General features: G+C 54.4%; 1 protein-coding gene and 1 long non-coding RNA gene across 2 annotated transcripts; one reads left to right on the top strand and one right to left on the bottom strand.

Moving 5' to 3' along the window:
• The first annotated feature begins 5,983 nt into the window (after positions 1 to 5,983).
• On the top strand, positions 5,984 to 100,570 carry PDE2A (phosphodiesterase 2A). Its single transcript, XM_019449706.2, is given in 32 exon segments — positions 5,984 to 6,280; positions 33,904 to 33,976; positions 67,829 to 67,918; positions 71,876 to 71,964; positions 79,296 to 79,405; positions 80,249 to 80,304; positions 85,834 to 85,893; positions 86,477 to 86,569; positions 86,571 to 86,652; positions 86,830 to 86,882; positions 87,078 to 87,152; positions 87,291 to 87,332; positions 87,887 to 87,955; positions 88,198 to 88,328; positions 91,062 to 91,173; positions 91,651 to 91,690; positions 91,826 to 91,889; positions 92,316 to 92,388; positions 92,539 to 92,716; positions 92,953 to 93,065; positions 93,740 to 93,817; positions 94,689 to 94,811; positions 95,303 to 95,373; positions 95,654 to 95,776; positions 96,131 to 96,218; positions 96,474 to 96,521; positions 97,564 to 97,638; positions 97,777 to 97,876; positions 98,116 to 98,228; positions 98,626 to 98,664; positions 98,803 to 98,909; positions 99,150 to 100,570. Coding segments are annotated over 32 exon segments (2,850 nt in total). The 5' UTR covers positions 5,984 to 6,209; the 3' UTR covers positions 99,361 to 100,570.
• On the bottom strand, positions 28,203 to 29,731 carry LOC109267148 (uncharacterized). The gene is made up of 2 exons (XR_002079959.2): positions 29,570 to 29,731; positions 28,203 to 28,461 (listed from the first exon to the last, which is right to left on the bottom strand). It is a non-coding gene; the product is annotated as an uncharacterized LOC109267148 (long non-coding RNA).
• Positions 100,571 to 115,310: the final 14,740 nt, after the last annotated feature.

Raw genomic sequence — 115,310 nt, 5'->3', positions numbered from 1 at the left:
CCAGCAACGCATGTTCACAAATCCCAGGTCCTTGTAGAGTCCTGTCCAAGTCCAGGCTGGAGCTGTGTGATGGAGGGAGGAGACCCTGCCTCCCGGGCCCAGCCTCAGCTTGTCTACCAACCTGGATGGAGTCACAGTGCAGTTGCCTCCCTCCTGGCTTATGTAATCATTCAAATATAGCAGCTACCTTTATCCCACTGAGTCACACCCCCTCCCGCCCCCAGTCAGGTGCGGGGAGTTAAGGGGGAAGAGGTAGATTAGGGCTGAGTGGGCAGCTCAGGGCCTCATGGCAAGGAGCATCCAGGTGTGCTGCACTGGAGGGTAGTGGAGGTGAGGGAGCTGGGGCCAGGACCCCAGGGAGAGTAAAACCTTCCCCAGAGTATGAAGCCACAGGGCCCACTTCTGTTCTGACCTATCTCTGCTGAAGCTCCCCATCCATGGGTATGCTTCCACAGGGTCATGAGTTGTATCAACAGCCTTCTTTCCTAGCCTTTTCCCCAGGTGGAAGAGGTGAGGAGGAAGGAGAGGCGGAAGATTACAAAGAAAATGAGGCAGTGGAGGGGGGCGGTGGCCAGGAGTCCCTGGTCCTAGTTCTAGCCCTGCCCTTTACTCCCTGTGTGGCCTAGGCATGTTTCTGCCTTCTTTTCCCCCTCTGCACCATGAGGGATGGTATTCCACTGGCTCTGGCATCTTGTGCTGCCTGGTCCATATTTCTGGGGATGACTTCAACCTTAGGCAGAAGACACTTCCAAGTGTCTGGTCTAGCCCCATCCCAGGCTGACTTGCCTCTCTTTCTGTTCTCTGCCCACCCCAAATCTGTCCATCCTCCATGGGCCAGTTCAGCACCCCCTGCTCCCCCACCCCATCCACAGGGCAGTGTAGACAGGAAGGATCGCTGGGTTCTGGCCTGAGGGGATAAGCCTTGGCTGTCTCTTCCCTTCCTGCACTGGCCGTCTGTTCCACCACTTCATCCCCCTGCCCAACAGGAATGGGGAGCTTCCTACCTCTGTGTGAGGTCACCCCTTCTTTCATAGGGCAGTTCTGACAGATCCTGGACCTGAAGCAGGCCCACAACACCTCAACCCTCAGGCCTGGGTCCCCAAAACCACCTTGCTGAGGTGAAGAAGCCATACCACCTTACAGCTGTTCTGGAGCTTGGGGTGGCTTTTTTGCTCCTTTGTCAGCAAGGGCCTTGTCACCCATGGTGTGATCGGGTCTGTGCTTAGTGTGGGAACACAGGGAACTATGCCAGGCCCTTGGAATGGACTTGGTGCTCCTTCGGTCATTATGCTTGGAGTCACAGGTGGCAGCTTCCTGGCTGAGGAAGAGGCAGAGAAGCACAGTGAGATGGCTCCCTGAGCTTCCCGCTCTCCCCACCCCCAGGCGTCTGTTGCCAAGAGCCAGATGTGGGCCCATCCTGGTCCCCAGCCAGAGGGAGTCACCCAGGGGTTTTCAGGCCAATGCTCCGTGAAATCCATGTTCCACCAATTACCAGCCTTCCCCTGAGAAGGCTGAGAGATACTCTATGGTCTCAGTCTGCCCTTGGACAGGGGTGGGGGGTGGTTTGCACAGAGCGGGTCAGTGAGGACCCCTCATCTACCTGTGTCTCCCCATCCACCTGCAGCCTTTTATTGAAGGCTTGCTCTGATGTGATTTTGCACTGAGCTCCAGAGCGCACCATTTCGTTTCCACACTCACCTGTGTCTCCCTCCTTCCTACTTTACTTCATCAACATTTCTCACTTGTCCCTGGTTAGGCTGCCCAAAGGCTGGGGACTGGGGCTGAGGTGAATAGGATTTTGGCCTGTTCTTGAGGAAAGGGTGATCCAGTAGAAGAAATTAGGTGAACCTGAGCGGGAGTGGGGGGGTGGGGGGGGGGGGTGAGGTAATAGGGCAGATGACAGGGAAGAGCGAGGCAGCCAGAGGCTGCTCAGCCCAGAACCCAGTGACCCCTCCTGCCCACCCTGTCCCCTGTGGGTAAGGGCAGGGTGTGGGCTGAACTGGTCCAGGAAGGATAGGCCAGGATTTGGAATGGGCAGAGAAAAGAAAGAGGAGAGGGAAGTGAGCCTGGGAAACAGGTGGTACCAAGTCAAAGGGGAAGAAAGGACTGGCTTAAGGACTGGACCCTGCTGTATGTGGAGCAGAGGATGGAGACCTCAGGGCCTATCATGAGAGATTTCAGGTATCAGGCTGAGGAGCTTGGCCTTTATCCTGAAGCCACTGGGGAGCCATGCAAGGATTCTGAGGAGTTACCTGACCATATAGATAGTGCTCGGTGCAGGGTGGAGTGGAATAGAGGAGTTGAATTGGGGTAGGGGGCTGGAGAAAGACCAGAGGAGGAGGAAGTAAGCAGGGCCAGGGGGGTGAAGGAGGGAGTGAATACATGGGAGAGAATTATAGAGGGAGAATTGGCGGTGATAGATTTGATACAGGAGGTGCAGGAGAAGGAAGAGGCAAAGCGACTTTGTAGTTTCTAGACTGGGGATTTGAAGTTTGCTGATGCCTTTGATAGAGACAAAAGATACGTTGGATGTGAATATTCAGGTGTATGGGGGCCTCTGGGATGTTCCCACAGATGTCCAGGAGGCAACCTGTATTGGTTGTCTGGAGCCCCAGAAACAGGGCTGGGCCTGGGTGGGGGTGGGGGTGGGGAGGCACTAGAAGTTGGTGCGTTTGGGGAAGGCTCCAAGCTCCCTGAAGGTGGGGTGGAGAAAGAGGAGAGAGACAGGGCGCGGTGCCCCTGTGAAGAGCACCCATGTTGAGGGGGCAAAAATAGGATGAGCCAGCGAGAGAGACAGAGGAGGGGCCGTCTGGAAGGTGGGAGGGAAACAGCCGAGCAGGAAGGCGGCGGGAGAGGGCGCTGAGAAGAAGCCGCCTTCTTTGGCAACGAGGAGGTAGCTGGAGCCTGCAGTCCTCGCGAGGCAGTGGGCGCAGGGCGGAGGCTGGATCTCAGAGGCTGCATCTTCCCGTCGCTTTGGGCGCCCACCCGCCTCCCAGCTTCCTCTCACCTCCTGCCAGATCCCCAACTAGCAAAAACCGGTGTCTGCTGACCGGCTGCAGGGCGGCGGGCCAGGGCCCGTGAACGCGGCACACCCCGATCAGCACCCGGGAGAGCGGCCGGGGCCTGCGGCGGGGCGGGGCTTCGCTGTGATCGCTCCGGGCCCTCGGTTCCTGCCGCCGGCCTAGCAGGCCAGATGGAGGTGGAGGTGGGAAGAGCAGGCCAGGACACCGGCCCCTCTCCCCTTTCAGAAGCACCCCCCCCCCCAACCCCACCATTCCGGCAGTGCCCTACAGGAGCCCCTACCCCAGCATTTCAGGCTGTTACTCCCTCAGCCCCACCAATTCAACCTCTTTAGGAAAAGGGAAGGGAGGAGAGGACAACGGCTTTTTACTGGGAACTTTACAGACATTTCCAAAGCCTTACAACTCTTTGAGCTTGGAATTTGTGACCTCTCCTTTCAGATGAGAAAGCTGAACTGAAGTTCAGAGAAGTTAAATAACTTGCCCAGGGTGCATGGATGGCAGAGCTGGGATTTGACCCTCTACCTGCCTGGCTGTAAGTCCTAGAGTACCAGAGTACCCAGTAGTCCTGGATCGTGCACCTCATTCCTGCAGACTCCTTTGTTCTGGGGTAACTGTGGAGTCTGGTGTGGTAGTGGGATGGGAGGAGACCTTCCCTCCTACCTGTCTTGCTTGGGTATATTCCCAGGAGGTTTCTGAAGATGAGGCCTCCACCATCATTTCCAGAGTGAGAGGGCAGAAAGGAGGCTGAGGGGCAGGTGAGGCTTCAACGCACCAGCTTCTCCTGTGCCCGGCAGGTACCCTCCTTTGAGCTCCTCTGACTCAGCTTCTTACTGCCAGGCTCCTTGGGGCGTGAAGGGGAGTTGTGAGAGGCCAAGCCTGGACATGATCCAGGGCCTTGGCTTTCTGGGCCCGAGAAATGCCTTCCTAGCCAGCAGGCATGGAGCAGTAAGGTCCCAGGTATGGGTCAGGCTGAGAAAACAGTTTGCCCAGAGCTTTCAGAGATCTGAAACTAGACCTTCTGGGGCCACAGTGGGAAGCAAAAGCTCCCTCATAGTTTCTTTCCTGACAGTAAGCCATGAGAAAACTGCTTTCTGTCAGCCTGGACAGGCCTCCTGCACAAGCTGCATCATTCCTGTCCATCCCACCACTGCTGCACCTCCGTGCCTGTTAACAGGGAGTAGGTTTTCACTCAGTCTCATGGGCGCTTCTGCATGGATCCTGTTGTGTGTGGCAGGGGTCCTTGTCCCCACAGGTCAGAGAAGTGAGGTTATTGGTGAGGATTACACATGGCCCCCATAGCCTGGAATATACCTGCTTTTCCTGGGGTCTCCTCCTTTTAAAGACTCAGCTGATATTCTCTTCTACAGGAATGCTTACCAACCCCAGACTGGGTCAGAGGCCCTGTTTGGGCACTACATACTCTGTGCTTCTCTCTGTCACACTACAAGTCATTTCATCTCCTGCCTCCCCCCCCCCCCCCCACCACCACCACACACACACACCTTGACTGGGTGCTTCTCCAAGGCAAGGAGCCGTCTGAGTCATATTTAATGAAGGTGGCCAATGACAGGTGTTTGTGAACAAATGAATAAGTTAGTGGAGGAGCCAGCATTTGAACCCCCATTTCCCGCCTCAAGGTGTGGAGCATTTTCTTTTATGTCCAACAGGCCCTCTGCTGAGACAACTCCCTACCTGTCCATTGCCTAAAATGCCCCAATTCCATTGGGTTAAGGCTTCCTCCTGAGGAGTCCTCTCTGGCAACAGGGCAGAGGTACAGCAGGCCTCTTCCCATGCCTATAACCTGTGGACACTGAAAACCACGTGGGCAAGTTGTGCCCAAAACTCCTAGTACAAGTGCATGTTTCTGGGCGCCTGGATGGCTCATTCAGTAGAGCATGTGACTCATCAGGGTTGTGAGTTTGAGTCCCATGTTGGGTGTAGAGATTAAAAATAAAATCTTGGAGGCGCCTGGGTGGCTCAGTTGGTTGAGCGTCCAACTCTTGATTTCGGCTCAGATCACGATCTCACGGTTCGTGAGTTCGAGCCCCACATCGGGCTCTGTGCTGACAGTGTGAAGCCTGCTTGGGATTCTGTCTCTCTCCCTCTCTCTCTGACCCTCCCCCACCCTCAAAATAAAGAAATCAACTTAAAAAAATATTTTTTTAAAAAAGTGCATGCTTCAGCATCAGCTCCCACAGTGTCCTAGCTGAGCAGAGCCACCAAGAGGTAGACTCAGTGACAAAGCTCTGAGTTCAAAGACCATTAGCAAGAGCACCCAGAGCCTCCTGCATCCCCAGCTCTATGCTGGGGATGCACCCCCTGTACATGATACCGACTCAGGGAGCCCAGAGGAACTGATTCTGCCTGGAGGCCCAGCCCTTCCTTTCTTGAGGAGGGTGAGAAGTGTCCCCTGACCCTGAGAGCCTCTGTAATGGGGTAGCACAGGGTCTGGGTTCCGTCCATCTTCCCCTCACCCAGCTCCCATTCTAGTCCGTGCACAGTGCAAATCCTTCATCCTCGTACCTCTCTGGGTTCCTCTGTCTGTCTGCCTGTCTGTCTGTCTGTCTCTCTCCCTCTCTCCCCTCCCCCATTTCCATCTCTGCTTTTTTTTTTCTTCTTTTCTTTTCTTTTCTTTTCTTTTCTTTTCTTTTCTTTTCTTTTCTTTTCTGTCTTTGTTCCTCTGTGTGTGTTTTCCCTATGCCTCTCTGATCTCTTTATATTTCCATCTTGATCTCTCTGGAGCTCTGCTCCCTTTCTTCTTTCCTTCATGTATTTCTCTCCTTCCTGTCTATTTCTCTCTGTCTCTGTCTGTTCCTGTGTGTGAGTCTTTCTTTTCCTCTCTCCCAGCCAGAGTCTCTCTCTACCCCTCCCTCCCTCTCTCCCTCTCTGTCTGGGCCTCTCTGTTCCTCCTCCCTCCTCCCTCCCCCTTCTGCATTATCAGACCTGCTCCAACCTCCTCCCGGAGCCAGCCTAGCGGCAGAGGCAGTGGCAGCAGGAGAGGTGGGAGCAACTGGGGCAGCAGCAGCAGCGCTGGATTGGGGTATTGAGTCCAGACTGAGTTGGGGACAGGCTACTGCTCTTGGTCCTTGTGCCCACTGGGCCAGGCACCCTGCCTGGAACCCCGGGCAGGGTGGACAGGGCAAGGTGCCACCTTAGTCTGGCCGGGGAGGCAGACGATGAGGAGCGATGGGGCAGGCATGCGGCCACTCCATCCTCTGCAGGAGCCAGCAGTACCCGGCAGCGCGACCGGCTGAGCCGTGAGTACTATCCAGGGGCTGGGGTTTGGGTGAGCGGCTGCAAGGCATACCAGGGACTAGGGTCCTGGGAGTGCCGCTGAGGAGCTGGGGTTGGTGTGGAGCTGAGCCACGTGGGAGGATCGATCCTGCTCCTGGGCGCCCCGTTGTTGGACTGTAGCCTGGGGCGGGGGGCGAGGGGAGGCGGCTCTGCACAGGGGTGGGGGTTTCAGACATCAACCTAGGGGGTGATGGGGGTGGTGTCCCATAGAAGAGGCTGGGGGAGGGGTTGGTAATGAACCTGAATTATCCTTTCAGGGGCTAGGGGTGGGGGGTGTCTCTGCAGGGAGTTCCAAGGAGGTCTGGGGGGCTGAGATAAACTGGTTCAGGACCCTAGAGAAGGATGAGATGTCTGTGACCCAGTGTTGTGTGTGTGTGTGTGTGTGTGTGTGTGTGTGTGTGTGAGAGAGAGAGAGAGAGAGAGAGAGAGAGAGAGAGAGAGAGAACAAACATGAATATGAATGAGTAAGTGGCGCTGGAACAGAATAGGGTCCCGGGCCACCGCCTTTTGTGGGACTGGGATTCATAGCCACTAGTTTCGGCAACTTTACCCCAAAACATCTGTCCCAGAGAGAGCCACGAGGCTGGTTGAATGAGGCCCCTGTGCACCAGCCTCATGTGCATCCACGTGCATGGGTGCATGTGCAGGTGAGTGGAATGGGGGGTTCCATGGAGGCTCCCCTCCACCATCTGAGGGCCGCTGAGGTGGGGGGCAAGGGGTGTGTGTCTTCAGGTCAGTGGAGGTGCAGTTCTATGCCTGCACGTGAAGGTGTGTGTATGTGTGTTACAGGTGTGAGGTGCAAGGGGACCTGTGGGGTGTACAAGGGCCTGTAGAGTCCTTGGTGGCTGAATGTGCGGTGGCCTGGCAGGATGTGTGAGCAAACCTGTGTGACTGTGAGAGGTCATCTGCACACGTGCGAGTGCAGGTTGCCGTGTGTGTGGGTGTAGGTGTGTGTGTGTTAGTTTGAACGTATGTGTTGGCACGCATGTTAATCTGTGTGCCGTGTCTGCAAAATAAAGTGACTCAAAACTGAGCACGTTGTTCGATTCCACGCACCTTCCTGTTTGTGTGCTTATTTGTTAATGCGTGAATATTAGTGTTGCGCTGTGTGTGTGTGGCATAAGTGTTCGGGTGTGGGTGTGTGATCGTGTGCTGGTGCGCTTGAGTGTGTATTGGTGCCTGTGTGGCTGGTGTACGTGTGTGTGTCTCTATGTGTGTGTTCATCCGACTGTGCGTGGGTGGCTGTTTCCTTCCCCTGCTGGTTGAGGACACAGCTGGGACGCTGTGACCCACCGAGGCAGGGCGGGGGTGGCTGAATGTGCGACCACCTCTGTGAGCCCAGGACAATTCATTCTACACCCTGTGGGGAGATGCAGAAATGAAATAGGCAACAATGGCCCTGCCCTCTGGGGCCTCCTAAGCTTCCTAGACATAAAATGGCTTGAGAATAATTAAGCTTAAAGATCAGGATCTAGCTAACAGGTGGGGGTGGAGTGGGAGCGGCATAACAAAGGCCCTGGGTGGGAATCCCCCCTATCCCTGGAGCAGCGAGGAGGCTGACCGGGTTGGTAGCAGCCGGGTCCTGCAGGACTTTGAACTCCAGGCCTCTTGGGCTCTATCCCGAGGGCCCTAGGGAGGCCAAGAAGGTTCTGTGTGGTGGAGGGACAAAATTCCGTGAGTTTGAGAAAGCTTCCTCAGTGGCATGGTCAAGGTTGGACTAGCAAAGAGAGACGGGACAGGGGGGCCAGGCCACTGTAGACATCAGGGAGGTCCGGGGCCAGGTGGGCCAAGGGGCAGATGACCAGGGCCTTTCTGAAGGGAGAGGTTGGAGGGCTTAGGAAACGATGGGATGGGGGACGTCAAGGTGGCTCAGCTTGGACTCAAGTGGGAGATGCAGTGGCAGGACCTCAGAGGGTCAGGATGTTGGAGGGAAAAGCTGTTGGAAAGCTCAGGCCAACGAGGTAACAGGAGAGATCGATCCCCTGTAGGACTTCTGACCAGGGTGAAGAGGGTTGGAGATCATGGAGCCGTGGAAACTGAGGCTATGTCTTTGTCAACCTGCTCTGGCTACGAGGCTGAGGCTGAAGCTCTTTATCAGAGGCAGACCGAGGCCTCTTTCCTCAGGGCCTGCAGGGGACCTGTTGGTTGCCTGAACTGGGTTGGCTCAGTGAGGGTTAATCGCCTTTATGCTCCCCACACCCCCCAGTTGCCCCTGCCCACCAAGCAGCTCCTGCCACTCTTTCTGCTTCCCACTCCAGCCTCCTGTCCCTGGGGACTGCTGATGGCTTGGCTGGGATCTAGCCAAATAGGGGAGGCAGAGCTCCCAGCAGTACCCGCCTTCGGTCTTAATGGCCTGGGAGTCTCACCCTGAGCCGGGCTGCTGTCGGGTCAGGCCTGTGCTCCCCAGGCTCCTGCTGCTTGGGCCTGTACAATCTACCCACTTGGCCTGCTCCTGTTCCTGCATTTCTGTGTCCATCCATTCATTGATTCACTCAACAGCGACTCTCCAATGCCTGCTTGGTGCCCACGGGGCTGGTCACTGGGGACACAGAATGGACCCAGACCCAGACCCTGCTCTCAGGGACTCCCGGTCTGATGAGGGAGGCAGGAGTGGAGACCTATAACCTTGCAGTGTGAACAGTGCTGTGCAGAGGGAAGCCCCTGGAACTGTGGGACCCACACCAAGCCGGGGCTTCAGAGGATGAGTCACTTGAGCTGCATCTTGAAGGATGGATGGGGATTGCCCATGGGAAGAGCAGAGGGAACAGCATGGAAATCCGATGTGAAAGTGCTGTGTGATCAAGGAACAGAAAGGGGTTGGGTTGGCAGGATGAAGAAGGGAGTGGAGAAGAGGAAGAAAGGGCAGGAAGAGCCAGATTCTGTAGTCTCAAATGCCAGACTAAGGGGCTTGGGTTCCCCTCTTAGGACTGGGTTGCTGAGGAAAAGTTTTGAAAAGGAAGCCTCCCCTAGGAAGCCCTCCTTGGTTCCCCCTCCCTCTGACCCCGTGATCCACCCTGAGGTCTCCCTGATAGTACAGCATCAAGAATGTGGCCCAGGGGCACACAGTTGGCTCAGGCAGAGAGCATGTGACTCTTGATCTCAGGATCATGAGTTTGAGCCCCATGTTGGCCATGGAGCCTATTTAAAAAAAGAAAAAAGAATGTGGCCCAGAGTTGGTCTTTCCCTGTGATGCCCCCATGTGTGAGGTCCTTTACCCAGCCAGCTAAGGAGCAACTCTAAGGCAAGAGCCACCCCCTCATGCTTCCCAGCACAGGGCTGGGCACCTAGGCTCAGTGCAGCCTCCCAGTGGGAGAGGACATGAAGAGCATCTGGGCCACCTCCTAGCAGTTGCTTTACTCCTTCCTGCAACCTGCCCACAGATCTGATCAGCCCTGCTTACATACCCCCTGGACAGGATGCTCATCCCTTCCCTCTTGGGCAGCCCTTCCCTTGGAGTGGTTTTATCTGTCCTGGACTCCTTTACAAGGCCTGGCTACTTGGCCTTGTGCCCTTTCTCCATCCTGGGTCACTGTCCTTCCCCCTCAGCAGGGCCAAGCTGGGGCATAATGGTTCAGGAGTGGTATGAACACATCGTGGGCAGAGAATAGAGAGAGATAAGCAGCCCTTATTCCAACTACAGATGGTCAAACTGAGATGGGCCAGTCCCTGACCCCTCTCCAAAAGGAATGATAAGGAAGCAGGCATGGCCAAGAAAGGGGATGAGGATAGACAATGGGAAGAACTTCCTAACAGCCCAGAGAGGTGTGGAATCTCCTGACTCTGTGAGAGTGGGCATGAGGGGGAAGTCTTCCGGGACAGGAGGGAGAGCTGGAGACTGAGGCACTCACTTCTGCCCCTCCTGCAGGTGAGGGAAGTCTTCCAGGGAGAGGGGGACTGCAGGGGCTGAAAGAGATAGGGGAGGGGGATCAGGATTCATTCATCCATTTATCTGACATTTACTGGGTTGCTGCCCGACCAGACGTACCAGCTCTGTGGGGAGATAGAACAGTGACCACACGGAGGGACGCCCATGATCTCCCCTACCTCTGCCAGTGGCAGGAAGGTATTTAAGAAGAGGGGCTCTTGGAGCTAGCCTTAGAAGGAAGAATTCCTTCATAAGGCAGAATTGACAGCCCCACAGGAAGAGCACATACCATGTGCAAAGGCCTCGAAGGGAAAGCAAGCATGGTTTTGTTTATGTAAGGACTGTAGGAATTCAGAGTGGCCTAATCATGAAGTGCAAGGGTAGGGGAAGGTCTGGGCAGAGAAGGAGAAGGAGACAAGTGAGGGAATTGAGGTTAGACTATAGGAAGCACTTTCTGTGACCAAGGTGCCGCCAGCAGCTTTGACTTGGAGGCGTCATTGTGAATTTGCAACTTCTTGGTCTCTCCCAGTGCCCCCATCAGGGCCTGCGGAGGGGCTCCTCCTTGCTTGAGAATGGGATGTTCAGTGAACAGAGACCCTGAAAATGGGGGAGCGGCAGCAGTTGAATGTGAGCCCCTTCCAGAAAGTGGCATGCAAATGAATGCAAAGTAATATGCAAATAAGCCAGCTTAGGCTTGTCAGCTTTGTCTGGGAGGATGAGACACCACCCCCTTCCACGCTGGCCTCCCACCTCCTCTGCCCCAGCCCCCCACTCCTCCCCACCCCCAGAACAGCCAGAACAGCCTTGTCTGCTGCTTCGACTGCCCTAGCTTGTGTGAACCACAAGATTGTGGCCTCTCAGTCGGGGACCATGGGCTCCCTGTCAGCACCCCCATCTTCTCGGGAAGTCGATATATTTAGTAACGGATGTTTTCAACACATTTATCTCCCATTGTTCAGCTGCCCGCTCCCTGGGAAAGGCCAGGTCCCCAGTGACATGACCCACTTTTTGAATTCCCTGAAGTCCCTTTTCACTGCCCTCCCTGAAAAACAGGAGGCAACTGGGGCTTGGTGCAGCAGAAGGGATTTAAGTCAGATATCTGGAAGGACTTCCCAACAGTGTAGTTGCTGAAAGACATGGACCCTGAGGCTTCTGGGTTCTCACCTTTTAGATGGCTACCTGGGTTCAAAGCCAGAGGAGGCTTTGAGAATAGGACAGAGAAGGCGGTAGACAGGTGGAAGTTCAGATATCAGCACCATTACTCTGTAGCTATGTGGTCCTGGGCAAGCTACTTAGCTTCTCTGAACCCCATGTGAATAGTGAAGTGGGAACAATAATACTTTCCTGGCAGGATCACCATGAAGAATCTGGAAGTGGAGAGCTTCATGGCAGGCATGCAGCAGGTGCTCATAAAGGTTAGCTGTTGCCATTATAAACCACCCACACTCACCTACACTTTTAGAAAGATTCAGTGGGGGGCTGGAGGGGGAGAGACCAGAGCTAAGAGCCCAGAAGCTGTCATCGTGTGGGAGACACGAGGAGGTCTGAAATGGAGCCGCGGTGGTGGGAATGGTGAGCAGTGTGGATGCTCTGTGGGAGGGGCCCTCAGAGACATGTGACCACCTCCCTCAGCTGCCCTGACTGGTCAGGGACTAATCCCCAGGGAATACAATGGAGGAAAGGGCTCCATGAGGAAGAGGTTAAACCAGTGGCCACACCCATGGCAGTCTGCGAGTCATTCTGGGAGTTGTAGTCTGGTGTGAATTTGCAGTAAGTAGACTTAGTACGGCCTCCTTGGATCCAAATCCACACTCTGCTGCTGAGGCAGGCTGGGGACAGGCCCTGGAGGGTGCTGGGGGATGCAGGGCCCAAAAGTGGAGCAGCTTCGCTCCCTCCCCAGGGACCCCTCAGCCTGCTTCATGTTGGGCAGTGCAGGTGGGGGTAGGGATAAAAGGATTAAGCCATAATTAGGACTCTTCACACATCCACACAGAAGTTTACAGCTTCCAGAACACTGTTTTCACATCTATGATCTCATTTAATCCTCACCACAAACCCAAGAGACTCCTGTTTTCTGGATCAAGAAACAGAGGATCTGAGACGGGAAATAACTTGTCCAGAGGTATTCAGCCGGTGACTGATGGAGCCAGGCTTGGAGCACATGTCTGTCTGCCCCCAAAGTTCCTGCTCTTTCCATGGGTTATTGTTCCAGATGGCAAAGGCCAGGCGTTGAAGGACAGGCAAGATACAGACAATTAGACATCTCAGCAGAGGACCGAGGAACAAAGACCCGACTCAAGGAACAGAAAGCAAAGGCTGAGCCCCTTGGGATATAAGGCTAAGAGGTGGACTAGGCAGACCCCAGGCAACTAATCCCAGGCTGGGAATTTGGACTTCTTACCACAGCCCACCAGGATCTTCCCAGGAGTTTTGAGCAGGGGCAGGTCCTGATTAGGGCTGGACTTTGGAAAGATTGATTGATGTTGCAGTCTGGGCTGAATGGTTAGGAGTGGAGAAACAAGACAGCCTGAGGCTTCTGAAGTCCATCCGTGGTGCTCCCAGAACTTTGCTCGAAATTCTTCCCAACTTATTCCTCCTCTTCCTCTTCTTCCTCCCACTTCTACCCTACTCCCCTCCACCCCAGCCTGGGGAGGGAGGACTGTGTACCTTAGAGCTGTGCTGTAATGCCCCCTGTCTCCAGCAGGGGGTGCTGTCACACACAATCAGTTGCAGCCTGGATCTTCCTTGTGTTTGAAGGGCCAGCGGGAGGAAAAGCCTGGACAAAGAGCAGAGATGAAGAGTGGAGCAAGGGTAGCCCATTGTTCTGGCAGAGGGGGAGAGGGCCCTACTGAAATGACACAGGGAGGAAGGAGGACTGAGGAGAGACTGGACTGCACACAGCAGGGACAGACATTTTAAAGGGATTAAGCCAGGGGACGAGATATTTTCTTCTCACAGTTCTGGGACAGGCTTAGGTTTGGAAATGGATCTGGAATGACATTGCAGTTGGAGTCTGAGTTTCTATTGGATTGTGATTTACTTGATGCTGAGATGAGGGGTAAGATTAGTTGGTTTATTTGTGTTTGTGTGTGTGTGTGTGCGCGCGCGCGCGTGCTTGTGCCTAAATGTGAACTTCCAGTTGCGTATGTATGTTTATGGGTCTGAGAATGTAAGAGTGTGTGGGTCAGTGTTTGTATAAAAGTGTGGACACATTCCTATGTGTGAATATGTGAGTGTCTATTTTTATGCCTGATTATTGGTAAATGCTTATGTGTATGTGAGTGTGTGTGCACCTATGTGTACGGTGTTATGTACATGTGCTCTAATAAAACTGTGTGTGGGTGCGTAACTCTGTGTATGTGGCTGTCCGTGCTTGGGTGTAAAGGCACGGATGAGTGAATGTGTGTGAAGGCACTGACCCAGCAAAGCCACGCCCAAGGTCTGGACATTCAATACTTTCTCTTCTGACTCCCACCTGCCTGAAGATAGAGACAAGATGTGTATGGGCTTGGGCTGGAGGGGCTGTCATGTGTAGGGCTGGGCTTCCCTCAGGAGACGCCGGAGCCCCCTACTAGTCAGTGAGGGCTCTAGAGGAGCACGGTGTCTTGTATTCAAGCTGAGGCTGGACTAACCAGGGTCCAGGGCTATCACATGGAGATGCTGGACATGGCCATACCTGTACCCCGCTAAGAGTTCCAGGGACCCCCCCCCCCCACCCAGTCCTCTTGTATAGATGCAGCTCCTGAAGCCCAGAGAGGGGTAACGGTCGACTCAGCGTCACAGCAGGATCCAGGGTGAGATGGCAAGTCCCAGAGCACAAAGAGGGGTGGGTCTGGCCTAGACAGCCTCTCTCCGGCCTCTGGAGCAGATGGGGAGCTCAGAGTAGAGATCCAGTTCTGTGGCATGAGGCCCCCTCCTGCACCTGGGCATTCTCACTCCTCCTGAGCCTTGGATGATTCCTTTGAAGTTTCTACCAGAGTGTCTGCCGGCTGTGAGGCTCCTCCCGGGAACTTGTGAAGTCTGTCATTCCGTGGAGCATGGTGATTCCATGGAGAGGAGTACAGCAGTGGAGCGGGACCTGGGGAGGGGCCTCATCTTTGCATCAGATGCTTTTCTAGGTTTCTACTATTCTAAAATTTAAGGCGTTCCGCATAATCCCTCCTTGGGCTCTTAGTGCTGAAACGGTGCTGGGGTTGCTGGAGAGTCCTGGAAGCCGGGCTTGGCTCAAAGAGAGGGGGCAGGGCAGTCCCACAGGGAAGGGGCTCCCCTAAGGGGGAGGGATGAGCTTCCTGCCCATAGTGCAGGGGCACTGGGCAGCCTGGCTAGGGAGACTGCGGAAGAGACTCCTGTCCCAGCAGAGAAGCTGGCTACGAACTCTCTGAAGTCCTTTCAAAGTGTAGCTGCCATGGAGGTGCCAGAGAAGGTGCCCACTCAGTATGGGGAAGTTTGAGCCCCACAGTGCTTTTCCCAGTGGCCTGGGCAGTGAGAAGATGCAAACAGGAGATCCCCTTTCCAGGGAAACTGGAAAGACGTCATCTTCCTGGAGGTTTGGGATTGGAGGCGGGGGGCTGGATTTGAAGACACCGGTGGAGCCAGGGGTGTGATGGGTAGGAGATGGTGGCTTTGCTGGCAACACTGGCAGGGAGGGGGCAGACAGGCAGCTAGCTTCCTTTTTTTAAAAAAAATTCATGTTTATTTATTTTTGAGAGAGAGAGAGAGTGAGTGAGCAGGGGCAGGGGAGGGGCCGAGAGAGAGGGAGAGACACAGAACTTGAAGTGGGTTCCAGGCTCTGTGCTGTCAACACAGAGCCTGACATGGGACTTGAACTCGTGAACTGTAAGATCATGACCTCAGCTGAAGTCAGACGCTTAACCGACTGAGCCACCCAGGCGCCCCCAGCTAGCTTCTGTTGAGCCGAGTTGTGGGGGGCTCTAAGGTTGGAGGCCCATTGTGAGAGGTTCAGAGCTGGGTTCTGGGTGGTGTGGGGGCAGAGGCTTTCTGGTGCTGTGGACTGGGCAGGGATTGGGGAGAAGAGAAGAGAAGCAGACAGCCGGGCACTGCATCCTTCCCATGCCAGAGAATTCAGAGTCATCTTAAAACTCCAAGTAGGGTGTAGTCTGCGGGCTAGATGGAGAGAACTGACAATTACAGAGTACCCTTTATATTTTTCAAATTACCTTGTTTAATCACCTCAACAATCCTTCAAGGAGCTCGCACTATTTTGTAGAGGGGAAACAGACGACACACTTACGTGGTTTAATTGAAGGCAGTTTGATGAAGCAAGCATCTTGGAGACGGGGTAGGATGAAGGGATGCAACAGGGCATGGTGAGGTCCCCTGGACCAGCATCCACGAGGCCTGCGGGGCAGAGAGAGTGCTACAGATCTGAGAGCCAGGGGCATGAATAAAGGGTTGCTCTGCAGAGGAGGAGGCTGTCAAAGGAGACGAGTGGAGGTCTGGAGGGACAAGGGGCAAATGGTTGATGGGAACCTGAAGCTCAGAGAGGGTGCCAACTGCTCCCTACCTCCTTCTGCCCTGCTCCCTACCTGAGCTGCACTGGGGCTCTGAAGAATGTCATTCTCAGGATTCGGTGTGCCCTGAGCCCCCACTGAACCATCATCTGCTCATTGACCCCACCCCTCCTCAAGGATGCCCTCACATGCCCCGCCTTGTGCTTGTCACCCTGGCCATGGAGATGGACGGGACGGTCCTTGCCCTCCCCTTTGCTAGAAGCAGGCAGTGAACCTTATGGGGCGAGTGCAGGGAAGGAGGAAAGCCCATGCTGGGGCCACTGCTTGGAGACTTCTCTGAGGAGGTGATGATGGGTCTCGGCCCTGAAAAATGAATGTGAGTTTTCCAGGTGAGGGAGGAGAGGAAGGTGATTCTAGGCAAACAGCCAGCACAAGCAAAGGTGTGACGAACGACAGCAGGAAGTCAGGGTGGCGGGGCCAGGGCTGCTGGGCTGGAGGAAGGTCCTGTGGTGGAGGCCCAGCTCATGTAGGGAAGCCAGGGAGGGCGTAAGCAGGGTCACGGTTAGCTTTGGGTTTAGGAAGCCCCAAGTGAAGGGTGCATTAGAGGGGCCAGTGAGGAGGCTGGTGTGGAGACCCAGGTGAGAGGCAAGATGGCCACGATGCAGGTGTCTGAGGACAAGTGAGCTGTGTAGACAGGTCAGAGGAGGAGTGACAGTCCCCAACCCCTGGCTCACCCATCTGAGCTATGGCCCTAGTTCTGCAGTGTCCGCCCACTAATGCAGGGATGGGTGACAACTCTAGACTCTCTTCCAGGAGCACCCTTCCCTGCCTCATCCTGCCTGTGGCTTCCGCACCCCAGAGCACCCGTCCATGGCAGCCACTGGCCACGCTGCAGACCATAGCCCCCAAGAGCAAAGCCGTGTCCCTGCCACTTCATCTCTTGATAACATGTATGACTTGCCCGCTGCAAAGTCTGATAAAATCCTCCCTTTTAAGACCATCATCATGGGGTGCCTGGGTGGCTCAGTCGTTAAGATCTGACTTCGGCTCAGGTCATGGTCTCACGGTTTGTGAGTTTGAGTCCCACGTCGGGTGAGCTTGCACCGCACTTTGGATTAAAAAAAACACAAGCCCACTTTGGGTGAGTCCCGCTCTCTCTCTCTCTCTCTCTCTCTCTCTCTCTCTCTCTCTCTCTCTCGGCCCCCTCTCCCTGCCCCTTTTGGGATTCTCTCTCTGCCCCTCACTCACTTGTGCCTTCTCTCTCTCTCTCTCTCTCTCAAAAAAAAAAAAAAAAAAAAAAAAAAGCTTCATCCTGGAGTTTGATCTCAATCCTTCTTGCTGTCCAGAGCCTGGGCCTTGGACTCCCTGGGAAATGAGTCAATGAGATGGCTCCCTCCTGGTGCTGGGGGCAGTTATGGGCTTTGGCCAAGCCAACTCATCCGTGTGCCTGAGTGCCAGTGGGGACCCACTTCAGCCTCCGCTGGGCCTCAGGTCCTTGACTTGTTATCAGCGTTAATTGGCATCTCCAGTGCGGCCTTCCACCCCACTAAGCGCTTGACAGTCACGAGGTGCTATTGTGTGCGACTGGATTCCACCTCTTGCACCCTCCTGCCCCAGGCTTCTGGTTCTAGCTGCCTGAGCCAAGCCACCAAGCGTCCCAGCCACAAACATACAGCTCCAGGTGTGGAGAAACAAACAAACAAGAGAAAAGCTCAGCAGACACAGAAGCCCACACACAGAGAAGCAGACCACAGTACAAAGACATGGAGAGACCCACAATGAACACAGACATCAATATATACTGAGGAACGGAGACAGGACAAATCTTTTTTTTTTTCTTTTAATGTTTGTTTATTCTGAGAGAGACAGAGAGAGCGTGCGTGAGCAGGTGTAGAGGCAGAGAGAGAGGAGAGAGAAGGGGCATCTGGGCGGCTCAGTCGGTTGAGCGTCCGACTTCAGCTCAGACCATGATCTTGCGGCTTGTGGGTTCGAGCCCTGCATCGGGCTCTGTGCTGACAGCTCGGAGCCTGGAGCCTGCTTCAGATTCTGTGTCTCCCTCTCTCTCTGCCCCTTCCTCACTCATGTTCTGTTTCTCTCTGTCTCAAAAATAAATAAACATAAAAAAAAAAAAACAAAAAAACTGACTTTCCAACCCAGGTATACACACGAGCAACACAGATGTGGATTTAGCACACAGAAACACACACTTGGCATAAATACAGACCGCCTATCAGGAAGCCAGACCAAGCTACCTTTGGTTCTCCACTTGTGCAGCCTCTCTGCCCTCTGGGCATATGCTGTTCCTTTGTCTAGAATACTCTTCCTGGATGCTCCCTCCCTTCACTGGGTTAATTCCTATCATTCTTTAGTTCTTGGCCTCCCTTCCATACTCCCCAACCTTGGAGCTGTCCCCTGCTACATGGCATCCCTGACTGTTTTCCAACCCGTCTTTGACAAGCTTGGGGATGAAACTTTTGCCTGTGCCTGGTGAGGTGGTGATTGGGGTTGTGACTGGGCCATCGGGAGCCAAACAAAGACAAATTTCGGGGGCACTGAGTCAGGAATAACAATGAGGAGTCCTGGCTGCTCAGGGTGTGAGCAGGCATTTAACCCACAGGCTGGCATAGCCAGATGTCCTCTGCCTCATTTTTTTTTCTTTTGTGTTTCTTCTAGGCTTGCTGCCCAACCCAGTTCCCTCCTTTCCCAAAGCCAGTCCTGCCTCTTGCCACCTCTCTGCGCTCACACATGCTCACTCGCCCTCTTCTCTTGGGTGTACCCTGCCTCTACTTCTAAGCCTGGGGAGAACCTCATGATTCAAGGCCTGGGGTCGGAGGCACATCCTCCATACATGGTCTCCTAACCCATGCCATTTAGCTTGATAAAGGGAGGTGTAGAGGGGAGTGGTTATGAGCACAAGCCTTGGGGACTGTCTCCTCATTCAAGTATCAGCTCCTCCACTTCTTGGCAGCAGGACGTGTGTGAGTTCTGCCACCTTTGTTCCCTCATCTGTAAAAGGGGCACGCTAATAGAGCCCACCTCATTAGGGCTGCTGCAAGGATTAAATGAGACAAGTGTGTGATGTACGTGGCATGCAGTTTGGCTCCCCTTTGGGCTGCGTGAGAGCTGAGGGAGAGCTAATGAGATCAAGGACGTGCAAGTGCACCCGGGAGGTGCCTAGTGAGTCCTTGCTAATTGGAACTGAGTGAAACAAACATCCCTGTGAGTACCTACTATGTGCCCTCCATGACTGGTTCTTTGCACCCTCCCCCCTCAGTTTCTGTGTGACTGCTGAGCCTGAACTGTTGTTTTGCTATGGGGGGGGGGGGCTCAGCAGGTGGGGGCGTGACTTCTTTTTTTAAATTTAATTTTTTATGTCCATTTTATTAAAGTATAATTTACATACAATAAAATCGCCACTTTAAAGGGTATGATTCGATGAGTTTTAGTAAATGTATACAGTCATATAACTACCATTTCAATCAAGAATAGAACAGTATTCCCCCCCCCCCCAAACTTCCCTGTGCCCTTTGCAGTCAATCTCTTTGGGGGGTGACTTTTTACAGGGCTGTGAGAGGTCCCGGGTTTTCCTTGAGCTGACAACCTGGGCACATAGACTGGGATGCTTCTAACATGCTGGGAGATGCCAAGGAACTGCCCGCCCTTTCTGGCCCTTGGTTCCTGTAGACTGGCAGAGGTAATGAGGCCAAAGAGGGGAAGGGATGCTCAGGCTGTGATCTCCTGAAGGTAGACTCTGGGTCTGAGAGCCAGGTCAGTTGGAAGTGGTGGCCTCAGAAATGCACAGAGTGGGTGACAAAGTAGAGAGTTGGTGTTCCCATAAACCTGCCTCTTGATCAGGTAGGTGAGCCCTGTGGCCCTGATGGGAATGGCTATGTGTTGGTCCAGACTGGAGCAGGGGCCTACCCAATATGACTCCACATGTCTTCCTGTCTCCCCCTTCCAAGAGCTGTAAACCCCTCCGTGGATTAGCAATTCCCTGAAAAGAAGGGGGGCACTTTTGTTCCCCAGTTCTGGAACCAAATATTAAAGCAATTATGTAACTAGCAATAAATTACTTAAAGTAGTGACTCACTCAGCTTAATTAGAGTGAGAGCAGGGAGGGATTAAGGTATTTTTAGAGCACACACCTCACTCCCTCCTGGGGGGGGGGGGAGGCCTCTGTGCAAGGTGGGGGTGGAGAAAAGGCTGGGAGCTCATAGAAGCACCCCAGGTGTCTTCAAGGAGATGAAAGCCAATCCTCCATCCCGCTGAGGTCTCAACAAAGACAGGCCAAGTCAGAGCTGAGGCAAGAGGGATTCAGATCAGACCCAAGGAACACTTTCCAGAGGTGCTTATTGGAGAACTGGGAACAGAAAAATTAGGTTATGAACTCTTTGAGGGCAGGGACTAGGTCTGTGATCCACCTTCCCACCTTTACTGGTTACTAGCTGTGTGGTTCCTTTGTCACCCCAAGCTTCAGCTTCCTTCACTGTCAAATGGGCATAATAATATCCACCTTCACACATATTGTAAGGATCAAGTGGGTTAATGTGTGTAACTAACACAGACTCCAGTACTGACTTAACAGGACAAAAATCTCCAAGAAGACAGGGAGTGGGTCTGTTTTGTTCACTGTTTTATCCCAAGCTGTATTCACGGGGCCACACGTAGTAAGTGTTCAATAAATGCCTGTTGAGTGAGTGCTTGTTAGTTTCATTCCCATTCTCCTACTTCAAATGGGTCCTTGTTTCAAGGTTTGTGGATGAAGGAACTAAATGAGTGGAGGGCAGGGGTGCCTCTCAGGTGGAGACTGGCTTTTCTCCCCCAAGCTGAGAAACAGATGACTTAGAACATAAAAAGACCAGACTTCCAGAGACTGGCCAGGGAGAGTTTGGAACCATGGACAGCTCCAGCCTGGGCTAATGGGCTTAGTCTCCTGGTTGCCTGAAGCTGGGCTGGGCTGGGAGGGTCCACCCAGGCTACCCTCAACTGCAGTCCAGTCTGACTGGAGAGACCAGGACCCTCACCCACCGTCATTGGGAGTTCAGGGGAAGGAGGATGAGTGTGAGATGGGGCATCCTGAAAGCTTCCTGGAGGAGGGGATGGGATTGCCTGGGAAGATTTAGGCAGAGAGAATATCCAGGTGCCTGTAAAATGAAATAATAATTTTGATCCTATAGATTTTCCAAGAGGATTGAATGAATTACTTTTAAGGAATGCCTGGCACCTGCCTGCTTGGAGAGGGTACAACATAGGGGCTCATTTCTTCCTGCTTCCCTCCACCCCTTCTCAATGCCTGTGATTTGAGGAGGGACATCCCTCTGTCCTGTTGGGGACAGCAGGACCTGGATAACTGCTCAGAGATGCTGGGGTATGGGGATTCCTATTCTAGCCTTCACTGACCCCCAGCTCTGACTGAGCTGGACACATAGTAGGTGCACAAGACAGACTGAGGGACGGTCTGCAATCCTCCTTCCTATCAGGGCATTGGGAGGCTGAGGGAAAGACATGGCAGGGTTGGGGTGATGGAGTTTAATCCCTGGTCCTCCCCTAGGCCCATAGCCCCAAGACTCCTGCCCCTAGTGGCCGCTCTGATCAGTTTTGACTAGCTCTCCTCACACCTCGCTGGCCTCTCAGGGCTCTGGCGATGAATTAGTGATGACAGCTTTGCACCATCACTATGACGACCAGGCATGTTCTTAGCCTCCAGTCAGGGTGCAGCGGCAGAGGCCAGAGACCCCTTTGGCTCTGAGCCTTTGTACTGTTGTGTGTGATGGGGCTGGGGCCCAAAGGGGGAGCAGGGGGGAGGAGAGCAAGGGATGGAGCAGAGACCAGGGCATGGGGACTCCATCTGGAGTAGATGAACATTCCTTCAGATTGTTAGATCCAAAGGAACCTTAGGGACAGTTGTTTCTCTTCCTCCCTGCTTTCTCTTTCTTTTCATTCCTCTCTCCCTTCCTCCTCCTTTCTTTCCTTCCATTTTCTCTAAGCCTCATCCCTGTTCAAGGCCCTGAGCTGCCCACCTCTTTCCCCTATCCTGGGAATCAGGCCCAGCCCAGCCCTCACTCTTAGGAGCCCAGAGTGAGATGGGGACATAGACCAATCCTGGTCTTGGCTTCAGAGAAGGTGTGTGGGAGCCACTGGTGGCTCTGCAAGGGGGGCTGACTTAGCTCAGCCAGAGGCTGTGCAAACAGCTTTGCAGAGGGAGTGATACTTCTGGCCCTGTTGAGTGAGGATATTTTCCAGTGCAGAGGCAGAGGATCAGAGGAGAACAGGTAAACCATGAGTCCAGAGGTGAAATATAAAGAGGGGTGGGGGGTTGACAAAAATGCAGAGCAGCCAACATGCAGGAGTGTAGCAGGGCACAGAGGAGGACTGAAGCCTGGGGAAGGACTGAGAGGGAATGGCTGCAATGAGCAGCTTGCAGGGTGTCTCATAGGGAAAAAGGAGCCCCTGAAGAATTTTTGTTCTTGTTGCTTGTTTGATTTTCGGGATGGGAAAATTGAGGCCCAGGGAGAGAAAGTGACTTGATCAAGCTCACTGAGGTCATTAAAGACAGACTGAGGCTGTGGGCTCTGTCCGGATCCTACTCTATAGACCCCAGCTAGGACCTCTTGCCCCAGACTTGCTGGCCAGGAGTTTTCCAGGTAACCACCACTTCCCAAAGGTGAGGAGGGCCCATGGGTGACCCGCCCCTAGTTTGAATGAAATTTGAGAAGGCAAGAGCTGTGCTTATGCGCCATCCCCTGCCTCTTGTGTGGTGGGGGTAGTGGGGGAGGGCATTCAAGGAAGGACCTGGGAAGCCAGGGGCTTGGGTGGGGTCAGCAAGTGATTAGGGTCAGAAACTTGGGTGTTTGGTCTCCCAGCCCAGGCACTGTGCCACATCCCCTTACTTTGCACCCCCAGGAATCTTTGGCCAAATTGGGCACCAATAGGAGGAAAGGGCATCTCTGGGGCCCTCACGTTCGGCCTGATATTGGGCCTGATGTGGCCGGAACTTATCAGGGCAGAGAGAGCCATTTTAGCCCCATTGTCCCAGGGCAACAGTGACTCACTCAGGGTTGCTGAACAGGTCAGTGCTGGGCTGGGCCTGGCTGCCTGGCCCTTAGCCTGTCTACACTCCCCCCACCTCACAGCTGTCCCCTTGCCTTGCTTTCACCCTACTCTGCAGCGTTGCTGGGCCTGCCAGCTTTGATGGATGGCCCCACAGCTCAGCCTCCCTCCCATTCTTTTCCGGATGCTGGGCTGTTAGCCTTCTAATCACCAGTCCTGCCTGGTAGCCGCCAAGCCATCCATCTCCCCCCTGCCCCCCCACAGCTTCACCCAGCACAGGTAGGGTTTTGTGGGGGGAGGAGCAATGCAGCAGTTCCCCCTTCTCTGAGGTTGGGCCGAGAGTGTGGCTGAGTCGAGGGTTAGGGAGCAGCCTACACCCCCTTGCTGGAGCGCCACAAATCCCTCCTTCCAAGGGTATCTACACATGCATACATGCATACATGCTCACAGTAACGATAAAAACAAACTTTCATATATTGGGGTGCCTGGGTGGCTCAGTCGGTTGAGCGTCCGACTTCGGCCCAGGTCATGATCTCACGGTTCGTGAGTTCGAGGCCCGCATCGGGCTCTGTGCTGACAGCTCAGAGCCTGGAGCCTGCTTGGGATTCTGTGTCTCCCTCTCTCTCTGCCCTCCCCCGCTCACATTCTGACTCTCTCTCAAAAATAAACGTTAAAAATTTTTAAAGAAAAAAACCTATCATGTATCAAAAAATACTATATGTCAAGCATTGTGCCAGAGTTATGCATGTGTACTCTCATTTATCCTATTAGTTGGGTACTATTGGTAACCACACTGTATAGATAAGGGAACTGAGGCTCAGAGAAGTGAAGGGACTTGCACAGAGTCACATGTCCAGGAAATGGAGGAGGGGATTTGAACCCAAGTTGTATAGCTTACATCTTGTATTTGCAACTCTTGTGCTATACTGACTTACTTATTCATGCACACATGCACACACAAATACATGTACACGTGCACACATGTGCATGTATGACCACGAGCCTCAATGTCAGACCTTGCACTACCCATCTACCTGGACCAGGCTCCTGAGGAGTCGGGAGAGTGCTGGGCTGAGGGAGAGATGAGGAGTCCCTGCTCATTGTCCCCAGGCTGCCCCCAGACTCACCCTGGCGGTGACATTGAGCAGCTGGAGGGCTGCATGGAGGAGGCAGCCTCCAGGCATCAGGAACAGGAGGCTGGGAGGCAATCAATCGATAATGCCTGTGGCACCACCTTCCCGGGACTGGGGCTCCAGGGAACGTGGCGCCGAGGGTCGATCATCTGGGCTGCAGCCCAGGCCCAGCATGCATGCATGTGTATGTGGAGTGTGGCTCGCAGCCTGCCATCTCTGCGCCCCCCAGTTCCGTGTGCCCTTCCTTCTTTCTTTGCCCTTCCCCCTGTCGTCCCACACCTCACCCCAACTCCCCTTTCTGCCCCTCATCATGGGCACTGCCTCTGAGAATCAAAGTACCAGTTCCCAGGCGCCTATGTTCACCTTCTGCTCTGGGGTCACCCTGGCCCAGAGGCTGTTTCCAGGGCGAGTGCTGTGAGGTGTGGGGAGGGCAAGCAGAAAGGCCAGAGGCCAGGAGCTGCAGGAGGTGGGGATGAGCCCTCAGAGCCCTAGGAGACAATTTAATGAGATAATGAATGTCAACTGCTTCGCACCACCAGGGGGCACATAGTAGGTGCTTAATTAGACTTTGTCTTGTTCCTCCCTCAGGAGTGTGGCGAGAGCAAGGCTGGTGCTGATGGGGGCGGATGGGGCACCTCTGAAGGCACACGAGCTCCCACAGAGGCTGTCAGGTGCAGCTGACGGTGTTAACAATGCCAGGAGCAATTAGCGGGGAGAGAGAGAGAGATTAGTACCTGACACCTGACAGAGGCACTGTTACCCATTCTGACGTCGGGGGAGGGTGTCTGGTGCCAGGAGGACTGGTGGCCAGAGCCGGGCTTGAGACCTTCCCCCCCTCCCCCTGGGAGGGGCCGCTGAGCAGGCCTGGATCGCACCCCCCTTCCTGGAGCAGCTGCCTCTGCCCTGGCAGAGAGGTTTCCACCAGTCCCTCCAACTTGTACTGGCCCCACGAGACCTGGGGTCAGGCCGCATTTCGGGCACTGGCTGGCTGGTGGTGATTAGCTGGGGTGAGTCACTTGCCTTTTGGGGGCCTCAGTCTTCTCTGTAACAGGTTCCGGTGAACATCAAGTGAGATGTCGCCTGTTAAGTGCCTGCCGCTTCCCTCTCCCCAAGGAGCCGGGCCACTTTGGGTTCCCCGGAGTCTGCCTTCCCTAGTCACACCCCGGAGAGAGACAGGTATGGGCCGTCTCTCCACCAGATGCTGTCTGCTCCACCCGTGGGTCCCCAGCGCCGGGACACAGGGTTGTTGAGGAAGGAAATGAAGGGGGTCCCATCTTAGGTTCTGTCATCTTCTTCACTCTGGTGGGGGGACACGTGTGCCTCTCCGTACTGACTGTACGTCCATGGGTAACCAAGGAGTGGTCAGGTGAGGGTGGGGAGGGGGTCTGGACTGGGATTCCCAGGGCCTGCCTTCCTAGCGTTTCACACAGTGCCTCACTGGCTGATCTTGGGCAAGACCTGTCCCTGGAGGGTTGGAGAGACATGGGAACTCTGACCAGCCTCCTTCTTGAGGGCCCAGACGACTCTGTTCCGCAGGAGAGGCTGGGTGGTGGGGTGGTGGTACAAAGCTGGTGAGGCCCATGCCATGGATGGGCAGACCCAGGAAGAGGGGCCAGCTCAGGACTCCTGTGACTTTGGTGCCCTTGTCCTCGTACTGCCCCTTCTGCCCCTCCATTCGTAGTCCTCTTTTCCTTTATTATCTGACTCTATATTGCCTCCTGCCTCAGGCTTATCTCCTCCTGTCACGTATCCATCCATCTCTGTCATTCCCTGCGGCTTCCTCCTGCTCTCTGGCACACTGGCTCCCTTCCCCAGGAGTCAGGCCTGTCTGGGAGTCAGTCTTTTCTTGCCAACTGTCTAAGTAAGTGGTCTCTGTGACTCTGACCAGCTCTTGTCTTCTTCCACCTTCCCACATCTCCTTTCTCAGAGACAGTGTCTCTGCCTTTCACTGTCTCTGGACTCCCTTTGTCTCTGCAAGTTTCTCTCTGCCCTTACCTCTGGGTCTCTGTTCTTTAGAGCCCACATGGTCCAGCCCCTGCGCCTCCTTCCCTGCATGCCCAGCCAAGGCAACAGTTCCAGCCCTCCTGCCTGGAGAACGTAGCCTACGCCCCCTCTTTTGCTGGCTGCCTTGGAAGCCCCTGACAATGCCCTCCGCCCCGCCCTCCTGGGCCCGTTGCTAAGCCTTGGGCAGGCAGCACCTGGCTTCCATAGCGACGGGTGCTTAGAAACGAAACGCCACATCTCCGGGTCCCACTACGGAGTCTTTGCGGATCGAGCGCTTTGCTTTTCGATCAATCAGGACAGGAAATGTGGCCGGCTCTAGGCTGCCTCCAGCTTGGGGAGGCGAGAGGAGAAGTAGCCACAGTCTCTGCCTTCTGGAGCTTGAGGCGGGCCGTGAGGCCCTGGGCCAAGGAGGGAGCCCGGAAGGAGGCCCCCTGGGCTTTTCTCAGGAGTCAGCCTGCTACTGGGAGGCATTGGGTTTGCCAAGGGCCCTGTTTGGATTACTGTTCTACTATTTCTAGCTATGTGACTTTAGACAAATGACCTCATGCCCCGGGACCTCAGTTTTATCAACTGTAAAGTTGGGCTAGTAATATCATGAGGATTAAAATGAGAGAATCAACCAGGTGGGCCTGGCTTTTAGAAGGTAGTCCTTGATGGCAGTCCCCTCCCTTCCTCTTTAAAGTTGTCTGAGATTTAATTAGCAGAGAGGAGGGTGATGCACAGTGGTGTTAGCAAAAAGGTGGAGGCTGGAATGCACCTCACAGATGCAGGGGTTCGCTGGGGCCGTCTCTCTTACCTGGTATTCAGAGAGACTCGAGCCCGCACACCATCAGGCTCTGAGGGGTGTGGAAACCCTGGTGGAGTCCTGGCTTGTCAGGCAGTTAGAATAATAGAATCCTGGACTCCTACATTCTCAGGACTCCAGGCTCTTGCGTTCATGGAATATAAGAAGCATAGACTCTTGGAATAAAGGGACATTATAATAGAGGCTTGATTTTCTTAGAACACAAAGCTCTGGGAGTTCTTGGAACCTCAAAGCCATAGATAGGGGCCTCCCTCTATGATGGTTTCTGAGCTGGCAGGGAGTTTTCAGAGCCTGGGGCCTTGGGTCCCTGTTACTTAGACTTTCTTGTGCCTCAGTATCCCTCAGGGGCTTGGCTCTGAGCTGTCCTGGTGTGTGTGTACGTGTGTGTGTGTGTGTGTGTGTGTGTGTGTGTGTGTGTATTGGGGGCTGGGGTCAGTGATCGACTGCACCCTGACGCACCTCTGGAGCAGGGCCAGCCCAGGAGTAGCTGACAGAGGAAAGCTGGGCTGCAGCTGTTCAGGCGGGGCTGGGTGGGAGTCTGGGCAGCCACCCTTGGCTGAGGACCAGCTTGCCCTCCCTCATCCACCCAGCCTGCAAGCCAGGGCTCGGGAGGAAGCGTCTCTATGTGCCACTCCTAGCGCTGGAGTCAGAGCACCCCTCATCGTCCTGCAGACTGGAAGGCAGGAGGCTCCAGGGAGAGGAGGAGATGGGGTGTGGGTAGGGGCATGGGGGATGAGAGGAGGGGGCTCAGTATGGGGGATGGAGCTTAATGAAGGGCCAAGGCTTCAGCGAGGAGGGTGGAAGTTCAGTGAGGGGGGATGGGGCTCAGTGGAGGTTGCTAGAGAGTTTCTTGGCAATGCATTGTCTCTGCACCATCCTGGGCTCCTGAGGATGGTGGTTGGCAGTAGGGGAGACCGAGCACCTTAAAACCACTCCCCTTTCCCTAGGGTAGGCTGAGAGCCAAGAGCTCCTTTTCTCACCTCGACCCAAAGCTGGGGAGGTTGGTAGAGCTGCTGAGAAAGCTGGGATCTGCCTCTCCTTTTGCTCATCTTCCTTCCTGGTTTCCATGGGAATCGTGGCTCGGGATGATCAGGGTTTAATAGGATGGTGCTATGGGAGGAGTCAGCATCAGGCAGAGCCATCCATCCCACACGGGAAGGGGTTGGCTGCTAAGAAAGTGAGCTCCCTGTCTCTAGGAGTGTGCAAGCAGAGGCTGGATCACCAGTCGAGGTAGCTTTAGAAAGGGACTCAGATGAGGGAAGGCGATTGGGAGGCCTCTTCCCTGGGACACGTAGGCTTTGTGTGATTGGCCCAGGTGGCCCCACATTCCAGATATCCCTGTGCCTTATTGAGGGGGTCATGATGCCTTGGGATCTGCCCCCCAGACCTATCCCCCACCCCTGCTCTCTGTGCCTGGCCCTGAGCTGGACATACACACACGAAGCTGAATCACACCCAGTCTCTTCCTGGAGGGTCAGCGGGTCTGATCGGGGAGGCACACAAGAAAATAAACACAGTTGGGTAAATCTTACATAATGGGGCAGACCAGGCTGGAAGGAAGATTCTATCATTTATTTGTATGGTCAATAGATGTCTTTTTGAGCAATTCTTCTGAGTTGAGCCTTGTTCTAGGTGCTAGGGTCACAGCGATGAACAAAACACAAAGAGCCCTGTCCCCTGGAGTTGACAGCATAGTGGAGAGGCCGACTACCTACCTGGCAAAGCGCGGAGTGATGGGGAGTGCTGGTTGGTGGATGGATCTGTGGAATCCTCATGGATCGCATGAGGAGTGGCCAGAAGGCAGTGTAGGTGTGGCCTGAAAGGAAGTTTGTTGGTGGTATAGGTTAAGGGCTTTGAACAGCTCCAGCTTTATCCTGCAGGCAATTGCAAACTCTGTGAATGTGTGTGAGGCTGAAGAAAAGATGACCCCAGCAGGTATGGAGCTTGGGAAGGAGGCATAGTGGTCCCCCTAGGGCAGACTTGCCCACCTGTGCTTCTGTGTATAAGAGTTGTGTGAACACGTTTCCAGGTATAGGAGTATGTGTTTGTGTGCAGGAGGACATCCTCTATGGGAGGACGACGACTGTGTATGATTATGGTGGCCTGGGGCAGCCTTGTGTGGTGGAAGGATCTTGGGGTTTGCAGATGATAAGGAGCAGATAACCAAGACTTAACATGTGCCAATGCCTGAGTCCCGTGGACCTCAGCCTGGCTGTGAGCCGATAGGTCCTGGACTAGTCTGGACCAGTCTGGACCAGAATGCTATGGATTCCCTTACCCCTCTAGGGTCGTGGACCTGGCCACCTGCTGACGACAAGATAAATGTGCATACAAATAACATGGAAATGGATGAGACCTGTGGATGACCCACCCCTATTCCCACATCCTCTGGGCTTGAGTTACTCAACCTGAGCTCTTCCCCCCTCAGCTGCTGCTGGGCCTCTGGGAGCAGGTCCTGCCCACCCAAAGCCAAAATCCATATTTACCCAATAAGTGCCTATGGCCAGATCCTTTCTCTGTGAAGGCTACCCCCACATCTGGGGCCACAGCCAGAGCTGATCCAGGCTAGTGGCCATGGCGGCACCTCCTTTGGGTGTGAATTTGAATATATACATACTCATGCATTTGCACACACAGTCACACACAAATGCACATATTTGCCATACCTGGACCCATGTGCACACCTACAACTGTTCACACATATCTGCAAGTGTGCATACACACACCTGTGTGCACACACATATGCATATGCACATTCCATAGATGTACACACACACAAATTCAGCTATACTGTGAAAGTATCACACATCCTCACAAAGAAATAAACTTACAAACCTCTAGTCATACCCTCTCCTGCCTTTATCCACACCATGCTCACAGTCCTGGGTGCAAGGCCTTACCCACCTGTGCACACACACGGCTACCGAAGGGTGGTCTATACCCATGCTCTCTCCAGGGCTGAAGCATTGAGGACAGGCTGTAGATGGACACAGAACCCACAGAGATGTCAGATTCCTCCAGGACGCTTCTTGGATTGTCCCTTTGCAGGGCCCCTAGGATAGTAGAGCCCTCTGTCAGTCTGTGGGCTCCACACCCCAAGTCATACTCTGACTGAGTCATACACACTCTCTCCAGAGGAGCCTCCCATACTGAGATCTGGTCCTTGTTCATAGTCCTTGGGTCTGGCATGCCCAGGCAGGCCTGCCTGCCCAAGAAAGCTGCCTTGTACCCAGCTAGGCCTACCTGGATCCTGCCTCCTTCCACCTGATCTGCCTGAGCCCTCAACGAGAACCAGGCCAACTTCTATAGTTGCTGAGGAGTCTGAAGACAGAGAGGGCCAGAAGTTTGCCTGCGGTCACCCAGTATGTCAAGGCAGGGTGCAGATTCGAACCTGGGCTTCCAGGAGTATGACCGTGGTTAGCAGTGACGGGATAAATGCATGTCAGGCACCAGACAGGCTTATGGAAGTAAGACAGGTGGGCATGGGGGATGAGAGCAGATGTGGGGTCTACTGGGTGTCTGCTGGTGCCACTCTGTCACCTGGAGAGATGGCGAGCAGGAAGTCTGCTCTCCCAGCCTGGATGAGGAAGTGCTTTGTGAGCACCGTGGCCCACAGGAGTGTCATTATTATTGGGAACAACAGAGGGCTGGTTTCTGGACAGGGCCTGAGGTCTGGTAGGCCTGGTACCCAGGTTGACAGGCTGTCAGCTGACTCACCTTTTCCTAAAATACTCAGTAGCTGGGCCACTGGGCAGTTATAGCGGCCGGTAAGGTGGGGAGACAAAAGGAAGTGTCTAGAGGGGCTGGGCCAGGCATTCCTGGGGCTGGGTTTTCTTGTGGCAGAGATGGGCAGAGGGTTCAGGGACTGGGAGCATAGGACCCTCAGTCACTGCATCGTTGGGGACAAAAGGAGAGGTAGGAAAATCTGTTCTTCTCACATGCCTTTCCTCAAGATAAGGAGCATGAATTTAGGACACAGATTGGAGCCAGATGGTCTGAGTTTGAATTTTGGCTCCATTACTTACTAGCTGTGTGACTGTGGACAAATTACTTGGTCTCTCTGTGCCTCAGTTTTCCATACGTATAAAATGTGGCTAATAATAGATCCAACTTTATACTGTTGTTGAGAAGGTGAAATGCGAGGCACATAGTAAGGGCTCAATAAATGTTAAAGCCCCTCGGACACAGAGGCCCCCAGCTCCAGATATACACACTCAGCCTTTTAGGGGCCAGCTGTGACCGTCGATTCCACGGGACTGATGTCAGCCAGGAACAAGATACATCTAATCCAGGGTTCTCAAACCTGGCAGCAAATTAGAATCACCTGGGAACATTTAAAATATCTGGGATGGGGGAGTCCCAGGCATGAGCAAGGGTGAGAACCTAACATAGAATCACAGAACGTAGACCCTGGAAGACAGGGACCTATAGGGGAGCGGAGGAGCCCTAGCTTTGGAGGAAGAGTCACTTCCTGGCAAGGAGCGTTTGCGCATGGCCTATCATTTTGGCATCTCAAGGAGCCTTGACTGCCTCTTCTGGGAGGGGGCTGGATGGAGAATTTCAAGGATCACATCGGGGGGATGTTTTTGAAAGAATCTCTGTATCCTGCCAAACATCGAAAGAAAAAATGTTTGTTTATTGAATCTAGTGTATTAACATTTCACAGATGGGAAAAATGAGGTCCAGAGATGTTCAGTGTCCTGCTCAGAATCACACAGCAAGTCTGTGGCAGAGTTAGGACTGAAACCCTTGGAGGAATAGTTGAATCTGAAGGATGGATGCAGAATGAATCTCTCTGAGTTGAGGGAGACGTAGAGCATGTCCCTGGGGTTCCAGCCACTGAGCTGCAGTGTAAGATAACCAAGTAAGATTTAAGAAATAACTTGTCATGAGGTGAGTGCTGTGGAAGTCCTGCTTAGAGCTGAGAGCCCAAGAGATGGTGGCTATGCCAGGCCAGGGTTGGCTCTTGACTGCAGGGTATGAGATGACTTCAGAATAGGTCTGGCCAGTGGCCTTAACAGACACCTCCTGGGTACCTGTGTCCCATCCAGGCTATAAAAGCCCGGGATTGACAGGTACTCAGGATTTGCCAAGGGATTTGTGCACTGGGCTCAGACTCGGTGCTTAGAATAGCCCTTACATCGGTCACCCCCCTTTATAGAGCAGGAAACTGAGGCCAAAAAAGGAAGGGAGGCCCTTTTCTGGGTCAGAACCTTTACACCATCTTAGCCCATGTAGTTTTCTACAGTGTTAAAAAGTAGGCCACATTGCCCCTAATTTGAAGATGAAGTAAAATACATCAACTGGGCCTGGATCACTTAGTGACAGAAAAGCTTCCCACTCCTCCCCATGTCCCCAGACATGATTCCCAGGAAAAACTCAAGAAGGGGACCCAGAGGACTAAGGTAGCATCAAGGGAAGGTCTCCTAGAGGAGGTGTCCACCTGAATGATAAACAGGTGGACAGGATCTGGTGGGCATTGGGGTAGGGTGGCATGGGTAAAGATCTGGAGGTGAGAATGAGTCAGTCACTCATCTGCGTAGAGGAGGAAGTATAAATTTAAGAAATGGTGGTGAGAGGGTCAAAGCTGGGTAAATAAATGAGGGCTAAGTTATAGAGGGTCTGCCATGTCACGCTGAGGATTTGGGCTTTATTGTGTTTGTGGTAGGGAGTCTTTAAAGGTGTCTGAGCAGAGGCAGAAGCACGTGCAGAGCTGTGCCTCGGAAACAGAGGTGGGAGAAATCCGGGTTTGGAGGGCCTCCTCCTGAGCTGATGGCACAGCCAGGGCTCCGCCCAGCCTGTGTGCCAGGTGCCTGGACTGTGTCCAGGACTGGGCTCAGTGACTCAACGTTGAGGAAATCACTCCCCAGGGAGAAAGGGCCCAGATGAATCAGCCCAGTGAGGAGGGGAGGCTGGGGGCTCACTGAGTCACCCTCCAAGTGGGGAAGGGGGGTGTTGCAGAGAAAGGGGCCAGCAGTGCAGCGGTCAGGATTCAGGTCAGTCCACAGCAAGGGCTGTCGGGAGACTGGCTGACTTCCCACCATTGTCGGGGTTGACTGTCCTGGCAGTCTTGTGAAAGAGATGGGATAACTGAGGCCCACAAACGGGAGGGAATCTGACCAAGGTCAAGCAGCAAGTCGCCGGCAAAGGCCTGACATGATCCAAAGCGCACCCTCTAGTCCAGACACGTCCTACCACCCCAGCGGATCTCATGCTAAATGGAGGCGAGGAACTAGTGGGTCCAGGCAGGGAGCTGGCCCAGGTGATCCTTCCTCCCTCTGCCCGCCCCCATTTCCCTCGCCCCGCAGATGGCAAATAGGCCCAGGCGGCGCTGCCGCGAAAGGACAGCAGGGGGCGTAGAAGCGTCACGGCTGCCGCAGGCGCCTGAGCACAGAGGCCGCGCTGCGGAGAACTGCGCTCCGGACGCGCGGGTCCCACCGCCGAACTGTGAACTGTGTGGCCCTGGGGCCTGCACCATCTCCGGCTTCCGGGGACGCCAACGCAGACCTGCCCGTCCGGTGCTGGGGGCCCGGCGCCCCTACCCTGCACTCAGGAGTGGTGCGCCTGCCCGTGTGTGCGCTCGTGTGTCCGTGCGCACGTGTCCCCCGCACAGATTGGCTATTGCCCCCCAGGCCTGTCCGTCGCTGGGCGACCTCTAAAATTCTCCCCGACTTCCCCATTTCTCCTGAAGAGGAGTCAGCCCGCGGCTCCTGGCATCGGGTCAGCGGCCCCTAGTCCCCTATCCCCCGCCTCTCCGCCCCTCCCGTCACTGCGCTGGTCTCTGGCTTGGAGCTCTGGCCGGGCCCCAGGACTTTCTAAGTGGGGGAAGAGGATGTGATCTGAAGAGAGGTTCTGAGAGACGAGGTAGCTACAGTAGGGGCGAGGGGCCAGAGGAGGGAGCGGAGGCTGAGAACCGGCTACCTGGTGGGCGATCCTAATAGCGGACAAGCTGGAAGAGTCTTGAGAGCAGAGAGAGAAGGGAGGTGAGAGCTGGGGTGGGGGGGGCCCAGGGGGGTCCGCACGTCCGACTAGCCGAGAGGTGCAGCCCGCGGTGGCGGGAGGGTAGGCGGGGCTGCGCGGTCGGGGGCGGGGAGTGGGCGGGCCGGGGCGGGGCCGGGGCGGACCCTCGCGCGGACCCGGCGGAGCTGTCGCGGACGCGCTGACCGAGCGCAGCGGCCGGGCCGGCGGGCGGGCGGGCGGCTGCTAGCATGGTCCTGGTGTTGCACCACATCCTCATCGCTGTTGTCCAATTCCTCAGGCGGGGCCAGCAGGTCTTCCTCAAGCCGGACGAGCCGCCGCCGCCGCCGCAGCCATGCGCCGACAGCCTGCAGGTAGGGGGGCCCCCAGCACTGGGCACGAGGAGGACGGGGTGCCGGGCGAGCGCCTGGCTGGGTCCTCCACGGAGAGTGCAGGCGCCGGCTCCGTAGTCCACTCTGCCCCTGAACCCTCCTCAAGGTGGGCCCCCTCCCCTAGCTCTGAATTCCACTCCTGTGCTGGGACTGCAGCCCATACCCGGAGCCCTTGAATCCCCAGCTCACAGTTGAAACCTCACCCCAGACTCTGATCCCCTTTCGGATCTGGGACTCCACTCCAAGCACTGAACTCCCAATAGGGAGTTCACAGTAGGACCCCAGCCGGGCGCCAGTCCCCACCGAGAGCTCTTTAAACCTGGAACCCCTTGCCTCCCAGATCAACGGATGACCCCTGCCCCAATCCCCAAACACCCACTATATATTTCAGACTCCGGGTACACCCATAACACCTGAACCCTCAGCTTTCAGCCAGGACTCCCCCTCAGTGCTGGAGCCTCACCCCAACCCCTGAACCTCTACTCCACAACCTCGTCTGTGCCCCCATCCAGATTCCCACTCCAGCATCTGGACTTTGATCCTCGCCTGGGACCCTACCCCAGGGTCAAAACGCAGCTTTTCCTCATAGCTTGTCTCCTTCTCTGCAGGACCCCCTCCCACCTGCCTCCTGCTTTCCTTCCCTCCCTCCCTTCTGTATAGGAGGTCCCCTAGTCTCTTAGGGGTCTCACCCTCTCCTCTTGTTTCTCTCCAGGTGTGGTAGTCCCACTTTATTCTCTGGTTTCTCCCCTGGCTTCTCCGAGTCCTTCTGGGCCTCCTCTCTCTCTGCCCCTCCATTTCTCTTTCTTTGTCCCCTCTGCCCTGTTCATCTTTCTCAGTTTGTCCCCTCTATTTCTCTAGGTCTCTGTCTTTGTTCTAGGGTCTCACTCTGTGATCATCCCCTCCCCCTATATCTGCCTCTGCTTTCCAGTGAGGAAGGGGCAGGCTCAGAGTGCTGGGCTGGTGTCTGCAGGACCTCCACCTGCCCCATGTTGTCAGGCATGGCATGGTGTGGGCGCTCGTAGAAGGGGCTAAACATGGAGGGTACAGCCTTTGGGTGGTGCCCAGGGATCTAAGGTGGGTGGGGATTGTGCAGTGGCACTGGGGTTCATAACTTGTAAACCCCCCATCCCCACTGTCCTGGTCTTGACTGGGAGCAGCTGGGGGTGTGGGATTGGAGAGAGGGGAGTAGACTGCAATCTGGTGTCAGTTACCTGTGGTGGGAGGGTTCCAGGACTGGGTGAGTCTGAGATGTATGTATTTGTGTAGGATGGCCCACGTTGCATGTGTTGGGTGTGCCTTGTGCGTGATCATGTGTGATGTGTCATGTAATATTGTGTGTGGCACCACCAGGGGGATTATTTGGGGGGGGGCGTTGTGGGGGCTTATGGTGAGTGTGAAGATTGTGAGTGTGTGTCATTGCATGCGGTGCATGGCTAGGATGGTTGTGTTGTGAGTGTGGAGTGGTGCCGTGTGCATGAGTGTTGTACGTGTAGGGGACATGTGTGTATGTGGTGTGTCTGTCTCCGTGGGGTGGAGTTGTTGTAGGGGCAGCCTGCCTGGGGGATTGCGTGTGTGGTTGCGTATGTTATTGGCTCTTGTGTGTATCCCAGAAGAGCCACTGTGGGGGCCTGATGAAGGGGTTTCATTGGACGTCGTGGTGGAGGGGAGTGGGGTGGGGGCGTTGTGTGTGCCCGAGTGTGTTCGCAGCCTAGGTGGCTTAGACTCTCTGTGGTACATCCTAGGCTTGCTTGGGAAATGTATTAGGACCTGTGTGTTGGTGTTTGAGCATCATATGTCCGTGTGATGGCTGTTTGTGCAACTCTGGGTAGGGGAGAGTGCAGCAGCCAGGGCCGAGGAGTCCCAGGCAAGGTTGACTCTGTGTGTGTGTGTGTGTGTGTGTGTGTGTGTGTGTGTGTGTGTGCGCGCACACACCCACATGCACATGGGGGGGAGGAGGCAATGTGCAGGCAGGATTGTGTATGCCGAGGGGCTGTGTGTGGCCACAAACATGTGACATTAGGCGTGCACATTATCTATGCAGGGTGTGTCTCGTCTAGATGGTGTGTGTGTTGAATTTAATTGGACGTGTGTGTGTGCCTGTGGTTGGGGAGGTGAGTGTGGGGTGTGTGAGGTGCATGGTGGGAGGTTGAGTGTGAGTGTGGTGTGAGGTGTGGGTGTGTGAGCTGTGTGACTTTTCAGTGTGACGTGTGGATTATGTGATCTTTTCTCCCTGTGAGCTGTTTATGTGTGGTGTGTGGTGAGGAGTGTGGAAAGGGTGTCCAGTGAGCTAGCGATGTGTGTGTGGGGTGAGGCAGTGTTAAGGGCTGTGGAATGTTCTGCAGGGGTAAGGAAGTGTGTGCACACGGTGTGTGGGGTGAGGGACGAGGCAGTCAATGTTTGGGGCATGGGGGATACAGCAGGTGTCCCATAAATGTTCATGGAAGGGTGTGCGTGTGTGTGCAGGGAGGGCTTGGCTGCCATCTTGTCCTTGCTCCCCTCCCAGTTAGGTCCCCAGAGATGCCCAGTGACGTCCTCTCATGGCCCACCCCAAGCTAAGCTGCCTCTACCCTTTGCCCTTCATCCTCCTCACTTTGACCAAGGCCTTTGTCTTGGGTTTCCGGCTGAGCAGGCGCTGGACAGGCAGGCGGCGGGTGATGTTGTGGTCTGGGAACCTTTGTTCTTTTCCTCTTGGTCTGTGTCGTGTTTTGGGCTGGGATATGAGGAGGGCGGGGAGAGGATGCACGTGTTGCAGGGTCACTGTGTTTACTACCACCTCACAATGCTCCACAGCGGGGAGGGGTTCAGGCACAGGCCGTGAGGCCCGGGTGGCATCCCCAGTGGTGCCTTCTTGGCTCAAGAGCAGGCTTGAGGGGCGTCTGAGTGGCTCCGTCGGTTAAGAATCTGACTTTGACACAGGTCGTGATCTCACAGTTCGTGGGTTAAAGCCCCGTGTCGGGCTCTGGGCTGACAGCTCGGAGCCTGGAGCCTGCTTCTGATTCTATGTGTGTCTCTCTCTCTCTCTCTGCCCCTCCCCTGCTTGCACTCTGTCTCTGTCTCTCTCTCTCAAAAATAAATAAACGTTAAAAACATAATAAAAAAATAAAAAAAGAGCGGGCTTGGGTCAGGAATGGTTTCTGGGTGAGTTTGCCACCATGAGGGATTAGTCCCATGGGTGGCCCAGTACCCCTTCTGGCACACGTGTCTCCAGGATGCTGAGCAGTCAGGGGCCCTCTTCTGCCTGCCAGCCTGTCCCTCTTCCCTTCTCTGTGTGGCCCTCAGGGAGTGTCCCTACTGGGCTGGGGGTCAACCAGGAAGGCCTCAATGTATCTCCTTTTGTTGACCTCCCATCTGACAGGAGGAAGAGTCCCTGCCCTCACAGAGACCCTTATCTGAGAAAGGAAGCGTGGTGACACTTTGGGGACTCTCTAGTCTGATAGGGGAGATGCCAGTCAGGAGGAGGACCCAGGTCACACCCTCCAGAGAAAGCAACGGGGGAACCTTAGTGGGCAGCCTGCTGACAGGTATTTGAGAGGATGAAAGGCCAGGGCTCCTGGCAGTTGGAAGCACAGAGACTACCAGAGTCAGTCAGGGGAGGTGGCTGGGCAGCGCCCCAGCATCACCCTCCAAAAGGTTCTCTGCGGTGAGTGGGCTTAATAAGCTGGGCCTTGATGGGGGTGTTGAGTAGGCAGAGCAATGTGGCCTGGGGCTGAGGAAGATTCTCAACTGGAAAATTCAACTGGAAAATTCTCAACTGGAAAATTCAAAAACACATCTTGACGGCATTTGATCCTTCCCAAGAAATACTGTCTAGCCTTGGATGGCCATCCCTGGGCCTCCAGCCTTCTCGAGCTTTCACATCGCCTCTTCCCTTCCCCTTGTCTTTGGCCAGAATGATCGTCATCGTCATCATCATCTTTTAGGCAGCTCTTTCCAGATTCCAAACTCCTTTCAGAGAAGTCTCATCTAACAGATTGACTCATTCACTTGTCTAAAGCATTTATTGTGCACCTGCTACACACTAGGCAGGCACTTAAGTGCTGGGGTCACAGCAGTGACCAAACAGGCTTCCTGGGGCTCTCGTGTCCTTTGCCTGAGAAAACCCATCTTCCCAGCTCGGCCACACTGTCGGCCCCTTAGGCCCCGGGCACGTGACCCTCCCTCCTGTGTTACCCCGGCCTGATGTACACTTGATTCTGTGAGGCTCCAGGTGTGCACCCCATGGTGTTGGGCTCACCGGAATGCGAGCTCTTCAGAAGCTGGGCCAGGTCTGCCCATCCCGCGTGTCCTGAGCTGGGCTCGGCACAGTCCAGATGGCCACATCGATCATCAGATGTCCATATACCCTTGTGGGGTTGGCAGCCCATGTGCCGTCCAGAAAAACCGAGGCCCAGAGCAGGGAGGGGATTTTAGGAAGTCTCCTTCTTAGACCCTCCTATTGCCAGTGTTCTCAGAGACCAGAGAGGTCAGGTGATTTGTCCAGGTTTCACAGCAAGGTGACAGAACACAGCAATTTTCTATTTCCCAGAAAGCAGCTCTACTGGTCAGCAGGCTGGACTCCAGCCCCAGCACCATGCAGCTCCCTGGCTGGCCTCCGTGCTGCCTGTGGCGGGTGAACGATTATTAATGACCCCCCTGGCAAGGAGACAGGAAACGTTTCCCAGCCACAGCTGGGGACATGCTCCCTGCCAGCCCCAGCCATCCATACCCACCCCGGCCCTGGTGTCAGCACGGATGTTATCTCCATTCTGCCCCAGCCTTCCTCGCTCCTCCTGCCCATCCGCCTCCCGCATCCTTTTCCTCTCAGGGCTAAAGGACAAGAAGAGACAGAGCTTTCTGAACAACATCTCTGTCTCACCACTTTCTCCAACTTGATTCATCTCCACCTTCTTCCCTGCCCCAGACCAGCCAGAAGCAGCCCCTCCTCCTGGAAGCCTTCTCTGAATGCACCTGTAGGCCCTCCAGCAACCCTGGCCTGGACCCTGGCTGCTTCATCTCCCTCACTGCAGACTTCGCTCCCACTCTGATGGCCCTAAGTCTGGGCTGGGGACTTCCCGTGGCCTGTCCTCAATTGTTGTCTTAAGACTGACACTTTCGGGGCGCCTGGGTGGCTCAGTCGGTTGAGTGTCCGACTTCAGCTCAGGTCATGATCTCACAGTTCTTGAGTTCGAGCCCCGCATCGGGCTCTGGGCTGACAGCTCAGAGCCTGGAGCCTGTTTCAGATTCTGTGTCTCCCTCTCTCTCTGCCCCTCCCCACTCATGCTCTGTCTCTCTCTGTCTCTAAAAAATGAATAAACATTAAAAAAATTAAAAAAAAAAAGACTGACACTTTAAAGGGGCGCCTGGGTGGCTCAGTCGGTTAAGCTTCCAACTTTGGCTCAGGTCATGATCTCACAGTCCATCAGTTCAAGCCCCATATCGGGCTCTGTGCTGACAACTCAGAGCCTGGAGCCTGCTTTGGATTCCTTGTCTCCCTCTCTCTCTGCCCCTCCTCTGCTCATGCTCTGTCTCTCTGTACCTAAAAAATGAATAAATGTTAAAAAATTTAAAAAAAAAAAGACTGACACTTGGAGGATCCTCCCGGATGCCTCCTCCAAGAAGTCCCCAGCCCAACCCAGGGACTCTCACTTATCCTAAGCACCCCAGCCTGCCTGTCCATGCCACACACTATATACTGCCAGGCCTTCCTAGGTGGACATTTAGTGAGTACCTACTATGTGTCCCACAGAGAGGGGAGGTAGAAGTGAGCACAGTGTGGACTTTAAAGCTCTGCCACACACTGCCCCACGTCTGAGCAGCAATGTGTCTGCCCCATGGCAGGTAAACACACCTAGGTACGAGGGCTGATGGCAGCCAGGTGATGGGGTCGGGGAGGAGGCACAAAGACTGATGCTGGTAGGTGGTGTGGTGAGGGCAGTGCTGGAGAGAAAGTAGGAGGCCATGGTGGGACAGAGCAGCAACCCCTGATTCAGCCCAGAGTAGGAGGGAGGGGCAAGTCGGGGAGCTTCCAGGAGGAAATGTATCTAATCTGAGAGTTAAGGGATGAACTAGGAGAAAGTTCTGGACAGAGAGAAGGAGTGAATGGCACACGTGAAGCCTTGCTGGTGACAGACAGAGGGAAGGAAGTGTGGTTCTGTAGTTCTGTGTAGCTGGATCCTGGACTGCCAGGGTGGCCGAGTCCTAGGGTGGGATCTGGTGTGTGTGTGTGTGTGTGTGTGTGTGTGTGTGTGTGAAGCTGGTGACAAGGCTGGTGATGTCTGCAGGGGCCAAATTGTGCAGGACTCCCAAGTGAAGGGATTTGTGGACTTTTCCCAGAAGGAACTGGGCACTAGGTGGGGAGTTGAAAGCAGGGCAGGGACTGCTCAGACCTGCTTATTAGGAAACCTGGGCCATGGCTGGAGAGCACACGGAAGGGGTGCGGCAGGAGGCTGGGCTGGCCTTGCTGGAGGCTGGTTCAGTGTGGTCCAGAGAAGGGCGAGGAGGCATGGGCAGGAAGATGGCCAGGATGGAGGGAAGGAGACAGACCTTCGAGGGGTGAAGAGGGAGCCGCTCAGCTATGGAGGTAGAAAGAGAGGGAGCACCTCCCTGCGTGTCTGGTTGGGCTCCTGAGGGAAGACTGGGCGTGAGGGCAGATGCCTGGGCCTGTGTCAGGGTCCTCTAAGGACTGAAAGGTCTCAGGAAGGTCTCCCAGGTCAGGAGCTTGGAGGCTAAGCAGAGACCAGGAGACCTGGCCCCCACTCAGAGCTGCAGTATCCTCTCCAGGAGTGTGGGGACTCGGGAACTGCCCTGGGCAAAGAGTGTTCAGAATTCAAAAATTAAAACAATCTGTGAAACGTAATATTTAATAAAATTCAAATCCAAAACTGTATGAGCACATTCCAAAATGAGTTAAAATGTAAATTTATGAAAATGCTAAACATACTTGATGGTTCTAATATCAAATGTAGGTCTCATTTGCTTCCCTCCACTTCAGATCAGACTCCCCTGAAGCTGCTGCTGCCTCAGGGGTGGCCAACAGCCCCCCCCCTTCTCTCCCCCCCCCCCCAGGCTTCCAGTCTTGAGTTCAAGGCACCTCCTCTGGGGAGCCCGCCCTCTGGCTGTTAGCTTCAGGTGGCAGGCCTTTTGCTTTTCCTGTCCTCCACCCTGAGGGAGTTGGCCCCATCTGTGGTTGTCTTTATTTAGGGGGCCCAGGTGTAGACCTAGAGGAGGGATGGGCGAGAGAGTTGCACCCAGATTGGAGGAGGGTGAGGGGGCTGAGAGATACTCAGCTACAGTGCTCAGTGGGGGTGGTGTGGGGGCACAGGAGGACTGGGGGAGGGCCAGGAGGGGGCATGAGGGGAAGTGAGCAAAACTCACAGAGCCGCCCCACTCCAGCATAAACACAGCTATTTCCTAATGTAAAAGTGACACCATTTCTGGAACACCCGAATGTTGTGGTCCCGTTTTGCCATCTCAGGGGTGGGCATTGCTTGGCTTGCACTCTCCGGTCATCTTGCACGAGGCCATTTTCTGGGCTGCGTTTTCTCACGGCGGGCGGGGGCGGGGGGCAGGAAGAAGGAAGTAGGGGTAGTATCTCCAAGGAGTGTAAGAGCACCAGCTCTAGGGATGCATGACTCTAAGAATCCGGCAGTGTCAGTTTGTGGGCTTCTAGCCTTCCATGACTCTTAGCTTCCAGACAGAGCTGTGTGCAAGCTGGGTTGTGCGATTCCGACATTCTGCAACTTGAAGTTGCTGAGACTCCAGGAGCCAAATAGGCGGGCATTCTGTGAATCCAGGATTCTAGGATTTGATGATTTGATGATTCAATGATTCTAAATGGGGCTGCTGGGAAGAGCTGCAACCACCTTCCTTGTTAATGTCGATGTTAGGTTATTAAAAACATAAGGAGAAGCAACGGAGACAGCTCAGGATGGAGGGTGGCCCCACCCCCAGTGAGAGGGGAGGAGGGCTGAGCCGGTGTTGGGGGACCCAGACCCCTCTCCACCTGGGTCACATGGGCAGATTCTCCTGCCCCAACAGAAGTGATGTCTGTGCACGTGTGAGATCTGCCACTCCCTAAGCTTGCAGGATAAGGGGTCATTTCCTTCATCCCCCTGCCTCCATCCTTCAACTATTTCGGATTATAGCAGAGAGAGGAGTGCCCTTTCCTCCCAGCCACTAAAGTCTCTGGGCAGAAATGTCGACAGAGGAGGAAAGAGAGGCCTGCTTACCACCTACCCCCCTTCCCCACCAACCCTGGCCTGAGGGGGAAAACAGGACATGAACGCTTCCTGGACACGGACGTGGAAATGCACGAACACTTGCTTGTGAGGGCCCCAAGTACAAAGGGCCTCCGACTGGGGCAGAGGGCAGGGCAGCCAGAGGAGCAGTGTGGGCATTGGCTGGTGACCCATCAGCACCTCTTGAGCACAGGCCAAGGAGGGAGGACCCTGCTTGTGCCCTGGAGGTGGCTGTGAGAAGAGCTTAAGGAAGGGAGGTCCAAGGCCAAGTCGCCTGGAGATGGATGACCGGTGGGTGCTCCCTTGTGGCACAGGCCGGGCAGCTTGCTGCCTCTTGGCTTCTGCACTTGTCTCAGCACCTGTGCCAGAGTTGGGTGGGGGGGATCCCCTAGGCAGGAGAGAAGTATCTTTGTCCTCTAGAGAGCTCGCTCCGACTGGGTTCCTCAGAAGCCTGGTGCCGCTGCAGGAGTCCCAGCATGGTGGGCTCAAAGATCAGGTGAGGGAGACCAGGAGCTGGCCCAGGTCGCACAGCAGAGCAGGACCTGAAACCCAGCTTCCTGAGTCCCAGTCCTGGGTGCTCCCCATTGTCTGCAGCTTCCCCCTTTCCCCTGTAACACCTGGGGAACAGGAGCTGAGGCAGGACTCCTGTTAGGGGGCAGAGCCCTTGTCGATCACTCCTCCATCTTTCTCCTCCCACAGGCCAGAAGGCAGGTAGGGTGGCGGCAGCTGCTCCCTGTCATCCCCAAGGTTCCATTGTCTACCGCATCCTGTCTTGGCCCTGAGGATAGGGTCCCCAGCCACCCGACCCACAGTGAGCCTCCTGGGCGCTCCTGCCCCTTCACTCGGGCTCTCTCCCCACCCTGCAAGTCTCCATCTCTGGCTGGCTGCGTGTGTGTGTCAGCCTCCCTCCAAAGATCATTAGACTTGGACGGGCCCTAGGAGATCGAGTCCCATGCTTTTATTCTTCAGAAGAGGAAAGTAGCTCAGAGAGGGAAGGTCCTATGCTGGGCCCGCGTCACGGAAGCACACTGCCCTCGGTGTCAGGCGGCTAGGGTGTGAACTGAGGTCATGACCCACAACGGGCTTCTCTTTCAGCCCTGAGTTGTTATCCCTCTTCTTTACTCAGACTACTGTCTTGTCTGCCACTGTGCCTGCCGCCTAGCTGACCCCTACCTTCGGCAGAACCTGCCCTCGGGACATAGACTGGAGCTCAGGACTCTGTGACTGGGATGACACCCATGCCCACACGGACACACAGACACATGCAAATGCATACATGAGAACATATAAGTCCCAGGTGAAAACCTATATCTCATAGTTAGGAGGCTGTTCTGGAACCTGGTGTTCTCTTCTTGTGAGGCACCACACACCTCCTCTAGGAAGCCCTCCAGGACCTCTCTGCATATTGTCTCCATCTCACTAGCCTCTTTATGACAGCTGGGTTCTACGATCCTAGGTTCCTCCACTGTGATCCCAAGGTCATGGGTGAGTCTCCTCCTAGTCCTAAAGCCCCTCCTTCAGTGTCCCTTCCTTCTGTCTCCAAGAGGGGCTCAGCTTCCTGTGGCTGGGTGGGGAGAGCCTTGAGGTCCCCAGAGGACAGTGGGACAATGAGGAGGCCGTGACAGATGAGACATTGTGTCTTCCCCAAAGCAGGCTCCACCCTACCCTAACCTCCTGGCTGGTGTCTGGGGCACGACTCTTAGGACTAGGGTCCTCATCTGACCCCACAGCCTTGACCTGTCAGCGTAGAGGTCAGAGAATCATAACCACGATCCCACTCAGCAGTTCTCTAACTGGAGGTTGTGAAGCCCAGGTCCCCAGGGTGTCAGCAGCATAATAATGGGTGCTGCAGACTCCCAGGAGGGGTGAGCTGGACCTCCCTGCCTGGGGGGTAGGCAGGGGTGTGGTAAGCACTGAGGCTGGGTGGGATTATGGGGGAGCTGTGAATGCCTTGCTGAGACTCCCCTTTTCCAGCCTACCTTCCCCATGCTGGCAGCTGGTGCTGGGGAGCCAGAGAGCAGGGGCCTCTCCAAGGAGGGGTAGAGAGGTGGGAGGGTATTTGGAGAATCATAACTAGCACTGCCTCCTGTCACGGGAGGGAGAGAGAGTTGGGTGGACCATCGGAGGCCTGGGTGGAAAAGAAGGCTGAGGCCTGTGGACAAAAGGGATGGGCTTGGGGTGAGGTGTTTAGCTCAGCCCTTGTCATTTCCTCTGCCGGACATGGCCGGGTTAGCAGGGTCATCGCACAGAGGGAAGGAACAGGCCGGGACCAATGCCCTACAGTAGACTCGCACACATGGGTGACCTCGTCACACCCTGGGCTGCAGTCAGTCCGTGCAGACCATAGTCACCCATGGAGATGGCCACATCTAGACCACCGCTCCACACGCAGACCCAGTCTTCCTGGGCGACACTCAGGCATGGCTGAGTCGGGAGATCCCATAGGACACGGGGACATGTGGGACAAACAGACACCCTGCCACAGCCACACCACAAGTATCCACATACCAGGTGCAGCTCCTGTCACCCCTATGGTGACCCAAGGAAAGCCATAAATTCCAACAGTCATGGGCAGGCATCCAGAACCTGGATGAGAAGAGGGGACCACCAGGCAGGAGACGCAGAACCCCCCCACCAATGCCAGACTGTGCCCTCCCCCCAGCTCGCTGAGCGCCCAAGGCTGTTTATTTCCTAGCAGAGATGGGTGTCTCATCCCTCTCCCCCTCCCGTCCCCACCACACGCTTCCAAAGCTGCCAAATCAAATCAGCCCCTGCGCCCGCGCCAGGCTGGCATGGCGGCCAGCAGCTGACTGGAAGGAAGCCAGGCTCAGAATATCCCGCCGCCTGTGCCTGTCCAATGCTTGGGTGTGCTTGTCGGGTGGGGGTGGGGAGGGGCAGCCAGCCCCTGGGCAGTGCCTTCGAGAGGCTGGGGTTTCTGGAGGCCACCTGGGTGGTAGGCTCCTGGAGAATGAGTGAGCTGAGCAGCTCCCTGGTGTCTGCCAGCATTATGAGGCGCTGTGGGGTCTGACTAGAGCCCAGATGACTGAGCACCAGGCCAGGGTTGGGGCACCAGCTGGGAGCCCGACCCCGTGGCTGTGTGAGCTAGATAGGACAAACCCCATTTTGCAGATGGGGAAACTGAGGATTAGAGAAGGGTAGTGAAGTTTCCTGGAGAGAAGCGGAAGTGGAGAAGCATCAGAAAGGGTGAAAATGTGGTTGTTCCCCTCCTGAGGAGGTCCTGGTTGAACAAAAGAGCTCGACTCTGTTCCCAGAGAAGTGGTGTCCACCTGAAGTAGGGAGTAAGAAGGGAGGGTGAGGGGAGAGCAGGGTGAAATCACGCGAGGCTTCCTGGAGGGGGCCACTTGTGGGGAAGAGGAAGCCCTGGGCCTGCTGGGGACTGGGTGGGCGGGGGTAGGCTGGGAAGAAGGGGAGAAGGCCTGGCAAGCCTCAGCCCCTGGCCTTCTTGTCTCTGCAGCCGGCTGGGACCTACTTGCACAGAAGCCAGTCCCCCCAGAGAGTAGAGATGCCGGACTGGAGGTGAGAGCTCAGTGGAGGGAGGCGTGGGTGGGCTTGGAGGGGTGGGGGCACAGACTGGGGGTCAGTCTGAGCATTGTCCCCACCCCTGGGAGGACTGGGAGGCTGGAGCCGAATCCCACCCCTGCCCCCACCAGCCTAGGGTCACCCCACACCAAGATCACCTTCCTTGCCCTATTCCTGCCTGGGGTCCTCTCCCATTGAGGATTCATCCTCCTCCCAAGTCACCGGGGAATCATTTCAGACTCCTCCCTAGGCCTCCCCACCCTCACCCAATGATTCCCTGTTGATTTTCTGCCCTAGGTGTTTTCTGAATTCCCCTCGTCCTCTCCACTCCTGCTGCCTGCCCCAGTCCGGCACTGGTCATCTTTCCCCTGCACGGCTCACTGGCTCACTGCTTTCAGTTGCCCCACTCTCCATGTGGCTGCCAGGAGGCTCTTTCTAACACGCATACCTGAATTTGTCACTTTTCTGCTCAAAAATCGATGCTTCCCATCCTCCTGCTCCCTCTGCAGTCCCCACCAGGCTACAGTCCCCCGTTTATCCGTCCTGCCTCCCCAGAACCACTCCTGCCACTCTCTTCTCCCTCAGCTTACCAAATCTTTCTGGGCTCAGCTCTAGCCTCCCCTCCTCCAGGAAGCCCTCCCTGCCCCTCATGCTCCCTCCTCTGAGCTCTCCTGCCTAGTCAGACGGGGGCATTCTGGTGTCTGTGCCATTAGCACTCTATTTTCTCCATTATGTGACTCTGTAGGTCTTCCCCCCTTGAACTGTGAGCTTCTTAGCCTGGGGACTGTGCCTCTTTCATTCCTGAGTCTCCCACCTCCTTCCAAAGGGTGCCTGGTGAGGGCCCGGTGAGTGCATTTCCTTTGATGTGAGGGATGCCATCCACACCCCAGCCATGCCTTTGGGGTGCCTCGCAGTATTCAGCGCTCAGAGGGGCCTTGAGCAGCAGAAATGGGGTGGGCTGCAGACTGGGTGGAGTGGCACAGAGGAAGGTTGTGTGTAACGTCAGACCGAGCAGCAAGACCAGCACGAGCCTTCTCTTGTACCCAGGCCCGGCTGAGAGAAAGGGGAGCCTCCTCTGTGTCAGAAGAATTAGACACACTTCCTTGTTCAATCCTCATGACCCCCCAGTGAAACAGCAGCTGTTATTATTCTCCTTTGAGGAAGCTGAGGCCCAGTGAGGTCACACAGTGAGCAAATGGGGCAGATCTGAGTGTGGATCCCAGATGCGTCTCATGCCCGCCACTTGCTCTCTCCCTGCCCTCCGGTAACATGGGAAAGAAGACGCTCACACATGGCCTGGCGCACAGCAGGGCTCAGCATGGACTCACTGCCGGGACGTGGGGGCCAAGCCCTGAGAATGTCCCTACAGCCGGGAGTTGGGAAAGGGAGAGAGGAGGGGGCACCCAGAAAGTCATTATTAATTTATTTATGATCATGGCATTCCCCATGGGGCAGGGGCTCCCCTCACCCAGAGCTGGGACAGATGGTGTTCCTGGGAGCCAGCAGTGTCTCGGCAGCCACCGCCACCTGCCAGGAAAGCCTGGATTTGTCATCCTCCCAGGAAGCCATGGGGGGACACGGCTTTGGAGAAGCTGAGACCCGCCTTGGTGCTGGGAGCTAGGCCCCAGGGGAAGGAGCCAGTCCCAGGCTCCTCATTTATATATACCTCTGTGTACCACCCTCTTTGCCTAGGCCTGGGCCCAGTTCCCTACAAGTGCAAGTCCTGCCCCTCCTGTCTAGCTCCACCGAGCCCCAGCAGGAGGCCTCTCCCGATCATACCCATTGGATCCCTTTGCTTCTGTTCTGTCTCCCCGTTTCCTTTGTCTGGGTCCTGCTGCCTCCTCCCTCAGAGGGAGGGTCTTAGGCTGTGAGCCCCTCAGCTCTCAGCTCTGGCCTGTCCCCCAGCCTCACATCCACCCTGAAGATGGCAGCTGTCTGCCTGGCCTCTGGGCAGAGCCTACTCTATCTCTGGGCTTAGTTAGCACCCCATCCCAAGTGCCTAGGCCCATGCTCAGCTCTGCTGGGAGAGAGTGCCAGGCACTCCCCAACATAAAAAGGACAGGACCGGAGAGAGCAGGGACCCTAGGATATGGTCATACTACAGGGACAGCGGGGCGGAAAGAGGGAAGAGGGATGGGGTGACTGAGAAGGACCCCCCCTCCCCCTGCCAGGGTGGAAGCTAGAGACAAGGCCTCATCTAGCAGACTGACTATGGGTCAGATGGGCATGTGTCCAAGTCCCAGTTTCACTGCTTTCTAAGAGTGTGAGCTTGGGCCAGTCCCTTAACCAGCCTGAGCATCAGTTTCTTCACCTGTCAAAGGGGATAAGAAGATCCATCATTATTGGACGTAATCACAGCAGAGCTGCTAGGGCATGTTACAAAGTATGTGTGAGCTGCCTGGCCCAGGCCTGGCCCACAGCAGGTCCTTAGAGGGAGCTGGCTCCCTCCCTGCTTCCCACAAGGGTGAGATCCTTGGAGCCAGGCCTAGGCTGACAGGGTGCACCTTGGGGCTGGGCCAGGGTTAATGGAGGTTCTGTGGGCACGGCACGTTCTCCTGGCACTGGCAGCTTGACAGCCAGGGGAGCAGGGCTGCCAGCACCCATCCCTATGGCGGGCATCTGTTCAGCACACCCTCTTGGGATGGCTCCCTGGCTCCTGTGCCAACCCGCCAGCTTGGGGGAGGGCTCTTCACACTCAGCCTGGAATCCTCCTTCAGGGCCAGGGCCATTGCTCTCTGGATGTTGGGGTGGAGGCAGTTCAAGTAGTGAACTGAGCGCGTTGGTTCCATGCCCTCTCTGTGCTGGTTCTCGGGGCCCAGATGGATCTTGGGAGCAGTAGCTAGGGCAGAGGCTGGGGGAGAGGCAGACGTAGACAATGGCGCAGGTATCCCCACTAAGCACGCTAATGCTCTGCCCAGCACTGGCTCCTCTGTCGCTGCTCATGGGATAAATAGAGGCCACACCCCTTGGCATTGTCGGCCCTGCCTGCTGGGCCCCCTCAGGGCTACCCCTTGCTCCCGGACTTGGCAGTGCTTATTACTCCCCAGGACACCAGCTCTTCCTGGCCTCCCTGCCTTTGTTTGCACCGACCCCTTTCTCTGGAATGCTTTTCCCTTTTTTCTCTGCCTACTCCCTTTTTAAGCCTCAGGTTAGAGGTCACCTCTTCTGTAGAGTCCTCCCAGATTGCTCCCTCCACTCAGGTCAAGTCAGTCTCCCCTCTTTCCTGGGCACTCACAGCTCCCAAGCTTCCCTGAGCTCTAGTTGGGTAACTTGTTAGCCCATGTGGTTGCATATCCTTTCCCACCTAGTTGTAAACACATGGGGGATAGGAACCAAGGCTGAGTCTCCTTTGTCTCTCCTGAGCCCGCATGGGACCTGGCAAGGCCTCGTACATAGTAGGTGCCCAATTAATGTTTCTTGATTAAAGGAGAATGGCTGTGTGAAGTGTTGGAGGAGTTCCAAGAAAGGGCAATTGCTGGATTGGGGAGAGTCTTGGAGACTTTCTGGAGGAGGTGGCCTTGGAACTGTGAAGGATGGGGCGGGTCAAGGCCGTGGACTGATGAAGCCAAAGATCAGCTAGATAGTCAGAGAGGTCCATGTGGCCAGCTTTTGAGAAAACTACATGAGGACAACAAGGTCCAGCCCAGGACTGGGAACACGCAGATGGAGAGCCTGAAACAAAGACTCAGCCCCAGAGGGGACTGTGGGAGGCTGGCTTGGTGCTGAGAAACCAGACCCAAAAACCCCTCTGCCCCTGGGTCCTGGCCTGAGGAATGCGTGGTCCCAGAGTCTGGGGTGAGGCTGAGGCCACCAATGGTGAGTAAATGGGCCCAGTGTGGCAGGCTAGTGATAGGCAGGACTAGGCATAGGGCTAGGCAGGAGCTGGGGTGATCCTGTAAGGTAAGATTGCTGTGGGAGCTGAGAAAGTCTTCACACATAGAAGGAGCCGCTGGGGCCAGGCCGTGTGGGCAGGATGCCCTGGGTCTCCGTGAGAGAAGGCCCAGTACGTCAGTGCAGCCCAGGCAATGGGCAGGGAGCACCTGGATGCGGCTGGAAGGGCTGCTTTCCAGCAGGCAACACTTTCTGGCCTGTTTAAAATTCTTGAGTGAGTGCTCCTAACTGGCAGGTGTGCCAGCCTCCTCCTGGGTTCTCCACGTCAGGATTAAGTGGCCTCAGTGATGCCCCATGGCCCCAAGGGAGCTGCCTGCAGCTAGTTGGCCATAGCATCCGGCCTCTATAGGGGCCCCGAGGCCCTGCCATCTGCCTGTGCCCACCTGTTGGACCGCACAGGCTTGGGCTGTGTAGGGACTTGGGGCCAGGGAGGTGGTCTCAGCTGCCACCCAGTCCGTCTGTCTGTCCATCCATTTGTCCACACCCCCGCCCAAACAAGGACCAGGTGGAGATGGGCAGGCATGGGTCCTGCAATCCGAGAAGCTTAGTCTAAAGGAGGAGGCATCAAGTACCAGGGATTTATACCCAGAAAAGACATAAGCTCAGACTGTGCTGGGCATTAGGCAGGCCAAGGCCCAGGGAGGTCAGCCCCCTTGAAGGCTTGGAATGGAGGCTCAGAGAGAGGCAGAGACTGGCTCAGAGGCACACAGCAGGTCTGAGGTGGTGTTGGGGGTAGATGCTGTGAGCCCCAGAACAAGGTTCCTCAGGCGGGCCCCTCCCCCACCACCCTGCCTGGTCCTTGGCTGTAAACACTGAGAGAACAAGTTCCGTTTCCTGGGAAATATTTATCTCAGGCCGTGTGGGGAGCGTGTGCTGGCCTCCCTGTGTCCTTCCTGCAGGCTGGCCTGGGGCGGGAGGGAGGTGAGGGGGCCTGGCAGCCATGGGGGGCAGTCTGTGGGGCCGGGGGCCGAAGGCAGGGCCAGGAAGGGAGTGCCCGGAGGCTCCTCTTGGAGCCAGAATCTAAATGCTGGAATGGGGGAGGGGGGGAAGGATAGCAGAGAAGTCTGTTTTTCTCCAAATCCCACAGCATAATTTGCCTGTCTCCCATGTTCTTGTCTTCGTCTCTGGCAGCCCTGTCTCTTCCTGGTTCCTACCTCCAAGTGTTTGCTCCTGTCTGGTGCCCCCACCTCAGATGCATTTTCTTCCTTGTCTTCATATTTGCCAGCTCTCAGCTGGCTTCCTCTGGGAAGGCTTCCCTGATTCTCTAACCCCCTAAGCTTCTGTCCTCCTCTTCCACCTTCTGTCCTTCTCTTCTGGCTCCCAGCAGCTTCAGACTGAGCCTCATAGACCAGTGTAGACAGCCTCTTCCAGACAGCCCTCGAGTCCCCTTCCTGGTCATCCTGGGAGTGGGTGGGGCAGGGCCCAGAGGCCACCTCCTTTCAGTGGACAGGGCATGAGCCCAGGCACGTGGGGAATCCAGGTTGATTGAATGGGGGGAATATCCCACGGGGCCCAACCAGAATGATGGGGGGGCAGGAGGCGCAGGGTTCCCACTGGGTGGCCCTTGGGCTTTGGGCTGTGTGTCCCAGGCTGGGCCAGGCCTGACTGGGGCCCTGACAACAGGAAATCCTTGAAGGAACAAGCAGTGGCTAAGGACTCTGAACACAACAACAGGAAACAGCCTTGACATGGGGCAGCAGCTCAGGCGACTGTGCCCAGTGGGGTGGGGTGGGCGGAAGCTTATGGGACCCAGGGTGACACTGAGATGCTGATCGTGGGGCAGTGGGCATTCTACTGAATATGTGACACTGATCTTGTGACGTTATGTGTTATCGAGCATGTGACCTGAATCTTGGGATACCGTGTGGACAGTGAGTGAGTCACTGAGTGTGACACTGAGTGCGTGACACCAAAGGATACCAAATGTGTGACACCACTGATCAAAGACTGTGAGACCATGTATGTGGCACCGAGCACACTTTGATACTGTGTAATATTGATTGTATGACGCTAAGTGATACTAGGTCTGTGACGCTGAGGCTCTGACACCATAAGGGTCAAATATGTAAACACAGATGAATGACATTGTGCAATAACAGGTGTGGTCCTTGTGGCTCAAGTGTCTGACACTGAATTGTGAAACCAAGTGTGTCCCCCAAGCGTATGCTATAGTGAGGCTGAGTGTGTAACCAAGGGTGTGACATGGAGTGACATCAAGTGTCACTAAGCGACTCTAAGTCCACTGTTGGCTGAATGTGTGATAATGTGAGACGTGACCACACGACACTGTGTATGACACAGTCCCAGGAAGACTCCGGTGGGTTCAGACAGGGAAGTGACACAGTCTAACGCATGATTTTGAGATTGCTCTAGCTGTAGTGTTTGGCGGGGGGGGGGGGGGGGGGGAAGGGCCAGTTGGAGTGTGAGTTGGAGGGGCAGAGAGGAGGTGAGCAGACAAACTGGAGGCCGCAGCAGCCACCCAGGCAGGAGATAGTGGTGCCCGGGCTATGGGGATGCGGATGAATCGCAGAGAAACGGATGAACTTTGGAGATAGATGGGAGGTTGCGATGACAGAACTTGCTGATGAATAAGAGGATGAGCTGGAGGGAGAAGTGGACCGTGGCTTCCGGTCTCTGGTTTGAGGAACCAAGTAATGGATAGTAGAGTCGCTACTGAGATGAGTGAAGAATAGCGGGAGGTCAAGGTTAGGGGCATGAGAGAGGACAAGGAGGAAGAAATTAAGAGATCTGTTTTGGACGGAAGTCAAACATCCAGATGAATGTGTCCAGTGGGCAGCAGAGGCCAGGCTGGGGATATATATTTGGGGGGCAGTAGGTGTGGCTAGGATGACCTAGGGAGAGAGCTCAAGGAGAGTGAGGTGAGGACTGAGCCCTGGCCCCAGACCTGCAGACTCCATCAGCTAGAGGCCTGGGAGGTGAGGAGGAGCACCAAGGAGACAGAGGAGGAGTGGCCAGGGAGGTGGAGGATACTGAGAGTGTGGAGTGAGGAGTGAGCCAGGGGAGACAGTGCAGGACTGGGTCCAGGCATCAGTCAGCCTGACGGGAACCAAGTCAGTGACCGGGTGGGGCCCGAAGCCAGCAGGCCTGGGGGGGTGCTGAGTCTGGGGTGAAGACGGAGCATCGTCAACACTTTGGAGACCTTTGGCTCTAAGGAATATGAAGGGGCGTGGCCACTGGAAAAGGTGTGAGGTCAAGGGAAAGTAAACTTTTTAAATTATGGAATATTTGAAATACACACAATAGTGGGGAGAATAATACAATAAACTTGCCATACACCCATCACCCAAATCTAACAGTTACCAAGATTTGGGCACATTTAATACATCTACCCCTCCCCACCCCACCCCCCCCTTTTTTTTCATTTTTTTTCCTGAAGTATTTTTTTTTTGCTTTTAATTATTCTGAAATATACATAACAAAGTTTACTATATTTTTAATAAAGTTTTTGGAGTTTTGTTTTGTTTTGTTTGAGAGAGAGAGAGAGAGAGAGAGAGAGAGAGAGAGACAGCATGAGCAGGGAAGGGGCAGAGAGAGAGGGAGACACGGAATCCAAAGCAGGCTCCAGGCTCTGAGCTGTCAGCACGGAGCCCAGCACGGAGCTCGAACTCATGAACCGTGAGATCATGAGCTGAACTGAAGTCAGCCACTTAACCAACTGAGCCATACAGGAGCCCCATAAAATTTACCATCTTAACCATTTTTAAGTGTATCCTTCAGTAGTGTTAAGTATGTTCACGTTGATGTGCAACCATTCTCCAGATCTTTTGCACTTTGAAAAACTGAAACCTTTACCCTTTAAACAACTCCCTATCCCCCCAGCTCTTGAAATCCATCTTTCTGCTTTCTGTCTGTGAGTTTGGCTACTCTAGGTACCTCCGATATGTGGAATCATACAGTGTTTATCTTTTTGTGACTGGTGTATTTCACTCAACATAATATCCTCAAGATTCATCCATGCTGTATGAACATTTCCTTCCCTTTTGAGGCTAAATAATATTCTATTGTTTTTATATGCCACATTTTGTTTATCCATTCATCTATTGATGGACACTTGCGTTGCTTCCAACTTTTGGCTATTGTGAATAATGCTGCTGTGAGCATGGGCGTACAAGTATCTCTTCAAGATCCTGCTTTCAGTTCTTTTAGATATATACCCAGAAGTGAATTGTTGGATCATATGGTAATCTTTATTTTTAATTTTTGGGAACCACCATACTGTTTTCCACAACAGCTATGCCATTTTATGTTCCCACCAACAGTGCACCAGTATTCTAATTTCCCCACATCCTCCCCAACACTTCTTTCCTTTCCTTTCTTTTCCTTTCCTTTCCTTTCCTTTCCCCTCTTTCTTTCTTCTTTTTTAAAAAATGTTTATTTATTTTGAGAGAGAGATAGAGTGTGAGTGGGGGAGGGGAAGAGAAGGGAGATAGAGAATCCCAAGCAGGTTCTGCACTGTCAGTGCAGAGCAGAGTCCATCGTGTGGGGCTCAAACTCAGGAACCACAAGATCATGACCTGAGCTGAAACCAGTCAAGAGTCAGACACTTAACCACCTGAGCCACCCAGGTGCTCCTCTCCCTCCCTCCCTCCCTCCCTTCCTTCCTTTTCTCTTTCCCATCCTAACAGGTGGAAGACTGGGGAAAGGTCATATCTTACTGTGGTTTTGATTTGCATTTCCCTAATGATTCGTGATGTTAAACATCTTTCCATGTGCTTGTTCACCATTTGTATGTCTTCTTTAGAAAATGTCTATTCAAGTTCTTTGCCCATTTTTAAATCAGGTTGTTTATTTTGTGGTTGAGTTGTAAGACTTCTTTATATATTCTGGATATTACCCCCTAATCAGATACACAATTTGCAAATATTTTCTCTCATCCAATAGGTTGCTTTGCTGAAGTATTTTATTTTTTTTTAACGTTTATTTATTTTTGAGACAGAGAGAGACAGAGCATGAACGGGGGAGGGTCAGAGAGAGGGAGACACAGAATCTGAAACAGGCTCCAGGCTCTGAGCTGTCAGCACAGAGCCCGACGTGGGGCTCGAACTCACAGACCGCGAGATCATGACCTGAGCTGAAGTCGGCTGCCCTACCGACTGAGCCACCCAGGCGCCCCTTTGCTGAAGTATTTTAAAGCAAATCCCAGACATGATGTCATTTCACCAAAGGTGGATTTTTTTTTTAATGTCAGAAGGTCCTAGTTGATGCTGAAATGTGACAGTGCAACATAGAGCCAGCTTGGAAGTGTGTGTTTGACACTATATGAGGGTGACACTGTGGAGCATTGGGAACATGGTATCTGACACTGAGGATGGGCTACCCTGAGTGAGGGTACAGTGATAGTTTCACTGTGAGTGGCCCTGTGACACTCAGTGATGTGTGACAACGTAGAAACCATGGAATGACTGAATCACTGAGTATGTGAGACACGCCATGTGCAAGTGACAGTGATCCTGTCTCTGTGTGTCATCCTGGGGTGATGAGTGTGACACAGAACAGGACACTGCATGGGAGTGAAAGGGGTCATGAGTGTGCTGTGGGCAATGGGGGTGTGTGGAATCCATGTGGGATCAGCCCAGCCTCAGCTGCTGACCATCGGAGACAGGACAGACATCATAGTGTAGATGAGGAGAAATGCCCTGTCTGGACCGAAATGCTGTCTGGGCCAAGTGTGAGTTGGTATGAGGCCCCCTCCGTTCTCTGAACTCCCTAGGAAGGCTTCCCAGGGCAGGATGGTAGCAGTTCAGCAGGAAGAGCAGGTACCAGTTAAGAGCAAGGGCTGTGGTGTCAGACAGTCCTGTCTGGCTCTGACTTTTAGCAAAAGTCATTTTATGTCTTGAGCCTCAATCCCCTCACATATAAAATACAGCTGTTGGGGGGGCGCCTGGGTGGCTCAGTCGGTTGAGCGTCCGACTTGAGCTCAGGTCATGATCTCACAGTCTGTGAGTTCGAGCCCCGTGTGGAGCTCTGTGCTGACAGCTCAGAGCCTGGACCCTGCTTCGGATTCTGTGTCTCCCTCTCTCTCTGCCCCTCCCCTGCTCATGCTCTGTCTCTCTCTGTCTCAAAAATCAGTAAAAACATTTAAAAAATTGAAACAGCACTTTTAAATGAATGCAGTACCTGGCACTAAGCAGTCGCTTGGTGGTCTCTAGGGGAGCACCACTCGTCATGTCCTGTGCCCAGGCACCTAGTGCTCCCACACTTCCGGGTGTGCAGAATGGGTGTGCTGAATGAGTGGTATCCTGTCCTCCTGTGCCCACGGCCCTCCTTCCCCCCCGCCTTCCTTGCTCCTTCTGTCCCCTGCTTAGCGTTGCCAGCTTGCCCCCTGCATCTTGCCCCCACCCCCCCAGCTCCTGCCATCCTCACCCACTGTCAGCCTCCAGCCCAGGCTCCTGCAGCCTCATTCAATTAGGCCGATGCAATTTTCTCAAGAAAAAACCCTATAATTTGCTTAATCACACCAGTAGGGGATCTCTACCCGGGTGGGGATGGGCAGGAGGTCCACACCAGCAGCTAAGGGCCCAGGTGTAGTTGTGCCTGTCTCTCAGGACCCCCACCTGCTCCCTTGGACCCCATTCAGTAGCCAACAGAGTCCAAAGCTTGGGTCTCCCCAGCTGTGTCTGTTCTACAGAGATCTTGAGACAGGAGCTTGGCCTGACTGGGTTCACTTGTGTCCCTGGGAGGTTCCCTGACTGTCTCCATGTCTCAGTCACCCTCTCCAATAATGGGAGATGGACTGAGGGTGGGGGTGTCTCTGAGCATCTGGCCAGCCTAGCTGGTGTCTGCAGGTCAGGTCCAGTCAGTCCCCTCATGGCTTCCCTTTGGGGCTTTAGAGAGGCAGAGCTGGAGGGCTGGTCAAGGGGACAGAGCCCCAGGGGAAGAAGGGGGTAGGTGTCCTCAGAGCCTCATCTGAAACATGGCCACCCCACTCACGCAGAGTCAGAGATCCTTTAGTCCCAGGCTGCACACCTGGAGCAGGGGCTGAGGAAAGGGAGCTGCTATTTTTCAGTCACCTGCAGGGCCACTGCCTCTCACCTCATGCCTTGTACCTTGCACAGAGGTGGGGTGATGCTGAAACCCAGCCCGCCCTCCTCCACCATTCCACGCCCCTCAGGGCTGCAATTGCTCAGAGAGTTGGGGTCACCCCTGTCTGACTTGTGCAGAAGTGGCCTCGCCCCCTGCTGGGAGCCAGCATAGGCAGGCTTTTATGGTATCATTTCCGTCCTCTCAGCAGCTCTGGGAGAAGGTGCCATCCGATAGATGGGGAAACTGAGCCCAGGAAGGGGAAAAGACTTGTCCAGTGCCACACAGGTGACATGCGTCAGGGTAGGGATGTGAGCCCTGGTCTGGCATGAGTGGTGGAAGCAGTGATGGGGGTACACGGAAGCAGAGAATCAGACCCCCCACTTGTGCAGACACCAACCCTCTCAGTCATACACTCATTCAGAGACAAAAGCAGCCACACACTCCCTTGGCACATACAGGCTCACATCACACATGCATGGACACAGCCCACGACGGTCACCTGTGCACGCAGATGGCTCAGGCACAGACGTGGACACAGGGGTGCTCACACGGTCATGCTCACACACACTCCCTCACAGAATCACAGATCCATGTGCTTTCACACATTCTCCTAGTGACCCACGGGGCATAGTCTGCCGTGGTCACCTACTGGGCCACAGGGACGTGCGTGACGGACGACTAAGAGGCAGGCCACACACCTGCTTAGGTCACTGGCAAAGTGGAAACTGCCCACAAAGTGAAAGAAAAAAATAGTTTTTTTTTTTTAAGTTTATTTATTTATTTTGGGGGGTGGGAAAGGGCAGAGACAGGGAGAGAATCCCAAGCAGGCTCAGCTCTGAGCGCAGAGCCCAATGTGGGGCTCGAACTCCCAACCATGAGATCATGACCTGAGCAGAAACCAAGAGTCAGGTGCCACCTGACTGAGCCACCCAGGCACCACAAAAAAAGATTAGTTTTGATGAGCATATACAGAATTTGCCATCAGAAAAGTCACACAAAAGCGATTTTAATTTTTTTTTCCCAAGATAAAATTAATATAAGGTCAGGGGTAGGGACTCATCATCTTTTCAGGGTTTTGGGTCGCTAAAGGACCTGCACAGATTCACAAGCACACAATCCCAAGAGATCTTCTGGGCTCACGTGTTCACCCAGTCCGGGGCTGTGTGTGAGTGTGCGTGCGTGTGTTTGCGCACGTACTGGCATACCCTCTTGGTGGCTCCCGGATCCTTGGGATGTGAGGAGAGAGAGTAGAAGTTCCAGAGACTCCGGATGTTTGTTTTCTAGCTTCCTGGGCCCTCCAAAGGCAAATAGCTTTGGATGCCAGCCTGCCTGCCTTCCCTGGGCGGGGGCGGGGTGGGTGGGTTGTGTGAAGTGCCTGCTTCTGCCTCTAGAGCCCCGCTGACTGGGGCCTTGCAAGACGAGGCAGAGTGACTGAGGCCCGTGGCCTGTGGCCACCTTTCCATGAGCTTGCAGGCCCATCGTCTCCCCTGTCGGAGGCTCAATTTCCCCATCTGAGAAATGGAGGCAGGGAGGAGGTGAGACTGGATGGGCTTCCCCTTGGAGACTGATATTGAGAGAGACATTCCAGGCCTAGGGTGCAGAAGAGAAAACTAAAGCTGGGGACAGGAGATGGAAGGGCCAGTAGGGCCCAGGGTTCAGGGAGGGCTCAGGGGTGTCAGAGCTTGCACTGTCTCCCCACCAGTCTCCCCTTCCCTGGAGAAGGGCTGCACCTCAGAGCCTGCATCCGCTGGGGGCCCCTGAGGCCCAGCCCTTGTTGAGCTGCTGAGGGGGGCAGGGTTGGCGGTAGGGATGAGTTGTGAGCACAGCAGACCTGAGCGAGGCCTCAAAGGACAGGAGGGGGAAGAGAGGCCTGGAGGTGGAGGGACTTAGGGGTGGGGAGAGTGAGGTTGGAGAGTTGGGTAGAAGTTAGAGCCTGGGAACCAGTAAGAGCAGGCAGTGGCCCCACTATGAGATACTGAGCACTCGACAAATAGCTCCCAACAGGCCTGGGAGCTCAGAGCCTATCCTGGGCCCAGAAGCCATGGCAGTCTTAATGCAAGGGAAGGATACAGTCAGGTTTCCCTTTTAATGAAGCACCACGGGTAAGGGCCAGGGCAACTCAGAGAGGCCCCACACAGTAGATGGGAGCCCAGAGGCAGGGGCATGCCTGAGATGAACCCAGCCCAGAAGATTCCTCACTCCAACCCCCAATAAAGAAGAGCTATTTTTAGGAACAATGAAAGTGCTCACACATTCCTGCAGGGGCAGGAGAAGGAAGGGGGTGGGCAGGAGCCTGTGCAGAGGGAAAGGGCTGACACCAGTCTTCCCTCCAATTCTGACTTTGTCTTCAGGGTCTCCCCGTCAGTGGCTGGGGAGGCTTTATAACCCTGTTAGCCCTGCCTCCCCAGCCCTGTCCCCAGGGTCCCCTCTTCGCTCTTGTGTCTGTCCCACTGCCTCTGAACTTGTCTCTGTCCCAGTGTCTTTCTCATACCACGCCCCCCCCCCGCGCCCCACCCCCTTGGGATCTGGGGAACAGCTGGGATGGGCCAGGCCCTGAAGATTGAGCCAAATACAGTCATGGGACCAGCAGTGAGGCTGTGGGAGAAGTGCATACCAGAGAATAGACAGACAGTAAGTAGAGGGACAGACACAGAGAGCCTGGGGAGGCTGAGAGGCAGGGAGGGAGCTTTGGACAGAGTCAGGGAAAGCCCCAAGGCAGGCCTCAATGGTGATGGTGGTGGCAGGGGCTCTGTGTCCTGCTCTCTGACTTGTCCCAGAGGAGACGCTCTGCCAGGCTCACCCTCCCTCTACCTCCCACCAGCACCCTGCCCTCTGCAGGCCCACACTAACCCTATATGCCAGGCTAGTGCCGCCCAGGATTTACCTCCCACTCTGGGCACTGTGTCTGCCACAGAAGGGGAGACGAGAAACCCTGCCTCTGTCCTAGAGAAAGACACCCAGCCCCACCCCACATCTGAGAGGGGCTCAGCCCATTCCCTGGCCAAAGCCGGGAATTGGGGGGGCCCCAAAGGCAAACAGTGCCAGAAGGGAGGGAGCCTAGTGTATCTTGAAGTGCCCTGAGCTTGGCCATGGACCTCTTGACTCCTTGTGAGGCCCTGGCAGGTGCTTTCTTTCTTCCCCTGGCCCTAGGCTACCCCCATCAAGCTGGGGATTAGGCTCCTTGAGGCCTGGGGCCCTCTAGGCACTGGTCCTGCAAGAATTCTCAGGAGGCCTGGGAGGAAGACAAGTGACCCACCCAGGAAGGCTGCCTGGAGGAAGTGACCTCAGTCATGAAAGAAGGTGACAGTGATAGTGCTCCTTTGGGGGAAGAGCTCCTCCATCCTGACATGCTGTCCCCAGCCTCATCTGCACTGGGAGATGATCCTGAAGCATAGAGGACCTTCTGGTCCATGGAGTTGCCTTAGAAAAGTTTCTAAAAGCTGTCAACACAAGGTACTCTCATTCCTCAGGCTCCTTCTCTAAGACAGTTACCGTGCCAGACTTGGGGAACTTTGAGAGCTCTCAGCTATCTTCCCGGCCTGGGAGCCTTCAGAGGGCATGGGGTCCACCATCTATTCAGTGATGGCATGTACCCCCTCACAGCCCAACAGGTCTGGGCACTCAGGAGTCCAACTGATCCTTTTGTAGCTCAGCAAATATCTCCTGACACCTGTGATGAGCTGGATGAAGCTGGGGACTTGGGGAGGAACAGGACACAACCTCTGGCCTCTAAAAGCTCCCAGTCTGCTGGGGGAGCCAGATGGGAAATAGTGGCAATGCATCAGCACATGCCATGCCCGGATGGGGAGAGCGCAGGACTGCACGAGGGCCGGTGGGAGGGTCAGATTTGCCTGAGAAAGGCAGCAACAATGAAAAGTTCCTGGACAGAGGCCCAGAGTAGGGATGTGGGTCACTCATTCATTCATTTGTTCATTCATTCATTTGTCCATCCATTCATGTACCCAGTTGATCCTTTGGTCATTATTTCCTCAGAGACAGAAACTTCTCTGACACTGGCCCAGTGGGTCACTCCTCTCCATCCTCCTCTTCTGCTCTAGACACTGTGTCTGCCTTTCAGAGGCTCCTGGATTTTCTTTGTCCAGCTCCCAACCCATCAAGAAGACTGTGTGAGAGGTGAGGCTGAGGAAGGTTTGAAGACATCTAGGGCCAAGGAACCCAGAGCTGGAGACGGACCAAGCTCACCAAGCCCTTCCCCCATGGCCCCCATCCTTGTTAGTACATCCTTGGGGACAGGGAGCTCACCCCTTCCTCCTTCCCAGGCTTCTCTCTTATGGCATAACTGACTCCCAGTGAGTTTACATCTGCTTCCTTTTGATTACCTCGCTATGCCAGGAGTGGAGGAGGATGAAGAGGCACCAGGTAATTATAATGACCAAGACAGAAGGGTGCCTGGGTGGCTCAGTAGGTTAGGCCTCTGACTCTTGATTTCAGCTCAGGTCACGACCTCACGGTTGGCGAATTTGAGCCCTGTGACCAGCTCTGCGCTGATAGTGCAGGGCCTGCTTGGGACTCTCTCTCCCTCTCTCTCTGACCCTACGCAGCTCACACACTTGTGCTTTTTCTCTCTCTCAAAATAAATAAACATTAAAAAAAAAATCAGAATAACTGGGACAGCTGTGATGAGGGGGACACTGGTGATATGCTGGGGAGGAAGGCTGTGGCGTCAAGGAGAATGTGGGCCACGAAGATTGAGATCACTCTTGACCCTGCCATGTGGATGAAGCAGTTAAAGGTAGGGAATCCAGGAGCCTGTCCTGGCCCCCCTTGGTCTGATGTCTGCCTCCCAGGGCCATCTTCCCCGCCACACATTCAGCTTTGCCTCCCTTCCTCTGCCTGCTCTGGTTATTCCCTTCAACCCTCCTTCCCTGACCCCAGACCCTGTGCTAGAGACTGAGAGGTTCCAGGGAGTCAGACTGCAGAGAGCTGATTGTTCACACAAGCCTACCTTCTCTCCCCAACTCCTTCCGTCCTCCTGTCCTTCATCCATCCTCAAACCTAGCCCCTGAGGGATCTAGGGGGGCCTGGGACAATTGGAGGGCGTGTTGGGGGAGGCAGGCTCTGGAGTAGAAGCTGACGGTGAGGGGCCTAGAAGGAGCTAGTTGGGCATACTGAAGGGGAAGGGCCAGCAGGAGGGGGCCGAGCTCATCCGGGAGGTGGAGCGCCCACGGGTGCGGGCGCCAGGACTGGGCTCAGGTGTATTCTACAGTGCACGTGTCTCCAGTGTGGCTCGGAGGCTGGAGACGCGGCCCTGTTGGAGTAACAACTGCAGCCGGAGTCTGCAAAGAGTGGGGGGGAGGGGGGGAGGAGCAGGGGAGGGGGAGGGGAAAAGGGTAAACAACGGAGAAAGGTGAGAAGAGAGGGGGCGGAGGACAGGCCTTTACTCTAGGCTGGGCTCCTGAGCTCCAGGTGGCCTTTGTCTCAAGCCACCCCTCAGTCCCACCTCACCCTCTGCTTCCAGCAAACCCGCTTCTCCCCTTCTTTGGGACCTTCCATGAGGGGGTTCCATTCCCCCCGCCCCCCGACAGAGGGGCAGGAGCCACTGGGAGGCTGTCCTCAGAGGCTGGGCGGGTCTCACCTGAGCAAGGATGATCAAAACAGGATGATCAAAACAGGCACCTTCCATAATATGTACTGACATAGTATGGTGACAGATGGTGACTACACTTATCGGGATGAGCGTTTTGTAATGTATGTAATTGGCAGATCACAATGTTGTGCACCTGAAACTAATGTAATAGTGTATGTTGACTATTCAGCAGTAAAACAAAACAAACCCCTCCCAGGGCTCGCAGGAGGATTAGTGATAATGTATGTCCCTGAGTCTCAAAGTGCGGTCCCTGGGCCAACAGCAGCTGCAGCCGCAGCTATAAATGTGTTGGAAATGGAAATACTTGGCATCATCCCAGACGTACTGTATCAGAAACTCTGGGGGCGAGGCCAGCGATCTGTACAATAGCCAGCCCTCCAGGGGATGCTGGTGGGCACAGATGTTTGAGAGCCACTGGTGGCCAGCTCTCAGCAGGTGTTTGAAAAAGATGCCATCCCTTTCCCCAAGTCCGACGCCCCAGTCAAGCCAGGCTCTGACATTTGTGTTATTCCAACTGTGGCCTGGGTCTCTGTCCTGCCTCTTCCTTCTGATCAGGTCTCCCAACGATCACCAAGCCTCTTTTCCCTATTCCCTTGCTCCTGACCCAGCTCAGGCTTGTTAAGGGAGGTCTGGGGGTGCAAGACCTAGCATCCAAGGTGCAGCTCTTCTGTGAGTATTTGAGGCATGAGTGTCTGTTAGAGGCGGTTTCTTGGGCAGGCAGCAGGCATGGGTAGAAGCGGAAGAAGGGAGGAGGGCCTGCCTCTTGTTCTTCCTTGACATCTCTTAACTCTGCAGGGCTGGGCACGCTGTGAGGGCTGTGGGGAGCCGCAGAGTCAGGTTGGGGTGCTGGAGCCCAGGCTGGGGTCTGAGGCCCAGCCAAAGGGGGCTTCCATGCTCTGAACCCCTGTGAGGCTTCCTCTGGGGAGTTCTGTCGGTCACCCTCATACGGCAGCTCGGCTTGTCAGTGCTGGGCACAGAGATGGACAAACTCTTCTTTGCCCTAGAAGGGCCCCATTGTCCAGGAAAATAAGAGACTGTGTATATAGATCACCAAAACAGGGGTCAGGAAGCAGGAGAATGTAGATGGCATCTGCCCTGGCACCCCTGATTTCCCCCATCTTGGGCTGTCTCCCTGGGTCCCTCCCATTCTATGGGTACCCATCATGGGTCAGGTGCTCTCTCCTGAAGTTCTCAAGGGGGACTGCTTGGAGGTTTTGCAGGAGGAGTGGGTGGGGGCTGGAGTGTGCAGGGGAGAGATGGGAAGAGAAGCCATCTGAGAGGAGAGAAGACTTGGGGTGGGAAAAGATGTTGACCCTCATGGGGCTATGACAGGAGAGCAGCCTGTGACAGAAATGGGCATCAACTAAGGGAGGCATGGAGAGAAGAGAGATCCACTTAGAGAGATTGGGAGAGACAGGGCCTGAGAGAGACACACAGCCCAGAGGGAAAGAAAGAAGGATAGAGGCAAAGAGGGTCTCCAGGGCCCTGGGGGTCTTGAAGAACACCCATGCTTCAGAGAAGGGGATACTGAGGCCCACAGAGAGACACCCCCCCCCCCACCAGGCCACACAGGATACCTAGCACAAGCAGAGTTGGATGAGTCAGTCCTTATGGCCAGTCCTAGTAATACAACTTGAGTCTTAGGAGGGACTTGGCCATTGGGTTTGATGCTATTACCTTGTAGGCCACCAAGAGGGGCACTGTGAGGCTTCCTTCCACAGAGGGAGAGGTAGGCTCTAGGTTCCAGGGAGTGGGAAGAGCAATAGAAGGGTCTAAAGTGGTGGGAAAAGACATAGAGACTCATAAAGACGAGAGAGGAGGGCAGCTTGTGACAGTGATGCTGACCCTCAGGATGGGTATCAGTCTCTGCACAAGTAGCACCAGAAGGGCTAAGGCCAAGGTCTCTGGCTTTTACAATCCTAGGCACTAAGAAGGAATCAGAAGTAATTTAGTCTAGACCCTTCCCCTGCTCAAATAAGTATAGAGATGCCGATCTAGCCACATTACTCGCTCCGGAAGAGCCCTGACTCATAACAGACTCCCCTTTCTTGGTACCTGGGTTGGTACCTGCTCCCAGAGCAGCACTGTCTACAGTGCTGACTGGCCCTATCTCCAACCACAGAGTTGCAGGTAGGAAGCCAGCGAAAGCAGGGAGACTCCATCCATCCACCCATCCATCCACAACGTGTTAAACTACAAAACCATAGAACTATATGTGCAGAGCTGGAAGGACCCATTTTTACTAATGAGAAAGCTGAGACTCAGAAGAAAGGGGCCTGCTAAGGCCACAGAGTTTCTGTAGTCAATCTGGGACAGGACTGGAAATTGCTGCTGTTTTCTACACACCACAAATTCTCCCCTGGGGTCTGGGAAATTGCCTGGTTGTTATGCTGATATTTATATTGGTGTTTGTTCAAAAAAAAAAAAACTGAGAGGGCCGGAAATGTGACCTCCTTCACTCCACTCTGAGCCTGGGCTCTGTGTGTGTGTGCGTGTGTGTGCATTATATATATGGTTGTGTTTTTATCTATGTGCGTGCTTGTTTGTGTGAGGCTGTGTGCATGCGTGTTGGACAGAGGCGTGTGCATTCTCATCTGCTCCACTGATTCTGTCCTCCCTTCACGGAGGCAGCCACTTTGCTCTCGGAGTCCTTTGCATCATGGGCTTTGGAATTTGAGCTATTTCCTTCCCTGAGTTGATGCAGTGGAGGTGAAGTTGCTTGGAGATCTGGGAAGGATTCAGGGAGGAGGTGGCATTTGAGCAAGCTTGAAGGCCCCCTTGAGAGTCAGGTATGAAAGTGGTCTTCCCAGCACCCCCCCTCCTGGGGCAGGCTGGGCAGGGCTGGGCCAGGAGGCAGATGGACAGAAGGATGCCAGGCAGAGAGCCTCAGGCTTCATCAGCCATGTCTGCTTCCTGCCCACTCTGGCCAAAGACGATGGCCAAGGATGTGAAGCCCCTTTCTGCTGCTGCCCCAACTTTCCTTTCCTGTGCCCCCGTCACCACCATTATCCTGCCCTTAGTCTGAAAAGTCATAGAAAGCTGACCAATCTGAACAAAGGCCAGACAGGCACCCACCAATTCCAGTAAAGGACAGGTCAGGGCATTCCCCAATCCAAGTAAAGGGCAGGTGGAGGTGCCCACCAATTGGAACAAAGGACAGACTATTCTCTCTAAGCCCCCTGGGAAGGGAGCTGGGGGGCGGGTGCAGAGCAGGAGCCAGACCGGGGCTGGACAGGCAGAGACTTGTGCTGTGGACCTTGTGCTGCCTGATGGGCTGGCTGACCACCAATGGGACATTCCTTCTCTTTGAGTCTTGGTTTCCTCATCTGTCAAATGAGAAGACTTAGCTGTCCCAAGATAATGGCTTTGAACAGTTTCTGCCCCCACAGCAGAGCTTGGCCCCACTTCTCCAACTTCTATGGCATATACTTAATCAAACTGCACTGGAGGTCAAGGCCCCTCAGGGCTCAGCTCGACTACCCTCCACCTCCTAATCCCCCCACCTCCAGGCAGGAACAGACCTAAATCAGCACCACCTTCTGGGGTCCTGCCCTGGGAGCCTCAGCCTGAGGAGCCTGGGTTGGCAGACTTAATTTGGGGATTATTTGGGACATGAGCCCTTTCTCCCTTCTTTAGACTGCAGAACTGACCTCGAAAGGCCATGCTAGCTTACGTGTATATTGTGTGTGCAGCTGTTACTAAGTCCTGGCCCTGTGAACACATAAGGAAGTAGCTGCACCTGTGTGTGTGCCTGGAGGTATCTGAAGGCATGTTGGGTGTTCCTGCAGAGATGTGGAAATCTGTGGCTGTGTGGCCGGGTATAGGTGGTGCTGAGAGTGTGTGAACTGGGATGAGGAGTGCCTAAGGGTTAAAGGACAATTAACCCAATTTGGGGATTATAATGTTTGGAATCAGCAGCTTCTGATGTCCAACAGCAGAAATGGATCTCTGTGACCAAGATGTGTCTTCATTCTTGAGCAGTGGGAGGGATCAGAGGGAGGCTGGGGTTTGGGGACAGCAATGCCAAGTGAGCATTCAGGGAGTGAGTCCATCCCTGCCGCCCATTCGTGGAAACAGGACTGGGTGGCCATGGGAATGAGGGAGAAAACCGAAGCCAAGAACATGCAAGGGTGAAACCTGTAGCTGAAGCCTGGACCCCGGTACAGGACTCCCATCTGTGGCCTCTCTGAAAGATGGGCACTTCATCCATTCTTTCACACCCTTAGGGATAGGCAGCTTACTTCCTCCTTGTCTCCTGGTGGCCGATGCCTATGTAGCATGGCTCTGCGTAGATAAAAGTCCTTCATCCCATTGGGTCAAGGCCAGCCTCTTTTAAACCTATGGGTCTCCAGGCTGTCCCTGGGGCCACGGAGTCCTGTCCCCTGCTCAGGACAGCCTGACAGATTTGGAGTCAAAGATTGTGACCCATGGGTCTGCTCTGTTGTAGGCTGGGCACCCCCAGACTCTCCAGTCTCAGGCACATGCAAAACTTGGTTTCTAGTTCCCTCCTTACATGGGTCACCTGTGAATGAGTCTCATCTTGTCCTCACTTGGGAGGGACACAATGCGCTGGGGATGATCTAATCAGCCAATAGAGGTGGGAGAACTGTTATCTTCCCTATTTGGGATAACAGATCTTTATTAATATGGCCTGCAGTGTCAGCATTTTAATTTATTACCAGCCACACATACACTATGGGCTCAGACTGAGTTTGTGGTTCACTAAGACCCTCAACCTCGTAACATTTTTATATGAATGGGGGCCAAGCCATGTCGCCTTCCTCCTACAGTTAACTATTTTGCTTTTTGAACACAGACCCAGCCATCCACAGAAAGGAACTTCAAGGGCTTGTGGGGAGGGCATGGCTGAGTGGACGGTATGAGTCATGAGCCTGCCTTGGCCCTGGATCCCCTGTTCCATTACCTTTCTTTTTGATCCCTGTGGCTTGGCCAAGTTAATAGAGTGAGAAGCGTGGACCTTTCTTCTGTTCCGGCTCTCCAAGGACAAGGCCTGTTCCTGGGATGGGAAAGCTGTGAGGCAGTCAAGGCTGACTTCTCCTTCCCCCACTGTCTTGCCAGGGGCTGGCCCAACTGTATTTCTCTCACCTTGTGGGCTCATGCACCCCATGGGCTCTCTCTAGCTCCCAGGATTCAAATTGAGGTTTTATTTGTTTGCTTGTTTTGCTTTGTTTTAATATGGAAGATTGTGCTTTCCCTACTATGCCAGAGTTGTCCTTGGCTAAAGGACAAGAGGCCTGGGAGCTAATCTAAACTTGGCCTCTTGACTCACTGTGAGCATGCTAAGCCCCTGGCCCTTCTCTGAGCCCCCTTTTCCCATCTGTAAGATGAGTGGACCTGGATACTCTAGGGCCATAAGACTTGTTGGATTCTGAGATTTTAAGATCCTGGGATTTAAGTGTCTGAGAGACTTGGGCTCTGGTTTAAGCTGGGACTTTGTGCTCATAGCTGTCTGGGCAGATGGGGCTGCCCTGGCCTGCCTGGAGAAAACCCTCACTGCCCTTTTCTCTCTTCCAGGATGCTTTGCTGAGCCTGGGCTCTGTCATCCACATCGCGGGCTTCCAGCGGGTTGTCAAGGAGGCCCTTTCAGCTGTGCTCCCCAAAGTGGTAGGTGCCTTGCCCCACACTTTCCCCACCTCCCAAATCTTTGCCCAGCTCCTTACTGTGTACCTCACACAGAGTTGAGTAGGAAGAGGCAGGATCCCTGCCCAGAGGATTCTCGCAGGGAAGGGAAGGGTTTGGGTAAGTGTTCTGAGAGGGCATTCTGGAAGAGAAGGGCTGAAGCTAAGTCCCAAAGAATGAACTTACATAGGAATTCTGGAATATCAGAGACAGAAAGGGACTTAGAACTTCATTGGAAAGATCATGTCTCAGACAATGGAAAGGATTCTCCTAGGATAACAGCTAGAACATAGTGGAGTCAAGTGGGCTTTAAAATATATAGCTGGAGGGGTTGAGGGTAGACATGCAGAAGAACTTCCTTGATCCCAGATCCCATTCCAGAGGTGCTAGAATGAGGCTCAGCTTTACTGAGTGAGTCGTGTGAAGTTAAAGTGTCCTGCCTGGAGATAGGAAGCTGGACAAGGTGACCTCTAGAAACCTTTAGGCTTCTCTCTCACCTGCCCCAATACCACGGATGATTGCAGATTAGGGGCAGGTGGAGGGTGGCTGCTTGGGCCCTGGTCCCCTTGGTTGTCTGGGCTCAGAGTGCCTTGGTAAGGGAACTGTGCCCCTCCTGAGCTGCCCCCCCAGTCATTCCCCAACCTGGCTCCAGTGGCTACTGCTCACACCTTAGGCTGTAGGACAAGTAAACTTGCCCTGAAGACCTGGAGCAGCACTATCTCAGCTGTCAGCCTAGTGGGGGGAAGGGGAGCACCGTCTGAACCTGCCAAAGGAGCACTAAAGACTTCCAGGAGGAAGAGATGCCTCAACTGGGTCCCACAGCCTGGAATCCTCTCTCCCCTACTCTAGACACCAGCCAGAGTCAGCCTCTGCCAAAACGTGACATCCTCCACCCCCACCTCCACCCCTGCAAGCCTATCATATCTGAATCTACTTGATGGATGAACCACTAGAGGCCCAGAGAGGGAAGGCACCTCACCCAAGGTCACACAGCATGACAGGGACAAAGGGGTATTGGCACCTAAGCATCCCCATTCTCTCTCCTCTGCTCTGCCTTCTCAAACCTTCTAGAAGTTCAGAGCCCTGGAGGAGGGCTAATGAGTGAGCTTTATTGAGTGTGAAATTGGTAGGAAGTGGGTGGTGTGTTTGAGCCCAAAAATAAATCCTCCCAGAGAAGGGTAGGACTGAGGCAACATCTGGCCTGGGGTGGAGAAACATCTGGAAAGGAGGGGGTGGAGAGGTTAGCAGGTCAGCATCTGTAAGGCTGCCCTGGGCCCCTCTGTGGCCATTGAGACTGTCCTGGGAGGGGTAAGAGGAGGTGACTGGCTACATCTTCATAGGCAGGGTGCCTGGTGGTTGTGCCAGTGTAGATGCCCTGTACTGGATTAATTGTATTTCCAAAGCTGGGGGTTTGGGAGACAGCTGTCGTTCAGACAGTTAGGTTCCTGGGACAACGGGACACGTCTACCTCAACTCATCCAAGAGACCTGTATGAGCTAGGGAAGCCCTGACTTTGGGCAGCCCTGCTTTAATTGCATGGAGTGTCTCAGTCCCTCCCCTCCCCCCCCCACACACCCAGGAGGGGTGGGGAGATGGGAGGTGTGATCTGCACCCAGGGAGGGGTGGGTAGGCAAGAGGTCTAGTCTGTCCCCCGGGAGTGGGAGCAGGGATGGGGGGGGGGGGCATCTGACCTGTCCCCAGGAAGTGGGGGGAGATGGGAGGATCTGCACCCAGGAAGAGGTGGGTAGGTGAGAGGTCCGGTCTGCCCCCAGACAGTGGGGGCAGGGATGGGGAGGGGACATCTGGCCTGTCGCCTGGAAGTAGGGGAAGATGGGAGGGTCTGCTCTGCCCCCAGGAAATGGGGTGAGATGGAAGTTCTGGTCTGCTCCCAGAGAATGGGGGCAGGGACTGGAAGGGGTGGGTCTGGTCTGCCCCCCCCCTCCCAGTGGAGTGGGGGTGGGGGGAAGGGCAGATGGGCGGTCTACTCAGTCCTCAGAGGAGGGAGGGAGATGGAGGTGTCAGCTCAGCCCCCAGGGAGGGGTGGGGCGCTGGGGGAGGGGTCTCCATACTCCTCCTTGGTGAGGAGAGCCTCTGGCACCTGGCTCCCTCATCAGCACCCATTGTGGCAGGCAGCCCCGAATGCAGATGGTGCTGATGTGTCTGAAATGGTTCCCTCCTTCTCTCCAATAAACTCAGCTAATTTTAACCCAGAGGGCTGAGAGTGAGGGGGTGGGAGATAGAGGGACATCCGGAAGTGATGAGGATCTGTCCTCCCAGGCTCCCCACCCCTTGTGTACCCACCTCTCTCTCTGCCCGGGGAAGACTCACTGTGTGACCCTATGTGCCGGGTGGTCTCTTAACCTCTTTGGGCCAAATCCCTCAGGCCCCTCCCAGGCTGCTGCAAGGATTGGAGGACAAGAAGGAGGCTGGATATAGATGAGGAGAGGCCTCCCTCCCACTGATTTCTCCATCCCTAAACTCCCAGCCTAGACCCTTACCCTGGAGGACAAGGGGCCTCCAGTTCTGGCCTGTGACTTGCCCCTGTCACCCTTCTCAGGCCCTATCATCCCCAGCCCATACCACCAATGAACTGGTTCAGGTTCTCTGGAAGCAGGACTGGAACTGGGGCTGGGAGGTGGGGGCAGCCAAAAACAACAAGAGTGGCTGGCAGGACTGTGGACACCCACAGTGGCAGAAGGGCCGCTACTTCAGCTGAGAGGGATTCCACACTTACTGGCACACTTACTACGGGTGGGCCTTCAGCGCCTGGCTCCAGTGTCATCTCCTCCAGAAGCCCTCCCTGGTAGCGCAGCAGAGAGGAGAGACCTGCCTGCCCGCACCAAGAAAACAGCACTCCTCGGGATACTTACCTGGGCGTGTGGGTACCCCTCGGGGTCTTCTGGACAGCACCGGCCTCTGGGTCTCCCTCCCTCCGCACCCAGAGTGTGCATGGTGGGGCGCTCAGTGAGGCTGGGCTGAATGAGCTGGTTACGGATCCCTTGGGGTGACCAGTCCCGTTTGGAGGGGATGTCGATTTTTCACCCGTGGGGCAGTGGGGTTGCCGTGAGGGCAACCACTTCTGCCAAGACATGGCCTACAATTGAGGCCAAAATGGCTCTGGGCCCTTGGGGAAGGCAGACTGACAAGCTGAAGAGTTGACAAGCTTCGAAGAGAGCTTTGATCTCACTCTGGGGAGTGATCACTCCAAAATGCGCACCTGCTCCTCTCTCTCAGGGCTCACAGCAGTCTCCTCCAAATGTTTATAGGCCCTGCTGACCCTAAGACAACCTCCTGTGTCCCCTGCCTCCCCTGTCAGTTCCATAAATGCTCTGTGCTCTTTACACTGCCTGCCTGCTACTTGGCCCAGAAGCCACTCTTTGTGCCTCACCGACTCCCAGAATGTGTTTCATTTTTACTGTAGTTACAGATGTAAGGTCACTTCCTCCGGGAAGTCCTTCTGGCTTGAGTCACAGTGTGTGGTTTCTTGTAGAATTATTTGTGTCTCTGAGGTAGGAGGGACTCTTCCAGGGTGTTCTGAGCCCCTCTTGGCATTTAGCCCTGAGTAGACCACTCAGTTGTTTGCTGAGGCTAGAGTCCCAGCAAACTGAGGTGGGTGGTGGGTGAGATTTGTCTGCACCTTCAGTCCTTTAGACTCTTTCCCCAGCACTTTGGATTTGGGGTGATAGACAAGGAAAGCCTGCAGGGTCACGGGTCACTGCCTGCCCAGAGAACCCCCTCCAAGAGGAGAGGGCGAGGTATAAGTTCATAAGGGACTTTTTCCACCATGGCTACATGTTAGAATCACCTGGGGAGTAAAAACAAACAGATGCTTGATCCCACTCCTAGAGGGTCTGTGACCTTGTCACCCAGATCCATGTCTGGGCTGGGACAGGGCGGCTGGGAGGGCTCTGTATAGGGTCTCATGAGTGCCTTCTGTCCTAGGAGACTGTCTACACCTACCTGCTGGATGGGGAGTCCCGGCTGGTGTGTGAGGACCCCCCCCACGAGCTGCCCCAGGAGGGGAAAGTCCGGTGAGCTATTTTGCACCCCACTGCCTCTAGCACAGTCAAGGATCTCAGGCCTGGGGGACCTTCCAAAGTCATCCAGTCTGATCTCCCCCACCTGACCTTGACCTCAGCTTCCCTGCCAGCTGGGGTTCCTTGGCTGGGTCACTGACACCCCCCAGAGGGGAGAAGCAGTGTCTTTTCTCATGTTGTGTTGGGGCAGTGGACAGCACAGGGAAAGGGCCAACTGGTAGGTTTTCTTCTAGAAACCTGGGGAGCTCTTCTAAATTGCTGCAGCCTCCTCAGAGCCCAGTCTCAGAAGGTCAGGGCTGCAGTTTATCAGTTAGAACCCAGCAGGCTATGAGAACTGCCTGGGAAGTTCTCACAGAATCACAGAATGCTGGACCTGCGGGAGCACACGGTGTCAACCCCGTATGTGAGAGCAGGGAGAAGGAGATCAGAGACAGTGTCCTGCTGTGGGTTCTGAGCCTGACTGCCTGGGTTCAAATCCCAGTTCCCTTTTACTAGCTGTATAGCCTAGGGCAAGGTACTCAACCTCTCTGTGCCTCCGTTTTCTTGTTTGTAAATGGCAATAATAATAGTACTTATCTCATGGGGTTGTTGGGGGTGAATTAAATGAGCTTAACACAGCCCTTAAAACTGAATCCATAAGAAGTGCTAAAGGTCTGGTTTTACTTTTGTTATGATAGAATGTTGGAATCGCTGACTTTAGGAACATCGGGCTCAGTGCTCTGTGGTCCCCTGATACCTCTGAGCCTATTGAATTCAACCTCCTTATCTTCCAGATGGGCAAACATCATGAGACGTGTCCAAGGCCACATACCTGGTGTGAGACAGAGGCAGGCCTGGGACACCGTCTCCTGGCTCCTGGCCATTTGGGAGACAGCGAGGGGAAGTGGAGCTTGTCAGATGAGAAAGTGTTGACAGGCAAGAGTGCTGGTCCAGAGGAAGGCAGGCCACGGAGGGCATGGTCACTGCCTCGTAAGCACTGCAGGGCCATCATGGGCCCAGGGAGCACTAGGCCGGGAGCTGAGGGCCCAGTGGGCACCAGTGGGGGTGTTACTAGAAGAGGAGGGCTTTTCCAACAGGCCAAGCAGTCCAGCAATGTGGCTTTTTCAGGTGGTAGCTGAGACTGGCGAGACGCTCTCCTTTCACAGAAGCCATGGAAAGAATTGCTGTTTAGGGATGCCAGAGGTTCCTGAGGCTAGGGATGTGGGTGGTTTTGAGGCTCCTCCTGGTACTTGGGACCCTGGATTCCTGGATGCTGGCCTGTCTCTAGCCCTTCCCCGTGGAAGGGGCCGGTGCCTCTCCAACAACCCAAGAGCTTTCCCACCTCCTGTTCTCCCATTTGGCTCCCCCATGGTGTGGGTGGTGAGTGACACTCTCCCCTTCAGTTATCTCCTGATAACTCCTCCCTTCAAGGACTATGTGAACCAAGCCGGCCATGCCTTCTCTGGCTTCTACTGTCCCTTCTGTAAGACTGTAAAATAGGGCTGGAAGGTCTTTGGAATCTTAAGGAAAAAGAATGCTGTAATAATCCCCTTTCTCCTCTGAGCCAGCACACCTACTGCTAAGAACTTTGCTTCATATGAGCTTGCTCCGTCCAAGAAGTTTCCTCAAAGTGGCCCAGGAAGGCCTTCCTGGGAGAGGGTTGCAGGATCATGGGCTCAGAAAGCAGGAGGGGAGCATGATGGGTTTACTCCACCCCTTCTGAGCCTGCAAACGTTCCCCTTAGGTTTTCTGCTGTGAGGTGGGGTGGATGGGGTGTCTTTGGTCCAGGCATCTTGGAGAGGTCTCAGATCTTTTGCATCAGCAGCTCTTTCAGTATCCCCTGACCCCCTGCCCCCACAACCACTTCAGACTCAGTAAAGCCTTTGGAAAAAGTAACAAGAAGGAAAGGGAAGGGAATGGGAGGGGAGGGGACGGGGGGGGGGGGGGGGAGAGGGAAAGGAAAGGAAAGGAAAGAGGAGAGGGGAGGGGAGGGTAAGGGAAGGGAGGGGAGAGGATGGGGGGAGGGGAGGGGAAGGGGAAAGGAGAGGGGAAGGGGAAGGGAAGAAGAAAAAGAAATAAAAGGCAATTAAAAGTGAATGTTCCTTGGGGTGCCTGGGGGGCTCAGTCGGTTGAGTGACCGACTCCAGCTCAGGTCACGATCTCACAGTTTGTGGGTTCGAGCCCCACATCGGGCTCTGTGCTGACAGCTCAGAGCCTGGAGCCTGCTTTGGATTCTGTGTCTCCCTGTCTCTCTGCCCCTCCCCCACTCATGCTCTGTCTCTCTCTCTCTCTCTGTCTCAGATATAAATAAACATTAAAAAAATTTAAAAAAAAAAGTGAATGTTCCAATGCAATTGGCCCAGAGTTCAGTGGAGATGGGGAGGTGAGTGCCTGCTGGGAGACAGGGCTCAGAAATCAGAGAAGTCAGAGGAGGAGAGGCTGGTAAGGGGCAAGAGGGGTGAGGCAGTACACATCCCAGGGGACACAGAGATCAAAGCTCCTTCAATCTGGTAAGGATGGGGGGTGAAGGTTGAGGTCAGTCCCGTCTTCTGAAATCCGTGCTATGCTTGCCCTCTCCGTGTCTGGTGTTGAGCCCACCCCCTAGACAAGGGCTAAGACTTAGCTCGGTATGTGGAAGAGGGAAGAACACTGGAATGGGAGTCAGATAGGCCTGGATCCTACCCTGGCCCCATTGCTGCCTCCCTGTGTCCACTTCCAAGACTGTTTTCTTATCCCTAAAACAGAGGTAACAGTAGGACCTGTCTTTTGGTGTCATGATGTAATGGATACACAGTGCCCCGTACACAGTCAGAGCTCAGTGGTTGCTGGCTGCCCTCCACCCCCAAGTCTCAATTTCCCCATCTGGGTGACCTTGAGAAAATTACTTCCCTTCTTGCTTCATTCAGTCTTTTTCTATAAAATGGATGGGGCTTGGTACAGGGTCCTTCCAATGGTGACCTTTGCAGTTCTGGCCCCAGCAGCACACTGGGCACCTGCCTCAGGCTAAGGCTGAGGCAGATGCCCAGTGGAGGGGGCCCTGCTCCAGGAAACCCTGGAGGGCTGGCAGGGCTGGCAAACAGCAGCAGGTGTGAATAGAGTCGGGTCATAAAGACAGATAAGGACCCGGGGGTAAGGGGCAGAGGATGGGCTCAGGGTAGTATGAGGGAGGCAGGGGAGACATCCAAGGGACAATGGGGAGGCCCCTCCTGCCACTGCCCCCTTACCCCTGTGGGCTCGCAGGTGCCCAGTTTCATCCTCACAAAGTGTTTTGGGTTCCCTGCCCCCCTCGTGCTGGCTCATGCCCTCTTGTCCCTAGCAAAGCCCTTCCCTGTGTGGCTCCATCTCAACCGGCCACATTTCCCTAATCTCCCACAGCCCAGCTGGAGGCGCTCTAGGAGGTCCGCTCCATAGTTCCCTGACACTAAGGAAGATCCAATTTCCAGAAAAGGTGTCTGGCCATGACGGCCTACCTCAGGGATGGGTCTTTCCACAAGAAGAAACACGAGCTGGGAGTCAGGAGACCTGGGATCCAGGGGGGTGTCCTGAGATCGCGCTGGGCCCCTGTCCACTCCTGGGAGACAGTAAGACACTACAATGTCTGAGGGCTGGTCCAGCTCTGAATTCCAAGAACTGGAGGGGAGAACCTCCTGGAAGTCTTCGTCTCTCTCTTGTTGGAGCCCCCTCAACCTCCCAGCCTATTTCAGTCCCCAGCCCTGCCACCTTCCTCTTCTTATTGTGTCTCCTGCCACCTTGAAGCCTCTCACGACCCAATGCTGAGTGTGGCAGAGTCTGGGGCCTTTCAGCTGCCACGGAGACACCACCCACACCCGCCCCAGCTGCTTGTCTCCCTCTGCTACCATTTGGGGGTCCCAGGGCCCAACCTTGACACATTCCTTCCTCAGAGCTGACCTGGTCCTTTTTTACCACAGAATCTGTGTTCCTCTGATTTGTCTCAAAGGACACAGGAAATAGTCTCTTCCCATCTCCGGAGTCTCACATTCTGGGAGAGGGAAGGGGAGGGGAGGGTCCAGGTTCTGGGCTGAATCATAATTTGTCCCCTAGAGAGATGAAAGGTCACAGAGAGATTTAGGCCCTAGGAAGTGGGGTGGGGGGGTGCTCAGTAAAGGGGATGGGGCCTCACCAAAGAAGGGGCTCAGAGGAATAGAAGAGGGCCTGGGCATTCAGCTCTTTCCAGGCCATTTGACCCTACCAACAGAGAGCCTTTTTCTCCACTCTTGCCACTAAACAAATAATTGTTAAAGGAACAGAACCGTCATAAAGTACACGCCCGTTCCTCTCCTCACTCTGTGCCCATCTGTCTTTATCGCCACTGGGACAGCCATGACCACCCAGGCACCAGGGCTGAGTCATTAGCCTTCAACCTGTACAGCTGGCCCCTGGCGTGAAGTCCCCTCACCCCCACCATCAGCTTGGCAGGTGGAGGTAGGAGGCTGGAGTCGTCAGGAGGGGAGATGAGGCAGGGCAGAGGGTCCTAAATTGAGGGAGGAGCCATTGGGGTGTGAGGGTAGACAAACACCCACCCTCATCTGGGTGGAGGAGACTCAGCCTGGGCCCTCCCCTTCCCCTTCCAGTCTGTGGGTGTCTTTAAAACTTCCCAGGGGACAACAGTTCTGGGAAGGGTGCAGCAGAGGCAAAGGGCTTGCATGGGGGGTGGGCTGAGGTGAGCATGGCCCGGCACAGACCTGCCTGGGACCGCGGGATGTGGCCAGGCCAGGGAAGGCAGGTTGCAGAGCAAGGTGCCAAGGTTAAGGATTTCTGAGGGTTTAACCTCCCGGGAGGCCCCAGTGTTCAGTGAGAGATGTGGGCTCAGTCAAGGTTGATCTGCCCAAGCCCCGCCTCTCCTCTGCTGACCAGGGACCACTGAGACCAGAGGCCCTCCCTTACAAGAGGTTTCCAGTCTCTCAGATTCTCCCTCTGTAGTGAGAGTTTTACCCAGCAGCTAAACTGATGCACCTGAAAGCAAACCTGACCTTTACTTTCCCCAACTCAAGTCCTTCCTGGTGCTCCCACTGCCCTCAGGATCATGCCCAGCTCCTCAGGGCTCTCTCCAGCCTCGCTCCAAGCCGTCCAGACACACTAACCTTCTTGCAGTTGGGCCATCCGGCAGACACATGTTCTTTCTTTCCTCTGAGCCTCTACACATGCAGTTCCATCTGCTTGCACATCCCTTCCTGCCTGCCTTGACCCAACTCAGCATCACCTCCTCCAGGAAGCCTTCTTTGATACTAATTCCATGGGGAACAGTTGTGAGAGATGCATGGGAGGTGATTCACTCATTGAATGGGGGAAGTGAGGAAGAGGGAGGTAGCTGGGACAGTTTGTGGACAAGCCACAAGGGACCCAGGGGATGGTTGTGCCACTTTTTGGTGGTGGAGAGAATAAATTCAGGTTGGGACTGGGTGCCTTTGACAACCTCGGGACATCCAGGGCAGGCTTACAGGAGGACTTTGGGTATCTGGGGTCTGGAGCTCATAGAGTTGGGGCTGGAGAGTCATGGAGCCATGAGCACAGAGGAGGGAGTTTTGTGCAGAAAAGAAGAAAGGCTTCATCAGGTTCCTGGGGTGTGGGGTAGAGGGCAAAGCCAAGGCAGCCAGCCCCTGGTTGGGGCAGGGTTGGGGGAAGAGGGGTGTCAGGGGTCAGAGAGATGAAACTACAGCCTTTACTGACCAGCAACGGAGGGACCAGCGCCACCTTGTGGTTGCCTAGTAACCAGACGGTGGGAGGCCAAGTGGCTGGGTGGGTTCAACAAGAGGGGATTGGCTGAGGGTCACCTGCCTCCAGGTGGCCTGGCCCCTGCCTCCATGAAGACCCCGCCTTTATCAATTTAGTCTCCAGGACCATGGCTGCATTGCCCTCCTGCCACCCTAGATTCCTATTCCTTCCTGGGGTGATTGGCACAGTTGGACAGGGCAGAGCTGGGGCCTAGCACTCCCGGAGCCTAATAGCCCAGCGTGTGAGGGCTAGAAGGTGGGACACACCACTGGGTCTTGTAGATTTTGAACCAAGAGGCCAGGAGTGAATGGATCCAGTTCAGAATGTGGCGTGAACTTTACCAAGAAGCTCAACCTCTTAGTCCTCAATTTCTCTAGAGGCCGTGACCTCCTAATCAGGAGGCTTGTAGGCCACCTCCTCTCTTTTCCTCATCTGGCCTTTGCTTGGCTCCCCTTAGTGACCCCACATGCACACACTGGAGTCCCAGCCTCCCAAGGCTTCTCTTCTCTTCAGGCCAGGCAGTTCCTACAAACACAATTAAGTGGAGGCAGCGTGAAGGATGAGGAACCCAGGACAATTAATCCTCAGGGAGTGACAGTTGGTGAAAAATCAGGCACTTAATTCAGCAGGAAGAGCTAGAGGCGGGTTGTGGGGGTAGGGTGGTATGTGTAGTGAGGGCAGAGAGAGACTCATTCTTCCTACATCACCTACCCCCACCCGCTGCCCCTCCATCACACCTACACCCATTCATACCAATCCCGTTGGAAACTCACATCCCCTCAGGTCTTTAGGAAGGTTCAAACACACCAGCCAGTTAGGAGTATGGGCTCTGGTGCCAATTGCCTGGGTTCAAATCCTGACTCTACCACTTATTAACCATGGGATCTTGGATAGGTTCCTAACTCCCAGTGCCTTAGTGTCTCTGCCTGAAAATGGAAATGATGATAATATTTAATTCATAGGATTGTTGGGAATTCTGAGTCAATCTCTATGAGTTGCTTGGATGGTGCATGGCACATAGGGAATGGAGGGTACTTTAGTTACGACGATTACCTCTGGAGTCCTCCCTCCTGTGCTTAGTGCTGAAAGTTGCTCTAGAATGTTCCCCCCCCCTTCTTTTAATTAAAGTATGGTTGACATGCAGTGTAACACTAGTTTCAGGTGTATAGAATGGCTTTCCTGAGGATTGAGTTGGTTAGGGTTCTCCTCTTCCCCACACTCTTTCTCCCTGGGAGGCTCAGAGAGGTAGGCCACTTGCCCAAGGTTAAGTAGTGGCCACAGCAGGATTTAAAAGAGGCAGCCTTTTAAAGTAAAGCTCTGAGCCCTTGCTTTACTTGCCCTGGGGGACCTGCACGGGGCCCCAGGGTACTTTCACATACCCACCAGCAAAGAGGCACCAGAGGCCAGACTGTGGCTGCCTGCCTCTTCCACATGACAGGTCAGGGTTCCTATCTCTTTTATTTGTGTCCTCCTCATGTCCGCCCTATGGCCGGTCAGCTTGTCTAGATCCTTGCAGATGTGCAGAGTCCAGCCTGCTGTGTATCCCCAGGTTGGGGCCTGCACCTTTTTGATCCAGGGACTGAGAGGTAGGATCACATACATCCTCTTTTCAGAGAGGCTGTGATCTCCCGGAAGCGGTTGGGCTGCAATGGACTGGGCCCCTCGGACCTGCTGGGGAAGCCGTTGGCCAGACTGATGGCCCCACTGGCTCCTGATACCCAAGGTAAGGACTGGGAACTGGGCAGGGGCAGGGAGGGACCGTGCCCCTGCTCCCCAGATCCCATCTGTCTTCTATCCCTGTCTTCATCTCTCTGTCTCCTTTTTCCTCTTGCTCTGTGTCTTCGGCAATCCCCTCATCTAATTCTCTCTCTATTGTGCTACTAACTTCTCTGAGCCTCGATTTTCTGATCTATAAAATGGGGATGAGAGAACCTACCTTGAGGGGGTGTTTTGAGGAGGAGCAAATGAGATAACGCATGTTAAAGGCCGGGCACATACTAGGGCTCAGTGGCCAGTGGCCGCAGTGGTCACGTGCTTGTGTCTCATGCTAGATGGGCTGTGTTGTTGTCATGCTTTCTCTGTCACTGTCTCTATTTTTCTTTCTCTTCCTCTCCACACCCCCTGTCCGCCATGTCTCTCTGCCTCGTGTCTCAGTCTCTCTAGGTCTGTGTCCTCTGTCTCGATGTGGAAAGTGCACAAGACTGGGAGTCAGGAGACCTGACTTGCTGTGTGATCTTGGGCAAGTCACTTCCCCTTTCTGGACCTCAGTTTCCCAATCTGTAAAATAGGGGTGCTCAGCCTTACCTGCCTCCTGCTCTCTCAGGGTTGCTGGGGGTGGTCACAGGAGAGTTGTAACATGAGGGGGCTTCCTTCCATGCAGGGGACATTGCTGTGGTTGTTCTGTTGCCGCCTCAGGACCCCCCATCTCTCTGGGTCTCTGGGTCTTTCTGTGTCTCTGTCCCGGCCTCTCTGTCTGTGTCTTTGTCTCCCCCACCCTGGGGCTTGGCTCCATATCTCTGAGCCTCATTGGCCCCACAGGACCACCTCATTGCCCTCTCCCCCTCAGTGCTGGTCATGCCGCTGGTGGACAAGGAGGCTGGGGCTGTGGCAGCCGTCATCTTGGTAAGAACAGTGTGGGGTGGGATGGGGGAGTGGAGACCAAGGGAGGGATAGCGGATGGAGCCTGTCTAGGTGTGTGTGTGTGTGTGTGTGTGTGTGTGTGTGTGTGTGTTACAGCAAGCTGGGCTGGAGTTGAGGAAATGGGGTCTAGGAGGAGTCTGGCTTCTCCCACACCCCAGCACTCTGCCCTACCTTGAATGGGCAGGACGCAGTCACTGGCCCAGTCAGCAACTTCCAGAGACATGTGCAAGTCCCTTTTGCACTTCTCAGCCCCATGGAGCTGTTGGTGCAACCCTGACCTTACTTCCTCTTTGGCATCCTCCCGGCTGGGTTGGGGGCCAAGAGCTTTGTCCACAGAGGGCCTGAAAGACACTGAGGAATGATGGATGGACATGGCCCTGACAAGTAGAGATAGTATGAGAAGTTCAGTCAGATTCCGGTGGCCAGAGCTCAAGAGCAGGAGGGGGGGAGGCCCACCCGGAGGGTCTGCCTGGGAAGGCATCCAGCCCCATGGCTGACCAGGGCGGGCTTCCTGGAGAGGGAGATGGAGGGGGAAGGGGCTTTTGTGGGAAGTGGGGATGCCAGGCCTGGGCAGGGGGGCGGGGTTGGGGGGGTGCAGTCAGGCAGAGAACCCAGGCCGAGACGCCCCCTGCCCTCTGCTGCCCCCTGGCGGAGCTCATCGGGTTTCTGCTCCACCGGCAGGGTTTGGCTGACCCTGGTGGGGCTGGTTCAGCCTCTCTTTCCTGCTCTCCCATACGGGAGGTGGGCATTCAAAATCATTGTCCTGTCCTAGAAACCGAGGTTTAGCGCCCCCAAATCGCCACTATTGGGGGTCCGCTTCCACCGCACCACCTCAATAAGGCACAGACTAGGGGGCGTGGGCAGATGAAGAGTGGGTCCTCCTGAGCCCGTGGGACTCCTCCAGAGCTCATTAAAACGGAATTAAAGGTTTCTGAGGCGCCTGACCTTTCCTGAGCTGCTGGCGGGGGAGGGCGGTGGGAGTGGGGGGGCGGCCGCGGTGGGGGGCAGGAGAGGAGAGGAAGGAAGGAGTGCTTGGCTTGGTCTCCTAGAAGCCCCATCTGCCTGACTGAGGGAGCTGCCGGCCCCTCGGTTTCTCCGGCAAGCTGCTCCCCCACCCCCAGCTTCTGTTCCCGCAGGGGATGGATCTGCTGTTGGCACAGAGTTCTCAGCACCGCTTCCCTCCCTCTTTTGGTCCCAATCTGTGCCAGAGCTGGTGGCTTGGAAGAGGACCAGGGCCAGGGGCAATGTGCAGCGGTGGGCAGCGGGAGGTGGTGGTAATTCGTTCCCCACTTCTGTGGAGGGAGAAGAGTCTGGGGGTCCCTGAGAAGGATCTCCTATGGAGGGGCTGGGTCAGAAGGGCAGCAACTCCAGCAAGAGGAGGACATTTGGAGTTTGCTCATCTTGCGGGCAGGAGGATGGCTGCCATGACCACTGCTCACCTTGGCTCAGGTTGAGCTGGGAGTCCAGGCTTCTGCTTTCTCCTGGGGGGGGGGGCGGGGAGGGGGAAGGCCAGTGTGTATGTGTGTGTTGTGTGCTGGGGAGGCAGAGGGGCCACATTAAATTTAATTCACCCTAGCAAAAACCCTGCTCTAGGTATCCCAGCTGGGTGTAGGGAGGGTGGCAGAAAGAGGAGTGAGACCCATTTCTGCCTTCTAGAAGCTCAGTCTGGGGGAAGGCAGGTACAGCCTCAGGCTACAACTGGCCAAATGGAATAAATGCTGCCAGCAGGTGCTCCAGGGGTAGAGGCTGGGGCAACAAGGGGTGCCTCGTGGTCAAGGCAGCATTTGAGTGGGGCTTTGGGGAGTAGGGGGGAGGTTGACAGGCAGAGAAGACTAGAAAGGGTATCCTAAGAGGAGGGAACAGCATGAGCCGAGGCAGGGTGGGGAGCAGGGTGGTTGGAAAAAGAGCTCGATCCAGGTGAGGCTGAGGTGTGGAGTGTGTGCTGTTGAGCAAGATGTTACCTGGGGCTTTGGCTGTTAGGAGGAGTTCCTGACAACTGTCTGCCCACCTCCTCAAATACCCTGGGCAGTGAAGAGTTTGTGGTTTTTTTAGGAGCTCTTGACAGGTGTTTAGATTATTCACAGTCCACCTCTACTCCAAGCCTGTGCCTTCCAACTCAGGTAGAAATGAACTTCCCCAGGACACCCCTCTCCCCGACACATACACATCTGATGTGGATCTCACGTCCTTCGAGAGGCAGCCCAGGCAGCCACAGCCCTCCTAACTGCTACCAGATCCTCAGGGCAGAGGGTACAAAGGGTAAAAGGAGTGCCACAAGGCAGATATTTTGGGAGGGCTGACTCACCAGCTACTTCCTCCACAAGCCCCATTCCCCTCTAGGAGTCTTTGTTTGCTCTTGGTATCCATTTACCCGTCCTTCCAGCTGTCCTTCCATCCACCCATCCATGCATCCATCAATGGAAGACATATTTCTTTTTTTTTTTTAATTTTTTTTTTAATGTTTATTTTATTATTTTTGAGACAGAGAGAGACAGAGCCTGAACGGGGGAGGGGCAGAGAGAGAGGGAGACACAGAATCGGAAGCAGGCTCCAGGCTCTGAGCCATCAGCCCAGAGCCTGACGTGGGGCTCAAACTCACGGACCGGACCGCGAGATCGTGACCTGAGCCGAAGTCGGACGCTTAACCGACTGAGCCACCCAGGCGCCCCTGGAAGACATATTTCTTGAGCACCGCCAGGCATTGTGTGCTATAGGTGCTGCAAACAGCAGTGACTGACCCCTGCTTTCACAGACCGTACAGTCTGGAGGGGTTGGGAGACAGACCTCAAACAAGTGAGCGAAATAAGGATAGAATTAGAAATGATGGCGAATGCTAGCAAGGAAACAGGGAGCCCTGCAATATTGGAGCCTGATGGAGAAACGGTCAATGGAGGGCTCTCTGAGGAATATGCCAGCCAGGTGCCGGGCTGCCTGGCTGAGTGCTGGGCCTCTGCACCCTGTAGTTCAAGGTGCTTTGATTGCAGATTCTTCGTGTGGAAAGAGTCTTTAGCTCTGTTTTTCAGTTCTGGGATAATAAGTCCCAGGAGTGGGCGGCCCTTGGTCTCTAGCATTTGATGCGTGATTTATGCCCATTCTTCTCTTCAGCTGTGCCAGTCACACCAGCTCCTTACGTGAGGATGAGGTGTTCGTGCAATTAGCCATGTTGAACTTCGTGTGGGTGAGGGTTATAGGGGCTGTGCTGGGCTCTCAACCCTCTCCACAGCCCCAGTGCCCACTCCTGAGTGTTCCGCTGGACCCCAGACACATTCCCTAACTAACAAGAAAGAGTAGTTTGCAAGTGTGTGTTCCTGTTGGTGAGCAAAAAGCCACGTGTGGATGTTGGTGATTGTGTGTTTGCAAGTGGGGGGCCAGAAGTGTGTGCGTGGCTCTTGGGTGTGTGGACCCAAGTATCCTGTGTACAGGTGCGCATGTGCACGTATGGATGGTGTAGATGCTGTGAATGTGCGTGTGCGGATGTCTTTGAGTCTGGGACTGTACTCTGTGTGCGCATGTGTGCACACACGCCTGAGTATCTCCATGGCAAAGCGAGTGTATGGGCAGTGCGGAGGGTTTTCATGAGACTGTGTATGTGGGCTTGTGCACATGCTGGGTGGGGATGGGCTGAGGCAGCCCAGGAGCGTGTGCTGGGTGGGTGGGGTCCAGTGGGTGGGGGTGGGCTCTGCGATTCCTTCCTTTTCTCCAGCCCTCCTGAAGCTCTCCTTCAGTCTACCAGCTCTGTATTGATTGGCACCAGGCTGTATTGCCAACCCAGGAACTAGTTGTGCCCACAGCCCTGCGGTGGGGTGGGGGGGTCCCAGTCTTCCCTTTTCCTGAGAAATGGGTCAAGGCAGAAGGACAAAAAGGATAGCACAGTAAAATACCAACATGTTTATGTAAGCATACACAAATGAATCATGCCCTCAGTCTCTTTCAACTCCCTGTCCTATGGGAGTCATAGATGGCACTTCATCCAGAGCTTAGCCTTCAATACCATTTTTGGTCCACAGATGCTAAAGTCTGCCCCATGGGTCCCCAGTACAATTAAGCTAAAGTCCAATTCCTTAGGCTTGCATTCAAGACTCTTCCCCCTGCAGCACCATGGACCCCACCCCGGCCCTGGTCCTCATATCCCCAGCCCACCTACCAGCCAGGACTGCCAGGACAGCCCCTGCCTGCAGTGTCCCCCCCTCTTCAGGCCCCACATTTCCTCCTCATACTTCAGTGCCAGTTCTGGAAGCCTCCCAGATGCCCTCCCCCTCTGAGTTCCCACAAGCCTTCGGTTCTCACCCACACAGTCTGCCCTCTCCTACTTCCTCAGGTATGAGGTTCTGCACCCCTCCAATTGTATCCCCCACTCCGCCCCGCCCCGCCAGACTGTGAGCTTTCTGAGAACCTGCTGGGCTCCTCCTCCATCTGCTCCAGGCAGGGTACCTAGAGCAGAGGCAAGGCGGGCAGGGGCTGCCGAGTGGGGAGCTGAGGATGAAGGAGGGACCCCATGCAGGCACTGTGGGGAGCCCTGCAGGTGGTGAGCTGCCCTGAGTCAGCGCAGGAAGCTGGTGACAAGGTGGGGAGCCTGGCTGGCAGGGCCTGCAATGGGGCCCCAGACTACCACCTCTCTCTCTCTCTCTCTCTCTCTCTCTCTCACTCTCTCTCTCTCTCATTGTCTCTCTGTCTCTGTCTCTCATTTTTCTTACAAACTGCCCAAACAGGGGTGGCGGGAAGGGCCTTCACAGAGATAAGATGGGCTGAGGATATTCCTGGTGACTGACACAGGGAAGTTGGAGAGGGACAGGCTGGTGGAGGTTGGGGGATGGGAGGGGTGAGAGTGGATCCAAAGAGGGGAAGGTATAGGCAGAGGAGGGGAGGGAGTAGGTGGTGCTGTCCCAACTCTGCCACTTCCTGCCGTGTAACCTTGGCCAAGGCAATTCCACCTTTCTGGGCCTTGCTTTATATGCAGGGTAGAAGCTTGCCTTGTGGGCTAGTGAGAGAATCACATGGAAGGCAAGCACTTTCTTTCTCCTTTCATTCATTCACCCATCTTCCTCTCAAGTTCTTTAGGCACAGCAGGTGCATCCTAAATGTTGAACCTCTTCCCTTACTTCAGACTTTGGGGTGGCTCAAACCCCAACTCAGAAAAGGTGGAGCTGGAGGCTGAGACTAATACCACTGATTCCATAATCAGGGCTTAAGGTTTCTATGGGCTGAGAGATGGAAGAGGGTCCAAGGTAACCCCCTTCCTCACTAAACACCTAGACTGTGTTGTTGATGGGACAGTGACTGAAAAGGCAGAGATCAGAAAAGTTCTATTTCTTTGGGTTAGCCCCAGAAGGCTTCCTGGAGGAAGGAGGAGCTATCTGCTTGGTCAGAAGGATGGGCTTCTCATTGAGGCCCACAGACTGGAGTGTGTATGTGTTGGTGGGGACAAGCGTGTGCTGGGCATGAGGAGGGCACTCTGGCAGAGACAGGAGGCTAGGGGAGGTCACAGCTGGTCCCCCTCTCATATTCCTCCAGGTGCACTGTGGCCAGCTGAGTGACAGTGAAGAGTGGAGCCTGCAAGCCGTGGAGAAGCATGTGAGTGAGGGTAGGGCTGAGGTAGGATGGGGGCTGCTGAAGGCCCTCATCATAGCCGGTGGGGAGATGATCTGGCCAGGGAGCTGGACAAGCAGTGCAGCATCTTTGGGCTGTATGACCTTGAGCAAGTCACTTAACCTCTCTGAACCTCAGTTTCACAACTGAAAATGAGGATAAGGATAGCACTGACCTGCTTATGGTACCGGTGAGATGAGGCAACACAAACACCTTGTCAATACTTAGGAAAGACCATGCCCTTCACGATAATGAGGCTCTTTCCTGGGATTTTACTCCCGTGAGTGCTAGAGACACTGAGAAATCTGACCCTGCCCTGTCTTGTAAGAGCCTGGGGGCAGGCGGGGGAGTCAACCCAGTACTTAGCTGTTCAAGGGCGGAAGGATGCTCCTGGGGCAGTGGGAGCCCACAGGCAGGGTGGAGCGCTGAGGGCTGCCTTGTTTGGGACCGGGATGGGGGTGGTGGGCTCGCCGGGAGGGAGAACGGTTTGAGCAAGGGCGAGGGTGCCAACGCGGTGTGTGCGGTGAGGGTGGGACGAGTGACTCGCTGACCGCCCTGCTCGTCCCAGGCTCTGGTGGCCCTGCGAAGGGTGCAGGCTCTGCAGCCCCGGGGGCCTGGCGCCGCCTCGGGAGCAGTCCGGAACCCCCCGGCGGGGGGTGGCGAACCCCCCGGCGGGGGTGGCGGGAGACCAGAAGGGCGGTGTGGCTCACACCGACCAGGACCAAAAGATCCTGCAGCTGTGCGGTAAGGACCCCGCCCAGCGGGTCTAACCTGGAAGGGAGGGGCCTCTTGGAGGGGGTGCGGTCTGGGTTGGGGAGCCAGGTGGCAACTGGAAGGGAGGTCCATGGGCTGGGTGGGCAGGTGGAGCACCTCTGGGGAAGTCTGTGAGCCTTCTCTCTGACCGGCGCGTCGCCACTGCAGGGGAACTCTACGACCTGGATGCCTCGTCCCTCCAGCTCAAAGTCCTCCAATACGTGAGTGCCCGTGCCTCTCCCCCTGTGATCCTCCAGGGACCTAGGTCCCAGTGAGCCCTCCTTCTCAATTCAGATTCCGACGCCCTGCCCCTCCTCTCTCCTCCTTCTACCTGAGGAGCCTCAGAGAGGCGAGAGCTGGGGAGTGGGGGGTGGCCCTAGATCCGCCGTCAGCCCCTCTCGGTCCCTGCATTTCAGCTGCAGCAGGAGACCCAGGCATCCCGCTGCTGCCTCCTGCTGGTGTCCGAGGATAATCTCCAGCTTTCCTGCAAGGTGAGGGCCCAGGTCCACTATGGGGCTGGGCGGGGGGGGGGGGGGGGGGGGGGGGGGGGGGGGGACTCAGGTCTCCGAGGGGAACAGCCTTGCCCACCCTTTAACTTCCCCCACCCCCACCCCCGCTCTGCCGCTCAGGTCATCGGAGATAAAGTGCTGGAGGAAGAAACCAGCTTTCCGGTGAGTCTTGCGACCGTCCTCTGTATTGGATTCTGTGGGAGCAGTTAAGGCCAGCTACGCACTCCAGGGATCTGCCCAGAGAGACTGGGGTCTCTACTAGAATCTCTTGGAATCTGATGGAATTATCTGGATCTTGGGATCTATTAAGAAATCTTATGAGAGGTCACGATCTTTCATGAACAGGATCCATTAGGAGTGCTCTCTTACAATCTATAGAAAGCTTACTTGGGGCCAGTTCACTTCTCTTGAACATTTCTGGATTTGGCTCTCTCAGGATCTTTGAAATCAATGAGAATCCTTGGGGTTTGCTTTTCTCATTCCTAATTAGGGAAGACCCTAAAGTCATCCAAAGGGGATTCTAGTCAAGAGCAGACCCTCACCCCACCCCACCCTCCACCCCCGCCCCCCAGTGTTGACTCTACCCACCATTTGGACTTACTGAAGAAGGTGTCTGGAAGGTCTGGAAACTTCCAGACTTGGGAGGGGGGTTGAGTCTGAGGTCATCTGACCTTAGAGAGAACTAGGCCCTGGCTCAGCCTCTCTTCACTCTCCAGTTGACGACAGGACGCCTGGGCCAGGTGGTGGAAGATAAGAAGTCTATCCAGCTGAAGGATCTCACCTCTGTAAGCCATGGCCTGGCTGGACCAGGGGAGGAGGCAAAGGGACAGGGTCTCTGGGACAAGACAGCCTGAGAATGGGGGAAACAAGCCCCAGGGACCTTCTCCCAACCCATACCCATGTCCTAGGGTTTCCCATCTCACAGAGGTCCCTTAGAACTGCCTGTTGCAGAGTGTGGTGGAGGGCTAGGGGAGGGAAGCATGGTCCCTCCCTCCTTCCCTGCCCTGACACACCTCCCCCTTTGCAGGAGGATGTACAACAGCTGCAAAGCATGTTGGGCTGTGAGCTGCAGGCAATGCTCTGCGTTCCTGTCATCAGCCGGGCCACTGACCAGGTGGTGGCCTTGGCCTGCGCCTTCAACAAGCTCGGAGGAGACTTGTGAGTCTTGGTGGGGTGAAGTGGATCAGAAGCTGAAAGACTGGGCAGGGCTCTCTACTAGGGTAACAGGGAAGGGCACCAGGCAGGGGATACTGCCCCAGCAGTGGTGGGTCAAATGGTTCGTTGCTGCAAGAGACTATGGGATTGTGAAGGTGCCAGACCCTTGCAGCTGCTGGCTGGGGCGCAGGTAATTGTTGACTCTCCATCACCCATTTTGGCTTATTTAAAATCATGTTGAGGTCCAAATGAGTTCCCCTTCTCTCTGCCCACTTCCCCCAGTTTGGGCTATCCACTGCTAGAGTACTGGTCTTTCCCCCACTTGCCATCACCCTGTTTTGGCTTTTCTGCTGGGAATTGGCTGATGGAGGGGTGGTAAGTTCTGGGATGGGTGAACTCCTTGGGACCCGCAGAGCATGAATCACACTGTGGGAAAGGGCTAAAGGGAATAGGCTGGGGGGCTGGGCTAAGCTAAGGGGCTTTAGAGACACTGATAGGGAAGCTATAAGAATCATTTGAAACGGAGGGGCAGGGCAGAGTCAGGTAAAGAGGCTTAGGAAGCATTTTGCAAGAACTGAGGTCAGATTGGGGTCTAAAAGTAGTATCACAAATAGATTTGGTGTTCTACTCCAACTCATTACTTGGTGGTAGCTGCCTGAAACAGTGGGTTGAGAATGAATATTAGTTTAGTGAGAAACAATGCTGTGATTGATTAGCCATGTCTATCCTGGGTGCAGGTTCAGTATGTGAATGCTGCCAGAGTTGGTCCAGATGGTCTAGCAGTTTGTGCCTGGATCATATAGGGAGGGAGAAGCAGGCAGGTGAGGGGTGGGTCCTGATTCTGGGATGCAGAGAGATACTGACAAAGAGCTTGGCCCCTGGGGCTCAAGCAAGCAGACTGGGTTTGAGGGCCTGGAGGTCCTGCAGAAAGTGGAGACCGGGATATTGGGACTATAGAGATGTCAGAAGCACAGGGACAGAGTCTGCATAGGTGGGGCAGAGATATAAAAGTCATAGGCCTGAGTAGCAGGACCCACCAGCACAGAGCTCTCTGTAGGCAGTTGGACAGGCCTGGGGAAGTGAAGACAGAGATGAAGTAGAACTCACTGAGGCAGGGAGGATGTGGATCTGTGTCATCTGTGGTTGGTATCCTAGCGGTGGGAGCATTTACACCATTCAATAAACACAAGTTGGGCACCTACTGTATCCAGCCCTGCATTGGTCAGGTGGCCCCGGAAAGGCCTTTGGGGAGGGGAGTACAGAGGGAAGGGGCTCATTAGGGGCTGCTGTCTGTGAGACTGGGTTCTGAGATGGCCCTAAACCTGGAGGAAAGGTGGTGTCAGAAGGGAAATGAGAAGGGGCCTTGGTGACAACTTTGTGGCCATCTCTGGGTCCCACATATTTCAGGGAGTGAGTGCTGAATGATTGCATGAGCCAAGGTGGGGTTCAGCTCAGAGCAGTGACTGCAGACAAGCTGCCTGGAGCCCAGAGAACGGGGACTCCAGAGTCCCTTGAGCTGGGCGTGGTGATGAGGCTGGTGGCCAGGGCAGAGGTAGAGTATAGTTAAAACATTCAGCAAACACCTCCCATATAACTCCCTGGTACCAGGCTCTGCACTGGGTGGTACAGTCATGGTCCCTGCCTTCAAGACTTGGAGTTTATTTTCAGGGCCAAGAGGGAGGAGGGTGGGAAAGGTATTCTAGGCAGAGAGAACAGTGTGGGGAAAAGCGTGAAGGTGTGAAAGAGACTGAGGTTTTCTCAGAATGAGGAGGATCTTAGTATGGCTTAGTATGAGAGATACCCATAGATTAGGGGAGAGAGGTGAGTGGGACCAGACTGAGGGGCCTCAAATGTCGTGGTAGGGAAGGGGGAGACAGACACAGGCTGGTAGGGAAGGTGGGGAGACAGACACAGGCTGGTGGGGATGGGGATGTAGACCCAAATCATTGGGCAACAAGCATGAGTGGGGGATATCCTGGCAGAGGAGCACTGAGACCAGCCATAAAATGGGAAGAAGCCTAGGCAGGGAATCTGGGGACAGAGAGAAGGTCAAGATCTTTGAGGTGTGTTCCCTGCTCCCCCTCACTCCGAAGACCCCCACATGGAGAGGCTAACCCATCTCCCCAGAGCAGGTCCTGCCCCAACTTGGTCCATCCGGCCCCACAAAACTCCCTAGTGATGAGTCATTTGGTGGCCAGATTGAATAACCTCAAAAAGGATTTGGGGCTATCTTTTCAGCTGAGAGCTAGCTGTCTGAGTAAGGTGGGCACTACCCTCCTCACAAACACCTCAGGATTTATGGAGGCACCAGATCAGGGCCTGCAGACTCAGGGTGAGTAGGACAGTGGCAGGAGCTGGACAAGACAGGGTACTTCGTGAGGCCAGAAGGGCCCCTGGGAAGAGCAGGAGAGTATCCACCTCTGGCCTGGGCAAGTCTCTAGTCCGAGAGAAGAGACCCAGCCTCAGTCTGGATAAATCTGAAGTCAGAGGATAGAGACATGGCTCTGGCTTCAATCAACAATAGTCTGAGGAGGATTAGAGTCCTCCCCTCAGGGAGCCCCAAGTCTGAGGGGGGAAGCTGGCCCAGCTGCCTGTGCAGGGAACAGCCCCAGTAGAGGGGAGTGATGGTTAGCTACTGCGTCTCTGAGTGGGCTTCCTGGAGAAATGGAAGTAAGGAGAAACAGGGAGAAATCCATTGTCCACTGCCTCTCCAGTGACCTCTGCCCTCTGCCCCAGGTTCACGGACCAGGATGAGCATGTGATCCAGCACTGCTTCCACTACACTAGCACGGTGCTCACCAGCACCCTGGCCTTCCAGAAAGAGCAAAAGCTCAAGTGTGAGTGCCAGGTGAGTGACCTTCTAGGAGCCACTCTGGGGAAGGGGTCGCCCAGCTCTCAGCCCCAGAGCATCATCCATAAGGGAAAAAGCCCATGTCTTTCTGGACCCATGGCAGGAAGGTTACCTAGTGCCCTGGAGGCTTCTTAAAGAGGGATGTCGGTGGGTCCTCAGGACAGCGCCGCTGGCTGCAGGCACTGTATGTGACCGTCCTCTAGTGTTCAACTTGGGTACTACAGCAACATCTGGGCAGCTAGAGCAGTGTGAATGAGCATCTGAGATTCAAGATTACTGTGCACCTTCACTGGGGCTATACTTCCACTCCTTCACTTGGTAGCCAAATGATATAACTAGACTGTGCCAGTCCCCAGCCTGTCCAGAGAGCCCTAAAGGGGGCATGAGAAGACCCTGGAGCTGTTGGAAGCAGGGGGATGGAAGGTGTGACCTCTGCAATGTGAACCCCTATGATTTTCATCTCCTCCATTCCAGGCTCTTCTCCAAGTGGCAAAGAACCTCTTCACTCACCTGGGTGAGTGAACTGGCCTCCATGCCTGGCTGTGGGTGGGAGCGGGGACTGGCATTTTGGGGAAGAGAGGTGGCAGGGCTTGGCCTCGGCATTCTAGCCTGGTCTCACCAATGCCCTCCATACTTCTCCCTCCCACAGATGATGTCTCTGTCCTGCTCCAGGAGATCATCACAGAGGCCAGAAACCTCAGCAATGCTGAGATGTAAGTCAGTCTACCCCAGGGTAAGGTGAGAGAGGCCCCAGTCCTGGGTCCTCATCCCCTTCCTTCTTCGCTTTCTTTTTTCCCCTCCACTGCCTTCTTGCGGGACCCTATCATGTTTTGTGTGATCCTTTATTTCATGCCTGTGACCCTCACTAATAACGTTCAATGATAGCAGGGGCAGGGCTCACTTTGTTGGCCCTGGGTCCCCAGCTCCTAACACAGTGCCTGGCACATAGTAGGCACTACAAGAAAAAAAATCATTGGGATTAACTAATGTCTGGAGTCAGCCAGCCCTCAGGAGGGTCTCTCATAACGGATAGCACCTTTCAGGCTTCAGAAATCTAGGCTTTGCCTAAAGTCATGAGAAGTGGGGGGTGGTGGGAGAGGGCTGTCAGGGTCCTGTGGACCGTGGCTGTCTCCCCACAGCTGCTCCGTGTTCCTGCTGGATCAGAATGAGCTGGTGGCCAAGGTGTTCGACGGGGGCGTGGTGGATGACGAGGTGAGGCACGGGCGCGCGGAGGGAGTGTGTGGCCGTAGTCCTGGGGGCCGGGAGTCCACAAGGCGCCCAAGGAGGAGGAAGCGGGACAGTCCATGGTCCGTTCTGTGGCCGGCCGCTGACTTCCTCTCTACTCCATCACTGCCCTGGCAGAGCTACGAGATCCGCATCCCGGCTGACCAGGGCATTGCGGGCCACGTGGCAACCACCGGCCAGATCCTGAACATCCCGGACGCGTACGCGCATCCGCTTTTCTACCGTGGTGTGGACGACAGCACCGGCTTCCGCACGCGCAACATCCTCTGCTTTCCCATCAAGAACGAGAACCAGGGTGCGAGCTCCGGGCAGCTCCGGGAAGTGGGGCGGGCTCGGGCGGGGGCGGGGCCTGAGCAGGATGGGGCGGAGCCGAGCGGAGGGTCGGCGACCCTTCCCCACCGCCTTAGCGTCCGGAAGCAGAAAGGACAGGACGGGACTACCCTGGCTGGGACGTCCCTTGAGGACACCCTGGGAGGGCGGACGCCGCCGGACACATCCAGCAGCCGGTCCTAGCCCCTCTCCGGCCCCCAGAGGTCATCGGTGTGGCCGAGCTGGTGAACAAGATTAACGGACCATGGTTCAGCAAGTTCGACGAGGACTTGGCAACCGCCTTCTCCATCTACTGTGGCATCAGCATAGCCCATGTGAGTGGGGGAAAGGGCAGGGTCGGTGCAGGACCCTCTGTTCACCTTCACATTGGCTGTGTCCAGACGGGCACTGTGAGTCTGAGCTCTGTTGCTCGGTTGCTGTGCAGCCTTCAGTTCCTGCTGGTCACCTCTAGCCTCAGATTCCCATCTGAAAATTGGGGATACTATTTCCTATCTTGCCAAGTTAGCCTCCTGGGATCAGGGGGAAACCCCAATTGTCATTAATACCCACCCTCTTTGCCAAGCAGCCTCAACCCAAGCCCCTGATCAGCTTCTTTTTGGGAAATGTTGGGTCTCATTGTCCAGAGTTGGCTCTGAGCCAGGAATCCAACCACTAGGTTCCTGAGGCTAACCCATTCCTTGCATCTCTGTCTCTGCTGTGGGACTCAGGCTCCATGACTGAAGACTGGGGCAGGCTCAGGAGGGGGTGCAAAGTGCCGGATCAAATGCTGAGAGGACCTGGGGAGGAGGGGCAAGGGGGGAAGGTATGGGTGAAAGTCGGAGGGGTGTCCCTACTCTGGCTGGAGCTTGAAAGCTTGAACTAGAGCCAGCATGGGATAGGAACGGGGCGGGGGGGGGGGGGCGCTATATGATCCTTTTGTCCCAGTCCTGGGCATTCTGAGATTTCATAGCCACCTAGTTTGAGCCCCACCTTTCCCTCTCTCTCCTAGTCCCTCCTATACAAGAAAGTGAATGAGGCCCAGTATCGCAGCCACCTAGCCAATGAGATGATGATGTACCACATGAAGGTGAGGCCTGCACGGAGCTTCTGTCCTTCTTCTCAGGATCCCAGGGTCCCCTGCAGCCCACCTATTTCTTCCCTGCCTCCCAGTTCCTCGGGGGCCCAGGACCAGCCTGGGTTTTCTGATCACCCTTTCCTGAAGATAAGAAGATAGATTCAAAGCAATGCCTGGCCTCCTGCTCTCCTCTGGGGCAGCCTCTTCCAAGCAGTTTCCGGTTCAGCTCCAAGGCTGGCAGCAGGACCCATCCCGGGGAGGAATTTGGTTTGGCCAGGTGTTCCCCATATCCGGTGATGACTCCCACCTTGAGAATTACTGAAGGCTAGGAAGCTTACTCAGGGCCCTTCCCACAGCTCACCTACATTCAGTGGTCATGCACGCCTCCATAGTCTGCTGATAATCTGTCTCATTCCCAGACCCTGTTTCAGAAAAGCTGTCCTGGGCTTTAGTTTAGAGTGTGTGGTGGTCATTTTCCTCTTCCCTGTGTCCAAACCAAAAGGTCCCAGACTCTGTGGATAGGGTCAAAGCTGTGATAGGAAGGATTAAGGTTAGACTCTGGGATGTTACCCCTGAAAGAAAGAATCCTCAAGTTAGTGTCTATGAAAGGCTGGCATTGTTTGCTGGTGTCCCGAAGTGGTGTTTCTCTGTCTTTGCTGAGGACAGGCTGTCACAGACGAGGGGTGTCACAGGCGAGGAGGCACAGTAGATGGGCTGTACCACAGTGGTCTCCTGCCAGTGATACCCCATGGATTGGAGTATCCATGCCCTGCCGTGGGTGCATTCTGGGCCAGGGCGCTCCCTCCCACTGTGGGATTTTGAGGGTGAGGACACTGGATGGGGGTGGAGGCCATCTTCTAATACTCTGGTTGCTCCCCTCTAGGTCTCTGATGATGAATACACCAAACTTCTCCATGATGGGATCCAGCCTGTGGCTGCCATTGACTCCAACTTTGCCAGTTTCACCTATACCCCTCGCTCTCTGCCCGAGGATGACACTTCCATGGTGAGCTGTCCCTCCCCCCATTTGACTGCATAGGTGGAGGGTGTACAGCCAGAGATTTAAGTTAGATGTGGATAGGAACTTCCTGGCAAGACAGAGTCATCACCAAAGGCTAGAGAGCCTCCCTCAGAGATGGAGTGGGCATGTGGTCTGCCGGTGTGGGCCACAGGGCCTGCCCAGGGCTCGTGGCTGGACTGGGTGATCGCCAAGGGCTGCTCCAGAACCCACAATGCCTGGGGCACGTGGCCTCAGGGTTGGCGCCTCCCTCCCTAGCTTTCTAAGATTTTGTGTGAGTTTGGTTCCAAGAGTTCTTCGGTCCCCTGTTTCTAAAAGTTCATGGATCCGAGAATGCTTGTCTCTACCGTTTTATGGTTCTCCAGTTCAGATCTAAAGTTCTAAGATTCCAAAAGTTTGGAAGCTTCAAGAAGGGGCAAGGCAGGGGACCCATTTTGAAACGGACAGTCCCTCTGAATCCTCCCTTCTACTCTCTCCAGGCCATCCTGAGCATGCTGCAGGACATGAATTTCATCAATAACTACAAAATTGACTGCCCAACTCTGGCCCGGTGTGTGCCCCAGCCCTCCCCTCCACGTGCAGGCAGCCCTGGTCTTTGCCTCCCTCTGTCCTCTACTCTCACATCCATTGCCCCAGCATTCTGGGAAGGGGTCTCTGTGGACGACTAGGAGTGGCCCAGTCTGTGGGAGTGGAGAGGATCCGTGAGTGAGAGGCAATTCACAGACACTGGGACCATGAGTAAAGGGAAGGAATGGGGCAAGGCACAGCCTGAAGGGCTTGCTGGAAGAGGAGAGCCTGAGGCCCCTCTGCTGCCCTCTCCCCTCTGCCAGGTTCTGTTTGATGGTGAAGAAGGGCTACCGGGATCCCCCCTACCACAACTGGATGCATGCCTTTTCTGTCTCCCACTTCTGCTACCTGCTCTACAAGAATCTGGAGCTTACCAACTACCTCGAGTGAGTGTCTGCACTGACCCCCAAGTCTGGCAGCTGTTACAGTCCCCTGCTTTGGGATAGGGGAGGCACCTAAGGATGACAGGCACTTTACATACACCACCTCCCACGATCCTCTTAACGGTTCTGAGGAAGGCTACATTGCCCCATTTTCCAGGTGGGACTTGCTCACAGTCACATGTCCCATACTCATGGAGCAGTGAGCCTGTCAAACTCCAAACCAGGGCTGCTTTCCCAGAAGGGGACCCGGGTGTCCCCGGCTCCTGTCTGGTGGCTCCTGGACATCTCATGCAGCCATTCTTCCTCTGGATGTGTGGAAGGGGCCTGATCTCCCTCTCCCCTCTGCCTCCCAACCAGGGACATCGAGATCTTCGCCTTGTTTATTTCCTGCATGTGTCATGACCTGGACCACAGAGGCACAAACAATTCCTTCCAGGTGGCCTCGGTAAGATTCTGCCCTCCTCAGAGTGGGCACCCTCCTCAGGGCATCTGGGAGTCTCATTCCTCCAGCCTGAGGAGAGATGGGAGCTCGTGGGACCGGGAGCCGGTTTGGAGATGGGAGGAGGCTCTCCAAGGCTTTGCCTGGGCTCTGAGATGGGGGAATGGTGAGGGCAGGGAGGACAGGGCAATGCCTAGCCTAATATGGCAGGCACTTGCATCTGGATGTAAGGAGTAATGGAGATTTCCCGGGATTTTCCAGAAATCTGTGCTGGCTGCTCTCTACAGCTCCGAGGGCTCTGTCATGGAGGTACCACCATTCTGCCCAATATCCCTGTGCCCATCATCCTCTTAAGGCTGATGACTTACATAGTTAGACCATGACCCAGGTCCTCCTGTTCCCAAGCCGTGCTCTCCAGACAGGCTGTGAGAGCTGTAGCCATACCCCAGGGCATGTCGGGCTCATTTTGCTGGATGGGCTCGGAGGGGTGCAGGTGTGGATGGGGATGTGGGTCAGCCTGAAGGTCCTGCCCGAGCCCAGGTTTGCACAGGGAGAACTTGTATTTAGCATGTCTCTCTTGGCATATCTGGGAACACCCTGTTCCACCCCCACTCCACCAGGCCTGGGATGGCTCCACCTCCCGTCACACCCAGTTTTGCCTTAGGTTGTTTGAATTGTGTCTGCCCACCCCAGGATGGGAGCCTCTTGGGGCAGGGACAAAATCTGAGATCTCTCTGAATTCCTTGCACTTGGCATGGGGTCTGGCACAGAATAGGAGCCAAACCTGGGACAAGGTCACCTTGCCCCCTGCTGCCCCCTACAACATCCCTCTGGAGACTGCCCCTGCTTGCATACCCCTGGGAGATGAGGGGCTCACTCCCTCCCATGAGGCCTTGTGGCAGCCCCACTTCTGCCCTCTGCGTTCTGTGCTCAGCCTGCTCCTTCTCTCAATGACAGCCCTTCAGCATCTGGAGACAGGAGCCTTGCCCTCACCTCATCACTGCCTTTCTTTGTCAGCAAACAAATGTTTGCTGCATGAATTAGTGTCTAGGACTCCAATGGATCATTTCAGAATCATTCCGGTTTGAGAAGTCCTCAGAGCTTGCCTTGTCATGTCCCTTCATGTGACAGCTGAGGGATCTGAAGCTCAGAGCCTGCGAGGACTTGCCCGGGGTCACACAGAGGGCTGAAACAGAACCCAGAAAGGGAACTAGGACCCCCGACTCCCCGTTTCTGCCTGCTCTGCTCACCTTGGGGGCTGGGGCTGCACCGGTCCTGCTCCCTCTCTTGGCATCAGTGGTCAGCAGAGCCCCCGGCCCCAGCTGGGCCCCCATCATTCCTCTCCCCACAGAGGCACCACTTCGCTCAGGCCATCGCCATCCTCAACACCCATGGTTGCAACATCTTTGACCACTTCTCCCGGAAGGTGATGGGGCCAGGGTTGGGGGTGAGGGAGTGGGAGCCCAGAGCTGGCCTGAGGCAGGAGAAGGAGCCGAGGGAGTGGGTGGGGGCGTTTGGCAGGAGGCCCTGACATCTCCTCGCTCCCCTGCCCACCCTGGCCCAGGACTATCAGCGTATGCTGGACCTGATGCGGGACATCATCTTGGCCACCGATCTGGCCCACCACCTCCGCATCTTCAAGGACCTCCAGAAGATGGCCGAAGGTGCCTGTCTTTAACCCCAGACCTTGGGGTTGGGAAAGGACCACCAAGAGGGGGATGTGCTGAGAGAGACCTACTCTCTCCAGCATCAACCCACCAAACCCAGGCAGTTGCAGCACCGACCCTTCGGCTCCCACCCAGGGTGCCGAATTTCATGGACCACATAGGTGGGCCCTGGGGACCTTGCCCTCAGAGAGAGGGGGTGGGGCCTCCTCTCCCTGACCACACGCTCTCCCCAACAGTGGGTTATGACCGAACGAACAAGCAACACCATAGCCTCCTCCTCTGCCTCCTTATGACCTCCTGTGACCTCTCTGACCAGACCAAGGGCTGGAAGACTACAAGGAAGATCGCAGTAAGTGTTGCCCCTCCCTGGGAGGGTGCAGGCTGCACAGCCTGCCAAGTTCTGTGTGGCTCCTGCATCTTGCTCACCCTCTCTGTGCTGAGCTCAGCCTGGCTATATTTTGGGGAGACAGAAACCTAGACCACCTCAGGGTGACAGATGGGGAGATTAGAAAGGGGCATGGACTCACCAGGGGTCACACAGCAAGTCAGTGGCTGGCGGAAGGTGGGCCAGAACCCAGCCACTCCTCCCGATCTGGGCCAACCCACTGTCAAACTGGGGATGGTGCGGACAGACCCTGAAGGAGGGCTGAGGGATGCCTCAGTTTGCCAGTTTGGGAATGGGCTGTAGAGGAGCTCACGTGGACGGATTCCACACACAAGTTGTGATGAGAGTGTTGGCCTTTCAGGAGCTGATCTACAAAGAGTTCTTCTCCCAGGGAGACTTGGTAAGTGGGGAGTGACTGCTGGTGTCAGGTTGTGGGGAGAGGGATCCTGGGCTGGGGCCGGGAGGGGCTGGGTTAGCTTCATCCTGGTACCTGATGGAGGGAGGAGGGGACCAGGCCTGATGACTCAACTGCCCACAGGAGAAAGCCATGGGCAACAGACCGATGGAGATGATGGACCGGGAGAAGGCCTACATCCCTGAGCTGCAGATCAGCTTTATGGAGCATATCGCGATGCCTATTTACAAGTGAGAGAGCTCAGGGGGTCTGCTGGGGGTAGGGGGGACAGGGCTGGCTGTGGCAGTCACAGCAGATGCAGGTGCTATCTCCTGTGGGCCCATAAACGGGCCCTTCGCTTCATGTTCTCCTTGAGCGTCCAGTCCTATGCCTCACACTCTCGTGGAAGTTCTTCCTGTGGTAGAGCCCTAATCCTTCTTGCTACTCACAGTCTGATTTGTGACCCTGTCCATGTCCGTTTGCACCCCTAGGCTGCTGCAGGACCTGTTCCCCAAGGCGGCAGAGCTATATGAACGTGTGGCCTCTAACCGTGAGCACTGGACCAAAGTGTCTCACAAATTCACCATCCGCGGCCTCCCGAGCAACAACTCGCTGGACTTCCTGGATGAGGAGTACGAGGTGCCTCAGCTGGATGGCACTGGGGCCCCTGTCAATGGCTGTTTCAGCCTTGATGCTGAGTGAGCCCCCCCCCCCCCCAGGACCCTTCCCTGCCCAGGCCTCCTCTCACAGCCCCCCACTGGCCTGGCCGGGTGCCCTGGGACCAGAGCCACGGGTCCTAGGTTCTAGACCAGGACTTACCATGTGACCCTGAGCAAGTACCGACCTTTCTGGGCCTCAGCTTTCCTGTCTGTGTAATGGAAGCAAGACTTCCAGCCTCACCAAGATTTTGTCATTTGTCCTCTGAGAGCACAGGGGTGACTGATGAGCAGCGAGCCCTGCTCTGCACTTCTGACCACATCTTGGCAAATCCTCCCCAGCCACTCCTCTGAGGCAGCCTGGATGGTCTCTCCTGGGCCCCATTCCTGCCCCATTAGATCTGTGCCCTCTTCCCTCTCCAGGGTCCTCATGCAAGGAGAGGGTGGGACATCTGAATGAGCAGAGAATAGATCTTAGAAACAGTCATTAGCTCTGCTGGACAACTAGAAATAGCCACGGGGCCACTGAAGGTGCCCCTTAGGATCGCCACATACTTATGGTGGGCACTGGGACCCGGGGAGCTGCCAGAGGGGCAGCTCAGTGCTCTGGGCAGAGGGGGGTCAGGGAGAAAGCAGGATAGGAATGGTGGGCAGGAAGGATCCCAGGGCTGGAAGACAGGCTCCAATTGAGTCAATGATTCTCCTGGCTGTGTGACCCTGGGCAAGTGATTTCCCCTATCTAGGTGAGACAGGAGAATGGGACAATCTGTTTTCTAAGACGCCTTTTAGATCAAAGTCCCCATGGCTCTGTGGAGTCCCAGGAGAAGCCATGGAATGTCCCTGCCACCCTAGGGCAAAGAGCCAACCCTGAGTCCTTCAGTGGCCCCCTGAGTGTCCCCCCCCCCCACTTAGTCCAAGCCCCTTCCCCATTCCTGCAGCCAGAGAGGGCTGCCTCAGCCCTGACAGGGCTGACTGGCAGGGCTCCTATCTTCTTCAAGGCCATATCTACCCGTGCCCTGGGGCTTGGGAGACCCCCCCATAGGGCCGGGCTTCTTGGGTCAGCCCGGCTGCTGGCATCTCCCTTCTCTGTTTTGTTCTGTATGTGTTGTGGGGTGGGGGGAGGGGGGCCACCTGCCTTACCTATTCTGAGTTGCCTTTAGAGAGATGCGTTTTTCTAGGATTCTGTGCAACTGTTGTATATGGTCCCGTGGGCTGACCGCTTTGTACATGAGAATAAATCTATTTCTTTCTACCAACCCTCCCCCTTGGGGCTATTTCCAGATATTGTACTTGGGGATGAGGGGAACAGAACTGGGGTAGGCAAATGCCCTTTAGAACTCCTTGGCTACTGGAGCCTCCAGCCGTTGTGTCTAGCCCCTCTTACAGGAGAGTCACAGACCTCCTGTGCCAGACTGTAGGGGCTTAGAGATATGGTGGCAGATGAGGAGACCTGGGCATGGAGCAGTGAGAGGGCATGTTGGCTGGCAGAGATTGTGGACTAGAAAGAAAAGAATTGAGGGGCTGAAGCAATCAAGGAGGCTGCCTGGAGGAGGCAGCCTAGAGCTCCTCCTAAACCCTCTGTCTTCTAGCTTGCTGGTCATGAATACCCATATAGCCAGGGCCTGGGCCTCTGAACCCCCTCCTTTCTTCCCTATCTGTGTCCCCATAAATCGTCCCCTGAGTCTGACTCTACACCAGATGCAACCCTGGGTTGTGTCTGTGGAGTTAGTTCCCTGCTCTTCTGGTTGTGAGAGTGTTTGCCTCTGCACAGATAGAGAGGGGCAGACCCCAGATTGGACCATAAGGAGGATCTGACAGGCAAAAGTCTCTAGACCCACCCCCTCTCTCGCCTACATCCACCCCCCATTTCCTCTCCCTGTTCATCTCTTCCAGATCAGTAACGGTTGATATATTAAGGGCTGAACACTGGGATTTCCTTTCCTTGGAGATGGAGGAAAGAAAGACTGGGAGAAGATGATTGGGGCCATCCTGTGACACCTACAATGTCCCAGGTGCCAGCCTTTGGGACCACAGAGCCTATCTGTTTCTCTTGCTCCACAGCTTGTCACTGTTTGGTATCTGCTCTTCTGGGCCATGGTCTCCAGGCAGCTAGCCTTCCCTTAAGAACTTGGGGTCCAGTCCCCTCCCTTGCCCAGCCCCTGCTTTGGGTTCCCCCCATGTGTCTCTATCCTCTCACAGCACAGGACCCAGGCTGACCAGTGGACGCCCAGGTAGAGGCAGGTCAGTTCCTGATAGGGTCCAAGGCTGACAAGGGACGGACAGGGGACAGCTCTTGTAATGGTGTGCAGCTAACACCAGCATTGGTGTGGGTTGACATAGGTGCTCCTCTGCCTGTGACCAACCCCCCCCCCCCCCCGCCGCCCACTTCAAATGTGTGTCTCTCTTCTACCAGCCCTTGAACAAAGGAGGAGCACAGACAGCCTGTGTGCACGCTTCAGGGACCTCACTCCCCTTCCCTGCATCTGTTGTCTGTCCCCAGCTCAACCCACACTTGAGGACATTTAATCCCACTTGAGGCCCTTGTGTGACACATCCCTTCTCACCACCTGAGTGGACAGCTCACAAGTCTTTCCTCGTGCATGCAAGACCCTATGCCAAGACCACATTAGCCAAGAGCTAATTGTGCTTGTCCCTGGTCTGGAGAGTCTAACAGCCTGGTCAGGAAGATCTGGTCATGGGACCTGACAACCCCATGGGATGCTTGGCCATGGGGCTCCAGGCAGGATTATAACCCTGAGAAGAAAAGTAGTGAGGTTTGGGAGATGAACAGGTATTGTTTTCCTGTGGGCAGAAGGGGCCAAGCACTCCTGGTGGAAGGAACTGCTCATTAAAGGCACAGAAAAGGGGAGTGACCAGCACACAGGGAATGAAGAGACAGAGGGAAGTACAGCCAGACCAAGGAAAGCCTCGAATGCCAGGCTGTGAAGTTTGGCTTTACTCTGTGAGCAGTGGGGGGGCAGCGAACGTTTTCAGTAGGAGAGTGACTTGGACATGCATTTTAGAAAGATCCTGCTGGAAAGTAGAGAAAGGACTGCAGGGTTGAGGTTGGGCAGGGATCATTCTAGAGCTGATGCTCTGTGCCCTGGGCTGGCTGAGGGAGGGAGGGATTCAAGACTTCATGGAGGTGAGGACAGAGGGAGGACTAGGGGGTGGAATGTGGGTCCCTGCGGTCCCACGAACAGCCCTAGGTGGCTGCTCATTGCTACTCTAACCTGCAACCAGGTATGGGGTGGAGCCCCTAGCAGGAGATGAACTCCTTGGGAAGAAGGAAGGAATAGCAGTTTGGGGCTGCCAGGGGAGGGGAAGGTCGGAGGAGGGGCGGGAGGATGAATGGGAAGACAGGTAGGAGGAGGGGGTCTGCACAGAGTCAAAAGGCAGGTCCCACCTGATCTGAGAATACTAGGCTTAGCCCCATGGCTTCTTGTAGCTGCCCAGCCCTTCCAACTTAATGATTTCATTTTACATAAAACTTTCCAATGATTCTTTGGAGTAAATTCCATTATTTCATTCTGTAGCCAAGTAGCTTGAAATTCACAGAAGTTAAGTAATCCGCAAGCTTGAGATGTGAGCCCTGCCTACCTGAATCCCTCCAATGGCTCTTTCTCTGGGAGAGAGGAAAGAGATTCAGGGGGTCAGAGTCTGTGTCTCTGCAGGAGTGTGGTGGGGGGTAGGAGTGGTGAGCAAGTGGGTTGGAGCCCCAAAGAAGGATCTGAGATCAGTTCTATGTAGCTGTGTTGTGGAAGTGGGAGGGGCAAGAGAAAAGAGGTGAAGTGGTTGGTGGCCTATAGTGCAGCTCATGGTCACCAGATGGCGCTCGATCCTTACTCTCCTCACCTCCCCAGAGGTCTAAGAAGGGTGTGGGGGAGGGGGCGGGGGGGGGGGGTTCCTCTCCTTCCCACCCACTCATATACGCCCCTTTCATACTTACAGAGACACCTTCTCACACACAGACATGCACACACAGACCCACACGCTCATTCTCCTATAGGCAGACACACTCTTCAGTCTACACAGTCTACACTGGGTACACTGTACAGACTTCATAGGGAAAATGGGAAATGTTTCTTAGGGGCCTCCAAACCCCTTTAGCTGTTCACTGAACAGGACAGAGGCCTGCCAGTCTTACCTTAGTGAGATCCCATGTCTCCTGGAGGTATCTGTTAAGTGGCCCCCCTCTGCGGAAAGATCCCTGGGAAGACAGTACCAGCTTTGTGATCAGGAATAGGTGGAACTCCTCCTCTGGGCGTAAAATAACTGGGAGACAGCACTGCCACACTTGGTCCTGTGCTGTTGAAGCTGGAAAGTCAGAGCAGGAGCTAGCTAGAATGTGCAGGGGCCTCAGGAGGAGGCTGGGCTCCAGGGTCTTGATACGTGGATGGGGGGTACCGGGACAGGAGGTGAGGTCACTGCAGATAGGCCAGGAAAGCAGGCTGGGTGGTGGGGAGGCGCAGGGGATGTGCCCAAGGCCTCAGCCCTCCCTCACTGCTCAGCTTCCCAGAGCTCAGTCCACTTGAGACTGTGGGGCCTGGAGGTGGGGAGCACAAGCAAGCCAAGGATGCCATGAGGTGGCCCAACAGCGTAGGGACATGCTGCGCGCGGACTGCAGGGAGATGCTGTTTTCTTAGCCTCAGCTGCAGTCTCCTGGAAGGAGCCCTGAGCAGGGAGGTGAAGGGGTTAGAGGCCTGAGCAGGAGCTGGGCCCCAGGGCAGTGGGGCAAGCCGTGTGTCCAAGGCTAGACTCTGGACAGTGCCTGGAAGAGAAGGGAGAGTGGGTCAACGGGAGAATGAGAGGAGGGAGGGGGAGGCAGCGGCATGGTTGGTTTGGGGAGGATCAAGAACGTGAGGGGAAGCCTCCTATCTGACAGAAATTCGCACTGCTATGTTCTCTCTCCTGAAACACAAAGCAAGAGTTCTCACCACACATCACATCCCTCCTGGACTTCCTCTTCTCTCATGGCAGGATGAGCACTCGGATTCTTCCTCTCTGGTCTCGGTTTTCCTGTCTACAAAATGGGATGATGAGGCCCCTCTGGAGGCCTTCAGGAGGGTGTGCTGGGAGGGAAGCCCACTCTACTTCTAAGGAGCTGTGTGTGAATGAAATCTGCATATAGATGCTGTGGCCAGACTGTTCTCTGAGGGCTTACAAGGATGGGTTCGAATTGGAAGCAGAATACACCATCCGGTGTGAAGATTGGTGAGACAGGTGTGAAAATGGGAGGTGCTGCCATCCCTGCCAAGATGGCTGCCACTCTCCATTCCCAAGTCATCACTGGAGAAACTGCAGAACTGAGTGAGGAACGTGGGAATTCTGGGAACTAACAAAATAGCCTGGGATGCAGTGGGGTGGATAAGTTGGGAAGAGATAAAAGAAGCTGGATTGGAGGAAAGCACTTGCCTCACCCCATGTTGCCTTAGACGGTCAACCGTTGCCTGTCCCCTCACCTCTGCACAAACCCCTGGTGCTTCTTTATCCCCTTTTGGCAATGGCTGGAGGAAAAGAACAATCTCTTAATTGGGAGGTTCTCCCAAGGATGGGTGGGAATTATTGTCCCCTTTATAGACAAGGGAAACTGAGGCTCAGAAACTCAGCTGGCAGCAACTTCCCTCAGGGCAAAAGTTGCTCATAGAGCATCCCCGGGGTCAGATGAGGAAACCCAGAAAGGACAGGGCCCTCTAAGATCATATGATACAGAGGCCAAACAGGGATGGGTTGGGTACCAGCTCCCATTTCCTGGCCCGAAGTTCTCTCCCCATCCCAGGGAGGGTAGGCTTCACATAGGCCCCACCCTGCAGGCATGGCCCTGGTGAGCTGGTTTGTCTCTCCCACATCACAGTGCCCCTGCATCTGCCTGGTGCTGGGGTCAGAGAGGGGAGAGGCAGGTCAGAGCAATAGGCACTCTTTTATCTCCACATCTGCTTCTGAACATCAATCTGGCTCTCAGCTGAGACTCTGCAGGCAGTGTGTGCCCTTTAGGGGCATGTGGTTTCTTTCCCCCTTTAGACTGGGCGCCCCTCAATGGCAGGAAGAGATCTGCCCTGACTCTGGCTCGGTTCACGGTAGGTGCTCAAAGCAGGAATGTTGACTGATGGAAAGTGACAGAATCAGGGCTCCAGTGTGTGCATTGATCACAACTCAATTGAACACTTGAGGGACACCCTCTGAAAATCTTCAGAATTCTCTCTCTATGCAGCTCTTTCATCTCTGGCACTCTGCTCTGTAAACTCTAGCCAACTGGGTCTTTTCAGATTCCCAACTCCATCCACTCAACTCAGGGAGACTTCCAGGCTTCACCGGGGATTCCTCCTCCCTGCACGGTGGCCTGGAAACTCTCTCTAGGCTGTCAGCCGGGCAATTGTAAAGCTTGCCACAATTTTCCTTTCTCTTAGGATCCCATTCCTTGCCTAGTAGTACCCAACCTCTTGAAAACTTTACATCATACATTTTGTCCATTTTGTTGTTGTTATTTCAAGGAGGTGGGTAAATCTAGCCTTTATGACTCCATCTTGGATGGGAGTACAAATCTATTGACTTTTATTGAAGTTTAGTACTGCATGTATGAATGTTGATAGTCATTTGGATATTAATATTTTGGCTATTAAGAACAATGTTTCCCTGGACATTCTTGTGTATGTATATATTGTGAATATCCCATCTTATGAATATATTTGTTTATCTGTTTCTACTGTTGACATATGGTATATGATCTGGAACCCTTGCTTTCTTCCTGAAAACACCCTTTTAGTGTCTCCTTTTGCGCAGGTCTGCTGCTGCTGAATTCTTCTGGCTTGTACTAGTTTGAGGATATCTGTTTCTCTTTCATTCTTTTAGGATGTTTTTGAAGCTGTTGAATTCTAGGTTAGGAAGTATTTTCTCTGAGCATCTTGGAGATGATTCTCTTTTGACTTCCATTGGTTCTGATGAGAAGTCAGCTATTGGTCTTGTTATTACTCCTTTGAAAGTAGTGGAATGCATCTCTGTGGCTGCTGTTAAGATTTTCTCTTAGTTTTTGATTTTCAGCAGTTTTATCACAATGTGCTTATTATGTATGTCTTTCTCTGTATTTATCCTGCTTGAGATTTCTAATGCATCTTGAATCCGTGTGATTTTCCCTTTCCTCAATTCAGTCTTCATCAAATCTAGATAAGTGCATTTATCTTTGGGACAAGTAGTTCCCAAAGCATGCTAAAGAAGTATTCTACAAAATTTTGCTGAAATCCTGTGATAACAAGAGAGAAATAGTGATGCAGATATGGAGGAAATTATTTTATATCAACCGCTAGGTTCTTATCCTTGGGGTCCACACTCATACCCCTCCTCAGGAGAGAAGACTCACCAGTGGCTGTCTCTCTCCTTAGCTCCTGATCTATAAGCAAGGATCCATCCCTGACCAGATATCCCTACCTAGAATCAAGGCTTTCCACTTTCTGCCTAGTGGCTGGTGAGAAGGACAGACTTTCTGTCTTTCTCCCTGGTTTAATTTCGCCCCTGATCAACACTTATGTTTTAATGCAAAACACTTCAGTATTTCATTGTTTAGAACTTCTCCATATCAGAACAGAATTGCCTACGTGACAATCAGTAGATCCCTGAGTGCAGAGTTCTAGCCTAATGAACTAAACGGTAGCCAGCAGCAGCCAGGATTCCCCTTCCCTGGTGGATTTCTCACTTTCTAACTCCTGTATGAGTTAGGCAGGCATCAGGGAGCTACCTTCACACTGTGTCTCTATCTCTACCACCTCATTTGCTGTTTCAGTGGCGAATTCAGTGGTGAATTGAAGTGGAAGCACCTTTGTACCTGGTCTGGGTTACCATCCTCACCAATCTTTGCACCCAGGCAAACCCTCTGTGACATGGCCCAGTTCACTGGTCCACATATCTTTCCTGAACCCCAGATACAAACATCCAATTGCCTGACCCCTTCTAGATTGCCTTCCTGTGGCATAGAGGCTGGAAAACATTTCCCACATTCCGCTACAGCTCGGATTCCATTAAGAAGATGTCCTTGTGGGGCACCTGGGTGGCTCAGTCAGTTAAGCGTCTGACTCTTGATTTTGGCTCAGGTCATGATCTCATGGTTTGTGGGATCAAGCCCCACGTCAGGCTCTGAACTGACGATGTGGAGCCTGGTTGGGATTCTCTCTCTCTCCCTCTCTCCCTGCCCTTCCCCCTCTCGTGCCCTCTCTCTCTCTCTCTCAAAATAAATAAATGAACATTAAAAAAAGAGAGAAAAAGTCCTTAAAAAAATAAGATGTCCTTGATAAGACACAGAGGTAGAAGTACAGAATGGACATTGATGACTGCATGCAGTTAGACAGAATCACCTGAAAAGCATCTGTGATGGAGGTGCCCATGGAGGGGTTTCTAATAGGCAGCCATTCACACAGGTGCTAAGCAACAGGTGGCAGCATGGTGATGTTTCCACTTGAAAACGGGTTGGGCGTTTTGGCTGGCCCTGACCTTCAGCTGTGTAGCACTGAGCCCGATTCTCTTCTCCTTCTACTTAAGCGTAGATTACGGTGTGTACAACTAAGAATCTCAACTGATAGCGTTCTCTCAAAGCATTGATCCCATTGGTTGTAATTGCCTGTCTCCCCCAATAAAACATGATCCCCTTGAAGGGAGAGACTAAGTCTGGCTTATTTCTCTATCCTTAGTACCCAACATAGAGCCTAAGACAGAGTAGGCCCTCAGCAAAAATGCTTAAATGAAAAGTGAGTCGTTGTAAATCCACTCCGAGTGACTGCATCCATATCCATCGTGGGATCTGTGGCTGGCCTGCGTGTCTTGAGGAGTGTCTCCGTAGTGATCACGGACGTGCAAGAGTTACCTCATTCAACTGAAGAAAATAGCTTGTTCAGTATCACCACACCTGCGTGACGAACAGTCAGGCTTCCCTTCAGAGGAAATCATGTTCACGGTGGAGTCATGCTTGCATGACCAGTGCTGAACATCATTTAAAACAAACTGGCTTCCAGAACACTGGCAGGCTCCAGGATACACAGTGATGTTAACCATGAGTGGGGCATGTAGAAGTAGGACAGAGAAAAATCCCTGAATTTATACCAGATCATCATCAAATGAATTTTAAAATATCACCAATGGAAAATTCCTCCCTAAAGAAATGTCACCCCAAACTTCTCCTATGCATCTGTTTTCCATCTCCTAATGCAATCTGTGACTCCTTATTCCTGGGTCCTCCTAGTGACCAAACACAGGCCCCCAGTTTTGTAGTCTCTCTTATCCCCTTAGTTTTTTCACGACACTCTTCTAAGTTGCCAGGTGGGTTTACTCGAACCCTCTTGGCGGCTGGTGGATAGCTCACCAAGGAAGTGTTTCAGTAGTAAGAGCGCAGTGGTTAAGGGTATGGTATCTGGCATAAGAATTCTGTGTTCTGCCATTCCTTGCTGTGTGGCTTTGTGTAAGGACTTACCTTCCCCAGGTCTCAATTTCCTCATCTGTCAAGTGGGGATAATAATAAACCTCCTCAAGGCTGCCGTGAGGATTAAATGAGAAAAGGCGTGAAAGCCTTTGGCTCCAGTCAAAACTGCCAGCTGTGTGAATTGAAGGGTTTCATCAGGGCATATTCCTGGGCATGAGGAGCATAACTTTGTCTTTGACAAAGGCTGAGGGGTCAGAAGAGAGCTCCCAGGGAAAGGACTTTGGCCTCAGAGACAGAAAGGGCAGGTTCAAAAGAGGTTTGGAAGAGGTTAACTGTGGCATTCTGGGGTAGTGTATTGAATTGTGTCCACGCCCTGCCCCCAACCAAAGGTAAGTTCAAGTCCCAATCCCTGATAACTGAGAACATGACCTTCTCTGGAAATAGGATCTTTGCAGATGTGATTAAGTTGAGGTCCTTATAAGAAGGAGGAAATTTAGACACGGAGACACACAGATAGAAGGTCATGTGAAGATGGAGGCAGAGATGGGATGATGTCACAAGTCAATCCACACCAAGGACTGCCACCAGCACCAGAAGCTGGGAGCGAGTCAGGGCAAGATCCTCCCCTAGACCCCTCAGGGAGAGCGTGACCCTGCCAGCACTCACTTCAGCCTTCTAGACTCCGGAACTGTGAAACAACACGTTTCTGAAGTTTGAAGCCACCCAGTTGATGGTACTTTGTTTCAGCAGCCCAAGGACACCAACACGAGGGTTTGAGGAAGGGAGGGGGTACCTCAGGGCACAGGGATTGGAGGGAGGAGGGGACATTTTTCACCTTTGGTGTGTTGGGTCCAGTTGGCAGGACAGCCCAATCACTGACCACCATCTGGAAGGGACACACAAACTGCTGGCTTCCTTGCCCAGAGAGGGCACAACTCCTCCGTGCAATCTTTGATTTATGCTCCTTATTTCCTTCCCTCATCAGACCAAAACTAGGGTTTCCTGAGACCACACCCATCCTCAGCTCTTTCCCCTTTATTGTCCCACATGCTTCACTCCCTTACAGGTTGTTTCTGACAAGCAGCCCCATCCCTGTCAACCACGTGGTCGTCGTCACTCAGAGTGTTCATTACAAATTTCCCCAGGCCCAGCCTTGTGTGAGCTGCTGGGGGCGGTGGTGACACAAAAGCTTTAAGGCAGGGCCCTGCCCAGAGGGAGCTCGGAGAATTCTGGGTGAAACCCTAATTGATTAATCAACCAGTTAATAGTGAAACACACATTTGTTGAAAACATACTATGTGATGTCCATGGCTGGGCATCGGAGAGGCTGTAGAGAGGTCAACAAAATCAGACACCCAACTTACAGGCTAATTGAGGGATAGACATCAGTCAAACAGACTGACAAGCAGGGACATCTGGATGGCTCAGTCAGTACAGCCTGTGACTCGATCTCAGGGTTGTGAGTTCAAGCCCTGCATAGAGCTTACTTTAAAAACAAACACAAGGACGACTGGGTAGCTCAGTCAGTTGGGTGACTGCTCTTGAGTTCAGCTCAGGTCGTGAGCTTGCGGTTCATGGGTTTGAGCCCCACGTGGGGCTCTGTGCTGACAGTGGGGAGCCTGGTTGGGATTCTCTCTCTTCCTCTCTCCCTCTAAATAAATAAATAAATAAATAAATAAATAAATGAAAACTGACTCACAAGCAAATGTAAAATGACAGTTGGGCCAAAGGGACCATTAAGGAAAAGTAGTGCTGTAAGACCCTCTGACAAGAGGATTTGACCTGGTCAGGGTGGTCAGGGAGTCTCAGCAGAAGGAGAGCACCCAGGCTAAGGTCCGAGGTAAGCGAGAATGGAGGAAACAGCATGTGCAAAGATTCCAAGGCAGGAGGAAGCACAAGAAGGAGGGACTTCAGGAAGGTCAGGGGAGGAGGTGGTTGGGAGACTATGGACTATGAGAGGGAGCAGAGACAGCAGAAGATGAGGCAAGGGAGGCAGGCAGAGGCCAGGCTGTGTTACGGAGTTTGAGCTTTATCCCCAAAGGAATGAATATCCAGGGTTTGCATTAGGCAGGTGAGCAGGTCAGAAACTGAGACAAGCACCCTGGCTGTGCACGGAGAAGAGACTGGGGGAGAAGCTGGGTGCCGTGGGTAGTTAGGGAGCTCTTGTAGCAGTTCAGGTGAGCACGTGATGGTAATGTGGGCCGAGGTCACAGAGGACTGAGAGAGGTGTACAGGTTGGAGAGACAGCCTTGGCAATGGGTTGGAGATGATGACTGGGAGGGAGAAAGAAGGCTGATGATGACTTTTAGTTTTCTGGTTTGTGCACCTAGTTGGATGTTGGTGCCATGTGCGGGGAAAAGGCGCCCTGGAAGAGGACCAGATTTGGAGGAGAGAACCCTAAATTCAAGCAAAGTTCTTTGTAAACTCTATGGTTGCAACGAGTATCAGCTGCTACCACCTACTCATTAAAAAATTTTTTTGAATAAATGCTTGTTAAATGCTGAGCCCTGTGCCAAGAGCTGGAGATGAAAGGGAAGGAAATTAGCATTTGATGCACAACTCTGTAAGGCAGCAGAGGCTAGAGAGATTAAAATGGGCATCGTGATGTGCGACAGACTTGGTTTTGAGACCTGGCTCTAGAACTTCCTCACTGTATGACCTTGGGCAAATCACCTAACCTCTGGTGTCTCAGGAACATCTGTAAAATCAGATTTACATCCCTGTCTCCTAGAATGTTCTGTGGCTCTAGTGACAACACACGTGGTGCCTTTAGCACAGTGCTTTGCATACAGTTAGTGCTTACTAAAAAGATGCTATTTTAAAAAAAGATGCTATTGTTGGTTCTCTATGGGAGGCCTGGTCATACGTCATTTTATCTAGTCTCTACCACTACCTCTTAAGCAGAGATTATCACTGTATCTCATTTTACGGATAAGGCAGCCCTGCTGATTGCCTAGCCAACCAACAGCGTTTCCCCTCTTCCTCATAGGATTTGCCTGGGTGCTCATCATTCCATATTCAGGACAGCTGCCCCCCTCTCTTGCCTCAGGGGGTAATCCTGATTAGTCTAAATTAATCATGGCAATTCCATTCCCCTATCCAATGACTGATTTAGGCAATTATGTGGTCCATTCCTACCCAGTTATGAACTTCGAAGCTGCCCAGGAATGTCCCTGTTTCAGTACTGGTAGTGCTGGGTCCCTGGAAATCTGTCAGTCCTGGGCACACTAGGATGGTTGGTCACCCTACTGGCCACAGAGACCTGAGGAGAAGACTTCTACAGGGACAGGGGTATGGGGGGAGGGGGGGGGGGGTGCGTCTGGAAAATTTTTTCCTTGTTAAGAATGAGTGGTAAAAAAACAACAACAAAAAGAATAAATGGTAATGACGTACACGGGAGAACACGGCCTTCTTTGCTGAATGTCTTTGTTTCTCTGTACTGTACTTGGAGCTGCTGTGGCCATCCTGTGACCACCAGAGGAGACAAGCAGCATGCTGAAGATGGCAGGGTGAAGAAATGGAAAATACCTGGGTCCTTGAGGACACTGCTGTAATGGAAGTGCTAAGCTCAGGAGTTCTTGCTATGACAGTAATAAACTACAATACCTGCTAATATCTGTTACTTGCAGCCAAAAGCATCCTGGGGAGCCTGGGTGGCTCAGGTGGTTAAGCATCCAACTTTGGCTCCAATCATGATCTTGCAGTTCATGAGTTTGAGCTCCGCATGGGGTTCTACACTGGTGGTTCAGAGCCTGCTTGGGATTCTCTCTTTCTCTCTCTCTCTCTCTCCCTCTTTCTCTCTGCCCATTCCACACTTGTGCTGTCTCTCTCTCAAAAAACAAAAACAAACAAAGAAACAAACAAACAAAAAAAAACCCCAAAAGCATCCTGATGCAAAATGGCACCCAGCTGCAAAGAGGCAGAGCTGGTCTAAACCCATCTCTGTCTTGGTGCTCATATCGCAATACTAAACTGTAGGACAGAGATAAGTATACGTTCTGGGAGCAACTCCATTTGTCTAGGACAGTGTTGCATCAAGTGTGTTACTTCCATGGGATGCTCTCTGCGCAAGGATTCCATGGTCAAATGGGCTTGAGGGACATGACATGTTATACTCTCACCAACACATATTAATTTGGGGAAGTCCTACAGAAAATAAATCTGTTTATCTTGGGTTAATTCAGAGTCTCCTAAAGTCACTTCAATGTGGAATTTTTTTTTAAATTTTTTTTTAACGTTTTTATTTATTTTTGAGACAGAGAGAGACAGAGCATGAATGGGGGAGGGGCAGAGAGAGAGGGAGACACAGAATCGGAAGCAGGCTCCAGGCTCTGAGCCATCAGCCCAGAGCCCGATGCGGGGCTCGAACTCACAGACCGTGAGATCGTGACCTGAGCTGAAGTCGGACGCTTAACCGACTGAGCCACCCAGGCGCCCCCAATGTGGAATTTTTAGTTTCTGTTTTGGTTTTGTGACTCTCTCAGGTGTTCCACGGAACACAGTTTGGGAAATGGTGAGGTAACCGACGAAGAGGATGACTGGAGCATGAGACCTCAGCTTCGGGCTCTGGTTAGGAGACCACATCCCTCGGTTTGCTTGTGATCAGATGTGATTACCAATAGTGGCCCCTCCCCTCTTGAGAGCCTTCCAAGTTAGGATGATCAACTTATGTGATCACCTGGCTCCAGGTGAGGAGGGCTTCCTGAGAGAGGAGGAAGTAAGGGGCTCTTCAGGATGCGAGAGGCATGTCTCCTCAGCCTTCCAGCAGAAAGGTAAGGCCAGAGTGTCCTGGCTGGGGCTGGGGCTGGGGCTGGGGCTGGGGCGAGGGCACCGTGTGGCCAAAAGACTGAGGGGTATGGAGTTAAGCTGTGGCATGTGCCGTGTGTGTGATTCAGAAAGGGAGATGGGGGTGGGTACAGGGCCATTAGCCTGGGTGGGCAGAGGGGAATGGCAGAGGCTTGCAGGCTGCAGAGACATGGGGGTGGCCTGGGCCCGGAGGCCGCACAGCACCCACAGCAGGTGTCCCCTTGGGCCAGTACTGCTACCTACTCCAGGAAGCAGGGCTGTCTAATGAGTGGCTTGGACAAGGGGAACCGGATGTATAGTCCATTTGGGAAGGCAGAGGCCTAAAGGAAGGGAAGGACGTGACCCAGTCCTGAGTTTGTTAATCCTGTCCCCTCCAGTCCCACGTTTTTCTTTTGTTTGTCGTCTGTGTCCCTCATTGGAACTGATGCTCTTTGAGGTCAGGTACTGTGTGTGTTCCGCTCACACTTGTATCCGTAGCACCTGGAGCAGTTCCCCATCCGTAGCAAAGGCTCAATAAATATGTGTTGAATAAATGCATGAGAGGGAGGAAAATATCTTTCTAAATCAGAAGGGCATTAAGACTTAATGAGCCTCTACTGTGCACTGGGGGCTTGCCAGCAGGCATCTCCTTTAGCTCACCTGCGTGGCAGAGATCACGGAGGGGCTAATGACAAGTCAGCAAATCCCATTCCTCTTCCGAGGCCCCGTTGAAGCCCCTCATCCTGCAGGAAACTTCTCCATCTCAGCCACTTCCCCTTCACTGGGCTTCCTCTCCTCCAAGCTTTATAAAATCCAGCTCTCAGCTGCATGCTGTTCAGTGTGGTATTTCATCAGACCTCCTCCCACTTGACTGTAAACACTCTAAGAACAGAGGCTACATCACTGTTTCCAAGTCTCCCCCACAGCACCAAGAGCTGAAAAGAACAAAAATGAAGAAAAGCAACTCTGTATTTGTTACTTGATGGGTTTATCTTTAACACTGGTTCCAGCCTGACCTTCACTCGGACCACTCTTCCGGCAGTCCTGCCATTCTGTGTATTCTGCCTCAGTGAGGAATGCTTTCTCCTCTGGAATAGAACACCTGACAAGCAGTGTCTTAAACAATCAGGTCACTTAATTATCTCACACGAGGAGAGGGCTGGAGGCAGGCTGGGGCAGGGCTTCAACGATGCCAGCAGACCCAACGTGGCTTCCGGCTCTGCCACCTTTAGCATGCTGGCTTGTTGCTTCATGGTACAAGATGAAGCTTTAAGCTTCACATCTATATTCCAGGCAGGAAGATGGGAGAAAGAGCCCATCTTCTAACCCAAGTGTTCTTTTGATAAGAAAAGCAAGGGGCGCCTGGGTGGCTCAGTCAGTTGGGCATCTGTCTTCGGCTCAGGTCATGATCTCACAGTTCGTGTGTTTGAACCCCATGTTGGGCTGTGTGCTGACAGCTCAGAGCCTGGAGCCTGCTTCAGATTCTGTGTCTCCCTCTCTCTCTGTCCCTTATCTACTTGCACTCTCTCACTCTCAAAAATAAATACAGCATTTAAAAAAAAAGAAAAGCGAAGACTTTCCCAGAAGCCTCTAGTGGACTTCTGTTTCATTTTATTGGTCACACTAAATAAAATAATCTGAGAAAACAACTAGGTTTTCCAGACTTTATAGTTAGGGGACAAAGGAAAAGTGGTTTGAGAATGAGTGTTGCATTAGCCCACCAAGGGTGTTTGCTATATAAGCTATAGAAGGAAGAGAGAGAAAAAATCATCAGATTTGTCATTCACTCAGACCAGCTATTCTGAAATCTC

The sequence above is a fragment of the Panthera pardus genome, unplaced genomic scaffold, assembly GCF_024362965.1.
Source record: "Panthera pardus isolate Hobbes unplaced genomic scaffold, ASM2436296v1 HiC_scaffold_12, whole genome shotgun sequence".
Lineage (NCBI taxonomy): Eukaryota > Metazoa > Chordata > Mammalia > Carnivora > Felidae > Panthera > Panthera pardus.
This window is presented reverse-complemented; position numbering and strand designations above follow the sequence as displayed.